Here is a 136,632-nt window from a genome sequence, read left to right as displayed (position 1 = left end):
TTTTAATGTCAGGCTTGACAAAGCCCTGGCTGGGATGATTTAGTTGGGTTTGGTCCTGCTTTGAGCAGGGGGTTGGACTAGATACCTCCTGAGGTCCCTTCCAACCCTGAGAGTCTATGATTCTATGAAGAACTAGGGGTCACCAAATGAAATTAATAGGTGGCAGGTTTAAAACAAATAAAAGGAAGTTCTTCTTCACGCAGCGCACAGTCAACTTGTGGAACTCCTTGCCTGAGGAGGTTGTGAAGGCTAGGACTATAACAATGTTTAAAAGAGAACTGGATAAATTCATGGAGGTTAAGTCCATTAATGGTTATTAGCCAGGATGGGTAAGGAATGATGTCCCTAGCCTCTGTTTGTCAGAGGATGGAGATGGATGGCAGGAGAGAGATCACTTGATCATTACCTGTTACCGAGCAAGGGGGTGAGACGTGGACCTGGTTCCCCAGCGATGGATTTGAAGTGCTGGGAGCTGGAGCAGCCCGTGAGATGCAGTGAAAACACGAGGAAGCAGGAGAGGCGGCAAAAGCGAGAACGGGGGCTGGAGAAGCCGAGGGCGAGAGGACCCACTGAGGGGAAAGTGGGGAAAGGCCCCAGGATGCCAGTTCTAGGGGAGCCTGGATCCCAACTTGTTGCCTGGTTGGATGAGGGCGGGATATCGGTTCCCACCTCCAGCCTTTGAGGAGGCCTGTGACCGAACCAGGCTGACCCCGCGGGCCGGCTCCACGTCTCACCCCCTTGCTCGGTCCCAGAGCCATAGGGGCGCCCAGCCAGATGGGCGGAGCCAATACTGGGGACTAGGAACAGTTCCACCAGGCTCCGCTGCTCACGTCTGAATGGGCACCTGAGGCTTATGGGAACAGGTTTTGGGGTGTGCAGAAGACCCCGGGGGTGACCCACATGGAAGCCCCCCCCCCGCTGGGAGGAGGTCCCCACAAATGGGGTGCGGGGAGGGGTCACTGCACTGGAGGATTTGTGTAACCTGGCTGGGTCGGAACAACTCCAGGAGATGTGTCCCTACGAGCCTAGGCCATGGGTAGTGGACAGGAAGTCGAAGGGTCTGTGCCGCGCAGGCCGGTGGGAAGATCACTTTGGGGACAGTCGGTCTGGGGATGGAGAGACCCGAAGGGGACGGGCCTAAGCCTGGGTGCTGGGAGAGGGACGTGGAGACGCCCCGGAAGTGGGACTGGGGTAAACCCAAAGGGGGGGAGCAGAATGTGGGTTGACTCCTCCAAGGGGTCTCAGAGCCCTGAGCTGTGATGTCTGTAGGAAAACAGGGTGTACGTGGGCAGAAGCCCAAGGTTAGTGGAACTGGGGCCACACAGAGCCCGTGTGGGGTGAGCTGGGGAAGGCCCAGGGCACAGAGGCTGGAGCTACGTCTCCGAGAGGGACGATGTGACTGACCCATGGAGGGAAGCAGCCACCCAGCCAGCTCCTCAGGGGCACAGGGGGTGGCAGACGGGTGCTGATTTAGGGTATCAAGAGAGAGGGTGGGGACCTGTCCCTCTCCACTGGTTAAAGACAGAGCTGATTAGGCTCCATAGAGAGTCTTTTGTTCTGTTAAGTGGCTGCTGCAGCTGAAATCACTGACAATCAGGTCTAAGTGCTTAGTCCTGCTGTGGGACAGTGTTTCTGTGTAAGAGATGGCCCAGTCTGCACTAGCAGGGAGGTTCCCCCACTGAGAGCTCAGCTGAAATCACTGAGAGCTGGTGGAACCTCAAGAGACCAACTCGCAGAGGTCACAGTGGCAGGTGGCAGCCGAAGGTGACTGTGCAGGGCCACTGGCAACAGAGCGGTGGAGTGAACAGTGGCACAACCAACAGCCGTGGCAGAGCGAACAGTGAGCAGCTGGAGGAACAAGCAAGGTACCTCCTTGCCCCCCACCTGGGAGGTGAACTCACGTGAAAGCACCTCTGAACTCTGAGTCTCCACTGACCAAGGACAACACCGGTGAGCGTTAATGAGGCTGTTAAGAATGCTGGAGACACAAACACAGTTCATGAGAACAAACATGGCTGTGGCACCGTACTTTCTATTTAAGCAAGAGATACCACACACTACAAACTGGAGGCCAATGTTAAGGGCATTGTCACTTGTTCATCCTGAAGTTGAACACGGTTCCGAACAAGACCAGCAAATGCTCACTATCTTTCTGCAAGAAACTCAACTGACTGGCTAGAAGCATGTGGTGCAACAGTGAAAGACTCAACAGTTGAAAAAGTGAAGAACTCTCTCACAGCATTCAGACAATGTGCGTACATGGCTGACGAATGCACCGATGCAAATGGGCATCAAGTCATTATGTCATTATGTATGTTATCTTGATGTCAGGAGTAGGCCAGTAGATGCATTTCTAGATGTTCAAGTTATAGAAGAGACATTGGCTGCATCTGTGACAACCCACATCTTAGAAGAGTTAATTGGACCCCAAACAGATGGCTGCTTGTGCATTTGATGGCGCTGCAAACTTCTCTGGAAGACATGGTGGAGTACAAGCTTTGCTCAGAGAAAAGTGTAACCCTAATTCTCCTATACACACTGCAGAGGCCATCTACTCCAACTAGCACTAGTACGAGCTGCAGAGTCTTCAAAAGACATTTAAAAAGCTACAAATGTAATGGCTTCATTATATTATTTTTTCAGCAAGAGTCGAAAAAGACTGAATATCTTGGAAAATATAGAAGACACACTGGGACTGAAGTTCAAATTAGTCCAACCTGGGAAAACCCACTGGCTTTCTCATGAGTGATCCTTGGCTGTTGTCTTAAAATTACTCCAGCCGTTATTACTGGCTTTGGAAAGTATCTACCAAGATGGGATGGATCTAAGTAGTGAGGCTGGTGGATTACTTTTGCTACTATGTTCAGAGAAGACTATTGTCATTCTCCCTCTTGTAAGTCTACAGTTGAACAATTAAACAATGCCATCCAGGCATCTGCTACAACAGTAGTAGATCGTTGTCCAGCAATAGAAGCTACATTTGGATCAATCAGAGAGCTCTCCACTGAACAAGTACTGGAAGAAGCAAAGACTTCAGTCCAGAAGTTGACCGATGAAGGCATTTATATTGAATCCTTAAGTGAAGACGACAAGAAGTGTTTGTTAAGCCAGCTGAAAAAGTACAGACTTGATTCTTAAAAATCTACAACAGTGACTTCTAGATTCTACTCAACCTCTACGCAGCTTTTACAGACGCCTGTCCTAGAAAACACCAACAGTTGAGCGGAGTGAGGCACTACCAGCAATGGGGCTGCCATGTGCTCAGGACAGAATAGAGAATTTGAACACAGAGTGGAATATCATACGACGAATGAATGAAGATTTGACTTTGACTTCTTTTTTTAATCATCGCTAGTGGCTCAACCCAATCTTTGTGCTCTGTTTCCTGGGGTGAAAGACGTAGGAATTCATCTCTTGCTATTCCCAGTCACAACAGCTACAGCTGAGGGTTCTTTTTCATCAGTTAATAGAATTTTGTGTTCTGAAAGAAGTCGCCTTCTGCCTGATCATGTGACTGAACTAATGAGCATATCAGTTGAAAGAATGGAAGTACCGGACATACGAGAAGACACAAAGATGAAGACATTGCATTCATAAGAGCATAAGTGATCTCTCTCCTGCCATCCATCTCCATCCTCTGACGAACAGAGGCTAGGGACACCATTCTTACCCATCCTGGCTAATAGCCATTTATGGACTTAGCCACCATGAATTTATCCAGTTCCCTTTTAAACATTGTTATAGTCCTAGCCTTCACAACCTCCTCAGGTAAGGAGTTCCACAAGTTGACTGTGTGCTGCGTGAAGAACTTCCTTTTATTTGTTTTAAACCTGCTGCCTATTAATTTCATTTGGTGACCCCTAGTTCTTGTATTATGGGAATAAGTAAAATAACTTTTCCTTATCCACTTTCTCCACATCACTCATGATTTTATATACCTCTATCATGTCCCCCCTTAGTCTCCTCTTTTCCAAGCGGAAGAGTCCTAGCCTCTTTAATCTTTCCTCGTATGGGACCCTCTCCAAACCCCTAATCATTTTAGTTGCCCTTTTCTGAACCTTTTCTAGTGCTAGAGTATCTTTTTTGAAGTGAGGAGACCACATCTGTACACAGTATTCGAGGTGTGGGCGTACCATGGATTTATATAAGGGCAATAATATATTCTCAGTCTTATTCTCTATCCCCTTTTTAATGATTCCTAACATCCTGTTTGCTTTTTTGACGGCCTCTGCACACTGCATGGACATCTTCAGAGAACTGTCCACAATGACTCCAAGATCTTTTTCCTGACTCGTTGTAGCTAAATTAGCCTCCATCATATTGTATGTATAGTTGGGGTTGTTTTTTCCAATGTGCATTACTTTACATTTATCCACATTACATTTCATTTGCCATTTTGTTGCCCAATCACTTAGTTTTGTGAGATCTTTTTGAAGATCTTCACAATCTGCTTTGGTCTTAACTATCTTGAGTAGTTTAGTATCATCTGCAAACTTTGCCACCTCACTGTTTACCCCTTTCTCCAGATCATTTATGAATAAATTGAATAGGATTGGTCCTAGGACTGACCCTTGGGGAACACCACTAGTTACCCCTCTCCATTCTGAGAATTTACCATCAATTCCTACCCTTTGTTCCCTGTCCTTTAACCAGTTCTCAATCCATGAAAGGACCTTCCCTTTTATCCCATGACAGCTTAATTTATGTGTAAACAGAGTCAGGATGAGCTCTACCCTGACATCTGGTGGTAGATTATGGGGAGTGCAGAAAGAAGTTTCAAGTATTCGCATTAGCATTTCAGTTATTTGCATGGGCACTCCCACCCCACTTAGCATACCGCACAGCAGCCTGGAATGGTTATTTTCACAGCTATGGGAGCCCCAATTTTGTTGTTATTGGGGCAGGAGCAATAAAATGTCATCCCGATTAAGTAAATGAGGAACTATAAAACTGTCTTATGATAGAGGGTTTCATTGTCAACTAAATAGCACTTGCTAGACAAGGGACATGGGTTCCAAAACCCAGTCAAGAGAGAGAGGCTGGGGACAGAGATCTGTCCTTGGTGGTGCAGGTGCCTTGTGTGAGCCAGAAGCACCAGTTCCACCTATGCCTCTCTCCACTGTGGAATGTCAGAGTTAATTTTTGATTCCCTTAAGAATCTAGATGCAGATTACTGAGCTGAACTCACTGGTACTGGGGCTCCCCTACTATGAGCTGGAATCACTAAGAGCTGAAATCACTGAAGAGCTGGACTTGCTGAGCTGAGAGCACTGAGTACTGTGCTAATGAGTGGGGGAGCCTGAAGCAATACCGTGGAGCAGAGCAGCTGGCAGAGCGGAGTGGAGCAGTTTGTGCAGCCACTGGGTGAGTGGAGCTGAGCAGCTCGTGAGGACGGCTGGAGTGGCTCACAGGACAGCTGGTGGACCAGAGCAGCTGGCAGAGCGGAGCAGCCCACAGAGCAAGCGGAGCTGAGCTGTTTGCGGAGATGACTAGTGGAAGCAGAACCCCACGAAGAGGCAGGGCAGTTGGCCCCAAACCACGTAAGGTGCCCCTTTCTACCCAGGCTGGGGAGGGGGACCTCTGCAGAGAGACTCTTGAACTCTGGGGCTGCACTGACCCAGGACAGAGACTTTTGGGTTGTGGGACTTTTGGGACTGTGGGTGATTTGGGGGTTGCTGGACTCAAGGGCCCCGAGAGAAGGACACGGCCCAATTTGCTGGGGTGGGTCTTTGCTCACGGTTTGACCTATGAACTGTAGCTGAGGTATTTTCCCAATTTAATGCTTGTTGTTTGTCATGTAATTAAACCTTTTCTGCTACACCAAGACTCTGTGCTTGCGAGAGGGGAAGTATTGCCTCCTCAAGGCGCCCAGGGATGTGTGTAAGATTTTCCCAGGTCACTGGGTGGGGGCTTGAGCTGGTTTTGCATTATGTTGTGGGGAAGGGACCCCTATGTATTGAATCCGGCCCTTGCTGCTATCGTTTCGGCCCGACTAAGGGTTACATATGTAAGAGCCTTTGGTGAGGGACCTTGTCAAAGGCTTTCTGGAAATCTAAGTACACTATGTCCACTGGATCCCCCTTGTCCACATATTTGTTGACCCCTTCAAAGAACTCTAATAGATTAGTAAGACACGATTTCCCTTTACAGAAACCATGTTGACTATTGCTCAAGAGTTTATGTTTTTCTATGTGTCTGACAATTTTATTTTTAACTATTGTTTCCACTAATTTGCCCGGTACCGACGTTAGACTTACCGGTCTGTAATTGCCGGGATCACCCCTAGAGCCCTTTTTAAATATTGGTGTTACATTAGCTAACTTCCAGTCATTGGGTACCGAAGCCGATTTAAAGGACAGGTTACAAACCTTAGTTAATAGTTCCGCAACTTCACATTTGAGTTCTTTCAGAACTCTTGGGTGAATGCCATCTGGTCCCGGTGACTTGTTAATGTTGAGTTTATCAATTAATTCCAAAACCTCCTCTACTGATACTTCAATCTGTGACAGTTCCTCAGGTTTGTCACCTACAAAAGTTGGCTCAAGACTGGGAATCTCCCTAACATCCTCAGCCGTGAAGACTGAAGCAAAGAATCCATTTAGTTTCTCCGCAATGACTTTATTATCTTTAAGCGCTCCTTTTGAATTTTGATCATCAAGGGGCCCCACTGGTTGTTTATCAGGCTTCCTGCTTCTGATGTACTTAAAAAACATTTTGTTATTACCTTTAGAGTTTTTGGCTAGCCGTTCTTCAAACTCCTCTTTGGCTTTTCTTATTACACTCTTGCACTTAAGTTGGCAGTGTTTGTGCTCCTTTCTATTTGCCTCACTAGGATTTGACTTCCACTTTTTAAAGGAAGTCTTTTTATCTCTCACTGCTTCTTTTACATGGTTGTTAAGCCACGGTGGCTCTTTTTTAGTTCTTTTACTGTGTTTCTTAATTTGGGGTATACATTGAAGTTGGGCCTCTATTATGGTGTCTTTAAAAAGGGCCCACCCAACTTGCAGGGATTTCACTTTAGTCACTGTACCTTTTAACTTTTGTTTAACTAACCCCCTCATTTTTGCATAGTTCCCCCTTTTGAAATTAAATGCCACAGTGTTGGGCTGTTGAGATGTTCTTCCCACCACAGGGATGTTGAATGCTATTGTATTATGGTCACTATTTCCAAGCGGTCCTGCTATAGTTACCTCTTGGACCAGCTCCTGTGCTCCACTCAGGATTAAATCTAGAGTTGCCTCTCTCCTTCATGGACCAGCTGCTCCATGAAGCAGTCATTTACAGTATCGAGAAATTTTATCTCTGCATTTCGTCCTGAAGTGAAATGTTCCCAGTCAATATGGGGATAATTGAAATCCCCCACTATTACTGGGTTCTTAATTTTGATAGCCTCTCTAATTTCCCTTAGCATTTCATCATCACTATCACTGTCCTGGGCAGGTGGTCGATAATAGATCCCGAATGTTATATTTTTATTAGAGCATGAAATTTCTATCCATAGAGATTCTATGGAACATGTGGATTTGCTTAAGAAGTTGATTAACAGAGTTGTGCAAAATTATAACAAACCAAGAAGGTTGTAGATGTCGTGCTTCATAGAAGGCTTGAGCAGTGAACTGTAATTTGTGTGATGATTTTAAAACACGAGTTAAATCTAATAAAATGGTCATGAAACATTTTCAGTTTTTACTATGGTGCCATACAGCCCTCCTTCACCCTCATGGTCTCACCTCTCATTGGCCCTGACCTCCCCCACGATTTCAATTCCTGGGGAAAACACTGGCGCTGTCCCAGCTAGTGGCACCGAGACCACTTACCGCTAGATTGAGTCTGTGCTACAGCCTTAGCTATGGACTAGTTGGCTTTTAGCTCAGGCAGTAGAGAGGCTCATGCACTAAGCTCCAGAGGTCCCCGGTTCAATCCTGCTCACCACCAACCAGGGTCCGGCGGCATTACACCAGCCTGGCCTGACCTCACCTCGCTGGGGAGCAGAGGCAGAGCTGAGCCCTGTGGTGGCTAAGAGCCCGGCTGAGCATGGGGAGACCTGGGCAGGGCGAGGGCCGGACGGGTTTGCCCTGCCCTGGGGTGAGAGAGGCCCCAGTGAAGGGTAAAGATGCTGGAGGCTGATGCTGGTAGACCTGGTACTAGAACTGCAGGCATCAGCTAAGAACTGACAAACTCGTAGCTGGCGCCCTAGACCGGCCCCTGTAGGTGAGTGTGGCTCACAGCAGGGGCAGACTGACGAGGAGGTGTGGGGCTTACTCCCTAACATGCTGCAAGACTCTCCCTGGCGATGGTCGCTCTGACCACGTGCCGCCAGCCACGGGAACGGACCCACCCAGGATGGTGCTCAAACTGCAAGCGGGCCATTATTAGCCAAAGCTTTGTTAATAGTCCCCTGCCCCCATGGAGAAGCGCAGCAGCCTTGGCCCACCGCTCTGCAGGCTGGAAGAGGGAAATAAAAATCATGGATGTGAAAATTTTTCATCTTGTCGCTGTCTGAGCCCTCACGGGGCCAGAGACACGAAACTGGAGCCCGAGCCCCCGGGGCTGCCCTGAGTGCCCCTGTGAAGTGGCAGCTCACTGCAGCTCTTCACTCGCTGGCTGGAACCTGGCACTTGGTTAACAAACCTGTTGCTCGTTGATTCCAGGACTGCCTACAGGGGCTGACATTGGTGTAAGAGCCAGGGGGCCGATTGTCCTGGGGTAAGAGCAACCTGAATGGGGGGTGATGTTTGGGTTCAGTGACCACTGATCACTCGTGCAGTTTGTCGGGGGCCAGGCAGGATGGGGAGCTCCAGGGCGTGGCTGGGACTCCCTGGGGAGACTGGTGCAGAGCCCTAGAAGTTTGCATTTCTTACTGGCTTAGTGATTTCTAACTGTAGCCCCCCCCCCGCCAGCTGGGGGGGTCTGCCCTGCTTTCGCCAGCCTGCCCTCAGGGCGGCACTCACGGGCGTGAGCCGCTCCAGGCAGCCTGAGGCTGGGAACAGACATGCCTGGGCAGCAAGCCACCAGGAACTAACCTCATTCGTAGCTGAACCCAGTTAGACTTTGGGACATCCCCTGGCAAGGAGTTCCACAGGCTGACTGTGTGGTGTGTGAAGTGATACTGCCTTGTGTTTGTTTAAACCTGCCGCCTGTTAACTTCATCCGGTGACCCCTGGTTCTTGTGTTATGTGAAGGAGTAAATAACACTTCCTGATTTACTGTCTCCCCACCAGTCATGATTTTATAGACCTCAATCATATCCCCCCTTAGTCGTCTCTTTTCCAAGCTGAATGGTTCCATCTTGTTAATCTCTCCTCATATGGCAGCTGTTCCAGACCCCCAATCATTTTTGTTGCACTTTTCTGAACCTTTTCCAATTCTCATACATCTTTTTTTTAGATGGGGTGACCAGAGCTGCGTGCAGTATTCAAGTTGTGGACGTACCATGGATTTACATAGTGGCATTATGTTATTTACTGCCTTATTATCTATCCCTTTCCTAACGGTTCCTAACATTCTGTTCGCTTTTTTGACTGCCACTGCACGTTGAGCAGATCTTTTCAGAGAACTATCCACGATGATTCCAAGATCTCTCTATTGAGTGGTAACAGCTAATTTAGACCCCATCATTTTATCTGTAGAGTTGGGATTATGCTTTCCAATGTGCATCACTTTGCATTTATTGTGACGCAGCAGGGAGCAGGCGGACTGACCTGGGAATGTCGTCTAGTTTTACTGGGGCTGCCTGCATGGGGGGTGGGGGAGCAGGGGGTGACTTTAGGTGAGGGACAGGACCTGAGCCTGTAACCTGAGCCAGGAGGGGGGTGGGGCGAGTTAACACCTTTGCCGGGGAAGCTGGACAAAGGAAGAGAGCCGGCGGGAGGGTTTTGGTTTCAGTTTTGGGCTGGCTGGGAGGAGGCAGGGAACCCCCAGTCTGGGGTCTAAGCTCCTGGCCCCCAGAGGGACCTGGCTGAGGGGTCCTGGTTGTACCTACAAGCCCTGCTTGGGACGGTGTCCCTGTCGTCTAATAACCCTTCTGTGTTACTGGCTGGCTGAGAGTCCCGGGGAATCGCAGGAAGTGGGGGCGGGGTGCAGGGCCCGGACTCCCCAACACTCTGTGACATTTATCAACCTTGAATTTCATCTGCCATTTTGTTGCCCAGTCACCCACTTTAGTGAGATCCCTTTGTAACTCCAAAGCAGACTGCAAAGAGTGAACTATCTGGAGTAGTTTGTATCATCTGCAAACTTTCCCACCTCACTGCTTCCCCCTTTCTCCAGATCTTTATGATATGTCCTCTCTCCATTCTGAAAACCGACCATTTATCCCAGCTTACTCTGCTTAAGAGCCTTTGGTGAGGGACCTTGTCAAAGGCTTTCTGAAAATCTAAGTACGCTATATCCACTGGATCCCCCTTGTCCACATGCTTGTTGACCCCGTCAAAGAATTCTAGTAGATTGGTGAGGCAGGATTTCCCTTTACAGAAACCATGTTGACTCTTTCCCAACAAATTGTGGGTTCAAACTTCTCCAGGATGTTGGTTAAAGGAACCCTGCTTAGTTCAGTCGTGATGGGGAAGAGATGTTACAAAGGAGGAATTTTCTGTACTATTTTTTATAAATGCTATGTGTGCCTCAGTTTCTCCCATACTTTGCATTGCAACCCAGCAGGGACCCAGAAGGGTGATGGCTTAAGACGATCTGTTGGGGGGGCGGGTTGTGGGGAGGTCAGGGGGGTTTGGGGCGATCTGTCGGGGGGCAGGTTGGGGGGAGGTCGGGGGGGTTGGGGCGATCTGTCGGGGGGCAGATTGTGGGGAGGTCGGGGGGGTTGGGGCGATCTGTCGGGGGCGGGGTGTGGGGAGGTCGGGGGTCAGGGTGGGGCGATCTGTCGGGGGGCAGGTTGTGGGGAGGTCGGGGGGGTTGGGGCGATCTGTCGGGGGGCAGGTTGTGGGGAGGTCGGGGGGCAGGTTGGCGGGAGGTCGGGGGGCAGGTTGGGGCGATCTGTCGGGGGGCAGGTTGTGGGGAGGTCGGGGGGCAGGTTGGGGCGATCTGTCGGGGGGCAGGTTGGGGGGAGGTCGGGGGGCAGGTTGGGGCGATCTGTCGGGGGGCAGGTTGGGGGGAGGTCGGGGGGTTGGGGCGATCTGTCGGGGGGCAGGTTGGGGGGAGGTCGGGGGGTTGGGGCGATCTGTCGGGGGCAGGTTGTGGGGAGGTCGGGGGGCAGGTTGGGGGGAGGTCAGGGGGCAGGTTGGGGGGAGGTCAGGGGGCAGGTTGCGGCTGCCGTAGCTCAGAGTAATTTTGGTTTTTACCACAGAGAATCTGCCCAGCTCCCTTTCCAGTGAGACCCTTTGCCAGGCAACCCTGCCCGTCCCCAGCCCCCGGCGCTGCCCTTGCCCCCAGCTCTGCTCCCTGGCCCTGTCGCCCGGCTTTGCACCCAGCCTCCCCTGCCCTGAGCCTGCCCCCGGCCCTGAGCCTGCCCCCGGCCCTTGCCCAGCAGTCGCAGCCTCTGCCCCCCGCCCCTTGAGCTCCCCGTGCACCGTGCCCGCCGTGCCCCCAGCTCACCTTCCATGAGCACCCGGAAGACGTCCCTGAGGATGGTGATGGTGGAGCCCAGCACGAAGACGGAGAAGAGGAAGGTGCTGATGGGGTCTGCGATCTTGTACTGGGGCTGCAAGGGGCAGGGTCGGGGTTATGCCCGGGCAGCCAGTGGATCCCCAGAGCCCCCCCCCCAGCAAGGGGTCAGACCTAGGAGTGGAACCCAGGAGTCCCTGGCCCAGCCCCACTGTCCCCTCAAGCTGGTGGGGGGGGGGCACCGAGGGAACGTGGCAGCAGAGGGCAGTGGTCAGAGCCCAGCATGGGGAGCTGGCATAGGGCTCGTCCTTGGGGCTGGGCAGCAGGGATCTGTGCGGATCTCAGTGCATTTCCCCCGGGCAGGTCCTGTTCCCCCCTAGCTCCAGGGAGCCCTGGGACAGGCAGGAGCTGCAGTGCAGGGTCACTGGCCTGCTGCCGCCTGGGACAGGGCATCTCCCACCGCAGGAGCTCAGGCCGAGGCAGGGAGCGGGGCACACGGGTGTCTGTGTACAGGAGAGCCCATGAGGGAGGGGGCAGGTGGGCCCCACAGAGGGCGGGACGTGGGAAGAGGGGTAGGGGGCAGCGCAGGGAGGGCCATGGTTAGCCGGGCACCAGGCGACGCAGGGAGGGAGGCGGTTAGTGGGGGCGGCAGACGGAGGGAGGCGGTTAGCAGGGGCACCGTGGGGCGGGTGGAGGGAGGCGGTTAGTGGGGGCAGCAGACGGAGGGAGGCGGTCAGCGGGGGCGCCGGGTGGCGGACGGAGGGAGGCGGTTAGCAGGGGCACCGGGCGACGCAGGGAGAGAGGCGGTTAGCGGGGATGGCAGGAGGTGGTTAGTGGGGGCGCCGGGCGGAGGGAGGCGGTTAGCCGGGGTGCCGGGAGGTGGTTAGCGGGGGCGCCGGGTGGAGGGAGGCGGTTAGCGGGGGCGCCGGGCGGCAGACGGAGGGAGGCAGTTAGCGGGGACGGCGGGAGGTGGTTAGCGGGGGCGCCAGGCGGAGGAAGGCGGTTAGCCGGGGCACCGGGAGGTGGTTAGCCGGGGCACCGGGCGGAGGGAGGCGGTTAGCGGGGGCGCCGGGAGGTGGTTAGCGGGGGCGCCAGGCGGAGGGAGGCGGTTAGCGGGGGCACCGGGAGGTGGTTAGCGGGGGCGCCGGGCGGAGGGAGGCGGTTAGCGGGGGCACCGGGCGGCGGACGGAGGGAGGCGGTTAGCGGGGACGGCGGGAGGTGGTCAGCGGGGGTGCCGGGCGGAGGGAGGTGGTTAGCGGGGGCGCCGGGAGGTGGTTAGCGGGGGCACCGGGAGGAGGGAGGCGGTTAGCGGGGGCACCGGGCAGCGGACGGAGGGAGGCGGTTAGCGGGGATGGCGGGAGGCGGTTAGCGGGGATGGCGGGCAGAGGGAGGCGGTTAGCGGGGGTGCCGGGCGGAGGGAGGCGGTTAGCGGGGGTGCCGGGCGGAGGGAGGCGGTTAGCGGGGGTGCCGGGAGGCGGTTAGCGGGGGTGCCGGGTGGAGGGAGGCGGTTAGCGGGGGTGCCGGGTGGAGGGAGGCGGTTAGCGGGGGTGCCGGGCTGCGGACGCCGGGAGGCGGTTAGCGGGGGCGCCGGGAGGCGGTTAGCCCGGGCGGTGGATGGAGGGAGGTGGTTAGCGGGGGTGCCGGGCAGAGGGAGGCGGTTAGCGGGGGCGGTGGATGGAGGGAGGCGGTTAGCGGGGGTGCCGGGCAGAGGGAGGCGGTTAGCGGGGGCGCCCAAGGCAGGGCCGCGTTAGAGGCTGGCCTGGGGTTGTTCGTGCCGTACCTCCACGTAGATGACGGTGGCAGCTGTCAGCACCCCAAGGCTTTGCAGTAGGTCCCCCACCACATGCACGAAGGCGGCGCGCACGCTGGTGCTGCCGGGCAGGGGGCTCCCGGGGGGCGCGCAGCAGCCAGGACTCTCCTCCATCTTCTCGTAGCCCCGGGCGTGGCCGTGGCCCGTGACCGACTGGTGCAGGATGTAGGCCATGCTGGAGGGAAGTGGGGAGCCTGAGCGGCCACGGGCAGACACAGAGCCCCAGGGGCCGCAGATCCCAGAGACCCCCACCCTGGAAAGGGCAAAGTGGGTGGGCATTGACTGGGGGCTGGGCAGAGGCAGGAACAGGTGAGGTGGGGAGGGGTGTAATCCAGGGAGGCTGAGGGCAACATTCTAGGGTGGGGGGGAAGTCACCTGGGCAGGGTGGACAGTGATCGGGGGCCAGGGATCAGAGAGGGCAGGGATCCCAGGGTGGGGGCGGCAGGCAGGCAGGGATCCAGGGGGGCTGCAATCCAGGGGGCAGGGATCTGAGGGGGGGCGGCAGGCAGGGATCTGGGGGTAGGGATCCGGGGGGCAGGGGGCCCACGTACATGATGTTGATGCCCACGGCGCAGGCGGAGGTGACCAGCATGGCACGTGCGTCGATCTCGTAGTCGTTGCTGATGATGCGGGCTGAGGCCAGGTACACCAGGACTCCGGTCACGACCCAGATGGACAGCACCGAGGCCAGGGCGCTCAGCGTCTCTGCAGGCACGGGGCAGCAGTCAGCGCCGCCCGCAGCTATGGGGGCGGAGGGGAGTGGCCAGGAGCAGCCAGGCTGGGACCCATCCACGTCCCACAGGGAGGACGGGGTTAAAGACCTGCCTGCGGGGCCCGTTGCTGCAGGGACACTGGCAATGTCTGTGCGCAGCTGTGACGCTATTGATAGAATCTGGGACCATATAGAACATGGTTTGCAACCAAGGTCCTGTAGTGGCACCAAATCTTAGGTAAAGGGGGTCGTATAAGGTGTCTAAGACCAGGTTCTGGGTTGCTGGTTATGGTTATGCTGTCTGGGTGCCTGTGTATCATTTTGTAGTTGAAGTTATGAGTATTGGCTCTATCCTGTCTGTATTTCAAATTTGTGCTGTGCTTCTGCGAAACATCCCAGACAAGTTGGTGTTAGCTCTGCCTAGCCTGCTTGATGGCCCATTAAGGACCATCAGCTACAACTGACCCATGGAGAGAAGGCAAATACACCTTGTAACTCAGCAAAGTGCAGGGACTTGCCCATGTGACTCCAGACTCCATTTTGCTGTAATTTTCCACAGTAAGAACAAAGAGGTTCTTACACCTGGAAAAAAACTATAAAAGGCTGATGCCTCATCTCCATCTTGTCTTCAATCCTGCTTCTTACCTCTGGAGGGACTTTGCTACAAACTGAAGCTCTGAACAAAGGACTGAATGACCCATCCCAGCGGGGGATGTTCTCCAGAGACTTGATTTGAACCTGCAGTTTACTCCATCACTGCTACAAGCCTGAACCAAGAACTTTGCCATTACTGTATGTAATTGATTCCATGTAACCAATTCTAGCTCTCATCTCTGTCTTTTCCCCTTTATGAATAAACCTTTAGATTTTAGATTCTAAAGGATTGGCAACAGCGTGATTTGGGGGTAAGATCTGATGTGTATATTGACCTGGGTCTGGGGCTTGATTCTTTGGGATCGAGAGAACCGTTTTCTTTTATTGGGGTGTTGGTTTTCATAACCATTCATCCCCAGGACGAGTGGCACTGGTGGTGATACTGGGAGACTGGAGTGTCTAAGGAAATTGCTTGTGTGACTTGTGGTTAGCCAGTGGGGCGAAACCAAAGTCCTCTTTGTCTGGCTGGTTTGGTTTGCCTTAGAGGTGGAGAAACCCCAGCCTTGGGCTGTAAGTGCCCCATTTAAGCAATTGGTCCTGAATTGGCACTCTCAGTTGGGTCCTGCCAGAACCGCATTGTCACAGCAGCCCATGCCTGCCTCGGTTTCCCTCTGTGCCTGGCACTGCCGTGCACACGGTGCCAAGGGCAGGAGACCGGGGGGCCACAGGGCAGCCTAGGGTCAGCCCAGGGGGACACTAGGCCTGGCTAGAACCAGCCCATCAGGGAAGCTCCAGACAATGGGCGCCCGAAGGCCTGGACTAGTGATCTGGCCACAGGAAGGCCTGAGCGCGGAGCCGGCACTGCAGAAGAAGGGCCATGGAGCAGAGATGACAGGAGCCGGGACCAGAGCTGGGCTCACCAGAGACACGGCAGCTCTCACCTGCTGGGACTGACAGAGACTGAGACAGAGGAACCTGCACGCAGCTGCCGGGCTCCAGCGGCCCTGGCGTTGGCCAGCAGGGACTTAACTCCGAATTCTCTGGGCCAAGCCCAGGGCCCCCCACGCCGTGCCCAGGGGCCCGAGACCGGCTCTGGGGAGAGGCTGCCTGGTGTCGCTGCAGGCACTGGTGGGCATAGGGGTCCCTGCAGAGCGGCTGAGTCTCTCCCGGGCGTCTGGCTCAGTGGGACTCGCTGGGCAGGGCAACGGGCTGAGGCAGGGGGCTGGAGCCCAGGGGCTCAGGATCGGAGGCAGTGAGGCTGTGTGGCCGACCCTGGGGGGAAAGCAGGACCCCTGGGGGGCTGGCACATAGACGGGGCACTTAGCTGGGGTATAGCACAGACCTGGGGGGAGAGCAGGACCCCTGGGGGGCTGGCACACGGATGGGGCACTTAGCTGGGGCAAAGCACAGACCCTGGGGGGAGAGCGGGACCCCTGGGGGGAGAGCGGGACCCCTGGGGGGCTGGCACACGGATGGGGCACTTAGCCGGGGCAAAGCACAGAACTGGGGGTCCGTGAAGCCTGTGTGGGGCAAGGCATCATGGGTAACATGGTGTACCAAGGTGGCCCACGGGGAGGATCTGCCTGTGGCCTGGGGGTGAGAGCTCTGCCCCCCCAGCTCCCCACGGGCCGAAGGGCGGGGGGGACCTGCCCTGCCGGGCTGCCCAGGCTCAGGGAAATAAGCCCCCAGGTCGCCCCGGCACGGCAGGGGGGCGGGTGGGGGGAAGGTCTGTGAGGGCAGCGAGCACTGGGCTGGAGCCACGGCCTGGCGGGGCCCTTACCTGAGCGGTGCCAGCCGAAGGTCATGGCCTTGGTGGGCGGCCTGGCGGAGACCCACAGGGAGAAGAGGCTGACCGACATGCTGCCCACGTCCGCCAGCAGGTGGGCAGCATCAGTCATGATGGCCAGGCTGTGTGCCAGGTACCCGCCTGCAGTAGAGATTGGCCAGCTCAGCGCCAGGTGCTGGCAGGGCTCCCCCACGGCCCCCAGGCAGCACCTCTGCCCTCCGCTCCGGCCTGCGGGGGCTGGCTCCTTCCCCAGAGCGCCGGGCACTGCCACAGCGTCCCCTCGCACTGCCAGGGAGCCTGCCACGGCGGGCGGGGTGTGACGTTATTGATATAAATGGGGACCATATAGAACATGGGTTGCAACCAAGGTCCTGTAGTGGCACCAAATCCTAAGTAAAGGGGGTCATATAAGGTGTCTAAGACCAGGTTCTGGGTTGCTGGTTATGATTATGCTGTCTGTATGTCTGCGTATCATTTTGTAGTTGAAGTTATAAGTATTGGCTCTGTAATGTCTGTATTCTGTATTATGCTCTGCCTCTGGGAAGTGTCCCAGACAAAGCTGATGTTAGCCCGGCATAGCTGGCTTGATGGCCCATTAAAGGGCCATCGGCTACACAATTGACCCATGGAGAGAAGGCAGACACGCCTTGTGACTCAGCAAAGTATGCAGGGACTGGCCCATGTGACTCCAGGCTCCATTTTGCTGTAAATTTCCACAGTGAAGACAAAGGGATTCTTACACCTGGAAAAGTCTATATAAGGCTAATGCCTCATCTCCATCTTGTCTTCAATCCTGCTTCTGACCTCTGGAAGGACTTTGCTACAAACTGAAGCTTTACACAAGGGACTGAACGACCCATCCCAGTGGGGGATGCATTCCAGAGACTCAATTTGAACCTGCAGTTTACTCCATCACTGCTGCAAGCCTGAACTAAGAACTTTGCCATTACTGTATGTAATTGATTCCATTTAACCAATTCTACCTCTCATCTCTACCTTTTTCCCTTTGTAAATAAACCTTTAGATTTTAGATTCTAAAGGATTGGCAACAGCGTGATTTGTGGGTAAGATCTGATGTGTATATTGACCTGGGTCTGGGGCTTGGTCCTTTGGGATCGAGAGAACCTTTTTCTTTTATTGGGGTGTTGGTTTTCATAACCATTCATCCCCAGGACGAGTGCACTGGTGGTGATACTGGGAGACTGGAGTGTCTAAGGAAATTGCTTGTGTGACTTGTGGTTAGCCAGTGGGGTGAGACCAAAGTCCTTTTTGTCTGGCTGGTTTGGTTTGCCTTAGAGGTGGAAAAACCCCAGCCTAGGGCTGTAACTGCCCTGTTTAAGCAATTGGTCCTGATTTGGCACTCTCAGTTGGGTCCCGCCAGAATCGCTCCGTCACACGGGGTCCAGCCAGGGGACCCCCATGAATGTGGGGATCCTGGCAGCGGGTGAGGGGAGTTGCCCATCCCACGGGGGCTGCACCAGGCCCACGCCGGGCACCTCTCTCCTGGCCCCCAGAGACCCGGGCTGCGCCTGCCAGCCAGGACAGGAGCACGGTGCAGAGCAGGACGTCCCGCAGCACGGGCTGAGCGGAGCCAGGAACAAGCCGGGCGGGGGCCCCGCTGCCACCTTACCCACAACCTCGCCGACCATGAAGACGAAGCAGATGGCGCAGGCGGTGCCCAGCTTCTGGCAGGCCTGCCGTGCCGCACGGCTCTGGCTGGGGGCGGGGGGGCTGCGGTGGCAGTGCCTGGCCAGGCGCCGCTCCAGCTCCAGGGACGGAGCCACGGGGCTGGTCTCCGGGGGCAGGCCGGGGAAGGGCTCCTGGGAGCCTGTCAAGAGACTGAGACACAAGGGGGTCAGTGCGAAGGTCACCCCAGTTCCAAGAGCCCACGGGACACCTGGCCCAGCTCCCCCCCTCCCCGCGCCCTGCTGGGCCCAGAGCAGGGCTGGGAACCGGGACGGGAGGGGCTGTCACCGACCCAGCAGCTGCCCTCATCTGCTGCTAGGTAGCAATGGAGTGAGGCCATGGCACTGGCTTGGCTGGGGTCCCCCCCATGGCCCAGGCTCCTGGGAGAGGCCGTGGGCAAGTGGGGAACCTGGTGGCCCTGGGACATCACCCCAAGCCTGGATTCCCCAGGGGTGCCCAAACCTGGAACAGTTGGGGGCTGACTGCTGGTCAGGTCTCTGGGGCAGGGATATGGGGTCAGGTTGGGATTGAGGAGCACCAGCAGAGCTGAGGGGAGCTCAGGGCGTGGTTAGCAGGGGCCGTGGGTCAGGACTGAGGGGCACCGGCAGAGCTGGGGGGAGCCCAGGGCAGGGTTAGCAGGAGGCTGTGGGTCAGGGAAGAGGGGCGCTGGCAGAGCTGGGGATGGGGGGCCCGGGTTGGGGAGGGCTGTGGGTCAGGAGTGAGGGCCACCGGCAGAGCTGAGGATGGGGGGCCCCGAGTTGGGGGAGCTGTGGGTCAGGGGAGAGGGGCACCGGCACAGCTGAGGAAGGGGGGCCCAGGTCGGGGGGGGGGCTGTGGGTCGGGAGAGAGGGGCACCGGCACAGCTGGGGAAGGGGGGGCCCGGGTCGGGGGGACTGTGGGTCGGGAGTGAGAGGCACCGGCAGAGCTGGGGATGGGGGGGGCCCGGGTCGGGGGGGGCTGTGGGTCGGGGGAGAGGGGCAGGGGCACACCTGGGGATGGGGGGCCCATGGAGAGGGGCAGGGGCAGAGCTGGGGATGTGGGGCCCGGATTGGGGGGGGCTGTGGGTCAGGAGTGAGGGCCACCAGCACAGCTGGGGAAGGGGAGCCCGGGTCGGGGGGGCTGTGGGTCGGGAGTGAGGGCCACCGGCACAGCTGGGGATGGGGGGCCCGGGTCGGGGGGGCTGTGGGTCGGGGGAGAGGGGCAGGGGCAGAGCTGGGGATGGGGGGCCCGGGTCGGGGGGGGCTGTGGGTCGGGGGAGAGGGGCAGGGGCAGAGCTGGGGATGGGGGGCCCGGGTTGGGGGGCCTGTGGGTCGGGGGAGAGGGGCACGGGCAGAGCTGGGGAAGGGGGGCCTGGGTCGGGAGGACTGTGGGTCGGGAGTGAGGGGCACCGGCAGAGCTGGGGATGGGGGGGCTGGGTGTCAGGGGAGGGGGCACGGGCAGAGCTGGGGATGGGGGGCCCGGGGTCGGGGGGCGCTGGGTCGGGGGAGAGGGGCAGGGGCAGAGCTGGGGATGGGGGGCCCGGGTCGGGGGGGGCTGTGGGTCGGGAGTGAGGGCCACCGGCACAGCTGGGGATGGGGGGCCCGGATGGGGGGGGCTGTGGGTCGGGAGTGAGGGGCACCGGCAGAGCTGGGGATGGGGGGGGCTGTGTGTCAGGGGAGGGGGCAGGGGCAGAGCTGGGGATGGGGGGCCCGGGTCGGGGGGGGCTGTGGGTCGGGGGAGAGGGCCACCGGCACAGCTGGGGATGGGGGGCCCGGGGCTGTGGGTCAGGAGCAAGCGGCCCCGCAGAGTCAGGGGAGGGGACTTGAGGCAGCCGCTCTCCCTGCCGGGGGCTGAGCCCTGCTCCCCCGAGAGCGGTTGGTTATTTCACGCCTCGGCACCCCCTAAATGGCTCCAGCTATGAAGCAGACGGTGACCCTGGCAGCAGAACAACGTGTCACGTCGCCGCGCTCCCCTCCCCCGCCCATCGCCCCACACTGCAGCCCTAGCTCCACGTCCCTCCCCACCCCCAAAACCGCCCCATTCTCCCTCCCCCCCGGCCGGTCGCTGGCCGCTTGGGGGCTCGGGGGAGGGGGGCTCTGTCCCAGGGCTGGGGATCCAGTGGGGAGCCCACAGAGCTGCTCCGGTGGCGGTGCTGGTCGGAGCTGGAGCAGGGCACCTGAGCCCCAGGCCAGAGCCAGGAGCCCCACAGGCCGGGCCCCACCCTGGCTGCTCAAGGCAGCTGTGGCCGGTGGGTAGAACCGTGGGGCCAGCGCTCCCATCCATCTAGGGGCTGCAGAGACCCCGCCAGCCTCTCGCTCGGCCCCAGCAGCCCCAGTGCAGACAGCTGGCTGGGCCGATGCCTGCGCACCCGCTGCCCTCAGTGTGCGGGGCCCGTGTCACAGGCTCCGGGCAGGGCTGCATCCCCAGCTGCACCAGGCCCCACACTGATGCGAGTCTCTCTGCCCCGCTGGGAGCTGGCTGCAGCTGGTGGGGACTGGAGCCTCCCCCCACCCCAGGGGGTCCCGGAGCAGGGCAGGCTCATCGGGCCAGGGTCTCTGAGCGGCGCAGCGTTGGTGGCACCGGGGTAGCTGCCTGGAGACGGGAACACGAGATCTAGCCATCGGAGCCAGTCACAGTCAGGTCCCTTGACCCCCTCCCCCCAACATCCCCACCCCCACTCTTTAAACCAGCACCTCCCAAAGCCTGGGCCATGCCCCAGGGCACACAGGCCAAGGACCAATGGGGCGGGTGGGGGCAGGTCCCTCCACTTCTCCTGGGTCTTTAGTCTCCAACTCTCCCTGAAAGGAGCCAGGTGTGAGAGATGCAGCGCTGGTCTGAAAGCACAGCTCTGGGGGCCGACGCCCCGGCTCTCAGTAGGGGCTTGTGACAAAGTGGGAATTTTCTGTAATATGTCTATGAGTCCTGTACATGCCGCAGTTTCCCCCGTGTGCGGCACTGTTCCCCCACGGGTGGGAGGTCTGGGGGCTCTGGGGCAGGTGAAGACACAGGTGTGGATGGCGCCTGGCGGCCTAGGTCCCAGCTCCATGCAGCTCTCAAGAAGACAAGGGCAGATCCCCTGGCCGGGACGTGGACACCTGGCGACCAGCGACCCAGAGAGACGTGGTCGTCCCGCCTCTCCGCAGGGGGCTGAGCCCCATCCCCCGGCTCGGGAACAAAGGCCTGGGGGGGGGTTAAGTGTGGGCTGTGGGGAGCAGCCCGGGAGTCTGACAAAGGAGATCGGACGGACGGGGGGGACAGAGCTTGAACCACGGGGGTCACTGCAGCTGGGCTGGGCTGTAACCATCAGTCAGGTCTCTGGGCCGCCCGAGGGGCTGCCTGGGCCGTGCGCCAGGTGACCAATAAACCCGCCTGGTTTCACAGCGCTGGGTGAGTGTCCCTGCAGGCGCTGGGCAAGGGGCACTGATCCCTGAGGAGAGGACACGTCCCCCCAGGCTCTGTCCCAGACTCGCTGCCCGGAGCTCCCGGGGTGGGGCCCCGTCTCAGGAGGCGGGGAGGCCGCGTGGCTCACCCCGGGGGAAGAGTGGGACCCCGGGGCGGGGGGGGGATCAGGGTCACGGAAGGCCCCTCCCAAAGACTGTTCCCTGGGGGTCGGTGACAGGGGCTCACACAGGTGCCAGCGATGATAGAGCCTGTCTTCGCTAGGAGCAGGGGGCATTCAGCAGCGCTGCTGTCCTGCCGCCCCCCGTGTAGGCGGGGGCGGGGGGGGAGGCGGTGCTGACTCCCTGCACCACACGGCCCTGGGGCAGCCCCCAGGCTGCATGGCTTGGCTGTTTGCCCCCAGGGGCTCTGCATGGCTGTCAGAGGGGTGCCTGCAGCAGGGGTCGGTCTCGCTTGTGCCGGTAACAGCAGCAGTGACGCTATGGCAGCAGTGACCAGGTGCCCCCGCAGCCGCCCACCAGGCCCTGGCCATGTTCTCGGGCTCGTGGCCCACACCGGGGTCTGGCCCGCCATGCGCTGTGCTAGCCAGTGCTGCAGAGACAGGCTATAGCCCCCCTGCCCCCAGTCCCAGGGGACTGACCCATTGATCTCCCTATGCAGGGAATGCAGCGCAGCCCTCCCCCCCTTCACCTCCAGGGCTTATCTCTGTGCCCAGGCCCTGCAGGGACAGGAAGAATGATGAGTCTGGCTGGGCTGGGAGGGGCCCTGGGAGCCGGCTATCTGTGTGGCCACGCGTGTGCCCCCACCAAGGATTGAAATGCCCTGGCACCAGATGGCCATTGCCTCGCCCGTGGGGGGCATGCAGGGGCCAGAGTCCACCCCACAGCCCAGGATTTCAGTGGCTCTTACCATGGGGGGCATTTGGGGCCCTTCTAGCAGCCAGGGAAGGTCTGTGCCATAGGCCCCATGCCCTGAAGCTGCAGATCTTTCTGGCGCTGCCAGCCAGGTGCACAGACGGGTACTGCCGACCGCCCAGTGGTGCCCACCCCGCTCTGCTCCTGCAGCCCTGCCCCAGCAGACGCCTGCGTCCCAGCCGCACCCCTGGCCTGCTCCGGGAGCGGTTGTTAGCTGTTACCTTACCAGTGCCCTGGGCAAGGTCCCCCTTCCTCCCAGCACCCCTTGCCCCGCCCCCAGCCCTGTGGAAGCTGCAGCTTGGTCTCTTTGCGGATACAGATGCAGCTCCTCAGGCCCCGACCCCCAGCATGTGGGTGCTCGCCAGGGCCCAGCTCCCACCCACCAGGATCCTGCTCTCAGCCCAGCACCAGGAGTCACGTGCGTTTGGTGCAGTGGCCCAGCAAAGCCAACCGCAGCAGCGAAGCGTAGAGCAGTGTTGTGCCCTGTGGTTACTGCGGCACGGGGGAGTCCCCAGACACTCCCCAGCTCCCGCTGCCTGCAGAGGTCCCACAGAGCCCAATCACCCTCCCCGCCCGGAGAGTGGGGCTCTGACCCCTGCACCATGGCCTCCATATAGCCCTAAATTCCCCAGCCTGGGAGCCCCAACCCCCCCACACACCCCACACGCCAACTGCCAACAATCATTTACCATTGAGCATGGGGAAAGGGGGACCGAGGGACAGGAGCCCACAGACACCCAGTGGGGGGAGCAAAGGGGCTGACCCTCCCCCCACAACACACACAGGGGGCAGAGGAACAGACTCCCCCAGACACACACGGGGGGGGGCAGAGGGACCGACCCTCCCCCCACAACACACACAGGGGGCAGAGGAACAGACTCCCCCAGACGCACACGGGGGGGGGGCCAGAGGGACCGACCCTCCCCCCCAGACGCGCACGGGGGGGGCAGAGGGACCGACCCTCCCCCCCAGACGCGCACATGGGGGGGGGCAGAGGGACCAACCCTCCCCCCCAGACGCCCACGGGGGGGGGGCAGAGGGACCGACCCTCCCCCCCAGACGCCCACGGGGGGGGGCAGAGGGACCCCACCCCCCGCGCTCCGGGTCTCTGCAGGGAACGCGCCCTGGGCTCTGGAGTGGACCCAGCTCCTGTCTGAAGGGGGGGGCTGCGGGGCTCCACTGTGGGACGTGGGGGGAGGCCCAGGGCCGGGGCGCAGCGGGGCGGGTCACAGGGTTCTTCCCCCCCGAGCGCTTCCCGTTCCCTGCCCTGGAGAAGGGTCACGTCCAGGGGCAGCATCGCCGCCTCCGCCCGGTCTCTGGCAGAGCCGCCCCCGGACAGGCGGCCCCGATCGCCGGGTCCCTGCAGCCCTGGCCCCGCGCCCGCCCGAGCCCGGCTCCCCGCGCTGTCGGGGGTGAGGGGGCAGCGGACGGAGCGGCGGGTGGGGGGATAGGACGGGGCTGGAGGACGGAGAGATGGAGGGGCTGGGGGTGGATGGCGGATGGAGGGGGGGTGGAGGGGGATTTGAGGGGGGATAGGAGGTGAAGGGAGGGGGATGGGATGGAGGGGGTGGATGGAGGGGGGATAGGAGGTGAAGGGAGGGGGATGGGATGGAGGGGGGGTGGAGGGGGATTTGAGGGGGGGAGGGAGGGAGGGGGGATAGGAGGTGAAGGGAGGGGGAGGGGGGGGAGGCGGTGGATGTAGGGGGTTTGGAGGGGGGGATGGAGGGAGGGGGGATAGGAGGTGAAGGGAGGGGGATGGGATGGAGGCGGTGGATGGAGGGGGATTTGAGGGGGGGATGGATGGAGGGGGGATAGGAGGTGAAGGGAGGGGGATGGGGTGGAGGCGGTGGATGGAGGGGGATTTGAGGGGGGGATGGATGGAGGGGGGCTAGGAGGTGAAGGGAGGGGGATGGGGTGGAGGGGGTGGATGGAGGGGGATTTGAGGGGGGGATGGATGGAGGGGGGATAGGAGGTGAAGGGAGGGGGATGGGATGGAGGCGGTGGATGGAGGGGGATTTGAGGGGGGGATGGATGGAGGGGGGATAGGAGGTGAAGGGAGGGGGATGGGATGGAGGGGGTGGATGGAGGGGGATTTGAGGGGGGATAGGAGGTGAAGGGAGCGGGGTGGGACGGAGGGAAGGACGGAGAGGCCCCGGGGGCAGGCTGTGGGCCCGATCTCAGAAGGGCTGGCGGCTCCTTTACCTCTTGAGGCGCCGGGTGCCGGTGCTGCGGCTGCCCCGGGCGCTCACCAGCCGGGCGGTCTCCAGGTCCCCGGCCCCAGACGCGGGGTCCATCTCGGCTCCGGCTGCTGCGCCCTGGGAGTGCGGGGCTGAGCTCCGGCGGGCCGGGCTCCCCGGGGGCTGCGAGCGGCACCAGCCCTGGCTCCGGCTGCGGGACCCTCGCGGCTCCAGCCAGGTGTGTGCGGGCAGTAGGGCCCGCAGAGCCCCGCCCCTTCGCACAGAGCTCCGCCCCCGGCCAAAGCTCCGCCCCTACATCTGGACACGTCCCAGGTCCCCTCCAGGGCGACGCAACGCGCCAGCCCCACACCTAAGTCGAAGAAACTCCGCAGAGCCTGGCCACACGCCTTACAGCCGGAGCCCCGCCCCCAGTGCTGGAGCCCCGCCCCCAACGCGGAGACCCCGCCCATAGAGCCGGAGCCCCGCCCCCAGTGCTGGAGTCCCGCCCAGAGTCCTGCCCCCAATACTGAGACCCCGCCCATAGAGACGGAGCCCCGCCCCCAGTGCTGGAGTCCCGCACAGAGTCCTGCCCCCAATACTGAGACCCCGCCCATAGAGACGGAGCCCCGCCCCAAGTGCTGGAGTCCCACCCAGAGTCCTGCCCCCAATACTGAGACCCCCGCCCATAGAGACGGAGCCCCGCCCCCAGTGCTGGAGTCCCGCACAGAGTCCTGCCCCCAATACTGAGACCCCGCCCATAGAGACGGAGCCCCGCCCCAAGTGCTGGAGTCCCACCCAGAGTCCTGCCCCCAATACTGAGACCCCGCCCATAGAGACGGAGCCCCGCCCCAAGTGCTGGAGTCCCACCCAGAGTCCCGCCCCCAATACTGAGACCCCGCCCATAGAGACGGAGCCCCGCCCCCAGTGCTGGAGTCCCGCACAGAGTCCTGCCCCCAATACTGAGACCCCGCCCATAGAGACGGAGCCCCGCCCCAAGTGCTGGAGTCCCACCCAGAGTCCTGCCCCCAATACTGAGACCCCGCCCATAGAGACGGAGCCCCGCCCCAAGTGCTGGAGTCCCACCCAGAGTCCTGCCCCCAATACTGAGACCCCGCCCATAGAGACGGAGCCCCGCCCCCAGTGCTGGAGTCCCGCACAGAGTCCTGCCCCCAATACTGAGACCCCGCCCATAGAGACGGAGCCCCGCCCCCAGTGCTGGAGTCCCACCCAGAGTCCCGCCCCCAATACTGAGACCCCGCCCATAGAGCCGGAGCCCCGCCCCCAGTGCTGGAGTCCCACCCAGAGTCCCGCCCCCAATACTGAGACCCCGCCCATAGAGACGGAGCCCCGCCCCCAGTGCTGGAATGGGGTGCCCTACCCAAGACACCTTCTGCCCCCAGCACTGGGACCCGCCCACAGAGCTAGTGCCACGCCCCCCGAAAGTGATGGGGCCCCGCCCAGGGAGCCAGAGACACGGCCCTGGCAGTGGGGTCGGACCCTGTCCTGTCCCCGAAGCTGCACGAAACCCTAAGGCAGCCAGAGAGGTAGGGTGCGCAGCGTGGGGGAGTGAAGAGACCAGTGGGAGGGGGTGGAGCTAGGGTGTGGGGGAGGGGGCATGTGCCCCCCATGCAGGGCAGATGGGGTGTTGGGGGTGGTTGGTATAGTAACCCTGGTGAGCTCCAGGATTTGGTGGGAGGGACATGGGGGGGACAGGGCCCCCAAAGGGGGTAGGTGTCAGAGGTGGGGGGAAGGTGCCCCCTGGATTGGCATGTGGAGGACAGTGCTCCCTAGTTGATTAGTGGGGGGAGCAGGTGCCCCTTAGTTGGCAGTGGGAGACACAGTGTCACTGGGGGGGCGGGGAATGGGGGACACTGCCCCCTGGCTGGTTAGTTGGGGCATGTTGCTCTCTGCCTGGACAGAGGGGGGGAAAGGTTGGGGGGCACAGTGCTAGTGAGGGGCCACCTGGCAGCCTGTACAGTGGGGGGGTGATGAGGAGCCGCTGGGCAGTGGGGGGGGTGAGGGGCCACCGGCGAGTCTGGGCAGTGGGGGGGGATGCAAAGCCACTGGGCAGTGTGGGTGTGTGTGTGAGGGGCCACGTGGCAGGCTGGGCAGTGGGGGGGTGATGAGGAGCCGCTGGGCAGTGGGGGGGGTGAGGGGCCACGTGGCAGGCTGGGCAGTGGGGGGGTGATGAGGAGCCGCTGGGCAGTGGGGGGGTGAGGGGCCACGTGGCAGGCTGGGCAGTGGGGGGTGAGGGGCCACGTGGCAGGCTGGGCAGTGGGGGGTGATGAGGAGCCGCTGGGCAGTGGGGGGTGTGTGTGAGGGACCACGTGGCAGGCTGGGCAGTGGGGGGTGAGGGGCTCTCTTGGATCCACAGGGTCTGGTCTCTGCCCAGCCTGTGACCAGTCCCTAGGGAGCGACCCCTTTGGTGCCCCCGGGATTCCCACAACTCTTCAGGGACAGGTCTGTGGCCTCTGAGACTGGGCCTTGGGCCACAGCGACCCCCCGTCTGTCTGCACAGCTCCTGCAGCGAGTCCAGCCCAGCCAGGCCCCTGCAGGAGGCTTGTCCCGTGCCCTGTCTGAGTGCGATGTTGCCGGGGTGGATCTGCAGTGGCACCAGCCGCCTGCCCAAACAGGGGAGCCAAGGATCAGCCACCTGGCTACAGCGTCCGCCAGCCCGGCCAAGCCAGCGCGAGGAGCCAGCCAAGCTGGGCCAGACCCATCTCGGTCTCTGAATCTGTCTCCTTGTCCTTAGGTCCCCAGTGAGAGGTGCTGAGTCCCACCAAAGGCAGCTCTGATTCCAGCCTGCTCTTTGCCTTTGCTCTCCAGCTCCATCACACGGCCCGTCTGCTGGGGGCTCCTGGCAGTTGTTGGGGTTTCTCCTTGTCTCTCCGGATCCTCTGTTGATCTGGGTCGATTTCAGCCAGTTCTTTAGTGACCCCATCTCTCCCCACAGACAGTGAGTGGCGCATGTGCCGCCTGGCTCAGCGTTAACCCTTTTAACACAGTAGGTAGCAATGCAAAATACAGGGAAAACTAAGGCACACATAGGCCTCATAAACCCGTTACAGAAAATCCCCACTCTGTCCCACAAGATGAAGTCAGAATTTCCTGGAGCTTGTATGACTCCTGTGTGTGCCTCAGTTTCCCCTGTATTTTGCATTGCTCCCCAGTGTGGGGAAAGCCTGTCTGCTCCCAGGGCAGGGTCAGAGACATCCGTGTGGATGTCACCCATCTGCCTGGGCCTCAGGCCCCCTATCGGGGCGTAGCTGAGACGACAGGGGAACCCTGCGCTTTCCTGGCTTTGTCTGTCTTTGCTGACCAAGGCCTGGGGGTTAGGGCCCTGCTGTCACCACCAGGCAGGGGAATCCCAGGGGTCAGGAGCCCACCGTGCAATGGAGGAGCCTCCCCTGGGAGAGCCCCTGCAGGACCACAGTGTCTCCCCTGGAGGAGCAGTGCAGGGCCAAAGCCCCATCGCCTTTTGTTCTACTTTTTTCCTGCCTTAAGGGCAAAGAGCAGAGCAAGGGGCAGGAGGGGACTTGGCTGTGGGGGGCCACATGGACAAGGTACAGGAAAAGGTGAAGGGAGGGAAGGGCCAAGCATAGACAGGACCACAGTGTAAGCAACTGGGGGAGCCTGACCCACCCATTTCTTGGGAGCTTCCCACACTCCTGGGCTGGGCCCTTCTCACCACCGAGCCCCGGACACCCACTGGGGCCCTGCTTGGCCGCTTGCTCCCGCTCCCACAATGCTCTGTTTGCACCCAGATCTGCAGTGCTCACGGGGCACCACCCCTCCCGCAGCCCGCCTGCACTCCTCCCCGACTCCGGCCAGCCCCGGCTCCCCCGGTGTAAGCCCAGCATGAGCCCTCGCCAAAGGGCCACCAGGTCCCGGCCCTGGGCCCGCTCTCCCCAGCTGTGTGGGTGGCTGCAGCTGCAGAACAGACCACACAAGGCCTGTCCAAGCTGCCCGGTGCCCCAGCAGCTGCTGCTGGCGCTGGTTCTGTGCCCAGTGGGATGGGGCCAGAACTCACGAGGCACCAGCATGGGCTCCAGTCTCCATCCCCCAGCCCAGCTGGCATCCCCCAGGGGTGGCATCAGTCTCTTCCTGGTGTGGGGGCTGTGACGTTATTGATATAAACTGGGACCATATAGAACATGGTTTGCAACCAAGGTCCTGTAGTGGCACCAAATCTTATGTAAAGGGGGTCATATAAGGTGTCTAAAACCAGGTTATGGGTTGCTGGTTATGATTATGGTGTCTACATGTCTGTATCATTTTGTAGTTTAAGTTATAAGTATTGGCTCTGTACTGTCTGTATTTTGTATTGTGCTCTGCTTCTGGGTGACACCCCAGACAAGTTGGTGTTAGCTCTGCCTAGCCTGCTTGATGGCCCATTAAGGACCATCAGCTACAACTGACCCATTGAGAGGAGGCTTGTAACTCAGCAGGGTGTGCAGGGACTTGCCCATGTGACTGCAGACTCCATTTTGCTGGAATTTTCCACAGTAAGGACAGAGAAGTGTTCTTACACCTGGAAGAGCCTATATAAGGCTGATGCCTAATCTCCATCTGGTCTTCAATCCTGCTTCTTACCTCTGGAGGGACTTTGCTACAAGCTGAAGCTCTACACAAGGGACTGATGACCCATCCTAGCTGTGGATGTTCTCCAGAGACTTGATTTAAACCTGCAGTTTACTCCATCACTGATACAAGCCTGAACTAATAACTTTGCCATTACTTATGGAATTGATTCCATTTAACCAATTCTAGCTCTCATCTCTACCTTTTTCCCTTTATGAATAAACCTTTAGATTTTAGATTCTAAAGGATTGGCAACAGCGTGATTTGGGGGTAAGATCTGATGTGTATATTGACCTGGGTCTGGGGCTTGGTCCTTTGGGATCGAGAGAACCATTTTCTTTTATTGGGGTGTTGGTTTTCATAACCATTCATCCCCAGGACGAGTGGCACTGGTGGTGATACTGGGAGATTGGAGTGTCTAAGGAAATTGCTTGTGTGACTTGTGGTTAGCCAGTGGGGTGAGACCAAAGTCCTCTTTGTCTGGCTGGTTTGGTTTGCCTTAGAGGTGGAAAAACCCCAGCCTAGGGCTGTGACTGCCCTGTTTAAGCAATTGGTCCTGAATTGGCACTCTCAGTGGGGTCCCGCCAGAACTGCATCGTCACAGGGGCTGAGGTGGGCTAGACAGAAAATGGGGGTGATCCCCCTCACCAGAAGGCCCTGGGTAGCTGCAGAGTGGCGGCTGGTGACTGGGTCCCCAGCTCTGAAAGCAGCATTGCTGTCAGCAGCAGCACAGAAGTAAGAGTGTCATAACGTTTGCACTGGGAAGGGTGGCTATGGGGGGGCTAAGACACATTTTGGGGTGGCTTTGGCTCCTGCAGCCCCCCCGCCCAGCACCACCCATGTGAGAGACTGGGATCGGTGACCCTTTTGGTCCTGAATGTTGTGTCCCAAATCTCATGTTTCAGGGATTCAGCTGGGCTGCAGATACCAGGAAAGACAGAGCCCTCCCCTGGTGCATTCTGGGCATTATTTCTCCAGTGTCAGCGATTGGCCATGGCTGGAGATGGGCCCCCACCAGGATGGCTCAACAAATTGTCCTTCACAGATGCTCGGCTGGTGCGTCTTGCTCACGTGATCGGGGTCAAAATGCCCATTTTGGGGGTCAGGAAGGAATTTGACTGTAGGGAACTTGGGTTTTTCCCACCTCTCTCTGCAGATGGGGCGTGGCTCACATGCTAGACTCATCTGGGTGTGTCTCACCAAGTCATTTCCCTGCCTTTGCAGGGCCTCGGGCATCAGTGCACCTCAGTCCCTCCGATTCTCTGCCTGTGGCAGACAAGAGTTAGTCCTCAGATGGTCTAATCCAGGTGATTGGGCCCTTTGCGGGCGTAACTGCGTGGGGTGTAGTGGCCTGGGACATGCAGGAAGTCAGATCAGCTGATCTGGTGGTTCCTAAAGGGCCACGACCCTCCTCCTCTTCTGTGCCTATGAAGCAGCCCTAGACTGGAGAGACCATTCAGAGACCGTTCCCCAAGTTACATCAGCGGGGGTTTCTCAAGGGGAAAGGGACGGGAAAACTCTCTCCTGTGTGGGAACAGAGGAGGGAAAGAACCATACACACCATGCAATTTCAGAAGGGATGCTAATGAGCAGTGGTGGATTAGCCACTGGGCCAAGGGGGCCTGTGCCCAGGGGCCCCGGCCAATTGGGGGACCCCTGGAAAAATGGGACCCACGTACCCCAACTCACTCCACTCACCTGGCACTCCCACTGGGGAGCAGGGGAAGCCCCTGCACCCTGACCCCACTCCCTGATAGGAGCACCAGGAATGCGGAGGGGCTGCAGGTGGAAGAGGTGGGGAGGGGCCCCACTTGCTGGGTAAAACCCCAAACTGCATCAACTTTCCCTCAGAAGCTTTTTTCTGTGCCAAAAATTAAAACTATGCCTGGCTGATGAATTATGCATGTGTGCAGTGGTGCAGTATTCCCTCAGGGGCAACCTCCCCACTCTTGCTTTCCTGACAGCTGGGAACCAGCTCAGGACAGGGCAGGCGTGCCCTGGTTAGACACGGGAGAGCCAGGGCCTGGCCTGGTGTTGAGAGACATGGGACGTGTCTGTTGTGTGCCCAAGGGCAGGCGTGTATGAGCAGACACCAGCCTGGGCTGCTGCGCCCCTTGCACACCTGTCTGTTCCCTGTGTCACTGTGAGAGCTCCTGGGGACAGAGCATATCACAGGGAAGTGGGCTGGGCTACCAAGGAAACCAGCGAGAGGCACCAAACTAACCGGGTGGAGAGAATTCTTTGTCTCTGATCTGGAGTCTGTGTGCAGGGACCTTGCTGCAGATTCTGGCCTGGGAGCCATCGCAGGGCGGTGACTGTCACTCAGTGACATGGTTCTGCAAGTCTTGTTAATGGTGTCTGGGGTGGTCTGCGGGCTGTTCCTGGTGATGTGGAATGCTGTGGGGGCGATAGGGCTGGGTAGTGTTGCAGGGTAGCAGTATTGCTTCTCTGTCGCTGTTGCTGAGATCAAGTGTAGTAGCCAGACCAGGGCAAGGCACTTGAAGTAATGTGCAAGGGGGATGCCAGCAACCACTTCCTCCCTGGAGGCAGCTTCACCTAATTTGCTGACTGGACAAGTGATGCAGGCAGTGCAGCTATTCCAATGAGACACTTCCCTATGTCCTGTGTAGCTGCAAGCCCCATTCCCGAGTCTGGTAGCTGTGACACAACGCCGTCCCACCACCCTTGGGGAAGGTTGCCAGGAATTCTACCATCCCCAAAACTGAGAGACAACTGCAACCCGACATTGCCATCGCCAATGAGGACTGGAAGAAGATCATCATGGTGGACATCACAGTGCCCTTGAGCAGGACCCTGGTCTTCAACGATGCCCGAGCTCGAAAGGTGGAGAAATATGCCCCTCTGGCCAACACCCTGAGAGCTAGGGGTTACCAGGTCCAGAGACATGCACTGATCGTCGGAGCCCTGGCCAATGGGCCCCAGTACGCAGTGTGCAGAGGCAGTCAAAAAAGCAAACAGGATGTTAGGAATCATTAAAAAGGGGATAGGGAATAAGACTGAGAATATCTTATTGGCCTTATATAAATCCATGGTACGCCCACATCTCGAATACTGCGTGCAGATGTGGTCTCCTCATCTCAAAAAAGATATACTGGCACTAGAAAAGGTTCAGAAAAGGGCAACTAAAATGATTAGGGGGTTAGAGAGGGTCCCATACGAGGAAAGATTAAAGAGGCTAGGACTCTTCAGCTTGGAAAAGAGAAGACTAAGGGGGGACATGATAGAGGTATATAAAATCATGAGTGATGTTGAGAAAGTGGATAAGGAAAAGTTATTTACTTATTCCCATAATACAAGAACTAGGGGTCACCAAATGAAATTAATAGGCAGCAGGTTTAAAACAAATAAAAGGAAGTTCTTCTTCACGCAGCGCACAGTCAACTTGTGGAACTCCTTACCTGAGGAGGTTGTGAAGGCTAGGACTATAACAATGTTTAAAAGGGGACTGGATAAATTCATGGTGGCTAGGTCCATAAATGGCTATTAGCCAGGATGGGTAAAGAATGGTGTCCCTAGCCTCTGTTCGTCAGAGGATGGAGATGGATGGCAGGAGAGAGATCACTTGATCAATGCCTGTTAGGTTCACTCCCTCTGGGGCACCTGGCATTGGCCACTGTCGGTAGACAGATACTGGGCTAGATGGACCTTTGGTCTGACCCGGTACGGCCTTTCTTATGTTCTTATGTAGTAATGAGCAAGTGCTGAGAGAATGCAGAATCAGTCAATGCTATGCTCGGCTGATATGGCAACTCATGTTGTCAGATGCCATCAGGTGTTCAAGGGACATCTACATAGAACGCATCACTGGACATCGGCAATACCAGGCGGGATGAGCTGGAGTCCCGATGAGAAGCACAGTGGGGAAAGTAACTGAAATACTTCCCTGATAGATTGTATTGTCTAACGGACAACCTACCCTAAATACTCAATTACTGAGGGACAATCTCCACTCATGGCTATTGTACTCTATATGATTTCATAAATATATGCTAATGAGTGAATATAATGTAACTGGAACATACTTCATGCAAAAGGTCTCTTGTAAGGTATCATTACAAAGCTTATAATCTACTGAGGGTGGTCATCCTTTTGTATAAATGTATCACTCTTGTATCTGAAACTAGAAATATGAAATGTAACTCTGAGGGCCTATTGTAATTATGCAAAGTGTGGGCCATTAATGGTGGTTGGGAATCTTGATGGCTCCCATCAACCAGGACAATTGACTGGCTGGCTCTGTTTGCAGGCAGCCTTCCTGTGAGTCAGGCTGGGAGGAATGAAGGCTTGGGGTCTCACAGTGCAGGGCCGGCTCTAGGCTTTCTGCCACCCCAAGCGGCAAAAAAAAAAAAAAAAAAAAAAGGCCGTGGCAGTGCGGTCGCGCCGCTCCACTCTTCGGCAGCAATTTGGCGGCAGGTGCTTCGCTCCGAGAGAGATTGAGGGACTTGCTGCCCAACACCCAATAGCGGACGGAGTGCCGCCTCTTAGTATTGGCCACCCCAAGCACCTGCTTCTTTAGCTGGCACCTGGAGCCGGCCCTGTTACAGTGACATGTGATCATGTCACCTGAACTGGAATCCATCTTTAACCTGGTGCCTTTCCATTGAGAAGGAGGGGATGGGAACCCAGAGAGGGACAAAGGATTCCCGCCTTATGCAAAAGTACCGAAGCCGATTTAAAGGACAGGTTACAAACCTTAGTTAATAGTTCTGCAACTTCACATTTGAGTTCTTTCAGAACTCTTGGGTGAATGCCATCTGGTCCCGGTGACTTATTAATGTTGAGTTTATCAATTAATTCCAAATCCTCCTCTAGTGAGACTTCAATCTGTGACAGTTCCTCAGATTTGTCACCTACAAAAGCCAGCTCAGGTTTGGGAATCTCCCTAACATCCTCAGCCGTGAAGACTGAAGCAAAGAATCCATTTAGTTTCTCCGCAATGACTTTATCATCTTTAAGCGCTCCTTTTCTATCTCGATCATCAAGGGCCCCCACTGGTTGTTTAGCAGCTTCCTGCTTCTGATATACTTAAAAAAACATTTTGTTATTACCTTTGGAGTTTTTGGCTAGCCGTTCTTCAAACTCCTCTTTGGCTTTTCTTATTACACTCTTGCACTTAAGTTGGCAGTGTTTGTGCTCCTTTCTATTTGCCTCACTAGGATTTGACTTCCACTTTTTAAAGGAAGTCTTTTTATCTCTCACTGCTTCTTTTACATGGTTGTTAAGCCATGGTGGCTCTTTTTTAGTTCTTTTACTGTGTTTCTTAATTTGGGGTATACATTGAAGTTGGGCCTCTATACCCCAAATTAAGAAACACAGTAAAAGAACTAAACAAGATGATGATTCCTCAAAATCTTATCATATAAAAGAAAAGGTTCTTCCAATCCCAAAGGATCAGCCACATATCCAGGTTCAATTATAACTTAGATCTTATCCAAAATACACACTGATAGTCAATTCTTATTAACTAAGCTAAAATTTATTTAAAAAGAAAAGAGAGAGAGAGTTGGTTGAAAGATCAATATATAGACAGACTCGAATTCAGTTCTTGAGGTTCAGATACATAGCAGAGATGAGCCGTAGTTGCCAAAAGTCCTTTTAGAAACAGTCCATAGTTATAGTCCAATGTCCATATTCAGGGTGACTCCAGTCAGTGAATGGGGATCTCAATCCTTATGGCTTAAGGCAGGGGTCCCCAACTCGGTGCAGGGGCATCTAAATGAGACCGCGTCCTGGCCGGCGGTGGAGCATCCACCGAAATGCCGCTGAATTTCTGCGGCATTTCAGCGGTGACACCTCTCGATGATGCTGCTGCTAGCCGCCGCCAAGTGACATCATCGAGAGGCGTCGCTGCCGAAATGCCACAGAAATTCGGCGGCATTTCAGCGGATGCTCCACCGCCGCCACGATCCTTCGGCTGGCGCCTGCCAGATGAAAAGGTTGGGGACCACTGGCTTAAGGTTTCCCCCTCTTGAAACCCAAAGCAGATCTGAGATGAAGAAGGATCGTGTCCCAGGCTTCTTATACATTTCCAGCAGCCTTTTGGCCTGAGAAAACAATAGGCTTAACTCTCCTTCTCCCAAACATCCTGGCAATTAGCACAGGGTAATTTATCCATTAAACAGTTCAGATACAGGTGACCACAAACTTCAAAGAGACATAGAGACAATAATACTATTTCACTCAAGTGTCTTCCTAAATGTTAATATTCCTTTTTTGAGCTTTGAATTAAAGCTCTAGCAATAGACAAGCCTTGTTTGCTAAAGTTAGGCCATGGGTCAGGTCAGTTTGCAGGGGGGGGGGAGGGGAAATGGGGCCCCCACGAGAATATAATATTCTATAGTTTTGCAACTTTTTTTGATGGAAGGGGCCCCCAAAATTGCTTTGCCCCAGGCCCCCTGAATCCTCTGGGCGGCCCTGTCAGTCTGGAAGGTAATTAACTCTTTCTGGCCCTGTTACCGTCAATGAGATAATATATTACACTCATAATGTCACACCGGGCAAGGAACCCAGATCTGGGGCCAGCAGAGCCCTTGGGAGCAGTGCCCGTAGGGGGCAAGGCCCAGGAGTCTGGGCTAGAGCAGTCAATCCGGGCTGCTGTGGGGAGCCCTGGACGTTCCAGTGGCCCTATGCAGTGTGCCCTGCTGGAGGGTGGGCACCTCAGCAGTGACGTTATTGATATAAATGGGGACCATATAGAACATGGGTTGCAACCAAGGTCCTGTAGTGGCACCAAATCTTAAGTAAAGGGGGTCATATAAGGTGTCTAAGACCAGGTTATGGGTTGCTGGTTATGATTATGCTGTCTGTGTGTTTGTATCATTTTGTAGTTGAAGTTATAAGTATTGGCTCTGTACTGTCTGTATTTTATATTATGCTCTGCTTCTGGGAAATATCCCAGACAAGTTGGTGTTAGCTCTGCCTAGCTGGCTTGATGGCCCATTAAGGACCATCAGCTACACAATTGACCCATGGAGAGAAGGCAGATGCCTTGTGACTCAGCAAAGTATGCAGAGACTTGTCCATGTGACTGCAGACTCCATTTTGCTGGGATTTTCCACAGTAAGAACAAAGAGATTCTTACACCTGGAAAAGTCTATATAAGGCTAATGCCTCATCTCCATTTTGGTCTTCAATCCTGCTTCTTACCTCTGGAAGGACTTTGCTACAACCTGAAGCTCTGCACAAAGGACTGAACGACCCATCCCAGCGGGGGATGTTCCAGAGACTTGATTTGAACCTGCAGTTTGCTCCATCACTGCTGCAAGCCTGAACTAAGAACTTTGCCATTACTGTATGTAATTGATTCCATTTAACCAATTCTACCTCTCATCTCTACCTTTTTCCCTTTGTAAATAAACCTTTAGATTTTAGATTCTAAAGGATTGGCAACAGCATGATTTGTGGGTAAGATCTGATGTGTATATTGACCTGGGTCTGGGGCTTGGTCCTTTGGGATCGAGAGAACCTTTTTCTTTTATTGGGGTGTTGGTTTTCATAACCATTCATCCCCAGGACGAGTGGCACTGGTGGTGATACTGGGAGACTGGAGTGTCTAAGGAAATTGCTCGTGTGACTTGTGGTTAGCCAGTGGAGTGAGACCGAAGTCCTTTTTGTCCGGCTGGTTTGGTTTGCCTTAGAGGTGGAAAAACCCCAGCTTAGGGCTGTGACTGCCCTGTTTGAGCAATTGGTCCTGATTTGGCACTCTCAGTTGGGTCCCGCCAGAACCGCATCGTCACAGCTGCTCATGGAGGAGCTGGGCTGGCAGAGGGCCAGGGCTGCTGGCCAGGCTGGCAGGTGGAGCAGCCATGGGGCTCCCCTTGGTTTAGCAATAGTGCAGCTCCAAGCCGGGGCCCCTGGGTGCTCAAGACACAGAAACCCTGCAAAGGACAGGAAAGAATCAAGGCTCCAGGGCAGGCGACCAGCAAATGGCTCCTCCAGCCCCCTAGCTTTGTCCCTGCTCAGCATCCAGGGGAAGTCCGACCTCAGCCCCCCGCCACAGGAACTCCCCCAGGGGAGATAATCTTAGCACTCAAGAGGCTGCCATAGAACTGACGAGTCTCCGTGGGAAACGCTTGTTCTGTTCTTGTTCCAGATCCACCCCCCCGCAGCAAAGTATCATGTGCTTGTCCCAGCCCTGCCACTCGCCTCACACTCTCTGCTCACAGTGGAGCCCCCCCTTGGCCATCCCACCCCCACCGGTACTGACTGCCGCCAGCTGCCCCCCACAGCCCCAGGCCAGACCCCTCTGGCAGCCTGCTGGACCCCCCACCTCCCGGGGCAGGCAGTGGGCGGGGCCGTGGGCAGGGTTTGGGCAGGCAGTGAGCGGGGCCATGCAGCAGGCAGGCGGGGCAGTGGGCGGGGCCATGGGCAGGTGGGTGGGGCCGTGGGCAGGGTTCGGGCAGGCAGTGGGCGGGGCCATGCAGCAGGCGGGCGGGGCAGTGGGCGGGGCCATGGGCAGGTGGGTGGGGCTGTGGGCGGGGTTAGGGGGCAGGCGGGGGCAGTTAATGGGCCAGGATTGGTGGGAGTGACCATGGGTCAGGCAGTGGGCGGGGCCATGCAGCAGGCGGGCGGGGCAGTGGGCGGGGCCATGCGGCAGGTGGGCCGAGCAGTGGGCAGGGTTTGGGGCAGGCAGTGGGCGGGGCAGTGGGCGGGGTTCGGGTAGGCAGTGGGCGGGGCAGAGGCTCGCGCAGAGGCTACTGGGAGTTGTAGTTCCCGCCGCCGCGCCCGACGGAGCCACGAGACACGGCTCTGGGGACCGCAGCTCCCGGCAGCCCCTGCGGCAACCGGCAAGATGGCGGCGGCGGCGGGCGCGGAGGAGCGGCCCGGGTCGCGGCGGGACAGGTGAGGGCGGGGCCGTGTCCGAGCGCGCTGTGGGGGTCGGAGGGTGCAAGGGGGCCCGGGCTCTCTGGCGCGCGCTGCCCGGCGGGGGCGGCCCGGGCTCTCTGGGGCGCGCTGCCGGGGCGCGGGCTCTCTGGGGCGCGCTGCCCGGCGGGGGGGCGGCCCGGGCTCTCTGGGGCGTGCTGCCGGGGCGGGGGCGGGGGGGGCCGGGGCGGGGGCGGGGGGGCCCGGGCGGGCGTGCTGCCGGGGCGGGGGCGGGGGGGGCCCGGGCTCTCTGGGGCGCGCTGCCTGGGCGGGGGCGGGGGGGGCCGGGCTCTCTGGGGCGCGCTGCCCGGCGGGGGGGGCCCGGGCTCTCTGGGGCGCGCTGCCCGGCGGGGGCGGGGGGGGCCCGGGCTCTCTGGGGCGCGCTGCCCGGCGGGGCGGGGGGGGGCCGGGGCTCTCCGGGGCGTGCTGCCCGGCGGGGGCGGGGGGGCGGCCCGGGCTCTCCGGGGCGCGCTGCCCGGCGGGGGCGGGACGGGGGGGGGCCCCGGGCTCTCCGGGGCGCGCTGCCCGGCGGGGGCGGGGGGGGGGCCCGGGCTGTCTGGGGCGCGCTGCCCGGCGGGGGCGGGGGGGCCCGGGCTGTCTGGGGCGCGCTGCCCGGCGGGGGCGGGGGGGGCCGGGCTCTCTGGGGCGCGCTGCCCCCGGCCGGGACCGGCTCTGAGGTGTGGTGCCCCGCAGCGGCAGTGGTGAGGACTCCCTGGACACGCTGCTGAGCCGCCTGCCGCTGACGCCCGCGCTGTCCCCGCGGAAGCGGACCATGAGCCAGTCGAAGACGGAGCCCCCGCTGCTGCGGACCAGCAAACGGACCATTTACACGGCGGGGCGGCCGCCCTGGTACACCGAGACGGGCACGCCCTTCAAGGAAGCCTTCGTCATCGGTGAGACAACCCCCCCCCCCACCCTCCGCAGCTGTGCCAGGTGCGGGACCCGCCAGGAGGGGCCTGCCCCAGCCGACACGCGCAGCTGGGCTCCCCAGTCTAGCTCCTGGCCCCATGGGCAGCTCGGGCTGCCCCTGCCGCTCCCCTGCCTGCGCTGCTCCGGTGCCATGCTCTGTCCTGGTGAAAGCGCAGCATCGCTGGGCCTGTGTCGGGCTCGGGCTGGGGCTGGTGTCCAAGGGCGGCTCAAACTCGCTGCTCACCAACGTTTCTAGACTGGCGAAAGGCTCGGTGTAAAGACCTGGCCTTACGCTACTAGGCCTGCTGGGCCCGGGCCCTGGAGCACCCCAGAGGGAAGGGCCGGGACCTTGAACCTGACCTGCCGCCTGTGGGCAGGTGGGATGTGCTGGCAGGCCCCCATGTTGCTGGGGAGAGGTGCTGCAGCAGGCCGAGCTAGCTGGACTCCCCGCCGTGCCCAGGGCTCCCTGCCCAGGTGGGATGTGCTGGCAGGAGCCCATGTTGCTGGGGAGAGGTGCTGCAGCAGGCTGAGCTAGCTGGACTCCCCGCAGTGCCCAGGGCTCCCTGCCCCGGTGTGTCTTGTTGCTGTGATGCAGATGGGGGCTGGAGTGTGTATAACTGAGGCAGGTCCTTGCCCTCCAGGAAGGGGCGGGGGATGTGTCTCCTAGCCAGCCTGAGGTTGCAGGCAGTGTTACTTGTGGGTGTTGCTGAGCGAGGACTCCAGCTGTCTCCTAGACCAGGGGTAGGCAACCTGTGGCACACGTGCCGCCTTTGGCACGTGAGCTGATTTTCAGGGGCACTCACACGCCCAGGTCCTGGCCATTGGTCCGGGGGACTCTGCATTTTAATTTAATTTTAAATGAAGCTTCTTAAACATTTTAAAAACCTTATTTACTTTACATACAACAGTAGTTTAGTTATATACTATAGACTTCTAGAAAGAGACCTTCTAAAAACGTTAAAATGTATTACTGGCACGTGAAACCTTAAATTAGAGCAAATAAATGAAGATTCGGCACAGCACTTCTGAAAGGTTGCCGGTCCCTGTCCTAGACTTTGGACTGCACTGACTGACTGGGTGTGAACCTGCTGCTGTGCACCCCTCAACCCCCAGGCCTCTCGTGCCCACCCAACCACTCCTCCACCCCCGATCAGGTCCGGCTCTGCGCTGCTAGCCTTCCCCCTGCAGCCTGGCGCTGTTCCCCCTCTCTGCCTTTACCCCACTGGGCCTTGCTGTGAGTAGATGAGCTGCCTGCTCCAAGCACCGCTGTTGCCAGCACCAGCTGTGGAATAGCCCCTCTCTTTCCCCAGTCTGAGCTCCCTGGGGCTCAGTGGGGCAGAGAGCAAGGGGGGAGGGAGCCCGTGTGGCTGATGTGTTAGAATGGACATGCTGACTGCCTTGAAGGGTCCTGCCCCATGAGGCTTCCTGATTCAGCAACTGACATGGACACAGGGATCAGAGGGGATCATGCTTTGTGTGGGGTGATGGGAAGCGAGCGTGGGGGTGACAGTGAGCTTAAGGGGGCAGAGGGGTGATGGCAAGTGGAGGGAGGAGCTGGGAGGGGATGAGAGGGTGAGGAGGGAAGTGGCCAGTAGGCAGGGGATGATGGGCAGTGGGAGGGGCAGGGTCAAGGGGTAACAGTGAGCTGGAGGGGTCAGTGGGTGCTGGTGAGTGGGGGAGGGGTGACACAGGTGGGAGGGGGCAGGGAGGGGATGGGGGTCTGGGGTGACAGTGAGCTGGAGGGGTCAGCAGGTGCTGGTGAGTGGGGGAGGGGGTGACGCAGATGGGAGGGGGCAGTGGCAGGCAGGGAGGGGACGATGGAGAATGGGGGGACAGGGTGAGTGGGGGAGGGGGTGACGCAGATGGGAGGGGGCAGTGGCAGGCAGGGAGGGGACGATGGAGAATGGGGGGACAGGGTGAGTGGGGGAGGGGGTGACGCAGATGGGAGGGGGCAGTGGCAGGCAGGGAGGGGACGATGGAGAATGGGGGGACAGGGTGAGTGGGGTGACAGCAGGTGCTGGTGAGTGGGGGGGTGACATGGGTGGGGAGGGCAGTAGTAGGGAGGGGATGGGGGTCAGTGAGCTGGAGGGGTGACAGTGAGCTGGAGGGGTGACAGTGAGCTGGAGGGGTCAGCAGGTGCTGGTGAGTGGGGGAGGGAGTGACGCAGATGGGAGGGGACGATGGAGAATGGGGGGGCAGGCTCAAGGGGTGACAGCAGGTGCTGGTGAGTTGGGCGAGGGGGTGACGCAGATGGGAGGGGGCAGTGGCAGGCAGGGAGGGGACGATGGAGAATGGGGGGACAGGCTCAAGGGGTGACAGCAGGTGCTGGTGAGTGGGGAGGGGGGGTGACGCAGATGGGAGGGGGCAGTGGCAGGCAGGGAGGGGACGATGGAGAATGGGGGGCAGGCTCATGGGGTGACAGCAGGTGCTGGTGAGTTGGGGGAGGGGGTGACGCAGATGGGAGGGGGCAGTGGCAGGCAGGGAGGGGACGATGGAGAATGGGGGGGCAGGCTCAAGGGGTGACAGCAGGTGCTGGTGAGTGGGGGAGGGGGTGACGCAGATGGCAGGGGGCAGTGGCAGGCAGGGAGGGGACGATGGAGAATGGGGGGGCAGGCTCAAGGGGTGACAGCAGGTGCTGCTGAGTTGGGGGAGGGGGTGACGCAGATGGCAGGGGGCAGTGGCAGGCAGGGAGGGGACGATGGAGAATGGGGGGACAGGGTGAGTGGGGTGACAGCAGGTGCTGGTGAGTGGGGGGGTGACATGGGTGGGGAGGGCAGTAGTAGGGAGGGGATGGGGGTCTAGGGGTGACAGTGAGCTGGAGGGGTCAGCAGGTGCTGGTGAGTGGGGGCGGGCGGGCCGCAGAGGGGCGGGGACGATGGAGAATGGGGGGGCAGGCTCAAGGGGTGACAGCAGGTGCTGGTGAGTGGGGGGAGGGGTGTCTGGCCAGTTCTCAGAGCTGCTCAATGAGAGGCCTTGTCCCTCTGCCCAGCAGCCTGCACCGACCCACCTGGCCGCTGCTACGCCTGAACGTAGCCCTGGGCAGCGTCTCCGCGAGGTTTGGAACAATGCTGCCAGACAGCATATTCGGGAGATGATGTGGGTCAGGCCAGCTCTGTCCCGTCCTGCTCCCCAAGCAGGGACCAGCTGCCCTGAAGCCACGGGGATGGGCATGTGTTGCCTGCCGTTTCTCCGGGGTTCCCCCTGCGTGGCCCCGAGGGTGCCCAGTGCCTGCCGGGGCAGCAGCGTGCATGGTGGGAGGTTGCTACCCCTCGGGGGTGGGGTAGGGTGCCAGTCATGGCTGAGGGTGTGGCTTAGCAGGGGCTGTGCCTGACTCTGAGGGCCGGGAGCTTTGGTGTCAGTGTTGTGGCCGGGAGCCCTTGCTAACTGGCCCAGAGCGTTCCCTGGGGGCCTTGCTGGGTGTGGGGGGGGCGGGCCCAAGCTGCAGCGTGCTGGTGACAAGCCCTTGCTGACAGGGTTCCTCTGCCCCTCCCCAGATGGGGGGTGGGATGTGGCTGTTTTCTCCATGCTGACCTTCCTGTGACTCTCCTGGATGGGGAGGTGGCTCTGGCCCCTCTGCCTTGCGCTGGGGAAGCAGCGGCTAGCGCCAGCGTCCCGGGTGGATTTCTCTCCCCAGGCTTGTGTGGAGGGAGCGCGTCAGGCAAGACCACGGTGGCCAATAAGATCATTGAGGCCCTGGATGTGCCCTGGGTGGTGCTGCTGTCCATGGACTGCTTCTATAAGGTGAGCTGTGTGCCCCTGGGGGAAGGGGGAGCCCCGACAGGCTGCACAGGGCTCTGGCACTCGGCTGCCCCAGCTGCTGGGAATGGGGGTGGGGGGCCAGAGCCTAGCTGAGGCTGAAGGCGTGGGGAGCTGGGCTGGGAGACAGCCCTGGGTCCCCCCCCCCACCAGTGGGGCAGCTGCTTGGGGGGTGTCAGGGTGGGGGCACTGGGCTCCGTGTCTGAATTTTGGCAGATCGAACAGACTAAGTTTCTTCCATCTTATCAACCCTTCCCCGTGCCCCTCTCCCTCCCTTCCACATACTGCACCTGTGCCCCTCCCCGGGACGCTGCTCCACCCCCTCCCCAGGTGCTGAATAAGGAGCAGCAGGAGCTGGCTGCCCGCAACGAGTACAACTTCGACCACCCCGACGCCTTCGACTTCGACCTGCTGGTCAGCGTGCTGCGCCAGCTCAAGAAGGGCAAGAGCGTCAAGGTGCCGGTGTACGACTTCACCACGCACAGCCGCCGCAAGGAGTGGGTATGTGGGGCAGGGCGGGGGGCCCCTCCAGCGTACGGCTTCCCGAGGGGAGGGCTGGGGGCAGTGGGTATGTGGGGCAGGGCGGGGGGCCCCTCCAGGCGTACGGCTTCCCGAGGGGAGGGCTGGGGGCAGTGGGTATGTGGGGGTGGGGGGGGGGCCCCTCCAGGCGGCCCCTCCAGGCGTACGGCTTCCCGAGGGGAGGGCTGGGGGCAGTGGGTATGTGGGGCAGGGCAGGGGGCCCCTCCAGGCGAACGGCTTCCCGAGGGGAGGGCTGGGGGCAGTGGGTATGTGGGGCAGGGCGGGGGGCCCCTCCAGCGTACGGCTTCCCGAGGGGAGGGCTGGGGGCAGTGGGTATGTGGGGCAGGGCGGGGGGCCCCTCCAGGTGTACGGCTTCCCGAGGGGAGGGCTGGGGGCAGTGGGTATGTGGGGCAGGGCGGGGGGCCCCTCCAGGCGTACGGCTTCCCGAGGGGAGGGCTGGGGGCAGTGGGTATGTGGGGCAGGGCGGGGGGCCCCTCCAGGGGTACGGCTTCCCGAGGTTGGGGTAGGCAGGGGTATGGGGTGCCGTGGGGGAGCAGACAGGGTCAGGGTTACCGGTCTCTGAAGTGTGGTGTGGCCCTTCTCTCCCTGCAGAAAACCATCTATGGGGCCAATGTGGTCGTGTTCGAGGGGATTTTATCTTTTGCCAACAAGGAGCTGCTGAAGGTATGGAGTTCCTGCGGGGGCTGGGCTCTGCTTGGGGCAGGGGGCGCTGTCCTGGGTGCCTGCGGGGGCAGGGGGCGCTGTCCTGGGTGCCTGCGGGGGCAGGGGGCGCTGTCCTGGGTGCCTGCGGGGGCAGGGGGCGCTGTCGGGGGCAGGGGGCGCTGTCCTGGGTGCCTGCGGGGGCAGGGGGCGCTGTCCTGGGTGCCTGCGGGGGCAGGGGGCGCTGTCCTGGGTGCCTGCGGGGGCAGGGGGCGCTGTCCTGGGTGCCGCTGGAGGCAGGGGGCGCTGTCGGGGGCAGGGGGCGCTGTGCTGGGTGCCTGCGGGGGCAGGGGGCGCTGTCCTGGGTGCCTGCGGGGGCAGGGGGCGCTGTCCTGGGGCAGGGGGCGCTGTGCTGGGTGCCTGTGGGGGCAGGGGCACTGCATGGGAACCGGTGGGGAGGACAGGTCTGTCCTCAGAGCACCCTGGTGGGGTGGAGGAGACTCGCGTGGAGGGAGGGGGAACAGCCAGCTGGCCACTCCTGAGAGCCACCCCATTGTGCTCTGTGTGGTCAGAGCTGGGTGTGCGGTGGGAGGGCCCCAACGGGTGCTCACCCTCCCGGACCCCCAGCTCCTGGACATGAAGGTGTTTGTGGACACGGACTCTGACATCCGGCTGGTGCGGCGGCTGCAGCGTGACATCATGGAGCGCGGGCGCGACATCGTGGGGGTCATCAAGCAGTACAACAAGTTCGTCAAGCCGGCCTTCGAGCAGTACATCGAGCCCACCGTGCAGGTGGCCGACATCGTGGTGCCCAGAGGTGAGGCCGGGGCCGGGGGAGCGGGTCGCCGTGGATCTGGGGGTGAGGCCAGGCTTCAGGTGGGCAGTGGGTGCCAGGGTGGGTGGGGCTGTGCTCTGGGTATCTGAAGGGGTGTCAGGGTGGGCAGGGCTGGGCGGTCAGGCTGGGTAGGTTGGGGCCTGGGCACCCGGGGGCTGGAAGTGTTGGGGTGAGTGGGTGGGGAGCTGGGCTGGGGATCAGGGTGATGTGGGGTGGGAGGGACTGGGCTCCAGATGGGCAGGGGTGTCGTGTGGGCAGGGCTGTGTTCCCGGTGGGTGGAGTGGGCAGGGCTGGGGGACTGGGCTCCAGGTGGGAGTGAGTGGGTGAGGAGCTGGGCTGAGGGCTTGGGGTGCTGTGTGGGGTGGGCTGGGTTCCGGGGAGGGGAGAAGTGTGGGGTGGGCTGGGCTGTGGGGGGGTGTGTGTGTAGAAGGGCTGTGGGTCATTTCCGGTTCTTGCTCCCGTCAGGTGGGGAGAACTTTGTGGCCCTGGATCTCATTGTGCAGCATGTGCACAGCCAGCTGGAGAAGGTGAGGGGGGCTGGAGAAGGTGGGGGGGGCTGGGCCCAGCCCGGCTGCTGCTGTGTCTGGCTCCTTGGTCAGTGTGCGCTGTGGGGGGGACAACGGGCCCCGTGTCCTCTGGCTCCTGCTGACCCAGGATTGTCGCTGTCTCAAGGCCCCTGGTGCCCCAGTGGTGCCTCCAGCCAGGCTGAGGGGGGAAGGGTGAGAGTGAGCAGGGCCCGAGCTGGCTGGCCCAGAGCACCCCATTGCACGTCTCCCGCGCCCCCTTGTTCTCCAGTCTGGCGCCCCACGCTGGTAGCTGGCCCCTGCTCACCTGGTCCCACAGTCCTGACCTGCAGCCCCCGGCCAGCCCTGAGCTCCCCACACACAGCCCTGCCAGTGCCCCAATCCCAACCCGCAGCCCCCGGCCAGCCCTGAGCTCCCCACACACAGCCCTGCCAGTGCCCCAATCCCAACCCGCAGCCCCCGGCCAGCCCTGAGCTCCCCACACACAGCCCTGCCAGTGCCCCAATCCCAACCCCCAGCCCCCTGCCAGCCCTGAGCTCCCCACACACAGCCCTGCCAGTGCCCCAATCCCAACCCATAGCCCCCTGCCAGCCCAGCCCTGAGCTCCCCACACACAGCCCTGCCAGTGCCCCAATCCCAACCCACAGCCCCCTGCCAGCCCTGAGCTCCCCACACACAGCCCTGCCAGTGCCCCAATCCCAACCCACAGCCCCCTGCCAGCCCTGAGCTCCCCACACACAGCCCTGCCAGTGCCCCAATCCCAACCCATCTCCCCCTGCCAGCCCAGCCCTGAGCTCCCCACACACAGCCCTGCCAGTGCCCCAATCCCAACGCACAGCCCCCTCTCAGCCCTGGGCTCCCCACACACAGCCCTGCCAGTGCCCCAGTCCCACCCCTGCCAGCCCTGAGCTCCCAGCACAGCCCTGCCAGTGCCCCAATCCCAACCCACAGCCCCCTGCCAGCCCTGAGCTCCCCACACACAGCCCAGCCAGTGCCCCAGCCCCAACCCACAGCCCCCTGCCAGCCCAGCCCTGAGCTCCCCACACACAGCCCTGCCAGTGCCCCAATCCCAACCCATAGCCCCCTGCCAGCCCAGCCCTGAGCTTCCCACACACAGCCCTGCCAGTGCCCCAATCCCAACCCACAGCCCCCGGCCAGCCCAGCCCTGAGCTCCCCACACACAGCTCTGCCAGTGCCCCCAATCCTGCCCCACAACCTCTGCCAGCCTGAGCTCCCCACACACAGCTCTGCCAGTGCCCCCAATCCCACCCCAAAGCCCCTGCCATGAGCTCCCCCCCACAGCTCTGCCAGTGCCCCCAATCCAGCCCCACAGCCCCTGCCATGAGCTCCCCCCACAGCTCTGCCAGTGCCCCCATCCCGCCCCACAGCCCCCTGCCAGCTCAGCCCCTGCATGGATATACGTGCACCCACTGCTGATGGCTCTGCTGTGGCTTTGCCTGCTCTCGGAGTTAGCAATGGCTGGAGGTGCTGGGCTGCCATCGGGGTGGGCATGGGGGCTGGGCTGCCGTGGGGCTGGCTTGGGGGCTGGCTGGCTTGTGACCAGTTGCGTGCAGTGACAGATGTTCTGTATTTCTCTCCTCATCCCCTGCCCTGTAATCACCGTGTCTCCCGACGTGGGCTCTCGCCATTGCAGCGTGAAATCACGGTCAGGTACGATGGGTGCAGTGCGGCCCCTTTCCCCTCAGCCCAGGGAGCAGTGCAGGGAGGGGAGCAGCCCAGACCTGTCCCCGGGGCGCAGTGCGGGGCCGTGGGAGCGGAGCAGCCACACAGACGAGGCATGGGGAGCACTGGCCCTGCTGAAGGGCTGGCAGCGCTAGTGACCACTCGATTCCTGTGGCGGATGTCATGCATAGACTCCCTGCTGCTGCTCCTGTAGCTGACTGCCTGGGAGCCCCTGCAGCCGCCACCTGCCCACCAGGGATGGCTCTGGCCCCTCCGCAGCGTGTGCTGGGGTCCCCCGGGAGGGCCTCTGCTTGGCGCAGCTGAGCCCGCTGCTGGGTGGCTTGCAGCCTGGGAGCTGCTGATCGCATCCCCTCTGGAGTCAGAGGGGCTCCCCGAGCAGGGAGAGCTGCTGCGGCTTGCTGGCAGCTTGTCGGCACAGCTCCCCGGAGGAAGGTGTGCCGGGACCCTTGTCCTGCCTCCTCTTGGGCAGCCGAGGGGAGTGTGTGTGTATGGGAGGGGGTCTGACCCCTTGGGACCGCTCTGGCCACTCTCCTTGCTGCTCGCACCGGGCCAGGCTGTGCTGCTGAGTCGTGGGGCTCAGCTGCCGTGTGTGTGGGGGGGCGGGGCTGGCTTGGCTCCTCCAGAGGGGGTCTGGAAAGGGGCAGCAGCCCCAGTGCACACGCCCACGCCGGGATTGCCAGCTTAACGCAGCGCTGCTGGGTGTGCTATGCTCAGACACTGCCGTGCTGCTGCCGCTGCTGCTGGGCTGTGGCAGGGCAAAGCCAAAACGGGAGGGGGGCCTCCATGGCCACCTGCTGGGGCCAGGCAGCTCCACCCCCCTTCCTGTCCCTGCAGCTAGATGGGACCAGGCCACTTCCCTCCTCCAGGTGCTTCCAGCAGCTCCCTGCTCTCGCTAGGGCTGGGGCCAGATGCTTCTCCCCGCAGGCCCTGTTGGGCTGCCCCCCTCTCCCCACAGCAGGAAGCTGCTGCTGCCGCCTGCTGCCCTCTAACTCCCGTTTGTCTCTCTTTTGTCCCCCGTCGTGCCCTCCCCTGCCCCTGTGGGCCCGCGGTGTCTGCACCAGAGGAAGCTGCGCTGGGATATGTGAGGACAGTTTGTCTCTGTTCCTTCTCTGCTGCCCTGGCTGCTCCTGTGTGTGTTGCTTGGCTTGGGGGGACGTCTCCTTGGCTCGTGACTTGCGTTGTTTGTCTCTGAGCCCTGAGCTCCAGCCCCGCGGAGCGGAGCAGAGCAGAGCCTGCCCACGGTGCTGTGTGTGTGAGACCTGCGGGGCTGGGGCTGGGGCTGTCACCCAGGCCTCTCGGCAGCCTCTTGGCACTAACCCCCTGCCAGGCAGGGCCCTGGTGCACGCTGGGCTCCCTGCTGTGGGAGGAGGGGGGAAGCGGCAGATAGGCCTGGGGAGCAGTTGCTGCAGCCCAGCTCAGTTGCTGCTAGCCCTGCCCCTGGAGGAATGGAGGGGGGCAGTGAAGCTGAGCGCCCCACGCTGCATGAGCTTCGCGACCTGCGCAGTTGGGATATGGGCTTCGCCCAGGGGAGCACTGGGCAGGCTGCTCCTGCTTTTCCTCCAGCGAGACACACGCTTCATTGGCCTCAAACTGCACCACAGCCGTGAGAGCAGCTGGGCCTAGGGCTGCGTGGGTGTCACAGAGCCACGGGATCGGTGCTACGTCCCCAGCTTGGGGACAGACTCTCGGAGGAGCCCTTCAGTGGGCCAGACCCCCCGGGTCCCACTCTCCCTTCCCGAGTCTGGGCTCCAGCAGTGCTGCTTCACACACTGGTCAGCGAGTGCCACTGAGACCCATCCGAGTAGAGGCTTGTCCATTCGCAGCGATCCAGGCACCTTGCTGGATATTTGCAGTGACACTCACAGCTGCTTTAAACAGGGTGAGGAGCCCAGAGAGAGGAGTCCTGGCTGAGCCCATAGAGGAGAAGCTTGAAGCATGGACCATGGTGGTCAGTGCAGAGCCCAGCCAGGCTGCAGTGAACTCCAGGCCCCCCACCCCCGGTTTAAATTGGGTCAGTGTAACTATGTTGCTCAGGGGTGTGAAAAATACCCCCCCCCCCGGGAGTGGCGTAGTTGAGCTGACCTAAGTCCCCGTCTAGACAGCGCTAGGTTGACCTAGCTCCTGCCTTCTGGGGAGGTGGATTATCGACACCGCGTCCTTTCGGCGTGTCTGCACTGAGCTGCTACACAAGGCAGCTGCAGCATTTTGAGCATAGACAAGCCTTAAGTCTGACCTCCTCAGTCACAACTAGTCTGCACCAGAAGCGCACATGGCCCAGCCTGCAGCACGTCTGGTGGAGGTGCGCGATGCCAGCGGGCGAGCGCTCGCCCATCGGGGTAACTACTGCACCCCGGCAAGAGGCGGAAGCGATGGTGGTGGGAGAGCGTCTCCTGCTGACCAGCGCCTGTAACATGCGTCGCGCGGGGGGTGGCCTTTTCACACCCCTGAGCGACAGAAGTTAGATGGACAGTTCCTAGGGGAGAGCGTTTCCTCCAGAAGCCAGCACCCATCCCAGCTCTCACCCGCCAGTCATTTGTTCGCGGCTCAGCCTCCTTGCTGAGAGGAGTCATCAGAGCTGGTCTTCTCTCTGGCCCCATTCTTGATCTGGGGGGTGTCAGCTGGTTTGCTGATGACTCCGTTCATTCCACCCAGACGGGGAGATGACACCCACCTAGGTCTCTTAGCCTGCCCTGAGAGCCAACGTCATCCCTTTTCCCCAGTGAGTAACAGTGCAGTGCATAGGGGAAACTGAGGCATGGCTAGGTTTCAGAACAGCTCTTACAATTCCCTTGTCACAGCAGGCCCTTAGGGGCTGTCTGTACTGCATGGGGAGGCTGCACCTGCGTTAGCTTCCGTCTAAACTAGCCTCAATCTAGCTAGATCACAACTCGCTTGAGTGCCAAGTGTGTACCAGGGCCCCGGCGGGTGGGGCTAGCCTGCAACACCGCCCAGGCTACTGCAGCTTCACTGCCATTGCTAGTCCAGCTCCTTGGAGGTGGGGCCCTCCCTGGTGTGCCAGAGCAAGTGTCTACGTGTCCCCTCCCCCCCCCCCCCATGCAGCTGGGGGTCTGTGCCCTGTGTTTGGAGGGAGCCCCGGGCGCAGGGCATGGCACTGCCTGGCAGCCCCCTGGCGGACGGCGCTGCTGTGCAGGTATCAGACACACACGTGCCTGCGGGGTAGTGAATGTGGTGGAGCTGGCAGGGCCACCGGCACGTCCATGCATGTGCTGCTGGCGGGGGGCTTGTGCGTGCATGCTTGTGCCAACGCCTGGCAGAGCCACACTCACTTGTCTATCTCTGCAGAGCGGCCCTGGCCTCTGCCCACCAAGGGCAGCCACTGCCCAAGTCGCTGAGTGTCCTCGAGAGCACGCCGCAGGTGCGTGGCATGCACACCATCATCAGGTACTGTGTCCTCCCGGCTGCTGTGTCTGGGGGCGTGCCTCTCCTTCCCCCCCCCCCATCCTCTCCCCCTGGGGGGCAGCCTCTGCTTTCCCCCCATGCCCGCCCTCTCCTTCCGCCCACTCGCCCTCTCCCCGGGGCGGGGAGGGGGGCTGGCCTAGTTGCAGTCCTAGAGCACTTCTGTCCCCCTGCCTCAGTTTCTCTTCTGACTTTTCCATTAACTCACTCTGACAGGCATATTTCAAATCAAGCCCCCCCCCCCCCCCACCCTTGAGGTGTGGTTGACAAAGTCTCTCGAACATGGGCCTCCTTTGGCCCTGGTTCCCTTCGCTGCAGGGTGTCCATCGTAAAATAACCTCTGGACTCCTACTTGAGTCCCTATTTATGCATCCAAGGCTGGGATTAGCTCTTTCGGCCACAGCATTACAGGAGGAGCTCACGTTGAGCTGATTATCCATCCCCACTCCCAAATCGTTCCCAAAATAACTGTCCCCTATGCTGAGTATCAGCTGCATTCTTTGTTCCTAGATCTATACATTTACATCTAGCCATATTAAGAGTGATCTGGCTCTCTGTGTGACCTGTCCTCTTCATTATTTACCACTCCCCCAATCTTTATCAGGGTTGGTTTTGTTTTCTTTCAGAGGGCCCAAGAACAGATCCCTGGGGGACTTCACTAGGAGCACTCACTTGAGGATGATTCCCTGTTTACAGTGTTATTTTGAGACCTGTCAGCTAGCTTTTAATCCACTTACTGTGTGCCATTTTGAATATGTATCATTTTAGTTAGTGTCACGTGGTACCAAGTCAAATGCCTTACAGAAATCTAAGTCTATCACATCACCACTGTTACCTTTATCAGCCAAACTTGTAACCTCATCAGAAAGAGAGAGATCCTATCAAACTATTTCCATAAATCCACGGTGATTGAGAAGGAGAGGAATATAATTAATGCCATTCTTTATTAAGTGTCTCCCATATCAGTTCTTCCCTTATTTTCCCTGGAGGGGAGGTGATGGCTAGGTCCCCTCTATGCCGTGGGACCCCCACATGGGAGAGGTGACAGGCCCCGGTGCAGGGCGTGCATGGATCTACTCTGGCAGCCGTCTGGGGAGTGACGAGATATTTTCCCCAATATGCCAGCTCTGCCCCCATCCACTTCCCTGCGCTGCATTCTCCTGCCCGTGGGATGGGGCTGGAATTGGGGTGCCATTGGGGTGGGGGGGATGCAGGGGCCCCAGGGCCTGGAGTCTGCTCTCATCTCTCACTGGTCCCACAGGAACAAGGACACAACCAGAGATGAATTCATCTTCTATTCCAAGCGCCTGATGAGGCTGCTGATTGAACATGCCCTCTCCTTCCTGCCACTCAAAGTATGTGACCTGTAGGCCCTGCCCCTCCTGGCTGCCACTCATGGTACAGGCCCCGCCCCTTCCCTGGTGACCTGCCTGCCACTCATGGCACAGGCCCCGCCCCTTCTGCCTGCCACTCATGGTACAGGCCCCGCCCCTTCTGCCTGCCACTCATGGTACAGGCCCTGCCCCTTCCCTGGTGACCGGCCCTTCCTGCCTGCCACTCTCACTACAGGCCCTGCCCTTTCCTTGGTGACCGGCCCTTCCTGCCTGCCACTCATGGTACAGGCCCCGCCCCTTCTGCCTGCCACTCATGGTACAGGCCCTGCCCCTTCCCCGGTGAGCAGCCCTTCCTGCCTGCCACTCATGGTACAGGCCCCACCCCTCTGGCCTGCCATTCATGCTACAGGCCCTGCCCCTCTTCCTCCTGCTTACAGTAAAGGTCCTGCCCCTTCCTGGGTGACCTGCCTCTGCTACCTGCCACTGATGGTACAGGTCCTGCCCCTTCCCCAGTGACCTGCCTCTCCTGCCTGCCAGTCATGGTACAGGCCCCGCCTCTCCTGCCTGCCACTCACGGTATAGGCCCCACCCTTTCTGCCTGCCACTCACGGTACAGGCCCTGCCCCTTCCCGGTGACCTGCCCCCACCTGCCATGTGAGGCCCAGGCCCTGCTCTTTCGCTGTCTGGATGAAATTGCTGCGTCATGCTGCAGCCTGGCTCAGGGTCTGCCCCCACGTTAATGACCTGTTCTTCTCCTGCAGCCAGTGACTGTGGAGACGCCTCAGGGGACCGTGTATGAAGGGAAGCGGTTCCACAGGCAGCGGGTGAGACTGGCCAGGGTTCTCCCCCCCCGAACTCTGGGAGGAAGGGTGGCCATTCCACGGCCCTGGCCTGGGGAGGGCTGGTCCCATTCCCTGCTCTGCACAGACTGCCTGTGTGACCTTGGGCCAGTCACTTAGCTTCTGCGAGGTCAGTTCCCCCTGTCCTGTGCAGCGAGGCAGGATTGGGAGAAGATGCTGAGGCTCTCAGGTCCCGGGTTGATGGGGACCAGAGAAATGTCTATCCACCCATGTAGGACAACACCCCCTTGGGCTCCAGGAGGGAGATGCACGGCTTCCCACACTGCTTTGGGGAATAAGAGAGGTGGCTGGGGGTTCCTTGCCCCAGTGGGAGGGCTGGGGGGCTGTTGGGGGGTGCTGCCCCAGTGCGGGAGGCAGGGGACAGGGAGTGCTGCTCTGGTGTGGGGTCTGAGAGGCGGGAGGCGGTCGCTGCCCCCTCGGGGTAGCTGCATGCCCAGTCCAATCTAAGGTGGCTGTTGTCTTCCCTCTGCACCAGATCACAGGTGTGTCCATCCTGCGGGCCGGGGAGACCATGGAGCAGGCGCTCACTGCTGTCTGCAAAGACATTCGACTGGGCAAGATTCTGATCCAGACCAACCACGACACAGGGGAGCCTGAGGTGAGCGCTGCCCTGTCCGTCCCTTCTCTGCCCCCCGTGTCCACGGAGTGCTTGTGCTCTCAGCAGCCACCCTGCTCCACCTGGGGGGCTGCACAAGGGGCTGCGTGGGGGGCGGGCCCAGGGCATGGCACTTGACTCCTTCATAAGCCCTGTCCCCCATCTCTCCTCAGCTTCACTATCTGCGGCTCCCCAAGGAGATCAGCGAAGATTATGTCATCCTGATGGACAGCACTGTGTCCACGGGGGCTGCAGCCATGATGGCCGTGCGCGTCCTGCTGGTGAGCTTGCCGGGCTGGCCCAACCCTCTGGGAATCGGGGCGGGCTGCCTGGGGAGTGTAGGCTGAGGTTTCCAGCATGGAAGCAGGGAGGCTACTGCTCTGAGAGCATGGGGCACTTGGCCATAGGTGGTGGTATAATAGGCTAAGCCTCCCCTGGCCTAGCCGCTGCCGCCGGGTTGCAGGTTTTGGCGGTTTGCGTGGGGGAAGTTTTTGCTTCTTATTCTGCGCCAGGCAGGTATTGAGGTGGTTGAGGATATGGTATGTGCTACTCAACTTCCCCAGTTCATCAGTAATCTCCTGGAGTAGCAGATACCACCTCCTCAGCCATCCCGGAACCTGCACGGGGCATAGAAAAAACTCAGTCTTCAGGAGGAGCTTTGCTTTTCCAGCGGGGCGTCTCAGGAGGGGAGGTGCGGCGTGGCTGGGGCCGTCCCAGGGCTTGCGATGGAGGGGGTGGGCTCAGGGCTCCTGGCGGGGGAGGAGGATGGGGGAGTGGGCTTGGGGCGGCCCGGTGCTCCTCCGGCCGCAGAGCTGCTTGGGCAGAAGGGGCAGGGCTGGGGCCCTAGCCTCCCGGAAGGGGGCTCCACCTGCCGCCCATGCACTTCGCTCTGGGGCCAGACTGCTCAGCACTGTCTGTGCCGCAGGATCACGATGTTCACGAGGAGAAGATCTTCCTGCTGTCCCTGCTGATGGCAGAGATGGGGGTTCACTCCGTGGCCTACGCCTTCCCCCGTGTCCGCATCATCACCACAGCCGTGGACAAGAGGGTCAACGAGGAATTCCACATCATCCCTGGCATCGGTAAGGGGGACGGAGAGCACAGCCTGGCTTGGGCGACTGCCTGTGGCCGCTCAGAGCAGGCCCTACGGTGCCCTTCCTTGGCCTGGAGACAGCCGTGCTCCCGGCAGGGCCGGGCTGGGCTGCAGACTGGGGGGGATTGATGTGAGGCAAGGGTTTCATTCCCCTGGGGCTGCCTCGGGGGAGAGGGTGTGGTGCTGCTGCTGGTCGCCTTACCGTGTTGCTTTTCTGTCTAGGTAACTTTGGAGACAGGTACTTTGGTACAGATGCCCCCTCCGCCTGGTGTGAGAGTGAGAGCACGGACTACTGAGCTGGCCTCCCCACCTTGCGCAATGGCCTCCCTGCCTCCTCCCTCCTTCCCTCCCTCCAGCCTCGCCCTTCTGCTCCCCCAGGATGGCCCCTCCAGGCTGGCCTCACAGGCCCTGTGAGACTTAGTGGGATGCTACTTCCCTCTGGACCACACACTGTTGGGCGGGCAGCCCTCCAGCGCCCTCCAGTGTGCGTGCAGGGCAGAGACTACCTGTGGCCTGGTGTCCGCACGCTGGGCACACACTCCTTGTGCCCCCCTCGGCTGGGTGGCCGGGTGGAGGGGGGATCAGATTCTCCCTGTGGCCCCACATGGATGTGGGTGCGTGTGGAGTGGTGGAGGTGGTAAGAGACTCTCCCTATGGCCTGGAAGGGGTGAGGTGAGGCCCATGCACTGGCTGGGGCAGGCTCTATATGTTTGTTTGCTGTGAGGAAGCAGCAAAGAGTCTTGTGGCACCTTATAGACCAACAGACATTTTGGAGCATGAGCTTTCGTGTACATGCATCTGACGAAGTGGGCATTCACCCACGAAAGCTCATGCTCCAAAACGTCTGTTAGTCTATAAGGTGCCACAGGACTCTTTGCTGCTTTTACAGATCCAGACTAACACGGCTGCCCCGCTGATACTTGCTCTGAGCAGTTACTCCCCTCACGTTCCGGCCCAGGGGCCAGCTACTTGAAAAATTGTCAGGGACAAAGGATCAAATGGAAGGGAACAGCCCCGTCTCCCTCGACCTGCAGCTCTACTCTTCCCCCACCTCCCACCCCAGTGCCCTGATAGTCTTGAATGTGGGGCAGGGCCGTGGGGCTGTTTAGCCTGGAGCAGTCTGGTGCTGGCAGGGAACTAGGGCTTGTGCAGAATAGGAGGTGCCCCTCACCTTCTACAGCGGGCATTCCAGCCACGGGCCATGTTAGTGAGACTGGCAGCTCCCTCTTCTCTGGGTCACTGGCCACAGGTGGGTGGCCAGGGCCGCTCTGGTGGAGATGCTCAGCTTGTCTGGGAGGTAGGTGGGGGATTGCAGTTCATCCCTATGCAGGTGTGGGCTTGTGAGGAGACCCTGAGCTCCTTCCTTGACTCCTGTCTCGTGCTCAGGGCAGGACAGCTACTTGCCGCAGAAGCTGCTCCAAGGGGGAGCATGGCAAGGAGGTCTCAACGTGTTTCAGCAGCCCCCCATCTGAGCCCCTCCCCACAATGCTGCCTCCGTGCCTGGGGCATGGGGAGACGGCTGCCACGCCAGCGCTGGCTCATCCATTACTACAGTGCACAGGAAATCAGGAGCACAGACTGGGACAAGAGGATTTCCTTCTCCTCGGAGAGCTGGTTTCAGGGAGGTCTCCCATTGCCATGCACAGTGCTAGAAGCCAGGGGCTCCCTCATGCCTTGCTGGGGCTCTGGGCCCGGGGCCCAGGAATGGCACCAACAGCACGCGGGTGGGGCATGCTTTTCTTGGCCCTTTACTGAGACTGGCGAGGGCATCTGAGGCTTCTGCAAGATCTCCTGGGCCCGCTTGACATGCCTGGGAAGTGGCAGATGCTCCTAGTGCTTGGTTCCTGCAAGTGGCTCTTCGCCAGCCCTGGGACCGGGCACCCACCTGCTCTGCCTCTGCAATACTGTACATGGCTGCCTTTGTTTTGTACACACTAATAAAGGGTCTGCCAGGATGTCCCCGCGCGGCTCCTTTCTGCATGTCAGCTCTAGGGTGAGGGCAATCAACGAGCAGTGCCTGCCCAGTGCCCGCCCAGTGCTGGGGGGCCAGGGGCCTCTCCACTGCCTGGGGGGTGACGGAGTGGGGCATGCTGGGAATTGGCATAGCAGGGGAGCGGGGCATGCTGGGAGCTGGGGTGACGGGGAGTGGGGCATGCTGGGAGTTGGTGTATTTGGAGGGAAGCGGGGCCTGCTGGGAGTTGGAGGCGCGCGGGGCATGCCGGGAGTTGTGTCTCGGGGAGGCGCCCTTTCATCTCCGTACAAGGATCTGCACATGCGCAGGGGCCGGTCAGTGTTAAGGCGCCTGTGCAGGGCTCGGGCTGCGCATGCGCAGTCGTGACGCGGGTCTGGTTCCATCGGGTCGGTGGCGGTGGCGGAAGCTGAGCGGGGCCGCGGGAGCCGCCGGTGAGAGACGGGCCGGGGCCGGGGCCTGCGGAACTCCCCGCGGCGAGACGGGCGAGGTCGGGCCGCGGCTCAGGGTCCCGGCCCGGCCGGGGCTCGGGGCTCGGGGCTGCGTCCCGGGCTCCAGCGGGGGCTCCGCGGCGGGGCCTGGCCAGAGCAGGGGCGCTGGGAGCTGGTGCCCCGAGTCCTCCCGCGCCCCGCCAGGAGCGGCTCCCCGCGGCTGCGGGGCCGGGACCCGGCGTGTGCCCGGGGCCGGGGAGCGGAGCCCCCTGCCCGCACTGCCCCGGGGACAGCGCCTGGAGCGGCCCGGCCTCAGCCGCCCCTGAGCTCCCGGGGGCCTGGCGCGCCCCCCATCACCCGCGGTGGCTGTGGCGCCTCCCGGGAGCGAGGGACGGGTCCGGGGTCCGGCTCATCGCCCCCCCCCCTCCGCCGCCGCCGTGCAGCACCACGGGGGTCCGTGTGCTCCGGCCTGGGCAGCTGCCTGCGGCCTGACGCGTGCCCGCCCCGCCAGTGGTCAGACACCAGAGCCGGGCCGGGGGCTGGGCTGTCCCGGGGCCGGGGCCGGGGGCTGGGCTGTCCCGGGGCCGGGGCCGGGGGCTGGGCTGTCCCGGGGCCGGGGCCGGGGGCTGGGCTGTCCCGGGGCCGGGGCCGGGGGCTGGGCTGTCCCGGGGCCGGGGCCGGGGGCTGGGCTGTCCCGGGGCCGGGGCCGGGGGCGGGGCGGGCGCGGGGCCGGGGCCGGGGCCGGGGGCTGGGCGGTCCCGGGGCCGGGGCCGGGGCCGGGGCCGGGGGCTGTCCCGGGGCCGGGGCCGGGGCCGGGGCCGGGGGCTGTCCCGGGGCCGGGGCCGGGGCCGGGGCCGGGGGCTGTCCCGGGGCCGGGGCCGGGGCCGGGGCCGGGGGCTGTCCCGGGGCCGGGGCCGGGGCCGGGGCCGGGGGCTGTCCCGGGGCCGGGGGCTGTCCCGGGGCCGGGGGCTGTCCCGGGGCCGGGGCCGGGGCCGGGGGCTGTCCCGGGGCCGGGGCCGGGGCCGGGGGCTGTCCCGGGGCCGGGGCCGGGGCCGGGGGCTGTCCCGGGGCCGGGGCCGGGGCCGGGGGCTGTCCCGGGGCCGGGGCCGGGGCCGGGGGCTGTCCCGGGGCCGGGGCCGGGGCCGGGGGCTGTCCCGGGGCCGGGGCCGGGGCCGGGGGCTGTCCCGGGGCCGGGGCCGGGGCCGGGGGCTGTCCCGGGGCCGGGGCCGGGGCCGGGGGCTGTCCCGGGGCCGGGGCCGGGGCCGGGGGCTGTCCCGGGGCCGGGGCCGGGGCCGGGGGCTGTCCCGGGGCCGGGGCCGGGGCCGGGGGCTGTCCCGTCCCGGGGCCGGGGCCGGGGGCTGTCCCGTCCCGGGGCCGGGGCCGGCACCGCCTGCTCCCGGAGCCAGACCCACCCGGTGCTTGGTGCCTGCTGATGCTGTGAGAGCAGGGCCGGCTCCAGACCCCAGCGCGCCAAGCGGGCGCTTGGGGCGGCCTTTTGCCGGCAGGGCGCCAGGCGGGTCCTGCGGATGCTCCACCGGAGCCGCGGCACCAGCCGAACCTCCACAGGCACGTCTGCAGCAGGTCCCGCCAGAGCGCCCCCCGCGGCGCGCCGCCCTGCTTGGGGCGGCGGGATGGCTAGAGCCGCCCCTGTGTCAGGGCATCGCTCAGTGTCACCCGTGGCCCAGCATCCCTGGCTGTGTGATCTGATTAACATGGGTCAGTCTCAAAGCCTGCCAAGTCTGTTGTAACCAGCTCTTCGCTGCCCCACGCTCCCGCCCTGCAGCCAGCCTGGCTGGGCTGGGCCGTGAGGGGTGGGGCTCAGAGCAGGAAGTGATTCCCCCAAGCCAGGGATCCAGCCCAAGAGCTCGGTCACATCCATGGGGCCGTATTGCTAGCCAGGCAGGGGCTGGCAGTGGGCAGGCTGGTTTCTGGGCTGTCTGTGCCCACCCTTGGGTCTTGGGCAGGTGGGGGCTGGCAGTGGGCAGGCTGGTTTCTGGGCTGTCTGTGCCCTCTCTTGGGTCGTGGGCAAGCTGGTTGCTGGGCTGTCTCTCGTCCTTGTCTGGCCAGTTCTTGCCCTGCCTTGTTTCACTTCCTCATTCCTGCTGCCGGGTGAGCCTGGATTCCCAGCTAGGTAAGTGCTGTGTCCTGGCCCCTGTCCTGCTCCTGAGCTCTTGTGCCCTTTTTGGGAGCTTGCAGGGTGAGAGAAGCCCAAAGCTCTGACATGCTGCAGACTGAGGGTTTGGGGGTGACTGTGTGGGCAGATGCACATCGATGTCTGCAGTTAGTGCATGGCTGGGAGAGGGGCGTGCTGCGCTGGCATGTATCTGGGAGTATGATGAGTGATGTTGAGAAAGTGGATAAGGAAAAGTTATTTACTTATTCCCATAATACAAGAACTAGGGGTCACCAAATGAAATTAATAGGCAGCAGGTTTAAAACAAATCAAAGGAAGTTCTTCTTCACGCAGCGCACAGTCAACTTGTGGAACTCCTTACCTGAGGAGGTTGTGAAGGCTAGGACTATAACAAGGTTTAAAAGAGAACTGGATAAATTCATGGTGGCTAAGTCCATAAATGGCTATTAGCCAGGATGGGTAAGAATGGTGTCCCTAGCCTGTTTGTCAGAGGATGGAGATGGATGGCAGGAGAGAGATCACTTGATCATTGCCTGTTAGGTTCACTCCCTCTGGGGCACCTGGCATTGGCCACTGTCGGTAGACAGATACTGGGCTAGATGGACCTTTGGTCTGACCCGGTACGGCCGTTCTTATGTTCTTATGGTCCCCAGGCTGCGGGCCCTGTGGCCAGGAGGGGGCAGTGCTGGCCATTGGCAGCCCTGACTCGCGAGGGTGAAGGGGAGGCAGAGCAGCTGCTGCGAGCGGCCCCAGGCTGAGGGTCTGCGCAGGTGGCAGGCTCGCCCCAGGCTGCTGGGGCCCGTGGTGCTGGTCTGCTTTGCTGCACCTGGCACTGATGTGGCCTTGTCTCCAGCGTCCAGGTTTGGTATGGAGGGAGCTGTAGGCACTGCCGGCCTGGCCTGGCCTTGCGTGTGGGAGACCCAGGCCAGGTGGCGCATGCGGGGCCTGCCGGAAATCTGCCTTTCCCTGCTTCCTCGCTGGCATTGTGAGCGCTGGGCTTGGCCCTCTGTGGGAGAGCTGCTGTCTGCATGGTCTCATAATCCCCCAGGGGGCTCTGCTGAGTGGGCCCTGTGATGGGAGGGGGACCCCCTAGGCAGCTGTGCCCCACTGCCTGCCTGGATGGCCCTGCAGTGGGTGAGAGGATCCTGGCCAGCACATGCCCCGCTGCTCGCTCTAGGGAGCTGGAAAAGCTGGCGTGCCAGTCCCTGTGCCCAGCTCCTCGTGTCCTCACCAGTCCTGCCCACAAACTGGTGACTGCAGCTTGCAGGGCATGGGCATGTTTACTTACACCTCCCATTTCCCCTCCAATACAGAGCAACATGGCGGAACCCGGCCGACCCCAGCGGAAAATGTCCCGGGCTGGGGAGAGTTTGTACAGAGTCCTGGGCCTGGAGAAGGGGGCTTCTTCAGAGGAGATCAAGAAGGCATACAGGTAGGGAATCCACCTGCTGGGCCCAGTGACCCCACAGGTCCTTTGTGGCTGCACCTCTGCTGCCGGACCTGTGGGGCAGGGATAGCCCAACCAGCCAGCCGTGCAGGCGAGTGCCTCCGCACGCCTGCTGGGCTCCGGCCCTGTGTCTGGAGAGCAATGCACACCCTGGAACTGCAGGGTGGAGTTACACCATGCCCTCCTGCCCCCAGCATGGGGCAGGGTCATACCAAGTAGCTCAGGGTCTCCCAGCCCCAGGGAAAAGGGAGGGAAGATTCTCTGAGTGCCCTCCTGAGATCTGGGGGAACGGCTTGGGACGTCTCCTCAGCCCTGCCGCTCCTCTGCACCATGCAGGAAACTGGCCCTGAAGTACCACCCAGACAAAAACCCCGAGAATCCCGAGGCAGTGGAGAAGTTCAAGGAGATCAACAATGCGAACGCGACGCTGAATGATGAGAACAAGCGGCGGATCTATGACGAGTATGGCTCCATGGGGCTCTACGTGGCGGAGCAGTTTGGCGAGGAGAGTGTCAAATACTACTTCCTCATGTCCAAGTGGTGGTTCAAGGTGAGTGCCCGCTGCTTGCTTGGCACAGCCCCCCGCTCTGTTCTGTGCACCTGTCAGGCTCCCACAGACACACCACGGGCCACTCTCCAGCACTGGCTGCTCCAGTCACGTGGCTTAGGCTGCCAGGTGGGGTGACGTGGAGAGGTCTCCTGGGCTCTGGGTGCTCCAACCGGAGGTGGGTGGGGTGCCCAGGCCCTGAGCCACCCATTGTGGCAGAGGTGGGAGTTCACAGTCAGTCTGACCATCGGTGTAAATGGGGCAGGATATGAGGCTAAGCTAAGAATTACATAGACAAGTTAGGTGTCTTCAAGTCGGCAGGGCCTGATGAAATATATCTTAGAATACTTAAGGTACTGGCTGACGAGACCTCTGGGCCATTAGTGCTTATCTTTGAGACCTCCGGAAGCCAGATCCCAGAGGGCTGGCAAAGGGCAGATATAGCCCTTATCACTAAACGGGAACAAGGACAAACCAGGGGATTACAGACCAGTCAGTTTAGCTTTGGTACCTGGAAAGATAGTGGAGCAAATACTCAAACAATGTATTTGTAAAGACTTACAAGATAACAAGGTGATAAGTGACAGCGAACATGTATTTGTCAAGAACAAATCGTGGCAAACCAACATAATATCCTCCTTTGACAGGGTAAAAAGCCTTGTGGCTAGGGGGAAGTGGCAGATGGGATAAAAGCCTTACTGAAGTTGAGATATGAGACTATCTCAAGTGACTGGCTCATAAACAAACTAGGGAAATGTAGCCTACTGTAAGGTAGGTGCAAAACCGTTCCCAGAGAGTCGTTATCGGTGGTCACAGTCAGCTAGAAGGGCACATCCAGTGGGGTCCCACAGGGATCTGTCCTGGGGCTACTTCTATTTCATATCTTCATCAGTGGTTTAGATCAGGGGTCCCCAACCCCTGGTCCGCGGCCCGGTACCGGTCCGCGGCCTCTTACAAACCGGGCCGCGAACCGACCCAGTGGACCTCCCGCAGGCGTGCCTGCGGGAGGTCTACCCGAGCCGCGGGACGAGCGCTCCCTCCGCAGTCATGCCTGCGGGAGGTCCGCTGCTCCCGGGGCTCCGGTGGACCTCCCGCAGGCATGACTGCGGACGGTTCGCTGGTCGCGCGGCTCAGCTGGACCGCCCGCAGGCACGCCAGCGGGAGGTCCACCGGCTCCGGTTGAGCTGCCGCAGGCATGCCTGCGGGTGGTCCAGCTGAGCCGCGCGACCAGCGAACCGTCCGCAGTCATGCCTGCGGCAGCTCAACCGGAGCCGGTGGACCTCCCGCAGGCACGCCTGCGGGAGGTCTACCCAAGCCGCGGGACGAGCGCTCCCTCCTCAGGCATGACCGGTCCCTGGTCCTGAAAAGGTTGGGGACCCCTGGTTTAGATAATGGCACAGAGAGCACACTTAAGAAGTTTGCAGACGATACCAAGCTGGGAGGGGTCACGAGTGCTTTGGAGGATAGGATTAAAATTCAAAATGATCTGGACAAACTGGAGAAATGGTTTGAAGTAAATAGGATGAAATTCAATCAGGACAAATGCAAAGTGCTCCACTCAGGAAGGAACAATCAGTTGCACACATACAAACTGGGCAATGACTGGCTAGGAAGGATACTGCGGAAAGGGATCCGCAGCTTAGTGGATCACATGCTAAGTATGAATGAAGAGTGTAACACTGTTGCATAAAAAGCCAACATCAGTCTGGGCTGTATTAGCAGGAGTGTTGGAAGCAAGACAGGAGAAGTGATTCTTCCGCTCTACTCCACCCTGATATGGCCTCAGCTGGAGTATTGTGTCCAGTTCAGGAAAGATGTGGACAAACTGGAGAGAGTCCAGAGAAGAGCAGCACAAATGGTTATAGGCCAGGAAAGCATGACCTGCCAGGGAGAACTGAAAAATTGGTTTGTTCAGTTTGGCAAAGAGAAGATTGCGGGGGGAATAAGTCTTCAGGCACATAAACGGTTGTTATAAAGAGGAGGGAGCAATGGGCTTAAATTGCAGCAAGGGCGGTTTAGGTTGGACATTAGGGAAAACGTCCTAACTGTCAGGCTGGTTAATCACTGGAACAAATTGCCCAGGGAGGCTGTGGAACCTCGGTCACTGGAGGTTTTTCAGAGCTGCTTGGACACACCCCTGTCAGGGCTGGTCAGAGAATCCTTAGTCCTGCCTCGGTGCGGGGCACTGGACTGAGAAGCCTCTTGCAGCCCCTCTGAGTCGATGACCCGGCCGCTCCCTCCCATGCAGGCCTTGGCTGTGTGCTGTGGCATCTTCACCTGCTGCTGCTGCTGCTGCTGTTGCTGTTTCTGCTGCGGGAAGTGCCGTCCGCCTGAGGACGAGGACTCCTACAAGTATGTCAACCCCGAGGACCTGGAGGCGCAGATCCAAGCTGAGGCTGAAGGTGAGGGAGAGTTGCCCTGCCCGTGCTCCTGCTGCCAGAAGGGAGCCCAGCTCAGCCCGGGGCCTGCTCTTCGTCCGAGCCTCGCTCTGAGCGGGGCAGGGAACCCCCAGGGCAGATGCGCGATTGAGCCAAAGGCAGTGAGGGTAACAGGAGGGTTGGGGCAGGAGGCTGCAGGCACACGGCCAGCACCGGGGGTGGGCAGCACGGGGCAGGCGCTGGGTGGATGACAGCAAGAGCTGGAGCTAGTGGAGGGGGCAGTACTGGGCTCTGGCCTAGGCTCCCAGCTCTGCCACAGCTTGCTGTGAACTCTGGGCAGGTCTCTCGTCTGCCCTGCCCCGCGCTGTGTCTACACAAGCCTGTGGCTGGCTTGGCCTGGCCCATCCCAGGGGCTGCGGTGGGGCCTGGTAGCTGTCACCAGGGAGGGGGGACTGGTAGGAAGCCCCCCCTCCCCGCCAGTGCCTGTGCTGGGAATGGAGGAAAGTGGGGTCGGCTCTCGCTGGCACCCTGGGGTCCCCTCTGGGCTGGGACAGGCAGTGCAGGACCTAGTGCTTGGAGCTCTCAGGGGATTGTGCTATCCTGCCCCCTGCGGGGTGGGAGCAGCGGCTTGGCTGAGCCTGCGGTCGGTCCTGGCACCAGGGCTTCATGTGACCAGGGTGCAGGGCAGAGCAGACAACGGCTGGGATCCAGGCGCCCGGAGGGAGCTGAGCATCCCTGGGGCCTGCCCTGCTGCCCCGCCTGACAGGCCCAGTCCTGCTCTTGCTCCTACCGCGTGCAGTTGGGGGAACCCTGCCCTCCAGCCTGGGGCTGAGCCCTCCCTGCCGTTGCCAAAGCGAGGGGGTGGGGGAGTCCTGCTGTCGGCTGAGCTGATGTCCGGGAGGCCTGGTGACAGGGCTTCAAGTGGCCGGGGGGAGGCCCCAGCACAAGGCAAATGGAGCAAGGTCGCCCTGGGACTCACCAGCCCACGTCCCCCAGGCCCTGCCCTGCCACGGTCTCCCCCACCTGCGTGCCCCTGGGGCCCCAGGCAGGCATGGAGGGTGGGCATGGCTGCTACGCCTGCCCGTCAGCTGATGGGGCGCTCCTGGTGCCTGCTGTGGGTGGCCCTTTGTCACGGACCCACAGGATTTGTGGTACCTCCTGGCTTGGAGGAGCCTTTCAGTGTGTCAGGGGAGCACTTACGGCTCCCTTGACCCCCGAACCCACCCTTTGCTCCCAGCCCCCCAGCCTGGTCTTCTCCCCCTCCCACCTACCCAGCCTGGGCTCCCCCAGCTCTCCCTGGCTGCCAGTGCCCCACCATCTTTGCCCACAGTCGTGGGCCAATAATAGCCGTTTGGGCTGGCCAGGTCCATACCCTGCTCCATGGCTCTCACCTCCCTGGGGCCTGCATCCTCTTGGAGCCTGGAGCAGCTGTCCGGAGCCCTGAGCTCCCAGGTTCTGTGCCAAGCAGGTAGCCTGGTGTGGGGTTGGGGGGATCCCGGGTGGAAGTAGGGGTGCTCTGAGACCCCTGAATACCCTGCCCCTCCACTGAGCCTGTCGCCCCGCAGAGACCCAGACACCCATTGTGGTGCAGCCCCTGCCTGCAGCAGCTGGAGAGGAGCCGCTGCCAGACGCCAGCCTCAGGACTGACGCATGAGGCCAACTTTGACCTGCTGACTGCCTGTGCCCTCGCCTGGACTCTGGGTGGGAACCCCACTGGAACTGGCGCTGCCTGGGGTTCCTGGCCCCTGTGCTGGGGGCAGCCAGGCCACCTGGCTGCGGCTCAAATCTCAGGTAAACTGGCAACGCCTGTGGGGCAGCCGTTCCTGCAAGGACTCGCTCCTGCGGCCTGCGCCTGCCCAAGGCTCCTCATGCTGTGACTTCTCTGGCTGCTGCAGCAGCTGCTGACTGGCCAGGCTCCCTGCCCTGGCATTGCTGCACAAGGAACCTGAGACTGGAAACCCCTGGGTAACCCCCCCCACCCCCCCACAGGAGGCTGCACTGCTGCGCAGCCCCCCTCCCTCCCTCGGCCAGTCACTCACCACCAGCACCCGCCTGGCTTCTCCTCAGCCGGGCCCCTCCCCCCACGCCCCGCAGACACCGAGCTCGCAGGGCCCTGGCTGAGAAGCACAAGCTTGTGCCCCAGCCGTGCAGCCTGGAGTCAAAGGAGACCAACCCCACTGTAACTAGCCCATGGAGACGGGGCAGCCGCAGGCTGAGCCTGCCGGGCACCCTGCTGCTTCCAGGGGCCTGTCCCTTCCCTGTGTTGGGTGCCAAACGCAGCTCTCCGGGCAGGCGTGGTCCTGGCGGGCAGTGCACTCACTGCCTGCTTGCACTGTGGCTTACAGCACCCCTCCCTCAGCGCGCCTGGCCTGGCCTGGCCTCCACGTGGCACAGACCGAACCTAAGTCACTGTGTCTGAGCCTCAGGGGTGTCCCTGCCGGCGCCCTGGGGCCCACTGGGACGGTGTGTCAGGGCAATAAAGGAACCTGTTGTCTGGCCTCGGTGGCACCATTAAAGGCTGCTGGGGGGCTTCTCTCACCGTGGTCTGAGCCCATGACTTGCACCTGTGCAGCCAGCTCCCTGCCCAGCCTTGCTCCAGGCTATGTCCTCAGGAGCGTGTCCTGAGCCAGGCTGTGTGCAGCTCCTCTCGCCCGGGGCCCAGGACTGGCCCCAGCACCGGGGGCCCAGCGGGTCTAGCACTGTCGCATTACTGTGTGCTGAGACCCAGTGAAGGGGGGGTGGTCACAGCTGGGCGGGAGCCTTCCCTGCAGGGGCTGTCAGCTGGACAGTGAGGGACCAGAGAGGGGGAGAGACATGGCTGGACCTCAGCGTCTGCTGCCTGTGGCCACCTCCCTGCAGAGCAGGAGCAGGGGCAGGGTCCTTGCTCAGCCCTCAGCCCCTGGCAGCTGCACTGCTAGCCACGCAGCCTGGCTTGAGCATGGAGGAAGGAGTGAGCCCACTGGGCAATCCGAGCGTCCCTGTGAACAGAGCCAAAGCTGCCTAGTTCTTGTATAACCTATAACTTGCCTGCGGAACTTCCTGCCACCGCATGCTGCGTGGGGTGAGGAGAGAGCCAGGACAAGGGCACCCTCGGCTCTGGGGCTGTCTGCTAACAGCTGGGGCTGGGCTCGCCTAGCAGCGCCCGCTGTGCCACTCTCGGCTTCCCCAAGCTGCTGGGCGTGAGGCTAAGCCAGGTTCTGCTCCTCCTTGGGTGGGTGGGTGGGGGGACGCCTAGGTGGCCTGGGTCAGGGAGGGGTGTGAACCCAGCTGTCCTAGCTTAGGACTCCCTGCCCAAGGCATTCCCTCCTCCTCCCCCCGGTGTGTGTGTGTGCCTGTGGCCGGAGAGCGGTCGCCATCCTGCCCCCTGCAGCCTGGGGCTGGTCCCTACGCGGGCTCAGAGGCAATGCAGCTGTGAGCTGGGGGGCTCTTGGGGGAGGGCGTGGGGTCCCGTCCCTCTGCTGAAGTCAGGAGGGGCCATGGGGGCAGGGCTGGGGGGGGTCAGCTGGGGTGTCATTGGCTGGGGTCCAGGTGGGATGGGGGTGGAGTCCAGCTCGCAGGGGCCATTGTGCCCCCCACATCAGCTGGCCTGGAGCGTCCCCCAACACCTGCATCCAGCCCCCGGCGCCTGGCTGAGCTCGGAGTGGAGCGGTTACAGCCATGTGCCCCTGGCCTGCTGGATGCTGCCTCCTGGCTCCCCACTGTGCTGTGCCAAGGGGGCAGGGCAGCGCCTGCCCCAGGGTTGCCCAGCAGGCACCCGGCAGAGCCGGGAGTGGAGCACGACCTTGCCCTAGAGGCTGAATGGGCCTGGGGGAGGGCAAGGGGCCCTTGGAATCACCCCACCATGCAGCTGCTCCCTGCACTGCACCTCCCCTGGAGGGGGGTTCTTAACCCCGCCCCCCAAGTCCAGGTTCCTCCCCTGGGTGGAGATGGGCCTGGCGAAGACACCTGCCCAGGCCTCTGCTCCCACCAATGCTTGTCCCCCAGCTGCCTCTGGCTGCCCTCCCTTGGGGGTGCTCTGTGGGGAGGGGGCAGTGGGCCGAGGCTGCTGCCCTGCCAGGGCACAGATGGCTTCTGGGGCTGCTCCCTGGGGCTGCTCCCTGGGCCAAGGGTTAATTGTCGGCTCAGGCTGCCCTCTCCCCTGGCCTGCGGGCTGGAATCAGCTGGGCAGGTGGGGGTGCCAGGGCATGGCTGGGCAGGGGCAGTGCGTTCCCCAGTGCTTGCCGGCCCGTGGGGCAGAGAGGCCATGGGCTATGCTCTGGGGGAGGGGCCAGGCAAGGACTGGCCAGGCCAGGGGGTGACCCAGCCCTTTAACCAGGGCAGCTCCGTGTCACTCAGGAGGGAGCCCCTCCCCCAATGGCCAGGTTTGTTGGCCTTTCTCAGTGCCAGGTGGTTCAAACACGCCCCCACCAACTGTACCATGTCAGGCCAACCCCAGTGCCCCCCTCCCCCACCAGTGGCACCACACCAACCTCGGGTCCCCCCTCCCACAGCGGCAGCACGCCAGCCCCCTTGCAACAAAGTGGGAATTTCTTGCAATGCTTTCCTGAAGGCTGAGCCTGGCGAGACTTCCCGGGCGGGGGCTGCTGCCCAGGGGGCCGAGCAGGAGGGGTGTGTCAGGGCGTTAAGGCCAGGCTGACCCCACCTCAGCTCCAGTGAGGCTCTGGCTGGACAGTGGGAGCCCCCAGGACTGAACAAGCTCCAGCAGGCGGGGCTGGGGACTGACCTACGACTGGGACAGGAGCTGGCCTGCGGTGAGACCTGGGGCTGCCTGGGACGGACAGACATTCGAGGGGGAGAGGAAGCGGAAGTGGAGCCCACAACAGCTTGGCCAGCTGGACTGGTTCCCCAGTCCGTGCCCAGGGGCCCAAGACCGGCTCTGGGGAAAGGCCGCCTGGTGTCACTGCAGGCACTGGCGGGCGCGGGGGTCCCTGCAGAGCGGCTGAGTCTCTCCCAGGTGCCCAGCGATGGGCTGAGGCGAGGAGGCCGTATGGCTCATCCTGGGGGAAGAGTGAGACCCGGGGGTCTGGCCTACTGAAGGCCCCTCCCAGAGACTGTTCCCAGGTTGGGGTCAGAGCCCCGACCCTGTGGGTCCGTGACACCCTGTCACGGAGTGTGGGGGAGTCCGGCCCTGCACCCCTTTTCCTGAACTCACAGTGACTCTCAGCCAGCCAGTAAAACAGAAGGTTTATTGAACAACAGGAACACAGGATACAGCCCAGCTTGTGTTCAGAGCCAGGACCCCTCGATCTGGCCTTGCTGGGGGGTTCAGGGTGCTTGGATCCCAGCCTAGGATCCCCTGAAAACCCACCACCCAGCTCCCAAAACCAAAGACTGACTCAACCCTCCCCCTCCGCCCCTTTCCTTTGTCTAGCCCCTGGGCAGAGGTGTCACCTCCCCTCCCCCAGGCCTAGCTCATGTTACAGGCTGAATACCTGCATCTCACCTAAAATCCTCCCTTGCTCTCCCATCCCCCACACAGACAGCCCCTGCTCCATCACACCTCTCCCCCCTTCAAGACTGAACTGAGCGGGGTCACTTTGCCCAGTGACCTGGGGAAGTTCAGGGCCTCCTCTCCGGGACAGCGCGTCCGCTATCAGGTTGGCACTTCCCTTCACGTGGACCACGTCCATGTCATAGTCCTGCAGGAGCAGGCTCCACCTCAGGAGCTTGGCGTTGGCTCCTTTCATCTGGTGCAGCCAGGTGAGGGGAGAGTGGTCGGTGTACACGGTGAAGTGGCGCCCAAAGAGATAGGGCTCCAGTTTCTTCAGGGCCCACACCATGGCCAGGCATTCCTTCTCGATGGCCGCGTAGTTCTGCTCCCGGGGTAGCAACTTCTTGCTCAGGTACACGATGGGGTGTCTCTCCCCCTTTTCATTCTCCTGCATCAACACCGCCCCCAGGCCCGTGTCTGAGGCGTCGGTAAACACCATAAAGGGCTTGTCAAAGTTTGGGTTTGCCAGAACTCGGCCTTTGAGCAGAGTCTCCTTCAGCGCCTGGAGAGCCTGCTGGCACTGCTCGGTCCAGACCACCTTGTCTGGCTTGCCCTTCTTGCACAGCTCAGTGATGGGGGCGGCTATGGCGCTAAAATGGGGCACGAACCTTCGATAGTACCCCGCCATCCCAATAAAGGCCTGGACCTGCTTTTTGGTCTGGGGAGCGGGCCAGTCTCTGATCACCTCCACCTTGGCCGGTTCCGGCTTTAGGCAGCCGCTTCCCACCCGATGGCCCAGGTAAGATACTTCAGCCATCCCCACCTTGCACTTCTCCGCCTTTACGGTTAACCCCGCCTCCCGGAGTCGGTCCAGCACTCGTCTAACCTGGAACACGTGATCCTCCCAGGTCTGGCTGAAGACGCAGATGTCATCAATATACGCCACAGCAAAACTCTCCATCCCCCTCAGTAGCTGATCCACCAGGCACTGGAAGGTGGCCGGCGCTCCCTTGAGGCCGAAGGGCAGGGTCAGAAACTCATAGAGCCCCAGGAGGGTGATGAAGGCCGATTTCAGCCTGGCATCTGCGTTCAGCGGCACTTGCCAGTAGCCCTTTGTAAGATCCATGGTGGTGAGGTACCGAGCGCCTCCCAGCTTGTCCAGGAGCTCATCAGGCCTTGGCGTGGGGTAGGCATCAGATACGGTGATGGCATTGAGCTTTCGATAGTCCACGCAGAACCGGATCGACCTGTCCTTCTTGGGGACCAGCACCACTGGGGAGGCCCAGGGGCTGGCGGACGGCTGGATCACCCCTAAAGCCAGCATGTCCCTGACCTCCCTTTCCAGGTCCTGGGCAGTCTTCCCGGTAACCCGAAAAGGGGAGCAGCGTATTGGGGTGTGTGCCCCAGTCTCCACCCGGTGGACAGTCAAATTAGTGCGCCCAGGCTGTTTGGAAAACAACGGTCGGTACAGTTGCAGCACCCCTCTGATCTCAGCATGCTGGGCCGGGGTCAGCTGATCAGAGAAGGGAATCGCCTCCAGGGGGGAACCAGCCTTTGTCCCTGGGAATAGATCCACTAGAGGGTCATCCCCCGGCTCCTCCCAGTGCCCACACACGGCCAACACCATATTCCCCCGGTCATAATATGGCTTCATCATATTCACATGGTACACCCGGCGGTGATGAGCCCGGTTCGACAGCTCCACCACATAGTTTACCTCATTTAGTTGCTTGACAACCTTGAAGGGCCCTTCCCAGGCAGCCTGGAGTTTGTTTTTCCTCACGGGGATGAGAACCATCACTTGGTCCCCGGTGGCGAAGGCGCGGGCCCGCGCTGTGCGGTCGTACCAGACCTTCTGCTTCCTCTGGGCGCGGGCCAGATTCTCCCTGGCCAGGCCCATGAGCTCGGTAAGTCTTTCCCGGAAGGTCAGGACATACTCCACCACCGACTCTCCATTGGAAGCGGCCTTCCCCTCCCATTCGTCTCTCATCAGGTCCAGGGGCCCCCTTACCCGCCTTCTATATAACAGTTCGAAAGGCGAAAACCCAGTAGACTCCTGGGGTACCTCCCTGTATGCAAACAGCAGGTGAGGTAAGTACTTGTCCCAGTCCTGTGGGTGCTGGTGCATGAATGTTTTTAGCATCATCTTTAGCGTCCCGTTGAACCTCTCCACCAGCCCGTTGGTCTGGGGGTGATACGCTGAGGCCCAGCTGGGTCGGACCCCACATTTCTCCCACAGGGACTGGAGCAGCTTCGACATGAAGTTGGACCCCTGGTCCGTTAAGACTTCCTGGGGGAACCCCACCCGGCTGAAAATGGTCAGCAGCGCATCCGCCACGGTGTCTGCTTCGGTAGAGGACAAGGCCACCGCCTCGGGGTATCGAGTGGCGAAATCTACCACCACCAAGATGTATTTCTTTCCTGACCGGGTCGCCTTGCTGAGAGGTCCCACCATGTCCATGGCCACCTTCTGGAAAGGCTCTTCTATGATGGGCAAAGGCCTCAGAGCTGCTTTCCCCTTGTCCCGGGCCTTCCCCACCCGCTGGCAGGGGTCACAGGATTGGCAGTACTGCCGGACATGGGTAAAGACCCCAGGCCAGTAAAAGTTCTGTAGCAGCCTCTGCCTGGTGCGCCGGATTCCCTGGTGCCCTGCGAGAGGGATGTCATGGGCCAGATACAGGAGCTTGTGGTGAAACTTCTGGGGAACCACCAGCTGCCTCCTAATCCCCCATGACTCCACTTCCCCGGGGGGAGCCCATTCTCGATACAGGAACCCCTTCTCCCACAGGAACCTCTCCTTGCAACCTCTCCTCATGGTCTGTGCTGCATTGAGGTCAGCCTGGTCCCTGGGCTTCTGCAAGGAGGGATCCTTCTGCACCTCGGCCTGGAACTCAGCAGCTGGGACAGGGATGGGGCCCTGCTCTCTCTCACCGGCTGGGTCTGAGGCCGCAGCCTCTCTGGGTCGTGTCTCTGGGCGTTCCCTCCCCACCAGGCACTCGGGCAGAGTACTTTCCCCGTTGTCAGGGTGCAGAGCCCTGCGCCGACTCTGACTATGGGTCACGATCAGGGTACCCCGGGCATTGCCTGGCCAGGCCTCGAGGTCCCCCCCATTAGCACCTCTGTGGGCAAATGGGGGTGTACCCCCACATCCTTGGGGCCCTCCTTGACCCCCCACTTCAGGTGCACCCTCGCCACGGGCACCTTGAATGGGGTCCCGCTCACGCCCATCAGGGTCAGGTAGGTATCAGGCACCATCCGATTTAGGCCCACCACCTCGGGCCGGGCCAGCGTCACCTCTGCGCCTGTGTCCCAGTACCCGGTGACCTTCCTCCCATCCACCTCCAGGGGAACCAGGCACTCGCTCCGGAGGGGCAGCCCCATGGCCACCCTGTAGCAGAACCTTGTGTCCGGAGCATCCAGCCCCCCAGAGGCGCTGACCTGGGGCCCTCCTCCCTCCTTCCCAGGTGGGACGCTGCCAGCCCCCCTCTCTTGGGCATGTTGCCCCTCCTCCGATTGGGTCTTTACCCAGTCAACCCTCTGCAGGTTGGGTCTGCTCGGTCTGTCCCTGAGCTTGGGGCACTGGGCCCGTATGTGGCCTTGTTGGCCACAGTGAAAGCAGCCCATGTCTCGTGGGTCCCCTCGAGTGGGTCGGGTGGACCTGATGCTGGATGTTCCCCTTTTGTGGGGGTTCTCCATAGGGCCCCGCTGGGAGGTCCCATGGTGACTCTCTCTCAGCGTTGAGGCAGGCCTGCTCCCTCGATACTCCTCCCTGCCATCCCCTGCCCGACTGTCCACATATTGGTCAGCCAGCCGGCCTGCTTGCTGCGGGTTCTCCGGCTTCTGGTCCATCAACCACCGCTTCAGGTCGGATGGGCACTGCTCATACAGGTGCTCCAGTATGAATAGGTCAAGCAGGTCCTCTCTAGTTTGGGCCCCGGCTGTCCACTTGCGGGCGTACCCCTGCACCCGGTTGACCAGTTGCAGGTATGTGACCTCCCGGGTCTTATGTTGACTCCGGAACCTCTTCCGGTACATCTCCGGGGTCAGCCCAAACTCGCGGAGCAGGGCCTCTTTGAACAGGTTGTAGTCCCCTGCCTCCTCCCCTCTCATTCGGCTGTACACCTCCACGGCGGTGGAGTCCAGTAAGGGGGTGAGGAACGGGATCCTGTCTGCAGGGTCAACCTTGTGCAGCTCGCAGGCGTTCTCAAAGGCCGTCAGGAAGGTGTCTATGTCCTCCCCCTCCTTACGCCGGGCCAGGAAGTTCTTATCAAAGCTCTTTGTAGGCTTGGGCCCCCCCTCACTCGCCGCAGCCGGGGCCTCCCTGCTTTTCAGCTGGGCCAGTTCCAGCTCATGTTTACGTTGTTGCTCCTTCTCCCTCTCCTCGAATTCACGCTGCTTCTGCCGGTCCTCCATCTCCATCTCCTTCACTTTGATCTCTCTCTCCAAGTCCAGCCGCCTGAGTTCCACGGAGGCCGAGCGTCGCCGGGATGATCCCCTGCTGGCCGGGGGGGTCACGGTGCCCTCGGTAGCTGGGCTCCTCCTCCCCCTCCCCCTAGGCCTAGGGGTGGGAGGTCTCGGGAAGCCCTCAGCAGCCGGCTGACCACTCCCAGCGGGGACAGACACTGGTGCCTGCGCTGCCTCTGCCCGGCTGCTTCCCTCAGAGACAGGGATCGGTTCATTCCCATGATCTGCGTCCTCCAGACGGGCAATCAGCTGGGCCTTGGTGAGCTTCCCACTGCGCAGCCCCCTCTGCTTGCACAGCCCCACCAGGTCACACTTGCGCTGCTTGGCAAACATCTTCCTGCTGGCCGCTCGCAGGCCGGGGTGCTCGCCGCTCCCCACGGGTTCCAGGGGACCCCTAGTGTGCCAGTCCTTGAGGTCACCCCCTCTCTGCCAGGGTCGAGCTGCAGACTCCTCCGCCCCTGGGACCGCTCGCTGTGATCCCCCGGGGGACCCTGTTACTGCAAAGTCCTGCTCTCTGGCCACACTCGCCCAGGGGTTAATCGCCCCTTTGTTTTACTGCTCCCCAGTCACTTACTGCAGGAAGCGCCGTCCACGGGGTGCAGTCGATCCCACCGCTGCCACCAGTTGTCACGGAGTGTGGGGGAGTCCGGCCCTGCACCCCTTTTCCTGAACTCACAGTGACTCTCAGCCAGCCAGTAAAACAGAAGGTTTATTGAACAAGAGGAACACAGGATACAGCCCAGCTTGTGTTCAGAGCCAGGACCCCTCGATCTGGCCTTGCTGGGGGGTTCAGGGTGCTTGGATCCCAGCCTAGGATCCCCTGAAAACCCACCACCCAGCTCCCAAAACCGAAGACTGACTCAACCCTCCCCCTCAGCCCCTTTCCTTTGTCTAGCCCCTGGGCAGAGGTGTCACCTCCCCTCCCCCAGGCCTAGCTCATGTTACAGGCTGAATACCTGCATCTCACCTAAAATCCTCCCTTGCTCTCCCATCCCCCACACAGACAGCCCCTACTCCATCACCCCCCCCCCCTAAGAAGAGCATGGCAGAGCTGTGTGGGGCTGCAGCTGGTTGTACGGCTGGAGAAGGCTGGTCAGACCCAGGCGGGGCTCTGAGAGCCCAAGGGCAATGAATGCAGCAGCAGGGCGTCCTCACGCCCAATTCCCATCTCTGGAGCTGCAGCAGAGATGGGGAGGGAGCCCAGCGGTGCACACAAGGCAGGGAGCTGACTGAGACACTGGATGTGCCAGGAAAAGCAGCCACGTCATCCCTGGATGTGGAGGAGCTTGCGGGGCGAGGGGGGAGAGTCCACGGGAACCTATGTTGTACAGAGTGCCCAGTTTAAGGGAGGGCGATACAGACCTTGGCCTTTGAGACGGCTGCGCTTCGAGCCTGTTCCCCCCGTCTCGCCCCCGCCCGATCCCTGGCGATAGAGGTGCACAGCCAGATGGAGGGCGTGGTGCTCACAGGACGAGGTTTTGGTGTGTGCAGTGCCCAAGAGATCGATGTAGATGGAAGCCCCCCTGCCCCCTGATGGGAGTTTGTCTCTGCGCATGTTTTTACGAGCTGCTCGGGTTCAAGCAACGCCAGGATCTGTCCTGCAAGCTGAACCTGGGACTAGTAGGAAGCCGAAGGAGCTGCGCCGTGCAGGCTGCTTGGCAGATGTTTGTGGCTCTGGGTGTGAAAACGAACCCAAAGGGGATGAGGCCAAGCCTGGGTCCTGGGAACTAACCAGTGGGGCTGCTCCAGATGTAGGACTTGAGGAAAGGCAAAGTGTGGGGGTAGCTGACCCCAGTAGATCTCCACCTAGGGATCTCGAAGCCCTGATGGTAACGTTTGTGAGAAGAGTGGGCGGGAGGGGAGGGGCACTCTGTCACCTGTTTGTGAGTCACTGACAACTCAAAGGAAAAGTCTCTCGAATGCCTTTGGTGCCAAGGGCAAACAGATACAGCACATGCTGGGCATTACTTGGTGTCTGCTGCAGACAGGAAACCAGCCCAGGACCTGGAGAGAGGGCAAGGACACGCTGGCTTTAGGGGTGACCCAGCCATCCTCCAGTCCCTGGGCCTTGCCTGTGGTGCTGGTCCCCAAGAAGGGCGGGTTCTGTGGGGACCATCAGAAGCTCAGTGCCATCACCGTGTCTGATGCCTACCCCATGCTCTTGACTGATGAGACCCTAGACAAGTTGGGGTGGGGCCTGGTACCTCATTACCACAGATCTCACCAAAGGCTACTGGCCGGTGCCCTTGGACCCAGAAGTAGTAAGTGCTAGAGCCGGGGAAGTCCCGTCTCCGGAGGTGGTGAGGCTGCATGGCCTGCCCTGAAGGAAGAGTGGGACCCGCTGGGGGGTCTGGGCCACTAAAGAGTTCCTCCAAGAGGCTGTTCCAAAGCTGGGGTGTAGCACCGACTGGGGGAGGTGTGACAAATGGAGCAGCTGATACAGAACTTGGTTAATAAAGAATTAAAGGAGGGTGGTATAATTAATGGCAATCATCACAGCTTTATAGGAAATAGAACCTGTCAAACTAACTTGATGTATTTTTTGATGAGATGACAAGTTTGACTGGTAAATGTAACAGTTGACATAACATACTCAGACTTCTCTAAGGCCTTGTCTACACTACATGGTTTTGTTGACAGAAGTCAGCTTTCATTGACAAAACACTGGATGAGTATATGCTGCGCTGCATCTCCCGCCGGTGGAACGCTCCTGCCATGCTGACAAAACCACCACGCAGAGGCGCGGAGCTTCGCGCGACGTAGGTAGAGTGGCGAGCGGCACGGAGCTTCATGCGATGTAGGTAGAGTGGTGAGCGGCGCGGAGCTTAGCGCGACGTAGGTAGAGTGGCGAGTGGCACGGAGCTTCATGCGATGTAGGTAGAGTGGTGAGTGGCGCGGAGCTTAGCGCAACGTAGGTAGAGTGGCGAGTGGCACGGAGCTTCATGCGATGTAGGTAGAGTGGTGAGCGGCGCGGAGCTTAGCGCGACGTAGGTAGAGTGGCGAGTGGCTCGGAGCTTCGCGCGACGTAGGTAGAGCGGCTAGTGGCACGGAGCTTCATGCGATGTAGGTAGAGTGGTGAGCGGTGCAGAGCTTCATGCGATGTAGGTAGAGTGGTGAGCGGCACGGAGCTTCGTGCAATGTAGGTAGAGTGGTGAGCGGCACGGAGCTTCGTGCGATGTAGGTAGAGTGGTGAGCGGCACGGAGCTTCGTGCGATGTAGGTAGAGTGGTGAGCGGCGCGGAGCTTCGTGCGACGTAGGTAGAGCGGCTAGTGGCATGGAGCTTCATGCGATGTAGGTAGAGTGGTGAGCGGCGCGGAGCTTCGCACGATGTAGGTAGAGTGGCGAGCGGCACGGAGCTTCGCGCAATGTAGGTAGAGTGGCGAGCGGCACGGAGCTTCGCGCGATGTAGGTAGAGTGGTGAGCGGCACGGAGCTTCGCGCGATGTAGGTAGAGTGGTGAGCGGTGCAGAGCTTCGTGCGACGTAGGCAGAGCGGCTAGTGGCACGGAGCTTCGTGCGATGTAGGTAGAGTGGTGAGCGGCGCGGAGCTTCATGCGATGTAGGTGGAGTGGTGAGCGGCACGGAGCTTCGCGCGATGGAGGTAGAGTGGGGAGCGGTGCGGAGCTTCGTGCGACGTAGGCAGAGCGGCTAGTGGCACGGAGCTTCGCGCGATGTAGGTAGAGTGGTGAGCGGCGCGGAGCTTCATGCGATGTAGGTGGAGTGGTGAGCGGCACGGAGCTTCGCGCGATGTAGGTAGAGTGGTGAGCGGTGCGGAGCTTCGCGCGATGTAGGTAGAGTGGTGAGCAGCGCGGAGCTTCATGCGATGTAGGTGGAGTGGTGAGCGGCACGGAGCTTCGTGCGATGTAGGTAGAGTGGTGAGCGGCGCGGAGCTTCATGCGATGTAGGTGGAGTGGTGAGCGGCACGGAGCTTCGCGCGATGTAGGTAGAGTGGTGAGCGGTGCGGAGCTTCGTGCGACGTAGGCAGAGCGGCTAGTGGCACGGAGCTTCGTGCGATGTAGGTGGAGTGGTGAGCGGCGCGGAGCTTCATGCGATGTAGGTGGAGTGGTGAGCGGCGCGGAGCTTCGTGCGATGTAGGTAGAGTGGTGAGCGGCACGGAGCTTCGCGCGATGTAGGTAGAGTGGTGAGCGGCACGGAGCTTCACGCGACGTAGGTAGAGTGGTGAGCGGCGCGGAGCTTTGTGCGACGTAGGCAGAGCGGCTAGTGGCACGGAGCTTCGCGCGATGTAGGTAGAGTGGTGAGCGGCACGGAGCTTCGCGCGATGTAGGTAGAGTGGTGAGCGGTGCGGAGCTTCGTGCAACGTAGGTAGAGTGGTGAGCGGCGTGGAGCTTCGCGCGACGTAGGTAGAGCGATGCAGCGTCAGTGTATACACCTCACTTAGTGTCTATATTGGACTTGGTATCACACAACATTTTGATTAAAAAGCTAGAATGATATAAAATGAACCTGTCCCACATTAAATGGATTAAAAACTGGCTAAGTGGTAGGTCTCAAAAGGTAATTGAAAATGGGTGTTCTCATTATCAAGCGAGTTTGTTTCCAGTGGGGTCCCACAGGGATGGGGTCTTGGCCCTACACTATTTAACAGTTTTATCAATGACCTGGAAGAAAAGAAAACCAACATTGACGAAGTTTTCAGATGACCCAAAGATTTGGGGGAGTGGTGAATAACGAAGAGGACAAGTCAGTGGCACAGTGGTCTGAATCCCTTGTAACGCTGGGCACAAGCAAGCACTATACGTTTCAATATGCTAAATGTAAATGTACCACTAGGAACAAAGGATGCAGGCCCCAGTTACAGGCTGAGGGACTCTACCCTGGGTGTCATGGTGGACAATCAGCTGGACATGAGCTCCCAGTGTAACACTGTGGCCAGAAGGGCTAATGCCATCCTGGGAGCATAAACAGGAGAATCTCGAGTAGGAGCAGAGAGGCTATTGTACCTCTGTTTGGCACTGGTGCGACTGCTGCCCATCCAGGTCTGGTGCCCACAATTCAAGGAGGAGAGGGGTCAGAGAAGAGCCACAAGAATGATTAAAAGATTACAAAACTTATCGTGATAGACTCAAAGAGCTCAATCTAATTATCTTAAGGGAAAGCTAAGGAGTAACTTGATTTATTTATTTATTTGGCATACGCAATCCGGTCAAGCCAAGCCCCAGTGTCCTTATCAACAATGTTTGAGGCATGAAGACTCCAGGAAGTTGAGTCATTTTGCATCCTCAACAATGTTGCTGCCCACAGAGTGACTGGCTCTAAAACACCACTGAAATTCTGCTGCAGCACAAATTCCACATCCGGTACGAAAGCGGTTGAGAAGGCTTCATTGCCTTTGTGGTAAATCAAACCTGGGTTGATGTTGAGGGGGGTCAGAGACAAGCTAATTATTTGTCACTTTCTCTGCAAACCATGAAGCTCACCACGCGTCCTCTACCATAAATCCCTCACCTGGTAAACTTACCCACAGTGGACGCCGTGAGGGCAGACGACCATGTGGTGGATTAAACAAGTCTTTAGTTAACGGTAGATGTGGCATATTACACAATTTCATCATAAGCTTTGCTATGCTTTTCTCTCTGCGAACACTGGGTGGAGCAATATTGCAGAGAACTCCTAATCATGGCTGAGGAGTATATTTAAGTGTGCCTGAAATAATATGCATGGTGGAATTAAGTTGTATATTGATCGTTGTGTGAGACGAGCAAGCCCAGACTGGAGTGCAGTGCTCTGCCAATGAGTGCCAAGGCTAACGTGTGCAATGTTTGGGCACTGGTGCCCCATGGCGTTCTGGGCAGCTTTCTGAGCAGGTTGTTGTGTGTTTTGACCCTATTTGCTGTTTTTGTAAGACGGTCACAACATGTGAAAGGGGGACTGTAGCAGGGTGGACTTAGGTCCGGGGGCCCCTGCTGGAGGCCTCGCCGCCCTGTGTCACCCTGCCCCAGAATAGAGCAGTGAGGAGTCCTCCAGGCTGCCTAGAATGGCTGCAGAGGAGTGGCCAATCAGACGGGCTGCTGGACCAACCAATAAGGGACCAGAAGGGTCGGATAAAAGGCAATCAGCAGAGCAGAGCCTTCATTGCTGTGTGGAGCTCGACAAGAGAGGACTGGGTGCCTGACTGGCTAGAACAGCATGAACAGCTCACTGCAGACAGGACTGAAGCCCAGGGAAGGCTGCTGACGACCGGGTGCCTGGCTGGCAGGAAGAGCAGCAGGACCAGCAGAAGGTCAGTGCGGGCAGAATGTGCCCGGGGAACTGAGCACAGAACTTGGCCAGGCCTGCGAGGATACCAAGATGGGCCCTGCCGGCCTGGTCACACACTGAGCCCAGGGGACCCTGCTGAAACACCACCAACTGCGGGTACCGAGATGGGTCCCGGCTGGGCAGCTGAAGAAGTGCCCCTGGGAGAAGCCTTAGTGCTGTGGCCTCGTACCAGGGCCGAGATAAGAACTTGGACTGAATATCCCGGAAGGGGAGCAGTGTGTGGAGGGCTGAGGGCTGAGCTGCTGAAGACCCACTGAGAGACCCATCAGTCAGGGAGTGCTTGCAAGAGGCGGGTGCCACCCTGGTGTAAGAACAGAAAGACAAGCAGGCTCACACCCAACCGAGAGAAAGGGGCTGTCCTGTGAGAAGACCTGTGTTTGCAGGTATGTCAGCCAGAGAAAGGGGGTGCTCATGAGAGGTAGGTGCCACCCCCGTTACAGGGGCAGTGGATCGGTGTTCACGACGTGTCCCCGGTAAGTACCCAGTAGCAGCTTGTCTGCAGTCTGGAGAAACAGACGACGCAACTAGCAGATTGAATTTGAGGATTACCATGAATCTTGATCAAACAGGTTTTGGATGATGATTTCCTAGTCGTAGGTCTGGTCCAGCTGAACGTTGAGGGGTTGTCTGCCACCACGCGGGAACATCTTGGTGCTCTGGTGACTTGAGCCCAGTCTGTAAGTACCTACATGGGGGACAAATATTTTATAGTGGGTGCTTCAGTCTAGCAGAGGAAGGTTTAATGCCAGTGGTGGGAAGTTGAAGCTAGGCGAATTCAGACTGGAAAGAACGTATACATGTGTAATGGTGAGAGTAATTAATTAGCCATTGGAACAATTTACCAGGAGCTGTGGATTTTCCATCGCTGGCCATTTTTCAGTCACAATGGGATGTTTTCCTCAAAGCTCTGCTCTGGGAATTATAGGGGGGAAAGGCTCTGGCGTGTGTTATGCAGGAAGTCAGACAAGATGGTTGCAGTGGTCCCTTCTGGCCTGGCAATCAATGAGTCTATTACTCCCGGTGGAATTCTGTGCCAAAAAAATAAAAATTCTGTGCACAATATGGTAAAATTCTGCATATTTTATTTGTCAAAATAACACAATATAATCACACCAGTTTCAATTATTTTGGTAATTTATTTCAAAATACCTGTCAGCAAGTGTCTGTAACAATACAGACAACACAAACGATTCAGGAAATGATTTTTGACAAATAGATTCATACTAGGCATTTTAATAAGATTTACTAAGCACATTAATACAGAATTCTGAGTAATAATTCATTTAAAGTACAACACAGACCCGCATTTCCCCCTCCCCTCCGAAGCAGTGCAAAGGCCGGGGGGAGTCGGGGTAACGGAGGAGCTGAGGGAGAGGGAAGTAATTGCTGGGCAGGGAGCAAACCTGGAGGGTTGTTGGGTGTGGGTGGAAGAAGAATGGAACAGGTTTTTTGGGGGTGTGGGGATTGTTGTGGAGTTTCCCCCATGCAGACCTGGCTGATCCCAGCCTCTCCCGTTCAGTCAGCACATCTGCCCTGTCCCCATGTGTCCTTGCACCCCCACTCAGCCACCCCCTCCCCATCCCTATGTGGCCCTGCACCTTGTCCCCATGTGTCTCTGTGCCCTCACTCAGCCACCCCATCCCACTGTGGCCCTGCACTACCACCCCCCCCGAAGCCTTGTGCATCCACTCCCATTCAGCCTCTGCCCCAGTCTGTCTTCCTCCACTAGCCCTTATGAGCTCCCATCTGACCCCTCAGCAGCCCCACACTGTCTCCCTATATCCCCTGTTTCCTGACCTGGCCTGACAGGCACTGTGAAGAAGGCACTACAGGCTCTTTCTCTTTCCTAGCTGGCCAGGAGCTGCAGCTTTGTTCTATTGCTACCACGCCCTCTGGTGGGCAAAAGTTGGAATTGCAGCAACTTTCCAGCAGAAGCTTTTTTCTGTGCAAAAAATTAAAAATATGCATGGTTCATTAATTATGCACATGTGCAGTGATGCAGAATTCACCCACTTATGCCTTGTCCTCATATCTTATTCCTGGGGGGGAGTGTCCAAGGCTTGAAAACATGAGATTAGCTTGGGACTGAGGGGTTCACCATCCTCTGCCAAGCTAAGATGTCAGCCTGTAGCTGAACCTTGTGGCGTGAACTAAGTGTCTGACCTTTCACTGGAAGTGGTCATAGAGCCAGCTGCTCTGGCACAGTGTGTGCGGGTCACGGACCCACAGGGCCAGTGCTAAGCCCCCAGCTTGGGAACAGTCTTTGGGAGGAGCCCATCAGTGACCCTGACCCCCCGGGGTCCCACTCTTCCCCCGGGGTGAGCCACGCGGCCTCCCCGCCTCCTGAGACGGGGCCCCACCCCGGGAGCTCTGGGACAGAGCCTGGGGGGACGTGTCCTCTCCTCAGGGATCAGTGCCCCTCGCCCAGCGCCTGCAGGGACACTCACCCAGCGCTGTGAAACCAGGCGGGTTTATTGGTCACCTGGCGCACGGCCCAGGCAGCCCCTCGGGCGGCCCAGAGACCTGACTGATGGTTACAGCCCAGCCCAGCTGCAGTGACCCCCCAGACAGCTCTGTCTGTCTCTCCGTCCACCCTCCTTGGTCAGACTCCAGGTGAGAGCCCTGCCCCCGACTCCTCCTAGCCCCCAGCTCTTATCGCCCCCTCGCACCTCCCAACCCTTTGATCTCAGCTGGGGTCTCTGCCAATGTTCCCTCTAATTTTTCCCATGCATGTGCGGAATGAATTGTATGTGCACCAATATGGAGGTGATGTGTGGTGGGGGTGGGGCCGAGGGGTTTGGAGTGTGGGAGGGGGCTCAGGGCTGGGACAGAGGGTTGGGGTGTGGGGTGGGGTGCAGGCTCTGGGGTGGGGTCAAGGATGAGAGGTTCGGGGTGTGGGAGGGGGATCAGGGTTGGGGTGCAGAGGGGGGGTGCAGGCTCTGGGGTGGGGTCAAGGATGAGAGGTTCGGGGTGTGGGAGGGGGATCAGGGTTGGGGTGCAGAGGGGGGGTGCAGGCTCTGGGGTGGGGTCAAGGATGAGAGGTTTGGTGTGGGAGCGGGCTCAGGGTTGGGGTACTGGGGGTGCAGGCTCTGGGTGGGGCTGGGGCTGAGGGGGTTGGGGTGCAGGCTGCCCTGGGGCTGTGGTGGGGAGAGAGGACTCACCCCCACCCCTCTCTCCCACAGCAGCACCTGGGCCGGGGTGGGGGCAGCGCCTCTCCACGGCTGCGGCAGCTCTGGGGCTGGGGCCGTGGGAGAGGCACCTACGTGGCCCTTGGTAGGCTGCTGCGTGGCTGTGCAGCTTAGAGGGAACTTGGGTCTCTGCTCAGCTTTACTGCTGAAGTGGGGAAACCTGTATCCCTCTGGGTCGCTGGCTGGTAGGTGTCAGTGTCCTGATGGTTCGATTTCCCATCATTTTCTCAGGTTCTCCATTGATATGGGGCCAGCCTCAGCCAGGTCTCTGCGACGACCCATCCCAGCTGAGACAGATGGCGCCATTCACACCTAGGGCTGTTATGACTGTTTGCTCTCAGGGAGGCTTTTCCTCCCACTGGGTAGCTATGCAAAATATAGGGGAAACTGAGGCATGTGCAGGGGTTTTAAAAATATTACAGAAAATTCCTACTTTGTCACAGTGCTGGTGGATGAGCTCCCACTCCAGACATGGGTGCATGTGTCTTGTTGGACTCATCAGACCCCCAGGGGAGCGGAGGGAGGTGGCCAAGGGGGAGACACTCCTGGGGCGGGGAGATTCTGGGGCAGAGGCCCCGTGTCACACCCTGTGTGGTGCCACCCCATCGAATGCTGAAGGGCTGTGACTGGGGCTACGGGCCTAGGCGTGGAGCCATTCGCTTGCCTATGGCTCAGAGCCCTGGGCAGACACGGGCGGGCGGGGGCTGGTAGTCGGGGTTCTCCAGGTCACCAGCTCGGGCGTCCTTGTGGGGAATGCCTGGGTCACCGTAGGACTAAACTCCACCCCGGTTCCTGCACCCCCGAGCCGGAAGGCTGGGCGTGGAGGTGCCAGGAACACGCAGACGGCTGTCTGTCAGGGAGAGGGAGAGTCCTTCTCCCCGCTTGTGACGCGAAGGAAAGGCTGCTAGGCTCAGGGCACCTTCCTGTCTGTAACCAGCCCTGGGCCCGAGGGGGCAGACGAACGGCCCCACCCAGGTCCCCAGGGGGGCTGTGATTCCCACGGGCTCAGGTGTAACCTCAGCTGGATGCTGTGCCCGACAGTGCCAGCTCCCAGCCTGCCCTCGCTGAGCCCTGTGCTGGCTGAGAGCCCGGCTGAGCGCAGGGAGACCTGGGCAGGGCGAGGGCTGGACGGATTTGCCCTGCCCAGGGGTGAGAGAGGCCCCAGCGAAGGGTAAAGCAGCTGGGGGCTGATGCTGGTAACAGACCCCTGGTCAGAAGGTGGTGCTGGCCATGGCAGGTTCTCAGTAAGAGACCCCGAATCACAGCCCATCAGGAGGGGGTGCTGAGAGAGGCCTCTGCCCTGGGGGGAGGGGAACAGGTTACCCCCAAGGGGGAAATGGGGGCCGTGGGGTGGAGTCATGACTCCAGGGGGCCTGTCAATGCTGGGGAGCACCCTGGGTCCTGGCCTGACGAGCCCCGGGACACCAGAGCCCCAGAGACAGGACTGGGTTGGGCCCCACTGTGCAGTGAGACAAGTTACCCAGATCCTCCCAAATGCTTCCTACCCCCACCTAGGGTCAGGACCCCCAGGCTGCAGCCATGACAGCCGGCACATGGAGGCAGTGGGTTACTGCCTGGCAGATGAGGGGAGGAGGGAATGGCAGGACCCCAGCCCAGTTTCAAACCCAAAGGTTTGGGGTGGCAAACAGGGGTGGGGCTGCCTGAAAACTCCCCCTGCGAGGGCCCTCTAACAGACCAGTCCTCGGGGGGGACGTGATGCAGTGTTGTGCACAGTGCACTGTCAGGATCCTGCAGGTACCTGGTAGGGGTGGGAAATCGCGTTTGGGGGTGTGAGCGGGTCCCTGGATGGGTCACACTGGGGTGCCACACGCAGGGCGGACGGCACGAAGTGGAGCCGCCAGTCCCCAAAGCTGCTGGTTTAGTCTATAATTGGAGTCACCAGGCCCGTGACATAACGGCTTCTGCAGCCAAACTCCAGCCGCTGGAGGCATTTCAGCCCCTGGCTCCCAGGCCGGCAGCCAGGTGTAATACCGGGGGTTACTGGAAACCTGGCTCACCACGTGTGAGGTTCCCCCAGTGGTGGATTAGCCGTGGGCCAATGGGGCCTGTGCCCAGGGGCCGCGGCCAATTGGGGGGCTGGAAAGATGGACACCCCCCAACCCACTCCGCCTGCCTGCCTGGTGCTCCTGCCAGGGAGTGGGGGAAGCCCTGTGCCCCGACCCCATTTTCCCAGCAAGAGTTCAGGGAGGGGGGAGACTGCAGGCGGAAGGGGTGGGGAGGGGGCCTCTTCTTGTTCTGGCCCAGGGCCCCACAAAACCATAATCTGCCCCTGGGTTCAGCAATCCCAAAGGCCTGACCACTGATCCCCAGGTCCCTGTGTGTCTCAGCCCTTACCCAGTAAGCTCCAGTCACTACAGCTAACGGGGAAGGAAGACGAGCGTTGCTGTGGCTAATCACGCGGGTGTGAAGTCCTAGGTCAGGTTCGTGGCGGCTGAGCTGTAACAGTCTCTCTGGAACCCCTGTAAAGGGTTATAGTCCAATAGGCCGTCCGGGGGCAGAGGCTGCGAGTCCTTCCGTGCCTTCGCTCCAAAGCAGTAGGTGCAAGACGCCGGCCTACGACTTATGCTTTCCCTGTTCAAAGTCTAAGCAGACCTGAGACGGCCGGATCAGGCCTGAAGCTTCCTTTCTAGCTGCAGGCTGGGCGCTGATGGCATGTGCTGCGATCCATTCAGTGGGTCCTTGCTCAGACAATCCCTTCAGCAGCAGCCACTCGAAGGAACGAGACAGTCACAGGTGAGCTGCTCTGTGGAACGAGACAGTCACAGGTGAGCTGCTCTGTGGAATTACAGGCTTCAAAGAGAGTTGAGGACAAATATTATTACACCACAAGTCCCGTCTAAAGGACAATATCCCCTTTTGGTCTCCGAGTCAATCCAGTACAGAAACGGAGCATTATGGGACAGTGTAACAATGCGGTTCTGGCGGGACCCCACTGAGAGTGCCAAATCAGGACCAATTGCTCAAACAGGGCAGTTACAGCCCTAGGCTGGGGTTTTTCCACCTCTAAGGCAAACCAAACCAGCCAGACAAAGAGGACTCTGGTCTCACCCCACTGGCTAACCACAAGTCACACAAGCAATTCCCTTAGACACTCCAGTCTCCCAGCATCACCACCAGTGCACTCGTCCTGGGGATGAATGGTTATGAAAACCAACACCCCAATAAAAGAAAACGGTTCTCTCGATCCCAACGAATCAAGCCCCAGACCCAGGTCAATATACACATCAGATCTTACCCACAAATCACGCTGTTGCCAATCCTTTAGAATCTAAAATCTAAAGGTTTATTCATAAAGGGAAAAAGGTAGAGATGAGAGCTAGAATTGGTTACATGGAATCAATTACATACAGTGATGGGAAAGTTCTTGGTTCAGGCTTGTAGCAGTGATGGAGTAAACTGCAGGTTCAAATCACGTCTCTGGAACATCCCCCGCTGGGATGGGTCATTCAGTCCCTTGTTCAGAGCTTCAGCTTGTAGCAAAGTCCCTCCAGAGGTCAGAAGCAGGACTGAAGACCAGATAGACGAGCTGCAGCTGCCTTTTATAGTCTCTTGTCATGTGGCCTCTCTTCCTTTGTTCCAAACACAAGTTACCCAGCCCATGTCCTGGAAAAACCTCAGAGTTCTGTCCATAGGCAGGTCCCTGCCTTGCTGAGTCACAAGGCGTATCTGCCTCCTCTCAATGGGTCAGTTGTAGCTGATTGTCCTTAACAGGCCACCAAGCAGGCTAGGCAGAGCTAACACCAACTTGTCTGGGGTGTCACCCAGAAGCACAGCACAAATTTGAAATACAGACAGTACAGAGCCAATACTCATAATGTCAACTACAAAACTGATACAGACACACAGACAGCATAATCGTAACCAGCAACCCATAACCTGGTCTTAGACACCTCATTTGACCCCCTTATACAAGATTTGGTGCCACTACAGGACCTTGGTTGCAACAATGATCTATACGGTCCCAGTTCAAGTCAGTAACGTCAGTGGCCCTGTCACCAGGACAGTCACTGTGTTGTCAGCCTGAAGCAGCCGGGTGCTTGGGTGACACAGGAGAGCCGTGCGGCTCTGTCACCGGGACAATCACTGTGTTGTCAGCCAGAAGCAGCCGGGTGCTTGGGTGACACAGGAGAGCCGTGCGGCTCTGTCACCGGGACAGTCACTGTGTTGTCAGCCAGAAGCAGCCGGGTGCTTGGGTGACACAGGAGAGCTGTGCGGCTCTGTCACCGGGACAGTCACTGTGTTGTCAGCCAGAAGCAGCCGGGTGCTTGGGTGACACAGGAGAGCTGTGCGGCTCTGTCACCGGGACAGTCACTGTGTTGTCAGCCAGAAGCAGCCGGGTGCTTGGGTGACACAGGAGAGCTGTGCGGCTCTGTCACCGGGACAGTCACTGTGTTGTCAGCCAGAAGCAGCCGGGTGCTTGGGTGACACAGGAGAGCTGTGCGGCTCTGTCACCGGGACAGTCACTGTGTTGTCAGCCAGAAGCAGCCGGGTGCTTGGGTGACACAGGAGAGCTGTGCGGCTCTGTCACCGGGACAGTCACTGTGTTGTCAGCCAGAAGCAGCCGGGTGCTTGGCAGCCTGTCTCTGCCGGGAACAGCCCAGAGAAGGCAGGCGGCTGTGCAGCCTGGCCATGCTCCCGCAGGAGGGAGGGGAACGGGGCTGGGGCCTTGCTGGCCCCCTGAGGGGAATTACAGGTGCAGGGGCCCTGGCGTGTGGCACAGAGTCCCCAAGAGCCCCTGCAGCAATGTCAGCCCATGAACCCAGGGGTGGCTGCAGCTGCACCCACCCAGCCGGCCTGGAGTAACCAGCACGCGCCCGTCTCGGCTTGGCCTGGCCACCCTCTGCCTACTCTCCCTGCGGTGCCCCGTGGCCTGGCCTGGGAGCACATCTGGGCAGGGTCTGGTGCTGCGGGGGCTGCTCCCACTCTGGGCTTTGCCCCTGCTGAGCCCAAGGAGCAGGCTGCCCTCCAGGGTCACCCCGCTGCATGGGGCCCTTTCCCTCCCCCAGGCCTCCGTCCTGCTGGCCTCCCCGGGACAGCACCGCAGGGCCCCTGGCTGCGAGGGGGAGGAGCACACCGGCCTGCCAGGACCCAGCGTGACCAGCCTGGCCCAGTGGGAGCCAGGACCCCGCCGAGGCTGCGTGACTCAGTGTCACCCGACGCCGCTGACAGCTGCAGCCTCGGCCTGCGATAAAATTGGCTCTGGGATTCCACGGGGCCCACGTGCTGCTAAAATTAGCGCCCGCGCTCACCGCTGGGCTGGGGCCGGGGCCGGGGCCGGGGCCGGGGCGGGCAGCGAGTGCAGACGGGCAGGGGAGCGGCTCCGGGGCAGACGGACGCACGGAGCTAGAGGCGCAGCCGGGGCGAGCGCAGGCCAGGGCCAGGCAGCCAGCCCAAGGGGAGGCCGGGGCAGAGCGTGGGAGCAGGCGCGGGGCACCGGGCAGGGCCGCGGGGATGAACTTTGCGGTGGGATTCAAGCCCATGCTGGGGGACTCGCACAGCATGGACAGCCTGGAGAAGCAGCTGATCTGCCCCATCTGCCTGGAGATGTTCAGCAAGCCCGTGGTCATCCTGCCCTGCCAGCACAACCTGTGCCGCAAATGTGCCAACGACATCTTCCAGGTGCGGGCGCGACTGGGGCGGGCTGGGCTGGAGTGTGTGTGTGTGGGGGGGGGGGCTGGAGAGACGGGCTACCGGGGTGGGTGGCATTGGGGCTGGGAGCGGCACTGGGGGATGGGGTGGGGGGCCGCGTGGGGGGCTGGGAGCAGCACTGGGGGTTGGGGGCGGGGCGGCGTGGGGGGCTGGGAGCGGCACTGTGGGATGGGGTGGGGACTGAGTGGGGGGCTGGATGAGGCACAGGGGGATGTGGAGGGGTGCGGGGGGGGCTGGGCGCGGCACTGGGGGATGGGGGGGGGGCCGTGTTGGGGGCTGGGAGCGGCACTGAGGGATGGGGTGGGGGCCGTGTTGGGGGCTGGGAGCGGCACTGGGGGATGGGGTGGGGGCCGTGTTGGGGGCTGGGAGCAGCACTGGGGGATGGGGTGGGGGCTGCGTGGGGGGCTGGGAGCGGCACTGGGGGATGGGGTGGGGGCGGAGTGGGGGGCTGGATGTGGCACTGGGGGATGTGGAGGGGTTCGGGGGGGGCTGGGAGCGGCACTGGGGGATGGGGTGGGGGCCGTGTTGGGGGCTGGGAGCGGCACTGGGGGATGGGGTGGGGGCCGTGTTGGGGGCTGGGAGCGGCACGGGGGGATGGGATGGGGGCCGTGGTGGGGGCGGGGAGCGGCACTGAGGGATGGGGTGGGGGCCGTGTTGGGGGCTGGGAGCGGCACTGGGGGATGGGGTGGGGGCCGTGTTGGGGGCTGGGAGTAGGGTGACCAGATGTCCCGATTTTATAGGGACAGTCCTGATTTTTGGGTCTCTCTCTTGGATAGGCTTTTATTACCCCCCACCCCCTGTCCCGATTTTTCACATTTGCTGTCTGGTCACCCTAGCTGGGAGCGGCACTGGGGGATGGGATGAGGGCCGCGTGGGGGGCTGGGAGCGGCACTGAGGGATGGGGTGGGGGCATGTGGGGGGCTGGGAGCGGCACTGAGGGATGGGGTGGGGGCCGCATTGGGGGCTGGGAGCGGCACTGGGGGATGGGGTGGGGGACGCATGGGGCTGGGAGCAGCACTGGGGGATGGGATGGGATGGGGGCTGTGTAAGGGGCTGGAAGTGGCAGAGGGGGATAGTTTGGGGGGGCTGCGTGGGGGGCCAGGCCCCCTGACACTCATCCACCCCCCAGAGCCTGGCCGGAGTCAGCGTCACACGAACCGGCTCTGCAGTGGTCCCCAGCCTTGTCCACGCAGCCAGCCCCACGGCTGGTCAGGGGGCTCTGTGGTTTTCCCCAGCCCCTGGCACTCCCTGTGGCCTGCTCACAAGCCCGCACCTCTCGTCTCCATCTCCAATAGTAACTGGCCTCTGCCCTGGGCTCCTCCCAAGGGCACCCTGGGGACCCCACCTCTGCAGCCCCCTCCGGAGACACTGGCACAGCTGGTCTATTAGTGTGGGGCAGCCTCCATGGCCCTGAGTGCCCGGTGCGACCAGCAGGGTGGGGGGCGCGAGGGGGCCTCTCGGGCACGGCAGGGTGGACGCCAGGGGTCCCTGGGTCCTGCTTGGTGCCTGCTGCTTCTGCTCAGGTGGTGGGGGCCCTGCTTTGGGGGATTAGTGCAGCCTCTGGATTGGAGGGGTAAGTTAGGGGCTGGGGTTGGGGGTGCTCCTCAGCTCTGGCCGGGGGGAGGTGGGACTGAGCAGGTGGATCAGAACCAGGGTCCATCTAGCCCCACGTCCCCTCCCTGGTTGGACCTGCAGGGTCACTGCTCCAGTGAGGGCCCCAGGGGCCCGCGGGCTCGGTTCTGGTCCGTGGGGTGCGCTGCCCTCTCGTGCGACGGCTGGCCCTGGACATTGGCCCCCAGCCCCTGCGATCCGCCTCTGAGCCCCCGATGTGCCCCCACGTTCTCCACACGCTGCCAGGCCGGGGGCTCCAGGGACACCGTGGCCGGGAGGCAGGGAACCGGCTCAGCCGCGGGTTTTCTGAGCTGCCTGCACAGCCCTCAAGCGTCACAGCTGCCGTCTCCGCCTGCGGCTGCGGCTGGAACGAGTGTCCATCCCCCGTCCCTGTGCCATGTGCCCCCCACTCATGTCCCCCCCACGGCGAGCGCCCGCTGTCCCCTGGGGTAGTGTGAGTCAGCGAGGCTCTGCCCCCGGGGCACCGGCTGGGACCCCCGCTGAGCAGCCCCCGGCCCGGGGCCGAGGCCTGTTGCATTGATCTCAATGAGATCAAGGTGTTTAGTGACTCTGTCACTGTCCCACCTTAGGACAGTGACTCTCAGGTTTGGGGGGTTTCCAGAGCCCGTGGCTGGCTTGGTGTCACGGACTCACAGATCGTGCCCACGCGTGGCCCCGGGCGGTCCGTGGGGGGGGCCCTTTCAGTGTGACAGCCCTTCTCGGGGGGCCGCTCTCTCTCGGGGTCAGGCCCCTCCACCTCCTGGAGCCGCACCTCTCTGAGCCTCAGCACGTCTGTCTCTCGCCGTGGGCCCCCCCAGGGAGTCCCCTCGCTCTGAGCCCCCCGGGCCTCCTCACCCCCGAAGGGGATGATCCCCCCCCTGCCCTGTTCTCTAGACCGGAGCGACTCTCCCCCAGTGTAACACAGGAGGTTTATTGAGAGGTGAACCCAGCAAAGGAAACTCTCCAGCCTCAGGCCTGGCCTCCCTCAGTCCAGCACATCCCAGTCCCCCTGCAGCCAGGGGGGCTCTGCCTGCTCCCCCTCTCCAGCCCCGAGCCCCCCTGCTTCCCAGCTGGGCCTCTGATACCCCCGGCCCCAGGCCCCCTCTGTCCATTGGCTTCTCTCCAGGAAACAGGGTCGTAACCTGGTCGCCTGGACCAACTCTCAGCCCTCCTCTGGCCCCTCGGGCTGGAAGCGGCTGGTCAGGTCACGGGGTCCTCTCCCCGCAGCCCATTGTCCTCCTGTGAGGAAGTGGGACTGTGCTGGCTGTTCTGTGAATGCTGAGGGGGGATTATTGACCTGGGAAGGTGGCAGGGGGTTGTGCCGGGACTGTCTGCACTGGGGAAGGGAGGTACCTGAGCATGTAACCTGAGAACCCAGGAGGGGGGTTGGAGGCCAGGTGACACCTCTGCCTGGGACACTGGACAAGGGACACACAGGCTGGGGGAGGAGCCGGGGGGAGGCTGAGTGAGAGGCTGGGGGGAGTTTCAGTTTGGAGCTGGCTGGGAAATGGAGAGGGGCCCCAACGGGGCTTGGGCTTCCCAACGGGGCTGTGGCCTCCCTGGGGGCCCCAGATGGACCTAACTAAAGGGGGTCCTGTTGTCTGTACTGGCAAGACCTGTTTGGGACTGTGTTCCTGTCATCTTAATAAACCTCTGTTTTACTGGCTGGCCGAGAGTCACGTCTGACTGCGACGTGGGGGGGCAGGACCCCGCCTGGGCGGACTCGCTGTGGGAAGTGCACGGAGGGGCAGGGGATGCTGAATGCTCCAAGGAGAGACCCAGGAGGTGAAGCCGTGGGAGCTTCTTGCCCTGCAGACAGGCTGCTCCAAGGGAGAAGAGGCTCCCCAGAGTCCTGCCTGGCTTGGTGGGGAGCAGTTCCAGAGCAGCGCCCGGGGACTCCCTGACACCCCCACTGGCCAGAACCAGCTGCGACTCCTGAGCTGGGTCCTCGGGTCACCAGGTCACCAGTCGCTGGGGTCTCCATCCTCCAGGCCATCGGCCGGGGTCCCACGTTCCCTCTCCGGTCCTGTGTAACAACAAACTCCCTCTCCCCTCCCCACGTTAAACCAGTAACACCCGGGGACACTGAGTCCCACCCCCTCTGCATGCAACCCCCTGGAAAAACAAGGAAAACACAACCCCCCCCCACTTCGTCACGCTCGGGGCCTCGGCAAACACCCCCCAACCCCCTCCCCTCCCCATTCTGAGCCCAGCAGGTTCCTGCTCAAACAGGAATGAACAAGAAATTCAAACAAGCGTTTGCACAGAAATGAAACTGAGCGATTGTGCAGCACAAACGTACGCAAAAGTCTCTCTGCTTTGGTGGTAAAATACTCGCGTCTCCTTTTCACCGCGGACCGGCCTTGGGGGGGGCGGAAAGGGCTCCCTGGCCCCGGTCCTGCATTGTGAAGAGGGGTCACCAGCCAGACACAAGGCAGAGGAGAGAGTGGAGAGGAAAGCTGGAAATGCGGCTTTGGAGCAGGGGGCGGTTGGTCAGCCACGGATGGGGCTTTGGCTGGCAGGGCGCCCCGGCCTCTGGGTCACCCTCCGGCCTTGTCTCCTCCGGCCGGCTGGGCTGTGGCCAGCTCGTCTCGCAGGGCCGATGCAGGGCAGGTTATTCAGGCTTTGATGGAAAGTCGGGAGTGCGAGACAGGCAAGGAGCAGGTTGCGGGGGCTGGCAGTGAGTTTCCCCACTGTGGGCTCAGGCCAGAGCCGGCTCTACAGTTTTCGCCACCCCAAGCAGCGCGCTGAATTGCCGCCGGATGGCGGGGGCGGGGACAGTCCGTGTGCCCTGAGGGCGGCAGGCGCATTTCCGCGGCGGCAATTCGGCGGCAGCTGCTATGTTTAGCTGAAGCCGCCGCAGACAGCTAAACATAGAAGCTGCCGCTGAATTGCCGCTACCGCGGAAACGCGCCTGCCGCCCTGAGGGCACACGGACTGCCCACGGCGGAAATTCGGCGCGCTGCGTGGGGGCAAAACAACAGGGACGGCCGCCCCTTGCACATGGCCGCCCCAAGCCCCAGCTTGGAATGCTGGTGCCTGGAGCCGGCCCTGGCTCAGGCCTGGCCGTCGGGACAGACCAGGCCCCTCCGGACTCCCAGGGGACGCGTCTTTCAGTCTGGGCTGCTCGTTTGTCTGGGGCTTGGGGAGAGGAGCCCGGCAAGGCGCCCTGGGGTGCAGGGAGGGACGAGTGGGCGGCCTGGTTCAGCTGGGGGTGGGGCTGGTGTGGCCCTGGTATGACTGTGGGCGGGGCTGGGGGCGGGGCTGGCAGGGCTGGGGGCGCTGGGGGGGGCTGGCAGGACTTAGGGGTTTGTGGGTGGGGCTGGTGTGGCCCTGGTGTGGCTGTGGGGGGGGGCTGTGGGCGGGGCTGGCAGGGCTTGGGGGTTTGTGGGCGGGGCTGGCAGGGCTCTGGGGGGGGCTGTGGGCGGGGCTGGTGTGGCCCTGGTGTGGCTGTGGGTGGGGTTGTGGGCGGGGCTGGCAGGGCTCTGGGGGGGCGGTGGGCGGGGCTGGCAGGGCTGTGGGGTTTGTGGGCGGGGCTGGCAGGGCTCTGGGGGGGCTGTGGGCGGGGCTGGTGTGGCCCTGGTGTGGCTGTGGGTGGGGCTGTGGGCGGGGCTGGCAGGGCTTGGGGGTTTGTGGGCGGGGCTGGCAGGGCTCTGGGGGTCTGTGGGCAGGGCTGGCAGGGCTGTGGGGGCTGGCAGGGCTGTGGGGGGCTGTGTGCGGGGCTGGCAGGGCTCTGGGGGGCTGTGGGTGGGGCTGGCAGGGCTGGGGGGGGCTGGCAGGGCTGGGGGGGCTGTGGGCGGGGCTGGCAGGGCTGGGGGGGCTGTGGGTGGGGCTGGCAGGGCTGGGGGGGCTGCCAGGGCTGGGGGGGCCTGGGGGGGCTGTGGGTGGGGCTGGGGGGGCTGCCAGGGCTGGGGGGGCTGTGGGCGGGGCTGGCAGGGCTGGGGGGGCTGGCAGGGCTGGGGGGGGGCTGGGGGGGCTGTGGGCGGGGCTGGCAGGGCTATCGAAGGGGCTCACTCCCCTGAGCTGTGCAGAGGTGGCCCCTTTGCAGCCCAGACGTGCCCTGGCCTGAGTTTGTGAGTGTCACGGAGTCCCCGGGCGCTGCTCTGGAGCTGCTCCCCACCAAGCCAGGCAGGACTCTGGGAGCCTCCTCTCCCTCGGAGCAGCCTGTCTGCAGGGCAAGAAGCTCCCACGGCTTCACCTCCTGGGTCTGACCTTGGAGCATTCAGCATCCTCTGCCCCTCCGTGCGCTTCCCCCAGCGAGTCCCCCCAGCGGGGTCCTGCCCCCCCCTTCGCAGTCAGACGTGACTCTCAGCCAGCCAGTGACACAGAGGTTTATTCAATGACAGGAACAGGGTCTCAAACAGAGCTTGTAGGTACAGAGAACGGGACCCCTGGGCCGGGTCCATCCTGGGGGGCAGTGAGCCAGACCCCCACATCTGCCCTCACTCCTCATCCCCAGCCAGCTCCAGACTGACCCCCCTCCAGCCCCTCCTCTCTGGCCTTTGTCTCTTTCCGGGGCTAGGAGGTCACCTGAGCTCTGTGTTCCCCTTTAGCATCCCCTGGCAGGGGGAAGGGCCCCGGCCGTTTGTTGCCAGGAGACAGTGTCGGCCATTTATGCACCCTGGAGACTTAAGAACTGCCTAGGGGAAACTGAGGCACCCGCACAGTATTCAGAGGAAACATTAAGAACAGCCCCACTTCGTCACAGTGACTCTGCCCTGCACTTCACCTGGATGTTGCTGTGTCTATGCCAGGCGCCCGGGCTGGTGCCCTGCAGCCCACTCTGGGGCTGGAGCACGGAGGGGTGACCCCGGGCTGGGTGCTCAGTGTTGGGCAGGCATATTTGGGTCTCCCCCATGGCCTCCTGGCCTTAGCGTTCCTGGCGCGTGCTGGCCCCACCCTCCTGACTTGTGCTTGTTCCATGCCAGGCTTCCAACCCACTGTGGCAGTCGCGGGGCTCGAGCTCGGTGTCGTCGGGGGGGCGGTTCCGGTGTCCCTCCTGCCGCCACGAGGTCGTCCTGGACCGGCACGGCGTCTACGGGCTGCAGCGCAACCTGCTCGTGGAGAACATCATCGACATCTACAAGCAGGAGTCGACCAGGTGGGGGCAGAGGCCCAGCGAGGGGTGTGGGTCTGCCAGGGCCTGGGGGGCCCAAGGGCTTGGGGAGGGGAGGGGAAGATCTGCACAGCGGGCAGAGGGTGTGGGGGGTGTTCCTGAGCGCGTGGGGCGATTCCGGGCCGTGCGGGGCGGCTGCAGGGCACACGGAGGGTGGGGGAGCCGGCAGAGGGTGCGGGGGGGGGGGTTCCGGAGCGCGTGGGGTGATTCCGGGCCGTGCGGGGCGGCTGCAGGGCACACGGAGGGCGGGGGGGCCCTGGGGGCCGGCAGGGGGTGTGGGGGGGTTCCTGAGCGCGTGGGGCGATTCCGGGCCGTGCGGGGCGGCTGCAGGGCACACGGAGGGCGGGGGGCCCTGGGGGCCGGCAGGAGGTGCGGGGGGGGGGTTCCTGAGCGCGTGGGGCGATTCCGGGCCGTGCGGGGCGGCTACAGGGCACGCGGAGGGCGGGGGGCCCAGGGGGCCGGCAGGAGGTGCGGGGGGGGGCGTTCCTGAGCGCGTGGGGCGATTCAGGGCCGTGCGGGGCGGCTGCAGGGCACACGGAGGGCGGGGGGCCCTGGGGGCCGGCAGGGGGTGCGGGGGGGGGTGTTCCTGAGCGCGTGGGGCGATTCCGGGCCGTGCGGGGCGGCTGCAGGGCACACGGAGGGCGGGGGGCCCTGGGGGCCGGCGGGCGGTGTGGGGGGGGGGGTTCCTGAGCGTGTGGGGCGATTCCGGGCCGTGCAGGGCAGCTGCAGGGCACACGGAGGGCGGGGGGCCCGGGGGGCCGGCAGGGGGTGCGGGGGGGGGGGTTCCTGGGCGTGTGGGGCGATTCCGGGCCATGCGGGGTGGCTGCAGGGCACACGGAGGGCTGGGGGGCTGGCAGGGGGTGCGGGGGGGGGTTCCTGAGCACATGGGGTGATTCCGGGCCATGAGGGCCGGCTGCAGGGCACACGGAGGGCGGGGGGCCCTGGGGGCCGGCAGGGGGTGTGTGGGGGGGTTCCTGAGCGCGTGGGGCGATTCCGGGCCGTGCGGGGCGGCTGCAGGGCACACGGAGGGCGGGGGGGCCGGCAGGGGGGGTGGGGGGGCTGCCGGCGCCCGTGGGGCGATACTGGGCCGTGCGGGGCGGCTGCAGGGCACACGGAGGGCGGGGGGGCGGGCGGGGGGTGGGGGGGGGGGTTCCTGAGCGCGTGGGGCGATTCTGGGCCGTGCGGGGCGGCTGCAGGGCACACGGAGGTGGGGGGCCCTGGGGGCCGGCAGGGGGTGTGGGGGGGGTTCCTGAGCGCGTGGGGCGATTCCGGGCTATGTGGGGCGGCTGCAGGGCACACCGAGGGCGGGGGGCCCTGGGGGCCGGCAGGGGGTGCGGGGGGGTGTTTCCTGAGCGCGTGGGGCGATTCCGGGCCATGCGGGGCGGCTGCAGGGCACACGGAGGGCGGGGGGCACTGGGGGCCAGCAGGGGGTGTGCGGGGGGGGGTTCCTGAGCGTGTGGGGCGATTCCGGGCCGTGCGGGGCGGCTGCAGGGCACACTTAGGGTGGGGGCCCTGGGGGCCGGCAGGGGGTGTGCGGGGGGGCGGTTCCTGAGCGTGTGGGGCGATTCCGGGCCGTGCGGGGCGGCTGCAGGGCACACGGAGGGCGGGGGGCCCTGGCGGCAGGCAGGGGGTGTGAGGGGGGGCGGTTACTGAGCGTGTGGGGTGATTCCGGGCCGTGCGGGGCGGCTGCAGGGCACACAGAGGGCGGGGGGCCCTGGAGGCCAGCAGAGGGTGTGTGTGTGTGGGGGTTCCTGAGCGCGTGGGGCGATTCCGGGCCGTGCGGGGCGGCTGCAGGGCACACGGAGGGCGGGGGGCCCTGGGGGCCGGCAGGGGGTGTGCGGGAGGGGGGTTCCTGAGCGCATGGGGGGATTCCGGGCCGTGCGGGGCGGCTGCAGGGCACACGGAGGGTGGGGGGCCCTGGGGGCTGGTAGGGGGTGCGGGGGGGGTTCCTGAGCGCGTGGGGCGATTCCGGGCCGTGCGGGGCGGCTGCAGGGCACACGGAGGGTGGGGGAGCCGGCAGGGGGTGTGCGGGGGGGGGTTCCTGAGCGTGTGGGGCGATTCCGGGCCGTGCGGGGCGGCTGCAGGGCACACGGAGGGCGGGGGGCCCTGGGGGCCGGCAGGGGGTGTGTGTGTGGGGGGGTTCCTGAGCGCGTGGGGCGATTCTGGGCCGTGCGGGGCGGCTGCAGGGCACACGGACGGCGGGGGGCCCTGGGGGCCGGCAGGGGGTGTGGGGGGCGGTTCCTGAGCGGGTGGGGCGATTCTGGGCCGGGGGGGGCGGCTGCAGGGCACACGGAGGTGGGGGGCCCTGGGGGCCGGCAGGGGGTGTGGGGGGAGGTTCCTGAGCGCGTGGGGCGATTCTGGGCCGTGCGGGGCGGCTGCAGGGCACACGGAGGTGGGGGGCCCTGGGGGCCGGCAGGGGGTGTGGGGGGGGTTCCTGAGCGCGTGGGGCGATTCCGGGCCATGTGGGGCGGCTGCAGGGCACACGGAGGTGGGGGGCCCTGGGGGCCGGCAGGGGGTGTGCGGGGGGGGGGTTCCAGAGCGCGTGGGGGGATTCCGGGCCGTGCGGGGCGGCTGCAGGGCACACGGAGGGCTGGGGGGCTGGCAGGGGGTGCGGGGGGGGGGGTTCCTGAGCGCGTGGGGCGATTCTGGGCCGTGCGGGGCGGCTGCAGGGCACACGGAGGGCGGGGGGGCTGGCAGGGGGTGTGGGGGGGGTTCCTGAGCGCGTGGGGCGATTCTGGGCCGTGCGGGGCGGCTGCAGGGCACACGGAGGGTGGGGGGCCCTGGGGGCTGGTAGGGGGTGCGGGGGGGGTTCCTGAGCGCGTGGGGCGATTCCGGGCCGTGCGGGGCGGCTGCAGGGCACACGGAGGGTGGGGGGGCTGGCAGGGGGTGTGTGGGGGGGTTCCTGAGCGTGTGGGGCGATTCTGGGCCGTGTGGGGCGGCTGCAGGGCACACGGAGGTGGGGGGCCCTGGGGGCCGGCAGGGGGTGTGCGGGGGGGGGTTCCTGAGCGCGGGGGGGGATTCCGGGCCGTGCGGGGCGGCTGCAGGGCACACGGAGGTGGGGGGCCCTGGGGGCCGGCAGGGGGTGTGGGGGGGGTGTTCCTGAGCGCGTGGGGCGATTCCGGGCCGTGCGGGGCGGCTGCAGGGCACACGGAGGTGGGGGGCCCTGGGGGCCGGCAGGGGGTGTGCGGGGGGGGGGTTCCTGAGCGCGTGGGGGGATTCCGGGCCATGTGGGGCGGCTGCAGGGCACACCGAGGGCGGGGGGCCCTGGGGGCCGGCAGGGGGTGTGCGGGGAGTGGGGCCCAAGCTGTGCCCATCCCCCAGGCCCCTGCACGCCAAAGCCGAGCAGCAGCTGATGTGCGATGAGCACGAGGACGAGAAGATCAACATCTACTGCCTGAGCTGCGAGGCGCCCACCTGCTCCCTGTGCAAGGTGTTCGGGGCCCACAAGGACTGCGAGGTGGCCCCGCTGCCCAGCGTCTACAAGCGCCAGAAGGTACCTGGTGGCGCCCGGGGGGCCAGGAACCGGGGCAGGGGGCGCGTGGCCGGGGGAGGGGCGTGGCGGGGTCCCCGTGTCCCGTTCTCCTCCGCTGCGGTTGGTGCCCATGTGGCCGCGGGGGCCCTTGGGCTGCCCTGATCCCCCCAGGAGCAGCCTGGCCTGGCCCGGCTGGAGCAGCAGGAGGGGGACCGGACAGCCCCACCCCCAGGTCTGTGCGATTCAGCGGCTGCCCCCCCTTCCGGGCCTGGGGCAGGTCTCTCCTCCCCGGGGACACCGAGGGGCCAGAGCTGCCCCAGGTGCAGGCTCTGTGGGGCTCCTGCAGGGGGCCGGGGGTAGGGGCGGCTGGCAGGGAGCCTGCAGGGCCCAGTCTGGGCTTGCTGAGCTCCCCACGTAGTCACTGCTGTGGTGGCTGCCGGCCAGGCCCCCTCCCGCAGCAAGGGGGGACTGCAGCCCGCCCGTGCCCAGCACCGACCCCTCTGCCCGTGCCCGGCACCGACCCCTCTGCCCGTGCCCAGCACCGACCCCCCCCACCCGTGCCCGGCACCGACCCCCCCCGCCCGTGCCCAGCACCGACCCCCCCCGCCCGTGCCCAGCACCGACCCCCTCGTGCCCAGCACCGACCCCTCTGCCCGTGCCCGGCACCGACCCCTCTGCCCGTGCCCAGCACCGACCCCCCCCACCCCCATGCCCAGCACCGACCCCTCTGCCCGTGCCCAGCACCGACCCCCCCCGCCCGTGCCCAGCACCGACTCCCTCGTGCCCAGCACCGACCCCCCCCACCCCCATGCCCAGCACCGACCCCTCTGCCCGTGCCCAGCACCGACCCCCTCGTGCCCAGCACCGACCCCTCTGCCCGTGCCCGGCACCGACCCCCCCCCCCGTGCCCGGCACCGACCCCTCTGCCCGTGCCCGGCACCGACCCCCCCGCCCGTGCCCGGCACCGACCCCTCTGCCCATGCCCAGCACCGACCCCCCCCCCCCGTGCCCAGCACCGACCCCTCTGCCCGTGCCCGGCACCGACCCCTCTGCCCGTGCCCAGCACCGACCCCTCTTCCCTGGCCCGGCACCGACCCCCACCCGTGCCCGGCACCGACCCCTCTGCCCGTGCCCGGCACCGACCCCCACCCGTTCCCGGCACCAACCCCTCTGCCCGTGCCCGGCACCGACCCCCCCGCCCGTGCCCCGCACCGACCCCTCTGCCCGTGCCCTGGACCGACCCCCCCACCCGTGCCCGGCACCGACTCCCACGTGCCCAGCACCGACCCCTCTGCCCGTGCCTGGCACCGACCCCCCCCGCCCGTGCCCAGCACCGACCCCTCTTCCCGTGCCCGGCACCGACCCCCCCACCCGTGCCCGGCACCGACCCCTCTGCCCGTGCCCAGCACCGACTCCCTCGTGCCCAGCACCGACCCCTCTGCCTGTGCCCAGCACCGACTCCCTCGTGCCCAGCACCGACCCCTCTGCCTGTGCCCAGCACTGACCCCCTCGTGCCCAGCACCGACCCCCCCACCCCCATGCCCAGCACCGACCCCTCGTGCCCAGCACCGACCCCCTCGTGCCCAGCACCGACCCCTCTGCCTGTACCTGGCACCGATTCCCTCGTGCCCAGCACTGACCCCCTCGTGCCCAGCACCGACCCCTCTGCCTGTGCCCAGCACTGACCCCCTCGTGCCCAGCACTGACCCCCCCCACCCCTATGCCCAGCACCGACCCCTCTGCCCATGCCCAGCACCGACTCCCTCGTGCCCAGCACCGACCCCTCTGCCCGTGCCCAGCACCGACCCCTCTGCCCGTGCCCAGCATCGACCCCTCTGCCCGTGCCCAGCACTGACCCTCCCAACCCGTGCCCAGCACTGACCCCCGTGTGCCCCGCACCGACCCCTCTGCCTGTGCCTGGCACTGACCCCCCCCCCGGGCCCAGCACCGACCCCCCCACCTGTGCCCAGCACCGACCCTTCTGCCCGTGCCCAGCACTGACCCCCCCTCCCCTGTGGCAGAGCGAACTGAGCGACGGCGTCGCCATGCTGGTGGCTGGGAACGACCGCATCCAGGCCATCGTGACCCAGATGGAGGAGATCTGCAAGGCCATCGAGGTGAGGGGTCCCCGGGCGGCCCCCGCACGGGGCGAGAGCAGCCGGTGGCTCTGCGCAGGGGTCTCTCCTCCCGCGGGGGTTGGGAGTGGGCTCGATCCGGGAGCCGCCCACGGCTCTTCGGGGTCTTCATCAGGGACCTGGCAGCCAAGATAAAAATCCCCGCTGGTCAAACCTGCTGGGGAGAGGGGAGCGGTAAATAGCCCCGGGGCAGCGCGGCCCTGCGGCACAAACGCCAGGTCACAGGCTAGGTGCCTGGGGCTGGGGTGAGCCGGGAAGGGCTCCTGGGGAAAGCAGCCGGCCCAGCGTAGCCTGTGCCAGGCTGTAGCTAAGAGGGCGAAGGCCCTTCCAGGTACAAGGTGGACTGGCTCTCCAGCCAGGGAAGTGAGCCGGGGGCTGGGGCCTGCTCTGCCAACGGGGGGTTCAGGGAACAGGACAGAGGGCTAGAAAATCCGCCGGCTGCGGAGGCGGATCTGATTGTCTCGACGGTTGAAAGGTGACTTGCTCAGGGTCTGCTCGTACCTGTGTGGGGAGAGAGCTGGGAGAGCAGACGGCTCCTCCATCTGCCAGAGGATCGCGAGCCGCCGGCTGGGAGCGGGCGCAGCACGAATTCGGTCTGGGAACAAGGTGCAGGTGTCCAACAGGGAGGGTGGGACAAAGGGGGGATTTTCTGTCATATTTTTATGACACCGGCATGTGCCTCAGGTTCCTCTTTATGGAGCAGTGTTACCCAGTGTGGGGAAGGGACCGTTTGCTCTCAGGATAGGCAATGAGACAGCGGTGGGAACGGCGCCCAGCAGCCTGAGCCAGGCGGGGCATTAAAAAGGACTGGCCGAGGCTGACCCCACATCAGTGGCTGATCCAATCCCCGGGACGTTGGCACCAGGCACCCTACACCCCAGCGGGAGATGGATTTAAGAGTTGGGGGCTGGGAGGAGTCGGGGGCAGGGCTCTCACCTGGAGTCTGACCAAGGAGGGTGGACGGAGAGACAGACAGAGCTGTCTGGGGGGTCACTGCAGCTGGGCTGGGCTGTAACCATCAGTCAGGTCTCTGGGCCGCCCGAGGGGCTGCCTGGGCCGTGCGCCAGGTGACCAATAAACCCGCCTGGTTTCACAGCGCTGGGTGAGTGTCCCTGCAGGCGCTGGGCGAGGGGCACTGATCCCTGAGGAGAGGACACGTCCCCCCAGGGTCTGGCTCAGTTATAGTCACTGAACAGAGCTCAAGGGGTGAAGCAGGAGGTTTGGAGTCCCAGAAATTCAGTCTAAGGAGGCGATGTGGCCATGGGGCCTAAACTGAAGGAAGAATGAGGCCCCCGGGGGGGTCTGGCCCACTGAAGGGTCCTTCCAGAGACTGTTCCCAAGCTGAGGCCATAGCACTCATCCTGTGGAGCCATGACAGGTGGTGGCAGGGGTGGGATCCTGGATGCACCAGTAGCATTTTGCAATAAGTGACTTGCAACAGTAAAACAAGGCCAGTTGAAAGGAAACAGAAGAAAACGGGGTATAACCACCTCCATAAGAGGGACATCGCAAATCTGTGCAGGGAGAGAGGGTTAAACATTGGGAAACTCGACAAGCTGCAGCTGGTTGCACAGCTGGAGAAGGACCGTCGGTCCAAGAAGCAGGTTCCAGGCCCAAGTGGGTGTCATGGAGTGTGGGGGAGTCTGGGCCCTGCACCCCCCCCCCCCACTTCCTGCGATTCCCCGGGACTCTCAGCCAGCCAGTAACACAGAAGGGTTATTAGACGACAGGGACACAGTCCCAAGCAGGGCTTGTAGGTACAACCAGGGCCCCTCAGCCAGGTCCCTCTGGGGGGAAGGAGCTTAGACCCCAGACTGGGGGTCCCTGCCTCCTCCCAGCCAGCCCAAACTGACACCCAAACCCCTCCAGCCGACTCGCTCCCCTCCCCCCGGCTCCTCCTCTTCCTTTGTCCAGTTTCCCCGGCAAAGGTGTCACCTGGCCCCACCCCCTCCTGCCTCAGGTTACAGGCTCAGGTATCGTCCCTCACCTAAAGTCACCCCCCCGCTCTCCCCTCCCCCATGCAGACAGCCCCAGTAACACTAAAGGACATTCCCAGGTCAGTCCCCCGCTCCCTCCTGCCTCACATGGGGTTCCAGAAAAGTCCCGCAGGAATGGAGGCAGCAGCAGGGTGTCCTCGCGACCTGGCTCCCTCCATGACCTGGCTCCCCGTCCAGCAGGGCGTCCTCGCGACCTGGCTCCCTCCATGACCTGGCTCCCTGTCCAGCAGGGCGTCCTCGCGACCTGGCTCCCTCCATGACCTGGCTCCCCGTCCAGCAGGGCGTCCTCGCGACCTGGCTCCCTCCATGACCTGGCTCCCCGTCCAGCAGGGCGTCCTCGCGACCTGGCTCCCTCCATGACCTGGCTCCCCATCCAGCAGGGCGTCCTCGCGACCTGGCTCCACGACCAGCAGGGCGTCCTCTCGACAAGGCTCCCTCCATGACCTGGCTCCCGGTCCAGCAGGGCGTCCTCGCGACCTGGCTCCCCGTCCAGCAGGGCGTCCTCGCGACCTGGCTCCCTCCATGACCTGGCTCCCCGTCCAGCAGGGCGTCCTCGCGACCTGGCTCCCTGTCCAGCAGGGCGTCCTCGCGACCTGGCTCCCCGTCCAGCAGGGCGTCCTCGCCACCTGGCTCCCTCCATGACCTGGCTCCCCATCCAGCAGGGCGTCCTCGCGACCTGGCTCCCCGTCCAGCAGGGCGTCCTCGCGACCTGGCTCCCTCCATGACCTGGCTCCCTGTCCAGCAGGGCGTCCTCGCGACCTGGCTCCCCGTCCAGCAGGGCGTCCTCGCGACCTGGCTCCCTCCATGACCTGGCTCCCCGTCCAGCAGGGCGTCCTCGCGACCTGGCTCCCTGTCCAGCAGGGCGTCCTCGCGACCTGGCTCCCCGTCCAGCAGGGCGTCCTCGCGACCTGGCTCCCTCCATGACCTGGCTCCCCGTCCAGCAGGGCGTCCTCGCCACCTGGCTCCCCGTCCAGCAGGGCGTCCTCGCGACCTGGCCCCCCCCGAGACCTGGCTCCCCGTCCAGCAGGGCGTCCTCGCCACCTGGCCCGCCTCCTGACCTGGCTCCCCCTCCAGCAGGGCGTCCTCGCGACCTGGCTCCCTCCATGACCTGGCTCCCTGTCCAGCAGGGCGTCCTCGCGACCTGGCTCCCTCCATGACCTGGCTCCCTGTCCAGCAGGGCGTCCTCGCGACCTGGCTCCCCGTCCAGCAGGGCGTCCTCGCGACCTGGCTCCCTCCATGACCTGGCTCCCCGTCCAGCAGGGCGTCCTCGCCACCTGGCTCCCTCCATGACCTGGCTCCCCGTCCAGCAGGGCGTCCTCGCGACCTGGCTCCCTCCATGACCTGGCTCCCTGTCCAGCAGGGCGTCCTCGCGACCTGGCTCCCTCCATGACCTGGCTCCCTGTCCAGCAGGGCGTCCTCGCGACCTGGCTCCCTCCATGACCTGGCTCCCCGTCCAGCAGGGCGTCCTCACCACCTGGCTCCCTCCATGACCTGGCTCCCCGTCCAGCAGGGCGTCCTCACGACCTGGCTCCCTCCATGACCTGGCTCCCCGTCCAGCAGGGCGTCCTCGCGACCTGGCTCCCTGTCCAGCAGGGCGTCCTCGCGACCTGGCTCCCTGTCCAGCAGGGCGTCCTCGCGACCTGGCTCCCCAGCGATGGATTTGAAGTGCTGGGAGCTGGAGCAGCCCGTGAGATGCAGTGAAAACACGAGGAAGCAGGAGAGGCGGCGAAAGCGAGAACGGGGGCTGGAGAAGCCGAGGGCGAGAGGACCCACTGAGGGGAAAGTGGGGAAAGGCCCCAGGATGCCAGTTCTAGGGGAGCCTGGATCCCAACTTGTTGCCTGGTTGGATGAGGGGGGGGGATATCGGTTCCCACCTCCAGCCTTTGAGGAGGCCTGTGACCGAACCAGGCTGACCCCGCGGGCCGGCTCCACGTCTCACCCCCTTGCTCGGTCCCAGAGCCATAGGGGCGCCCAGCCAGATGGGCGGAGCCAATACCGGGGACTAGGAACAGTTCAACCAGGCTCCGCTGCTCACGTCTGAATGGGCACCTGAGGCTTATGGGAACAGGTTTTGGGGTGTGCAGAAGACCCCGGGGGTGACCCACATGGAAGCTCCCCCCCCCCCCCCGCTGGGAGGAGGTCCCCACAAATGGGGTGCGGGGAGGGGTCACTGCACTGGAGGATTTGTGTAACCTGGCTGGGTCGGAACAACTCCAGGAGATGTGTCCCTACGAGCCTAGGCTGTGGGTAGTGGACAGGAAGCCAAAGGGTCTGTGCCGCGCAGGCCGGTGGGCAGATCACGGAGTGTGGGGGAGCCAGGCCCTGCACCCTCGGTCTCCCTGCGATTCACCAGGACTCTCAGCCAGCCAGTAAAGCAGAAGGTTTATTTAGACGACAGGAACACAGTCCAGGACAGGTCTTGCAGGCACAGATAACAGGATCCCCCCTGTTAGGTCCATTTTGGGGGCCTTACAGCCCCCCTCGGGGATCAGAGCCCGGTCTCCCTGCTCCCCTGTTTCCCCAGCCAACAACAGTCTGCCCCACCCCCTCCGCTCTCCTCAGCTTCTTTCCCAGCCCCTCACTGAGCCAGGCACCCAGGGGGGACAGGGACTCAGGAGCCTGGGGTCAGAGGTCACCAGCTGTCACGGAGTGTGGGGGAGCCAGGCCCTGCACCCTCGGTCTCCCTGCGATTCACCAGGACTCTCAGCCAGCCAGTAAAGCAGAAGGTTTATTTAGACGACAGGAACACAGTCCAGGACAGGTCTTGCAGGCACAGATAACCGGATCTCCCCGGTTAGGTCCATCTTGGGGGGCCTCCCAGCCCCCTCGGGGATCAGAGCCCGGTCTCTCTGCCTCCCCTCTGTTCTCCAGCCAACTCCAAACTGCCCAGCCCCCGCCGGCCCCTCCTCTCTGCTCAGCTTCTTTTCCAGGCTAGGAGGTCACCTGACCCCTTTGTCTCCAACACCTTTAAGCCAGCACCTTTGCAGGGAGGGGCCGGGCCATCAGTTGCTAGGAGACAGCACTTCAGGCATTTGGCTGCATGGCCTTTTGCTGCTAGATACTTAGGAACTGTACCCAGCCCCCAGTGCGACCAGTCCCACTTCGTCACAACTTTGGGGACAGTCGGTCTGGGGATGGAGAGACCCGAAGGGGACGGGCCTAAGCCTGGGTGCTGGGAGAGGGACATGGAGACGCCCCGGAAGTGGGACTGAGGTAAACCCAAAGTGGCCAATGTGAGTAGATTTTGCCTCATCTCAGTCCCTGGAAAAATCATGGAGCAGGTCCTCAAGGAATCAATTCTGCAGCACTTAGAGGAGAGGAAAGCGATCAGGAACAGTCAGCATGGATTCACCATGGGCAAGTCATGCCTGACTAACCTAATTGCCTTCTATGAGGAGATAACTGGCTCTGTGGATATGGGGAAAGCAATAGATATGATATATCTTGACTTTAGCAAAGCTTTTGATACAGTCTCCCACAGTATTCTTGCCAGCAAGTTAAAGAAGTCTAGGCTGGATGAATGGACGGTAAGGTGGATAGAAAACTGGCTAGATCGTCGGGCTCAACGGGTAGTGATCAATGGCTCCATGTCTAGTTGGCAGCCGGTATCAAGTGGGGTGCCCCAAGGGTCGGTGCTGGGGCCGGTTTTATTCAATATCTTCATTAACGATCTGGAGGACGGCATGGACTGCACCCTCAGCAAGTTTGCAGATGACACTAAACTGGGAGGAGTGGTAGATACGCTGGAGGGTAGGGACAGGATACAGAGGGACCTAGACAAATTGGAGGATTGGGCCGAAAGAAACCTGATGAGGTTCAACAAGGACAAGTGCAGAGTCCTGCACTTAGGACGGAAGAATCCCATTCATTGCTACAGGCTGGGGACCAAATGGCTGGGCAGCAGTTCTGCAGAAAAGGACCTAGGGGTTACAGTGGACGAGAAGCTGGATAGGAGTCAGCAGTGTGCCCTTGTTGCCAAGAAGGCTAACGGCATATTGGGCTGTATAAGTAGGGGCATTTCCAGCAGATCGAGGGATGTGATCGTTCCCCTCTATTCGACATTGGTGAGGCCTCATCTGGAGTACTGTGTCCAGTTTTGGGCCCCACACTACAAGAAGGATGTGGACAAATTGGAGAGAGTCCAGCGGAGGGCAACAAAAATGATTAGGGGGCTGGAGCACATGACTTATGAGGAGAGGCTGAGGGAACTGGGATTGTTTAGCCTGCAGAAGAGAAGAGTGAGGGGGGATTTGATAGCTGCTTTCAACTACCTGAAAGGGGGTTCCAAAGAGGATGGAGCTCGGCTGTTCTCAGTGGTAGCAGATGACAGAACAAGGAGCAGTGGTCTCCAGTTGCAGTGGGGGAGGGTGACGCAGTAGGGAGCGGGGTGGATTGACCTGGGAATGTGGGGCTGGAGGAGGGGTGGCCCCCGAGCCCCTCCAGTGATGTGCGTGCGGCTCCCTCTGCAGGAGAACAGTCGGCGGCAGAAGCAGCACCTGAGCCAGCGTTTCGACTCGCTCTACAGCACCCTGGAGGAGCGCAAGAAGGAGCTGGTGCAGCGCATCAGCCGGGAGCAGGAGGAGCGGGTCAGCCACGTGCGCTCCCTCATCCGCCAGTACGGGGAGCACCTGGAGCTCTCCGCCAAGCTGGTGGAGTCGGCCATCCAGGCCATGGAGGAGCCCCAGATGGCCGCGTACCTGCAGGTCCGTGGGGGAAGGGGAGGGCAGGAGAGGGGCTTCACCATGCTGGGATCTGGCCAAGCCGTGGGCACCCTCCTCCTGGAACAAGGGCCTGGGCAAAGGGCTCGGTCGGGGCAGGGCCCTGCTAGGCCACAGGTGCCTGTGGTTGCCGCCGTGCCCCCAGCCAGGCCCTGCTTGGCTGAGGGGTAAAGCCCGATCCCACAGGCCGCTTGGTGAGCCCCTAGCCAGCGCTGGCGGCGATGCCAGTGCCAGCCGGCAGGCCGATGGGCTCAGGCGGGGGCTGGGCTCCAGGAGCAGGTGCTGACGCTAACCAAGCTCTCTGCCTCTCCCTCCCTGCAGCAATCCAAGGAGCTGCTTCAAAAGTAAGTCTGGGGGGAGGGGTGGGGGGAGACAACAGAGGAGAGGAACCTCTGGGTGGAGCCCATCTCTGTAGGGGTGGGGGGCCCTTGGGGCAGAGTCACAGACCCACGGGGTCAGTGCTAAGCCCCCAGCCTGGGAACAGGCTCTGGGAGGGGCCTGCAGTGACCCTGACCCCCCCCGCCCGCCCCGGGGTCCCACTCTTCCCCCGGGGTGAGCCACGCGGCCTCCCCACCTCCTGAGACGGGGCCCCACCCCGGGAGCTCTGGGACAGAGCCTGGGGGGACGTGTCCTCTCCTCAGGGATCAGTGCCCCTCGCCCAGCGCCTGCAGGGACACTCACCCAGCCCTGTGAAACCAGGCGGGTTTATTGGTCACCTGGCACACGGCCCAGGCAGCCCCTCGGGCGGCCCAGAGACCTGACTGACGGTTACAGCCCAGCCCAGCTGCAGTGACCCCCCCCCAGACAGCTCTGTCTGTCTCTCCGTCCACCCTCCTTGGTCAGACTCCAGGTGAGAGCCCTGCCCCCGACTCCTCCCAGCCCCCAGCTCTTATCCCCCCCTCGCACCTCCCAGCCCCTGTTCCCCAGCTGGGGAGATGCTGCTCGGCTCCTGCTGAGAGGTGGGGCCAGGTGTCCATGTCCCAGCAATTAGATTTGCCAGCGTTGCCATGGATTCTCCATTGATACGGAGTCAGCCAGTCCTTTTCCAATGATCCACGTAGTCCCAGACACCTGGGCGCCATTCCCATCTGTGCCCGAGCCTGCCTGGGGGTGCTCAGCCCTCCCCTCACTGGGTAACGATGCAGCTGTAACGATGCTGCCCTTGGTGGGACCCAACCGAGAGTGTCAATTCAGGACAAATTGCTCAGAGCAGGGCAGTTACAGCCCTAGGCTGGGGTTTTTCCACCTCTAAGGCAAACCAAACCAGCCAGACAAAGAGGACTTTGGTCTCACCCCACTGGCTAACCACAAGTCACACAAGCAATTTCCTTAGACACTCCAGTCTCCCAGTATCACCACCAGTGCACTCGTCCTGGGGATGAATGGTTATGAAAACCAACACCCCAATAAAAGAAAAAAGGTTCTCATGATCCCAAAGAATCAAGCCCCAGACCCAGGTCAATATACACATCAGATCTTACCCACAAATCACGCTGTTGCCAATCCTTTAGAATCTAAAATCTAAAGGTTTATTCATAAAAGGAAAAAGGTAGAGATGAGAGCTAGAATTGGTTAAATAGAATCAATTACATACAGTGATGGGAAAGTTCTTGGTTCAGGCTTGTAGCAGTGATGGAGTAAACTGCAGGTTCAAATCAAGTCTCTGGAACATCCCCAGCTGGGATGGGTCATTCAGTCCTTTGTGTAGAGCTTCCATTTGTAGCAAAGTCCCTCCAGAGGTAAGAAGCAGGATTGAAGACAAGATGGAGATGAGGCAGCAGCTTTTTATAGTCTCTTCCAGGTGTAAGAACCTCTTTGTTCTTACAGTGGAAAATTACAGCAGCAAGATGGAGCCTGGAGTCACATGGGCAAGCCACATGTCCATGATGACTCAGTTCTTTACAGGCCAACGCCATTGTTTACATGTTAGTTTGAATGTTCCCAGGAAAGCTCAGATGTGGATTGGAGTCTCCCAAAGTCCATTGTCAGTTAAGTATCAGAGGGGGGTAGCCGTGGCACCTTATAGACTAACAGATGTATTGGAGCATGAGCTTTTGTGGGTGAATACCCACTTCATCAGATGCATGTAGTAGAAATTTCCAGAGGCAGGTATAAATATGCAGGCAAGAATCAGGCTAGAGATAACGAAGTTAGTTCAGTCAGGGAGGATGAGGCCCTCCTCTAGCAGTTGAGGTGAGAACACCAATAGAGGAGAAACTGCTTGTGTAGTTGGCTAGCCATTCACAGTCTTTGAAGTCTGGTCTTTAAGTTTTTTTGCTGCAGGATGGATACCTTTAAATCTGCTATTGTGTGCTCAGGGAGGTTGAAGTGTTCTCCTACAGGTTTTTGTATATTGCCATTCCTAATATCTGATTTGTGTCCATTTATCCTTTTCCGTAGAGACTGTCCAGTTTGGCCGATGTACATAGCAGAGGGGCATTGCTGGCACATAATGGTGTATGTTACATTGGTGGACGTGCAGGTGAATGAACCGGTGATGTTGTGGCTGATCTGGTTAGGTCCTCTGATGGTGTTGCTGGTGTAGATATGTGGGCAGAGTTGGCATCGAGGTTTGTTGCATGGATTGGTTCCTGAGCTAGAGTTACTATGGTGCGGTGTGCAGTTACTGCTGAGAATATGTTTAAGGTTGGCGGGTTGTCTGTGGGCGAGGACTGGCCTGCCACCCAAGGCCTGTGAAAACGAGGGATCATTGTCCAGGATGGGTTGTAGATCACTGATGATGCGTTGGAGGGGTTTTAGCTGGGGACTGTATGTGATGGCCAGTGGAGTCCTGTTGGTTTCTTTCTTGGGCTTGGTCTTGCAGCAGGAGACTTCTGGGTACACGTCTGGCTCTGTTGATTTGTATCCTTATTTCCTCGTGCGGGTATCAGAGTTCTGAGACTGCTTGGTGAAGATCTTGTAGGTGTTGGGCTCTGTCTGAGGGGTTGGAGCAGATGCGGTTATATTGTCAGTTAAGTGTTTCTTGTTTGGGCACTTACCTTCTCAAGAAGCTGACCAAATGCTTCACTGAGACCTCTTAGAATCAAACACATGGAGATACCAGTACAGAGCCAATACTCATAACTTCAACTACAAAACTGATACACACGTACAGACAGCATAGTTACAACCAGCAAATCAGAACCTCTCCATAGACACCTCACACGACAACCTTTGAACAGTAGTTGTTGCAAATATATAAATGTGGTTGGAACAATAATCTGTCTGGTCACAGGTTATGTCAGGAATGTCACAGCACACAGAGGCACACATAGGGTTAATAAAATATTACAAAATATCCCCACTTCATCACAGGCAGGTTGTCCCACTCTCACTGGGCTGGACGGACCTTGGCTGGGATCCCATGAGGCGATGCCTGTGTCTCTGGCGGGGGGGTGAGCACAAAAATCCTGACCTGTAGCCCCGTGGTGCCCCAGCCCTGGGCTCCTCGCACACAGCTCGGCCAGGGTCCCCAATCCCAGAGTGTGGGGGGAGCTGGTCGGGCTGTGCAGGGGTGTCACGGAGTCAGGCTCGGTGCTCCGCACTGGCTGTGAATGAGGCTGACCTGCCCCCGGCTCTGCCTGCAGGATCACGGACATGTCGAAGGTGTCGATGAGTAGCCGCCCAGAGCCCGGCTACGAGAAGATGGACCACTTCTCTGTCAATGTGGACAACCTGGCCGAGATGCTGAGAACCATCGAGTTCCAGACAGGTGACCCAGGGGGTGCCGCAGGGTGGGGGGGGGTGGCACCGGCGGGTCCTGCTGGGGCCATGGTGCGAGCCCCGGCCCTGGGTGCTGTGCGGGGTGGGCAGAGCCGCTCCTCGGCCCAGACGTCCGTCTGTGTGTCTGTCTGACATGCACCAAGGCAGGGGCACGGCTGGTGTTAGCTGTGGCAGGGGGACCCCTCCGAGGGGTGTGGGGACCAGGGCATATGGGCTTTCAGAGGGGGTGCAGGAGGGGGTGGCAGAGCATTGATCTCAGCCTCCTGGGGTGGCTGCCAGCTCGGCCCCTCCCTGGCAGTGGGTCCCGGCTTCTGCCCCTCTCCACGCGCAGCTGGCTGTGTGCTGGGGGCAGGTGGCATGGCCAGATCCTCCGCCCCGCTGGGCTCTCTGGGGCAGCCTGGCCAGGGACCCTCAGCGGGGAGGGTGGGGCAGGCTCAGCCCCCACCGGTGCGGGTGCTGACTCTGGATTCCCTCGCTCTCCCAGACTCGCTGGGTGAGGACGACACGGACGGGTTTGCGGGCGGGGATGGAGGAGACGCTGGAGCCGACGAGGACAAGCCAGAGGCGCTAGAGGGGGCCGAAGGTGAGTGCCTGGAGTGAGGGAGAGTCACCCCGGGCCACACGATGTAACAGCCTCCTCCTGCTGTACAGAGCCCCCCAGAGCCCCCAGCTAGCAGGGCCCGTGACCATGTGCTTCGCCCCCTGTACGACCCGGGCCAGAGACCTGCCCCAGAGCAGAGCTGGCTGCACTGAGCAGCTGTCAGAGCCAGAGAACTGCCCGGCCTGGGGGATTGTCCAATGGCTAATTACCTCCCCGTTAAACACCGACCCCCATTGCCAGTGGGGATCTGTCCCGCTTCGGCTTCGCCCGTCCCCCACCTGCCCGCACAGCCCCTGGGCAAGGCTTGTTCCGCGGAGGCACTGGCAGAGCAGGGCTTCTCCGCACGGGCGTCGGGACCCACCGTCCGCCCCAGACTGTGTCGAAGGGTCGTGTGGCAGCTCCTGTCCCACGGGGCTGGCTGGGCTCCCTCGTGGTCCCTGCCAGGGGCTACAGATTCTTCCTAAAGGCGGGGGGGCCACGAGGCCCCCCTCCGTGGCCCTGGCCCTGCCCCTCCTGCTCGGGGGGGAGAGCCCAAGAGCAGCCCCTAGCCTGTGTCCCCGACTCCCGGGGCCCCCGCCCAGGGCAGGTGGAGGGAGGGGCTGCGGCTCATCACAGCTGCCTGCTCTTACCCTGGCCCGGCTCCGACGTCCAGCCTGGCTGGGGGGGGCGGGCCCCTGGGGGCCCAAGAGCCGCAGCTGGACCATGGGGTGGGGACACAGGCCAGGGGCTGCTCTCATGCCCTGGGCAGTAGCGGGTCCGTGGCTCCCCACAGCTGCTTTGAGCCGGGCTGGGCTCCAGCCTGTGGGCAGGCCTTGGGGGGCGGGGTCAGGCCAGGCTTGTTCACTTTCAGCAGCGGGGGGGGCTGTGGCACCTTGTGCTCCCCCCGTCCCGGCACCTCGGGTCCCTGCCCCACTCAGTCTGGGTGGGCCGGGTTTGAGTGGCTGGCGCTGCCACCCGTGAGCCAGGGCGGCACTGCCACCCCGAGGTGCAAGGGCCCGAGCAGAGAGCCAAGCCCAACCCCCCTGCCCCCAGCACAGGAGCTGCAGGAGCCGGGCAGGACCCAACCCCCCCCGTTCACCACCACCCCAGGGCCCCCACCCCCAGACTAGTTCCTGGGTCGCGACATTTACACAGGTGGGGAAGCAGCCACTGCTCTAGGCTGGGAGCACGTCACCCCTTAGACCTTCCCTTGGTCTAGTTCGAGCTCCTGGCATGTCCCTGAGGCAGGTTTCTACCCCTTCGATCAGTCCCACGGCTCTTCCCTGACCCCTCTCCAGTGTATCAGCCTCCTTCCTGAGCTCACCCCCGGCCTCCTAGTGCATGTCTGACCCTCTGCCACCGCCCAGCGCCAGGTACGCCCCAGGCTGCGAGCAGGCAATTCATTGGTCTTTGACTACTAGTGGTAAATATGCCCAGTGGCCTGTGATGGGATGTTAGATGGGGTGGGATCTGAGTTACTACAGAGAATTCTTTCCTGGGTGCTGGCTGGTGAGTCTTGCCCACATGCTCAGGGTTTAACTAATCGCCATATTTGGGGTCAGGAAGGAATTTTCCTCCAGGGCAGATTGGCAGGAGCCCTGGGGGGTTTTCACGTTCCTCTGCAGTGTGGGGCACGGGTCACTTGCTGGAGGATTCTCTGACCCTTGAGGTCTTTAAACCATGATTTGAGGACTTCAGTAACTCAGACATAGGTTAGGGGGTTGTTACAGGTGTGGGGGGTGAGATTCTGTGGCCTGCCTCGTGCAGGAGGTCAGAGTAGAGGATCACATACAGATTAAAAAATGAGTGAGAAGTCATAAACATTTACGTATAGGACTTCTGACCTTAAAGTCTATGATTCTAACAGTCCCTGGGAGGGACCTGCAGTGACCCTGACCCCCGGGGGTCTCACTCTTCCCCCAGGGTGAGCCACCCGGCCTCCCCATCTCCTGAGACTGGCCCCCTGGGGCTGCAGCCCCCCCCCCCCCGGGAGCTCCGGGCAGCGAGTCTGGGACAGACCCTGGGGGAGACGTGTACAATCTGGGGGAGCAGCACCCCCCCGCCAGCGTCTGCGGGGACACCCAGCCAGCGCGGGCAGGCAGGCGGGTGTATCCGCGGCCTGGCACACGGCACGGGGAGCCCTTGGGGAGCCCAGAGACCTGACTGATGGTTACAGCCCAGCCCAGCTGCAGTGACCCCCGTGGTTCAAGCTCTGTCTGTCTCCATCTCACTCCTTGGTCCAAATCCCTGGTCCGAGCCCCCCCCTCCAGCTGCCACCCCCCCCCCCCCAGCCTGTTCTGAGCTGGGGACTGGTGCTCAGCTCCCTGCGGAGAGGCAGGACATCCCTCTCCCTCTGGGGCGTTGGCGATTGGATCTGCCACTGTCACCCGCAGAGCTCCGCTGGGAGGGGGCCTGGGCAGCTGGGTGACACCCACCCCCGTCTCCCCCTGCCCTGGGAGCACACAGCCCCTTTCCACCCACTCGGTAACGACGCAGCATCGAGGGGAAACTGAGGCACACGCAGGGCTCATAAAATCGTACAGAAAATGCCCCCTAGTCCCAGCCTGACAGCCTGGGGCCCGCAAGGGTCAGAGGCTGCGACTTGGGCCACAGGGAGGTGGGAGGGGAAGGCGTGGCCTGCACTTAGGGTGGGTCTGGCTGGAGAGTCCTGAGCCCCGGGCCCCACGCGCCTTCGCTGCCCCGCTGCCTGGCTCCACTCTTGGCCTGCCACTGACCCCTCCTCCATCAGCTCACCGGGCCCAGGCTCCCCAGCGGGGCTGGGTGGGGGCGCCGGGCTGCGGGGGTGGGGGGAATATTTGGGGAGGGGCAGCTGCAGGCAGCCTCCTGCTCCAGCTCACCCGCCCTCTCTCCCTCCCTCCCTAGCAGTGGGGTCCAGGCAGAAGCCAGCGAGCTCCCCGCATGGTAAGTGCCGTTCCCGGCCAGGCCCCCACTGGGCCGAGGTGCAGCCGGGCCAGCCTGGGGGCCGGGGGGGCCCTACACGGGGGCAGCTGACGTCCAGCTGGAGGTCCCGACCCACAGGGGAGCGTGTAGATGGGGGCAGGGGCTGAGAAGATGGCTAAGGCCATGGGGGGAGGGGGGCTAGGGGGTGACTGGGTGGAACTGCAAACTCCCCGGCAGGGAGATGGGGGCAGCCGGGGACACGTCTCCCAGGGCAGCCGGAGGCCCTGCTGCTCACATGCTTAGGAACCAGCCGGGGGACAGTCCTGTAGCCCCGACTGTCAGGACAGACCTGCCCCGGACCCTGCCCCAGACCCTGCCCCGGACCCTGCCCCGGATCCTGCCCCGGACCCTGCCCCGGACCCTGAGTCAGGAGCCTCCAGCCCCTGCCCCCCAGCACCTCGCCATGTGCTCAGCCCGGCACTAGGCCTGACCCTCTGGGATTTCAGCCAGTGCCCGCCCAGGGGGCTCCAGCGCAGGGAGCGGGTGCTGATCCCCCTCTCCCCGCGCCAGGTCAGCACTGAGAGCCGGCACTGCAGGAGGAGCCCACGAGTGAGACCCCCAGGACGTGGTGTCAACAGCGACCGATTTCCCTCGGCGGAGACCCCGCGTTCCCGGCTCCCTCTCCCCGGCCGAGACCCCGCGTTCCCGGCCCGCTCTCCCCCGGCCGAGACCCCGCGTTCCCGGCCCCCTCTCCCCGGCCGAGACCCCGCATTCCCGGCCCCCTTCTCCCCCGGGCCGAGACCCCGCGTTCCCGGCCCCCACTTGAACCCCCCCCCAGCTAAGTCCCTGCCGCGTTCCTGGCCCCCTCTCCCACTGGCCGAGGCCCCGCGTTTCCGGCCCCCACTTGAACCCACCCCCACCCCCCCATCTAAGTCCCTGCCGCGTTCCTGGCCCCCTTCCCTCAGGTTTTCTATATTCCAAGAATAATGGAATTTTGTTTGTAATTTTGTTAAAAGCATGTGAAAAACCCTCTGGTGTCACTGGCTGGGTGGTGCTGCGGGTGGGGTGGGGTGGGGTGGAGGGGGCTGGGGTTCAGATGACACAGGTGGGGGCCGGATCTTCCCATTGCGTCACCACTTGCGCTAGCTCAGAGGGCCATCAGGCCCCGTCCCGCAGAGCCCTGGTCACATACGGGGGTGTGGGGGGGAGGGAGCCATCACAGCCCCCCCGAGCTCAATGACCAGGCCTGTCACACCCCCCCCCGATCCGACATCCCCGCCATGCAATGGCGCCTCCACCAGGGAAAGACTGGATAGCACCACGCTAATTGCAACAGGAGCGCACCCCAGTGCACCCTGCCCCGCTCCCTGCATCATGGGCCCCTGGTGCCACCCCGGGGCCAGCCCTGCCTGCCGGGGAGAGCGCCCCCCGCTGAGCCCTGCACCCTGCAGCACAGCGCCCCCTGCTGAGCCCCCCCCCCCGCTCCCTGCAGCACAGCGCCCCCTAGTGCCACCCCGGGGCCAGCCCTGCCTGCTGGGGAGAGCGCCCCCTGCTGAGCCCTGCACCCTGCAGCACAGCGCCCCCTAGTGCTGCCCCAGGGCCAGCCCTGCCTGCCAGGGGAGAGCGCCCGCTACTGAGCCCCCCCACCCTGCTCCCTACAGCACAGCGCCCCCTAGTGCTGTCCAAGGGCCAGCCCTGCCTGCTGGGGAGAGCGCCCCCTGCTGAGCCCTGCACCCTGCAGCACAGCACCCCCTAGTGCTGCCCCAGGGCCAGCCCTGCCTGCCAGGGGAGAGCGCCCGCTACTGAGCCCCCCACCCTGCTCCCTATAGCACAGCGCCCCCTAGTGCTGCCCAAGGGCCAGCCCTGCCTGCTGGGGAGAGCGCCCCCTGCTGAGCCCCCCACCCTGCTCCCTACAGCACAGCGCCCCCTAGTGCCGCCCTGGGGCCAGCCCTGCCTGCCAGGGGAGAGCGCCCGCTACTGAGCCCCCCACCCTGCTCCCTGCAGCACAGCACCCCCTACTGAGTGCCCCACCCCACTCCCTGCAGCACAGCGCCCCCTACTGAGTGCCCCACCCCACTCCCTGCAGCCCAGTGCCCCCTAGCGCCGCCCTGGGGCCAGCCCTGCCTGCCAGGGGAGAGCGCCCCCTGCTGAGCTGCTCCCTGGCACCAGCCTGGGGTCAGTGCTGTGAGGTATTAATATCCTGCGGGGGTGGTGGAGAATAGAAGCCAGGTGTCCTGCTCACCTTGCACACGCTGCCTGGGGTGCAGGGCTCTGGCTTTGCCGCCTTAGCCTGCTGGGCCTCCAGTTGTATGCGGCTGTGGGGGTGGTGGCTCCCCCATGGGAAGGAGTTGTGGGCACGGCCGGGGAGGGGGAGCAGCACGGAGCCCCCGCAGCCCTCCATTGCCATGGGCCTGTGCAGATGGGGCAGGTGCTGTGTCTCATGCAATTTCCTCTGGCGGCAGTGGGCAAACAGGGCTCGGCCAAGCAGGCACCCAGCAGCGTGGGGCTGTGTGCAATTACTGCCGTGAGCTGGGAGATGTGCCCCTGCCTGCCCCCGGCGCTGTGCCTGCAGCAGCTCACGCTGGCTCCACAAACCTGACCCTGGCCCTGGAGCCGCCGGCAGGCCCAGTGACGCAGGAGCCAGCCCCGGCTCAGCACACACGGGGGGCAGCTGCAGGCGCTCGGGCGGAGCTCTGTGCACGGCCCCAGCTGGGCTCTGACGCCACTGCCGAGGCGGATCAGCACAGAACTAATAGCAGGGGGGGGGGGGCTCAGCCCCCCACTCTGAATACCCCCATGGGGGGGCAAGGTGTCTCGGAGTGTGGGGGAGTCAGGGCCCTGCACCCCCGGCTTCCTGCGATTCACGGGGACTCTCAGCCAGCCAGTAAAGCAGAAGGTTTATTTAGCCGACAGGAACACAGTCCAAGACAGGTTTTGCAGGCACAGATAACAGGATCCTCCCCAATTAGGTCCCTCTTGGGGTCCCAGGAGCACCACAGCCCCCTTGGGGGGTCAGAGCCCCATCTGGGCTCCCCTCCATTCCCCAGCCAGCTCCTGAAAACTCTCTCACTCCCCCCAGCGTCTCCTCTCCCAGCCGTTGTTCAGCTTCCCGGGCAGAGGTGTCACCTGGCCTCACCTGGCCTCTACCCCTTCCTGGGTTCTCACGTTACACGCTCAGGTCTCCTCCCTCCAGCCAGTCTCCCATCCCCCAATGCAGATTGTCCTCCCAGGCCAAGACCCCCCACTCAGCAATCACAGCCCCCAGTAAGAACAGTCCCAGTTCTCACACCAGGCCTGGCCTCCCCTCTCCTGTGGCTGCCGGAAGCTGATATCCTCTTCCCCAGCTCACTGCTGGTGCCCAGAAAGGCAGGAGTCTGCCCCAGAGCGGCCTCTGCTTCTTGGGGCCAGGGGCCCAGCTGAACTGTGGCCCCCAGACACCAGCCATGGCAGGGCCTGGCCCTCGGTGGGGGGACTGGTGGCCCCTCCAGTCTGCAGCCGCTCACCCCTGTACAAGCTGCCACACCCAATGCAAGCGGCTCTGGGGCTGCAGGACGCCATGGGATCGTCAGGGCAGCTGCGCAGCTGGGTCCGTCCCCCCCCCCCCCCAGGCCCTCAGTGTCAGCCCCATGGAGCAGTAGAGTTTTATAGCCACTTCCAAGGGCAGCGGGTGGCGCTGCGGCCTGTGAGGAACCCTGAGCCCAGGCCAGCCAGGGGCTCAGGTCAGAAGCCTTGGGACGCCCAGTGCCTGCCAGTGCCCCCAGAACCCAGCCCTGGGCTCACCCCCATGGGCCCGGCCCCACAGGTGTCCAACCGTGGGTCTGTCATGGGGTCCCTGGGCGATGCTCTGGAACTGCTCCTCTGTCCTCGTGCCCCACAGCTCCTCCGTGCCTCTGTTCCTGTACGGCCCAGTGCCACCCCGCTCCTGTGTCTCCCCCACCTCCCCTGTTCCTCTGTCCCTGTACGGCCCAGTGCCGCCCACTCCTGTGTCCCCCCCCACCTCCCCTGTTCCTCTGTCCCCGTATGGCCCAGTGCCACCCCGCTCCTGTGTCCCCCCCACCTCCCCTGTCCCTCTGTCCCCGTATGGCCCAGTGCCACCCGCTCCTCTGTCCCTGTGTCCCCCCACCTCCCCTGTCCCTCTGTCCCCGTATGGCCCAGTGCCACCCGCTCCTCTGTCCCTGTGTCCCCCCCACCTCCCCTGTTCCTCTGTCCCGTACAGCCCAGTGCCGCCTGCTCCTCTGTCCCTGTGTCCCCCCACCTCCCCTGTTCCTCTGTCCCGTACGGCCCAGTGCCACCCGCTCCTCTGTCCCTGTGTCCCCCCCACCTCCCAGGTTCCTCTGTCCCGTACAGCCCAGTGCCACCCGCTCCTCTGTCCCTGTGTCCCCCCCACCTCCCCTGTTCCTCTGTCCCGTACAGCCCAGTGCCGCCTGCTCCTCTGTCCCTGTGTCCCCCCACCTCCCCTGTTCCTCTGTCCCGTACGGCCCAGTGCCGCCCGCTCCTCTGTCCCCATACGGCCCAGTTCCGCCTGCTCCTCTGTTCCTGTACGGCCCAGTGCCACCCCGCTCCTGTGTCCCCCCCACCTCCTCTGTTCCTCTGTCCCCGTACGGCCCAGTGCCGCCCGCTCCTCTGTCCCTGTGTCCCCCCCACCTCCCCTGTTCCTCTGTCCCGTACAGCCCAGTGCCGCCTGCTCCTCTGTCCCTGTGTCCCCCCACCTCCCCTGTTCCTCTGTCCCCGTACGGCCCAGTTCCGCCCGCTCCTCTGTTCCTGTACGGCCCCGTGCCACCCCGCTCCTGTGTCCCCCCCACCTCCTCTGTTCCTCTGTCCCCGTACGGCCCAGTGCCGCCCGCTCCTCTGTCCCTGTATGGCCCAGTGCCGCCCACTCTTCTGTCCCTGTGTCCCCCCACCTCCCCTGTTCCTCTGTCCCGTACGGCCCAGTGCCGCCCGCTCGTCTGTCCCTGTGTCCCCCCAGCTGCCCTGTTCCTCTGTCCCGTACGGCCCAGTGCCGCCCGCTCCTCTGTCCCCATACGGCCCAGTGCCGCCCGCTCCTCTGTCCCTGTACGGCCCAGTGCCGCCCGCTCCTCTGTCCCCGTACGGCCCAGTGCCGCCCGCTCCTCTGTCCCCGTACGGCCCAGTGCCGCCCGCTCCTCTGTCCTCGTGCCCCCCAGCTCCCCCGCTCCTCTGTCCCCGTGCTGCCCGCTTCTCTGTCCCTGTCCCCCCACCTCCCCCACTCCTCTGTCTCTGTGCTGCAAACCCTGTGCCCCCCAGATCCACCACTCCTCCCTTCCCATGCCCCCCCCCCGTGTCCCCCATGCTGCAAACCCTGTGCCACCCAGCAAGACCTGGGCCCTACAAGCTGCTTCCCCCAATGCAGGGGGCTAGACCCACTCTCCGCGCCTGCAGCCAAGCAAACCCGTCCAGCCCCAGCCCCAGGCCCGTGCAGAGCTGCCGGGCGCCCAGGGAATCTGCAGGGGGTTCATTGCGCAGAGGGGCTGGTGCTGCAGCCCACGCGGCTCTGCCCCGCACGGCTGCGGCAGGTTGCCGGGGTCTGGGTTGTCTTGGGCCCCAGCACCCTGCCAGCAGCACCGTAGGGCACCCCTGGGCACCGCGCCACAAAGGGCCGGGCCCTGCCCTGTCTCCCACCCACCCGGGCGCCCCAGTCCCTGCCCCTCCTGGTACGCTGGGGGCTGGGCCCCTCTGGAGCCCAGGGAACCACCCGAACAAAGCCTGCCCCCCTGGGAGAAAGGAAGCAGGGGCAGGGGCCAGCCCCATGGGCACCCAGCCCCATGGGCACCCCGCTGCCTTCCCCGGGGCTCTGAGCAGGCACCACCGAGCCCCCAACTACAGGATCCGCCTCCCCGGGCACCCAGGGACCTTGAGACGGGCAGCACGAAACACCAGGCTCAATAGCGACTTTGCAATGGGAGGGGGCGGCCAACGCCTCCCCCAGGCCCCTGGCCCGTCGGGGTCCCCTGCCCTCCCCCAGGCCCCTGGCCCATAGAAATCTCCCCCGCCCCCCGCCTGCAGGCGCACCCGGAAGGGGGAGGCGGACCGAACTCGGGGCTCAGCAGCCCGCTCTGCCCTGCGCACGGGGGGAGGCGCCTCCCGCCTGACCTCCCGCCCCCCCGCCCCCCGCGGGCCAGGCCAATGTTCCGGGTCTCGGTCCCCGCCCCCAGCCCGGCTGGGTGTTGGGGGCAGCGCCCCTCCCCCCTTTGTCGGTCCCCCTCAGGCCCCGGCTCCCCCAGACAGGCGGGGCCCCCGGGACTGACCCTGGGCCGGGGGTGAGGTCCGAGCAATGGGGCTGGAGCCCCTCGGAGCTACTGGCCCAACTCCGCCCGCTCCCCCTCGGGGTCTGGCCCCCTGGGCTCCCCCCCCCGCCAGACTCCCCTTCCCCCTCCTCGGGCTCGGCCGGGGGCTGGTGTCGGCGGCTCCAGGCTAACGACCCGCTGCGGCCGGTGGGGGCCCGGCCCGGCCGGTCCTTGGGACCCCAGTCAGCTCCGCTGCGGCGCTCCGGGCCAGCTCGCTTCCCGCCCGCTCCCTCGGGTCCGGGGTGCACACAGGGGGCCCCCCGCGGCCCCGCTCCCGTCCCGGGCAGCGCCGCCCCAGCAGAGCCCAGCCCCGCCCGGATCCCCGCATCCCCCCCATAGCCCTCGGCGGTCCCCGGCCCTGCGGCTCCAGCCCCAGGCCGCCCGCCCCCGGGAGAGCCCCGCACCCCGCACCCCGCACAGACCCTGCCCCCGGGAGAGCCCCGCACCCCCGCACCCCGCACAGACCCTGCCCCCCAGAGAGCTCCGCCCCCCGCCCCCGGAGAGCCCCGCACCCCCGCCCCTGCCCCCGGGAGATCCCCGCACCGCCCCCCGCACCGCCCCTGCGCCCCGGAGAGCCCCGCACCCCCGCACCCCGCACAGACCCGGCCCCCCAGAGAGCTCCGCCCCCCGCCCCCGGAGAGCCCTGGACCCCCGCCCCGCACAGACCCTGCCTCTCGGAGAGCCCCGCACCCCCGCCCCTGCGCCCCGGAGAGCCCCGCACCCCCGCCCAGCACAGACGCGCAGACGCCGGGGCTTTTCCCAAGACATTTTATTAGAAAATCGCAGCGCCCGAGCCGCGCCTCCAGCTGCGCCCTGGCGCGAAACGCTGCGGGGCCGGGCCAGGGGGCGCTGCGGGGCCGGGCTCTCTGCGCGCCCCCCGGCGGCCCGGCCCTGCCCGGCGCAGCGCAGCGGCCCGCGCACGTGGCCTCACTTGCCCACCGAGTCGAAGATGAGCCGGTTCTGCTCGGCCTGCGCGCGTTGGCTCTGCGCCCGCGCCACGTCCAGCATGTGGCGCAGCAGGTGGAAGGTCAGGTCGATGGAGAGCGGCGGCTCCTCGCGCCTGGCCCGCGCCAGGCCGCCCACGGGCCGCAGGGCGCGCAGCAGCGGGACCGGCTCGGGGCGCTGCGCGGGGCCCCGCAGGGACCGGCTCGGGCGGGGCGCGGCCTCGGCGCTGCTGCGGGGCCCGGCGGGGCGCAGCGGGGAGAGCAGCAGCGACGCCAGCAGCGCGGTCAGCAGCGCCCGCCTCATGCCGGGCGCGGTCCGGGACCTGCGGAGAGACCGCGAAGGTGACCGGGAACCGGACCCCGCCCCGGGCTGCCCCCGAGCCCCCGCCGAGCCCCCTCCCCACACCCTGCCCCGGCTGCGCGCCCCGCCGAGCCCCTCCCCCCGCCCCGCCGAGCCCCCTCCCCACACCCCGGGCTGCCTCGCCGAGCCCCCAAGCCCCACCCCATCCCCTGCCCCGGGCTGCCCCAACGACTCCCGCCCCGGGCTGCCCCCGAGCCCCCGCCGAGCCCCCTCCCCACACCCTGCCCCGGGCTGCGCGCCCCGCCGAGCCCCTCCCCCCGCCCCGCCGAGCCCCCTCCCCCCCCCCTGCCCCGGGCTGCGCTCCCCCCCCCGTGCCCCTACCCCCGCACCTACGTGCCCCCTCCCCACACCCCGGGCTGCCTCGCCGAGACCCCAAGCCCCACCCCATCCCCTGCCCCGGGCTGCCCCCGAGCCCCCGCCGAGCGCCCTCCCCACACCACGCCCCGGGCTGCGCGCCCCGCTGAGGCCCCTCCCCACACCCCGCCCCGGGCTGCGCTCCCCCCCTCCCCCCGCTCCGCCGAGCCCCCTCCCCACACCCCGCCCTGGGCTGCGCTCCCCCCCTCCCCCCGCTCCGCCGAGCCCCCTCCCCACACCCCGCCCTGGGCTGCGCTCCCCCCCTCCCCCCGCTCCGCCGAGCCCCCTCCCCACACCCCGCCCCGGCTGCGCTCCCCCCCGAGCCCCTCCCCCCGCTCCGCCGAGCCCCCTCCCCACACCCCGCCCTGGGCTGCCCCAACGAGCCCCCGCCCCCGTCCCAGGCTGCGCTCTCCGGCGCAGGGTCCCGCGGCCAGCCCGGTCCTGGGGAATCGGGCGGGGCGCGCGGCCCCTCCGGCGGCCTCACCGAGTGGTGCCGTGCGGGGTGAGTCGGGTCCGGTCCGGTCCGTCCCGAGCGCGCTGAGCCGGAGGCTCGCGGGATGTTTATATAGAGCCGGGAGCTCCATTGACGTCAGTGGGACATGAACTGATTAGAGATGGAGCGACTCAGGGTCCGGCCTGGGCCAGCGCCGGACCGGCCCGGTACGCGCCCCCCGCCCTCGGACCGGCCCGCGCAGCGCTGGCACCTGGCGAGCCTGAGCCCCGGGGGCACCGAGCGCCGCGGCTCGGGGACGGTTCGTTCTGGGCCGGTCCCAGGCCCTGCGTCTCTCCTCTCCCTGCGCTTTATTTTCAGATTCTTAGCTGCCGGTGGGGCGCAGCGGCCAGAAAGCCTCCCCCCCCATAGCCAGCCCATAGGTATGTGGCCCCCATTCAGTTCCTCCTGCATGGCCATGCCCCCTCCTGGGCCGCCCCATAACCAGCCCCATAGCGTATTGCCCCCCCGCACTGCCCCCCAGAGCAACCCCCCAGCTATAACCGCTCCACCCACAGCCCCATGTACCCACAGCCGTCCCCTAGAGCCAGCCCCCATAACACATTGCCCCCATAGCCCCCCACACTCACTGCCCCCATATCCCCCTCCAATGCCCCATAGCCCCCCACACTCACTGCCCCCTATAGCCCCCTTCCACTGCCCCCATAGCCGCCTCCACTCACTGCCCCCCAAAACTCCCTCCACTGTCCCCATAGTCCCCCCACACTCACTGCCCCCATATCCCCCTGCAGTGCTCCCATAGCCCCCCACACTCTCTGCCCCAAAGCCCCCCCCACACTCACTGCCCCCATAGCCCCCTCCACTCACTGCCCCCCAAAACTCCCTCCACTGTCCCCATAGCCCCCCACACTCTCTGCCCCATAGCCCCCCTCCACTGCCTCATAGCCCCCCACACTCTCTGCCCCATAGCCCCCCTCCACTGCCCCATAGCCCCCCACACTCACTGCTCCCATAGCCCCCCAAACTCTCTGCCCCAAAGCCCCCCCCACACACCCTGACCACATAGCCCCCTCCTCTGTCCCCATAGTGCCCGCCCACTCAGTTTCCCCCAAAACTCCCTCCACTGCCCCATAGACCCCCCCACTCACTGCCCCCCATAGCCCCCCTCCACTGCCCCATAGCCCCCCACACTCACTGCCCCCCATAGCCCCCCTCCACTGCCCCATAGCCCCCTACACTCACTGCCCCCCATAGCCCGGGGCCGGAGGCGCGGGCCTGCGCCCCTTATGTCTCCCCCCCCCGGGCTGGAAGCCCGGGCCTGCGCGCGTTGCTGTCCATGGTGCTGAGCTCTGCTGCCGGCCGCTCCGCTCCCCGAACCCCAGGGGCAGGGAAGTGGCTGCCGCGGTTACCGGGCGCAGGGGCTCCCGGGTCTTGCCCGCACTGGGGGTCCATCAGCCGTGCCCCCGGGTGGGCGCTGCCGGGGGCTGGTCGGTGCCCGTCTCTCTGCTCTGCTGGGGTTTGGTGAGCGCTGCCCAGAGCTGGGGGGAAGCGGGCGAGGGTGGCTGCGGGATGTGGGTCCGAGCGCCAGGCAGCTCCCCTTGCCACCGCAGCACGGCCCCCACCTGCCCTGGGCCAGCACAGAGCTGTGGGCCAGCGACGAGTGACCAGTGTGATCAGGAGCTGGGAAAACTGCCAGGCAGGGAGGGCGGGACGGGTGGGGAGATGGATAAGGGAGGCCAGGACACATGCATTGGCCCCAGTGGCTGGCGGAGAGGGGAGTGTCTGTTCTCCAGCCACTGAACACAAGGACAAGGGGACAGTCAGTGGCGCACACGGTGGCAGGCTCAAAGTGAGAAGAGGAAACGCTTCTCCAGCCCAGGTGTACGTAGCCTGTGGAACTCGCTGCCACTGGGAGTCGCTGAGGGCCAGAACTGAGTGTGACTGCAAGGGACCAGCCGTTTCTAGGGATCCCCGGAGGATCCAGCCCCATTAATGCCGTAACAGAGAGAAAACACCCTGCTTCGGGGCTGAAGGCAATGGCTACCTGCCAGGGGCTCTCACCCCTTCCCCTGCAGCATACGGTGCTGCCGCCCTCAGCCGCAGGGCGCTGGGCGAGGTCAGAGCCAGCCAGGGCCCTGTGGGGCTGGGCGCTCCTGTCCCTGGCTGGGGTGAGCCCAGGGCAGGCAGCACCCCATGGGTCTCTGCTGGGGAGCAAAATCCCCCCCGGGCTGTCTGCCCTGAGCCCCATTGCTCCTGGGCCCTGGCCCCCTGACCCCGGTGTGAGGTCATGGGGGGACGTTTATGGATCTGGGCATCCAGGGGGACACTTCTGCTCCTGTCTCAGCAGGCTCGGGGGCTGAGAGCATCCTGGGGGGCAGTCAAAGCCCAGGCGGGGAGGGACCCGCTGGCTCAGGCTGCGGCGTTCCCTGGAGAGCCCTGTGCCAGTGGCCAAGGAGCAGCCTGGGCCTGTGACCTGCACTCTGTGGAGCCGGCACCAGCTCGGCCAGGCCCTGGCTCCCGGGGAGCAGCGAGGTGCCTGCGGGGGTCTCCCCTACATGCTGGCAGAGAGGGGGCAGCAGCTCGTCCCTCCAGTTTGCACAAACCACCTGCAGCCCTTGGGATTCCGGCCAACACCTGGAGGGGCTGTTCCCCACCCGCTGCTCCAGAGCAAGCCGGAGCCCTCGCCAGCCTGTTCCTGAATCACGGGGTCCTCTGCCCTGCAGGGAGCCAGAGACAGTGGCCGGGGTGGGGGGGGGGCGGGCGGGGGCGTGCCAGAGATACATAACGGTGCATCCCCCCCTGACACAGCACGGTACAACCCAGCCCACCCCTACACGGTGCATCCCCCCCGACACAGCACGGTACAACCCAGCCCACCCCTACACGGTGCATCCCCCCCGACACAGCATGGTACAACCCAGCCCACCCCTACACGGTGCATCCCCCCCGACACAGCATGGTACAACCCAGCCCACCCCACACAGCGCATCCTGAACCCCCACAGCACAGTACAACCCAGCCCAGCCCACATGGTGCATCCCACCCCTACACAGTGCATCCCACCCCCACATGGCACATCCTGCCAAGCAATACACTGCATCCCACCCCCTCACAGTGCATCCCACCCCCCCAGCACAGTACAACCCATCTCAGCCCACATGGTGCATCCCCCCCACAGCACAGTACAACCCATCCAACCCCCTCACAGCGCATCCCACTCCCACGGGGTGTATCCTGCCGCTCCACAGCACAGTACAACCCATCCCACCCCACCATGGTGCACCCCACTCCCACAAGGTGCATCCCACCCACACACAGTGCATCCTGCCAAGAAATACACTGTATCCCACCCCCTCACAGTGTATTCCACCACGTCACAGAGCATCCCACCCCCCACACAGTGCATTCCATCCCTATAGAGTGCATCCCACCCCCCCCAGCACAGTACAACCCATCCCACCCCCTTACAGTGCATTCCACCCCTACACGGTGCACTCCCCCCCCCCACAGCACAGTACAACCCATCCCACCCCCTCACTGTGCATCCCACCCCACACAATGCTTTCCACCCCTACACAGTGCATCCCGCCCCCCCCCCAGCACAGTACAACCCATGCCAGCTCACACAGTGCATCCCACCCCTACATGGTGCATCCAGCCCCCCCCCCCAACAGCACAGTACAACCCATCTGTTGCATCCCACTCCCACGTGATGCATCCCGCTCCCCCAGCACAGTACAACCCATCCCACCCCCACATGGCACATCCCACTCGCACATGGCACATCCCACCCACACACAGTGCATCCTGCCAAGAAATACACTGTATCCCACCCCCCACACAGTGTGTCCCACCCCCACATGGCACATCCCACCCCCACACAGATCACCCCACCCCCGCACGGTGCATCCTGCCAAGCAATACAGTGCATCTCACCCCCACATGGCACAGCTCCCCCCCACCCAGCACATCCCACCCCTCCCACATAGCGCATCCCTTGACACACACTACCTGCCCTGCCCAGCAATGCACCCACAGGGATGTTCCGCCCCCCAGCAATGCACCCACATGCACCATCGCTCCCCAGGCCCCAGGCAGCGCCGCCCAGAGGATTCAGGGGCCTGGGGCAAGGCAATTTTGGGGGCCCCTTCCATAAACAAGAGTTGCAATCCTATAGAATACGATATTCTCCTGGGGGCCTGGGGCAAATGGCCCCCCTTCTCCCCCCCCGGCGACCCTGGCCCCAAGGGGTGCACCCTCCCCGGAGCGAAGACTGGCCAGGGGCTGATGGCCACAGACAGGGGCCCCCGGGGCTCGGGCCTGTGCATCCCAATGACACCCCGTGCTGGGCGGGCTCACGGGTACGGGGGAGACGTCAGAGCACGCAGCAGCCTGCTGACGAGGAATGGCCAGGCCATCCTGTCCCACGAGCGCCCTCCTGTCCCACGAGCAAGGAGCCAGAGGAGGCAGGAGGGGAATCGCTGGCTGGGTGAGGCATGTAGGGGGAGGGCTTTGTGGGAGTGGAATATGGGGCCCCTTCTCCAGGGCGAGGGGGCGATACGGGCTGCCTGGCCTGCACCTTGGAGGGGGGCCGCTCTCCTCGGGACGGGCTGGCTGGAGGAGCTGCGGGGTTCAGCTAATCGCACAGGAGGGGTAAGCAGAGCCGAGCGCTCAGCACAGGCTGGAGCTGCTGAGAACACAACTCGTTCAGGAGCCGAAGGCCATGGCGAGAAGGGCTCCTCTCCTCCCTGTGCCGCTGCAGCACGGCGCGGAGCCAGGGGGGTTGGGACTGCTGATTTCTGAGCCTGTTCCTTGTTCTGACACAGAGCTGGTGGGAAAACGCGCGTGTCACAATCAGTGGTGCACCCCACCCAGGCAGGGGAGAGGGAGGGGCATTACCTGGCTCCAAGTCACGGATAACTCAGAAGAAAATGGTGGTAGATGTTTCTGGCTCGATGTCCTAGCAGCCGAAGCACAGGACAGGGCGTGAGCTGGTGTGTGTTACAGACCCCAGGATGACCCGCGCCGTACGCACCTACCTACAGCCTGCAGGGGAACAAGCCGTGACCGCTGGCGCCTTCATGCTGAGTGACCTGCTGGAGGGCTCGTCCTGCCAGCGCGAAACGTCCTTGGAATGGCTGCGCATGGCGATGGCAAGTCCCTACCTTCCAAAGGGTTGCAGCCGACAGGGGGGATTGTACATTAGACCTGGTCCTAACCATAGGCGCCGACTCCGACACCGGCAGCTCCTCGCCCCAGCTCGCCTCCGCTCCACCTCCGCAGCCTCCCCTGGGGCGCCGCTGAGTCCTGCTTCTCCCCCTCCCTCCCAGCGCTTGCGCCACAAAACAGCTGTTTCACGCGGCAAGCGCTGGGGGGGAGGGGGAACACGGCGCTCGGAGAAGAGGCGGGGCAGGGATTTGGGGAGGGGTACAATAGGAGTAGGGAGGGGGCGGAGTCGGGGTGGGCCAGGGGCGGGACCAGGGGCAGGGGGGTACGAGCACCCACCGGCACCAAGGAAAGTTGGCTCCTGTGGTCCTAACAGAGGGGAACTGATCACAGAGCGAAAAATTCCTGGCAGCTTCGGTAACAGTGATCCTGACTTGATCACATTTATAATGCGCAACCAGCATAAAGCCCGGACCAGTAATATGCACATCTGGGGCTTCAACAGGGCCAATTTGACAGAGCTGAAAACAATTCGGAGCCAGATCAGCTGGGAGGAAGAGTTTAATCAGAAAAATGTGAATGAGAATTGGAAATCATGTAAGACACCGTACCAGGGGCCCCACAATCCACAATCCAACAGTCACAAAGACGCTGCGCTGGTTAAAAAGGGACCTGGGTGACTGGGCAACAAAATGGCAGATGAAATTCAATGTTGATAAATGCAAAGTGATGCCCATTGGAAACCATCATCCCAATGCTACATATACAATGCTGGGGGCTAAATTAGCCGTTACCACTCAGGAAAGATCGTGGAGTCACTGTGGAGAGTTCTCTGAAAACATCCACTCAATGTGCAGCGGCAGCCAAAAAAGCGAACAGCATGTTGGGAACCATTAGGAAAGGGACAGATAATGAGACAGAAAATATATTGCCTGAGTATAAATCCATGGGACACCCAGATCTTGAACACCGTGTGCAAATGTGATTGCCCCATCTCAAAAAAGATCTGTTGGAATTAGAAACGGTTCAGAGAAGGGCAACAAAAATGATTCGGGGGATGGAACAGCTGCCGTATGAGGAGAGAGAAAACAAATTGGGACTTTTCAGCTTGGAAAGGAACTGCCTGAGGGGGGATACAATAGAGGCAAATCATGTGAAGAAGTGAAAGAGGAAGTGTTATTTACCCTGTCACATAGCATAAGAACCGGGGGGCACCCAATGAAATTACTAGGCAGCAGGTTTAAAACAAAGAACAGGAAGTATTTCTTCAAACAACACACAACCTGTGGAACTCATTGCCAGGGGATGTTGTGAAGGCCAAAAGTATAACTGGGTTCAACAAAAATTAGATAAGTTCCTGGATGATATTAGCCAAGATGGGCAGGGATGCAACCCAATGGTCTGGGTCTCCCTAACCAATTTGCCAGAAGCTGAGAATGGGCGACAGGGGATGGGTCACTTGATGATGACCTGTTCTGTTCATTCCCTCTGGGGCACCTGGCATTGGCCACTGTCGGTAGACAGATACTGGGCTGGATGGACCTTTGGTCTGACCCAGTCTGGCCGTTCTTATGTTAAGCAAACAGGTGTAAATGTGTCCATCTAGGAACAAAGGATACGGCTGTACATACAGGTTGGGGGACTCGGTCCTGGGCAGCAGGGACTCTGGAAACGTTTGGGGCCCACGACAGACAAACATGAGCTCCCAGAGCAATGCTGTGGCCAAAAAGAAACCTGATGCGGTTTGACAAGGCCAAGTGCAGAGTTCTGCACTTCGGACAGAAGAATCCCATGTACTGTGTGATGGTGCTGCCCGTGGGAGCCAGCTGAGGTCACTTAATTAGGGTGAACTGCAAACAAAACCGGGCAGACAAACCCCAGAAGCTGGTGGTTATTCCAATACTTAGATTTACCAACCAGCACAAAACAGCTTCTGTAGCACCTCACTGGTTACTCAGAGTCCAAACCCCGCAGTTCCCTTGAAGTGCCCAGCCTCAGGCCTCCATCCAGACACACCTGTCAGAGATGCTGATGATTCCTGAACATCTGATCTCATCATAGATTCATAGACTCTAGGACTGGAAGGGATCTCGAGAGGTCATCGAGTCCAGTCCCCTGCCCTCATGGCAGGACCAAATACTGTCTAGACCATCCCGGATAGACGTTTATCTAACCTACTCTTAAATATCTCCAGAGATGGAGATTCCACAACCTCCCTGGGCAATTTATTCCAGTGTTTAACCACCCTGACAGTTAGGAACTTTTTCCTAATGTCCAACCCAAACCTCCCTTGCTGCAGTTTAAGCCCATTGCTTCTCATTCTATCCTTAGAGGCTGAGGTGAACAAGGTTTCTCCCTCCTCCTTATGACACCCTTTTAGATACCTGAAAACTGCTATCATGGCCCCTCTCAGGCTTCTCTTTTCCAAGCTAAACAAACCCAATTCTTTCAGCCTCCTTCCTAGGTCATGTTCTCTAGACCTTTACTCATTCTTGTTGCTCTTCTCTGGACCCTCTCCAATTTCTCCACATCTTTCTTGAAATGCGGTGCCCAGAACTGGACACAAGACTCCAGCCAAGGCCTGACCCGCGCAGAGGAGAGCGGAAGAAAAGGTTCTTCCAACCCCAAAGGATCAGCCACACACCCAGGTCCAATTATAACTTAGATCTTACCCAAAATACACGCTACAGCCAATTCTTATTAACTAAGCTAAAATTTATTAAAAAAGAAAAGAGCGAGAGTGTTGGTTAAAAGATCTATATACAGACAGACTTGAATTCAGTTCTTGAGGTTCAGACACAGCAGAGATGAGCTTGTAGTCACCAAAAGTCCTTTTAGAAATAGTCCAGAGGTTACAGTCCAGTGTCCATATTCAGGGTGACTCCAGTCAGTGACTGGGGATCTCAATCCTTGTGGCTTAAGGTTTCCCCCCCTTGAAACCCAGAGCAGATCTGAGATGAAGCAGGATCCTGTCCCAGGGTTTTTATACATTTCCAGCAGCCTTTTGGCCTGAGAAAACAATGGGCTTAACTCTCCTTCTCCCAAACATCCTGGCAATTAGCACAGGGTAATTTATCCATTAACAGTTCAGATACAGGTTTCAGAGTAGCCGCCATGTTAGTCTGTATCCGCAAAAAGAACAAGAGTACTTGTGGCACCTTGAAGACTAACAAATTTATTTCAGCTTATGCTGAAATAAATTTGTTAGTCTCCAAGGTGCCACAAGTTCAGATACAGGTCACCACAACCTTCAAAGAGACACATAGACAATAACACTATTTCATTCAAGTGTCTTCCTAAATGTTAATATTCCTTTTTTGAGCTTTAAATCAAAGCTATAGCAATAGACAAGCCTTGTTTGCTGACATCCCAAGCCCTGAGCAAACACCTCCCCTTCTACCTCTAACAATGCCGGCTGCATTTCAAAGCTCTGGTCATTTACAGATCTTCCTAACAAGTCTTTAAAGTTCGGCCCTGGGTCAGGTCAGTCTGGGAGGTAATTAACTCTTTCTGGCCCTGTCATCCTTCAATGAGATATTAGATCAGACACATAACGTCACACACTGCTACAGACTAGGGACCGAATGACTAGGCAGCAGTTCTGCAGAAAAGGACCTAGGGGTTACAGTGGATGAGAAGCTGGATATGAGTCAACAGTGTGTCCTTGTTGCCAAGAAGGCTAACGGCATTTTGGGTTGTATAAGATGGGGCATTGCCAGCAGATCGAGGGATGTGATCATTCCCCTCTATTTGACGTTGGTGAGGCCTCATCTGGAGTGCTGTGTCCAGTTTTGGGTCCCACACTACAAGAAGGATGTGGATAAATTGGAGAGAGTCCAGCGGAGGGCAACAAAAATGATGAGGGGGCTGGAGCACATGACTTATGAGGAGAGGCTGAGGGAACTGGGATTGTTTAGTCTGCAGAAGAGAAGAGTGAGGGGGGATTTGATAGCAGCCTTCAACTACCTGCAAGGGGGTTCCAAAGAGGATGGAGCTCGGCTGTTCTCAGTGGTGGCAGATGACAGAACAAGGAGTAATGGTCTCAGGTTGCAGTGGGGGAGGTTTAGGTTGGACATTAGGAAAAACTTTTTCACTAGGAGGATGGTGAAGCACTGGAATGGGTTCCCTAGGGAGGTGGTGGAATCTCCTTCCTTAGAGGTTTTTAAGGTCAGGCTTGACAAAGCCCTGGCTGGGATGATTTAGTTGGGGTTGGTCCTGCTTTAAGCAGGGGGGTTGGACTGGATACCTCCTGAGATCTCATCCAACCCTAATCGTCTATGACTCCAGTAAAACAGCTAACGTGATCCTGGGCTGGACAAACAGGGGAATCTTGCGTCAGAGCTGAGAGGTTATTTTTCCCTCTGGATTTGGTGCTGATGTGACTGCTGCTGGGATCCTGTGTCCCGGTCTGGTGCCACAATTCTGGGAGGATGCTGATCAGTTGGTGAGGGTCAGAGAAGAGCCATGGTCTATCAGGCTCTACATGGGGAACAAATATTTGCTAATGGGCTCTTCAATCGAGCAGAGGAAGGTCTGACACAGCCCAGGGCTGGAAGTTGAAGCCAGACAATCTCAGACTGTAAATACAGTGTAAATGTAGCTGTGAGAGTGATTAACCATCAGAACAGGGGCCGGGGGTGGGGGCGGTTCTCCAGCACTGGCTGTTTTTCCATCAAGACTGGATGTTTTCCTAAAACATCAGCTCTGGGAATTATTTTGGGGAAGTTTCATGGTCTGTGTTGTTCAGGGTGGGGTGGGGAGGGGTCTGTGTGATGGGGCGGGGGTCAGGGGATGGGTCTGTGAGATAGGGAGGGAGGATGGGGGTCCGTGTGATGGGGTGGGGAGGAGTGGGGGTCAGGGGAGGGGTCTGTGTGATGGGGCGGGGGTCAGGGGAGGGGTCTGTGTGATAGGGAGGGGGGATGGGGGTCTGTGTGATGGGGTGGGGAGGGGTGGGGGTCAGGGGAGGGGTCCGTGTGATGGGGCGGGGGTCAGGGGAGGAGTGGGGATCAGGGGAGGGGTCTGTTGGATGGGGAGGAGGGGTCAGTGCAATGGGGCAGGGGGGGAGGTCAGGGGAGGGGTCTGTGTGATGCAGCGGGGAGGGGTGGGGATCAGGGGAGGGGTCCATGTGATGGGGGAGGGGTCAGGGGAGGGGTCTGTGCAATGGGAGAGGGGTCCGTGTGATGGGGGAGCGGTCAGGGGAGGGGTCCATGTGATGGGGTGGGGAGGGGTGGGGATCAGGGGAGGGGTCTGTGTGATGGGGAGGGGGTCAGGGGAGGGGGTCCCTGTGATGGGGAGGGGAGGGGGTCTGTGCAATGGGGGAGGGGTCTGTGTGATGGGGAGGGGTCTGTGTGAGGGGGAGGGGTCTGTGTGATGGGGTGGGACGGGGTGGGGGTCAGGGGGGGGGTCGGTGTGATGGGGCGGGGAGGGGGTCTGTGCAATGGGGGAGGGGGTCTGTGTGATGGGGCGGGAAGGGGTGTGGGTCAGGGGAGGGGACTGTGTGATGGGGCTGGGGGCCGGGGAGGGGGTCCATGTGATGGGGAGGTGATGGGGTCTGTGCAATGGGGGAGGGGTCTGTGTGATGGGGCGGGGTTGGGTGTGGGATCACCAGGGGAGGGGTGGGAATCAGGGGAGGGGTCCGTGTGATGGGGAGGGGAGGGGGTCTGTGCAATGGGGGAGGGGTCTGTGCAATGGGGGAGGGGTCTGTGTGATGGGGCGGGGAGCGGTGTGGGGTGTGGGATCACCAGGGGAGGGGTGGAGGTCAGGGGAGGGGTCCGTGTGATGGGGAGGGGAGGGGGTCTGTGCAATGGGGGAGGGGTCTGTGTGATGGGGCGGGAAGGGGTGTGGGTCAGGGGAGGGGTCCGTGTGATGGGGAGGGGAGGGGGTCTGTGCAATGGGGGAGGGGTCTGTGCAATGGGGGAGGGGTCAGTTTGATGGGGCGGGGAGCGGTGTGGGGTGTGGGATCACCAGGGGAGGGGTGGAGGTCATGGGAGGGGTCGGTGGGTGGGGGAGGGGAGGGGGTGTGGGCGAGGGGGGAGGGGTCTGTGTGATGGGGCGGGGAGGGGTGTGGGAACACCAGGGGAGGGGTGGGGATCAGGGGAGGGGTCCGTGTGATGGGGAGGGGAGGGGGTCTGTGCAATGGGGGAGGGGTCTGTGCAATGGGGGAGGGGTCTGTGTGATGGGGCGGGGAGCGGTGTGGGGTGTGGGATCACCAGGGGAGGGGTCCGTGTGATGGGGAGGGGAGGGGGTCTGTGCAATGGGGGAGGGGTCTGTGTGATGGGGCGGGAAGGGGTGTGGGTCAGGGGAGGGGTCCGTGTGATGGGCCAGGGGTCAGGGGAGGGGTGGGGATCAGGGGAGGGGTCCGTGTGATGGGGCGGGGAGCGGTGTGGGGTGTGGGATCACCAGGGGAGGGGTCCGTGTGATGGGGAGGGGAGGGGGTCTGTGCAATGGGGGAGGGGTCTGTGTGATGGGGCGGGAAGGGGTGTGGGTCAGGGGAGGGGTCCGTGTGATGGGCCAGGGGTCAGGGGAGGGGTGGGGATCAGGGGAGGGGTCCGTGTGATGGGCCGGGGGTCAGGGGAGGGGTGTGGATCAGGGGAGGGGTCTGTGTGATGAGCCCCCTGCCCTCAGCTCGGCCCATCAGCCATGGCGAGTGAGAGAGGGAAGGGGGCCGATGATTTACCCGCGTGAGAATCTGTCACGAGCACAGAACAAGGGGCCCGGCGTTCTCAAACAGAACAGCTCCGTTAGGAAGGGGTTAATCATGGGCCCTCGCTGGCTGCAGCCTCGTCCCAGCAGGCCATGCGTGTGGGGCACAGGGCGTGGGGAGGGGGGGGGTCCACAAACAGCCTCCCCACTTCCTGGCTGCGAGCCCCTCCTGCATGCCCCATAGGAGCCACCCGCTCCCACCTCACACGCCCCTTACGCCCAGACCTCCCGCCCGTCTGCACCCCCTCCCCCCACGGCCTCTCCCCCAAGTCACCCACCTGCAGGCACCGGCCCCGCCAAGCCCTCAGCTCAAGGAGCCGCTCCGCGGCCAGCGCCCCCCGCAGGCGCCTGGCAGCCCGGCTCCGTGGCAGACGGGCTGCGATGCTGGGTGAGTGCCTGCTGCCAGGGTTCGACAATTGCAGCAAATCTGGTACAAGCCTGTCCTGGCCGCCGGCCCGGGGGAAGGTGCGACTGGCTGAAGTAATGAGTGTTGGCAATGCCCTGGCATCACACACGGGCCGGCTGCCGGGACGAGCCCCATGGATTTCCTGCAAGGCCAGGCAGCTGCTGGGGATGTGCATGTGCCCATGCGACCCTGGACTCCAGCTTGGGCCAGTAACTTTCCATGCCCCTGGGCTGTGGGCTTGTGTGAGACAGTGAATTTCCAGGCACATGGCAGAGGATATAAAAGGCCCTGAGAAATCTCCGTTTGGGCCTCCGTTGCCGGCCCTGCTTCTCTGGCCTGTGGCTTTCCAGCTGAGCGGAGCATTTTGAACTATGGCCCGAGGCCCTCCCAGACTTTTGGGAGATGCCAGCGGGACGCTGCAAGCCAGCAGGCTACTCCGTCACTGCCACTGCCCGGAAACGAGGGCGTCGCAATGGTGGGCTGCGTGTGAGCTGCTAAGTCTTAGTCGCGCTCTTCTTGCGTTTGCCATTAACCCTGTGGCTTCTAGTGCCTACGGGTGTGGCAGCAGTGGCGGATTAACAAATTTGGCGCCCCTAGGCCCTCAAAAAATCCCTCCCCCCCCGCCAGCTCACCTCCGCTCCCCCGCGGCAAGCCTGGGGGCAGGGGGCAAGGGGAGTTGTGGCACGCTCGGAGTTGGAGAGGGGTCACGAGGAAATTTGCTGCCCTAGACCTAGGCCTTGTTGGCCTAGGCGATAATACGCCGCCGCATGGCAGCAGTGCGGTTACTGGGGCAGATCTGAGCTGGCTCCTGACCTGGCTAAGGGGCTGCTCTCCTGGGGTTAGAGGCCACATATGTGATGAAATTGGTTTTCAGTAACCACTCATCAGAGTCCAGTGTCTGGTGGTGATGCCTGAGCACCTGCATTTCTACTTCCCGTTAAGCAGGGGTCTGAGGGAATGCTCCCCTGAGAGCTATCTGGCCGCTCACCCGCCACTTCTCTGCCAGCCACCTGCCTCTCTGCTGCACCCTCTGCTCAGCCGTCTCCTACTGATTTTCAGCTCTCCGCTGGCTGGGCAGACACTGCCCCATCCCAAGTGATTCCCGCTCTCAGTGATGGAGCATTTAAAATAACAAAAGAGGCTCCCAATGAAACCGAGGCCTCGTCTACACTGGCAATTTACAGCATGGCTCAGGGGTGTGAAAAAACACCCCCCGAGCACAACTCTCAGGGCTGTAAAGCACCCGTGTAGACAGGGCACCAGCGCTGGGAGCTGCGCCCCTGGGCAGATGGTGCGTTTAGAGCGCTGGCGCCAGGGCAGCACTTTTCAGTCTAGACCAGCCCTTACGTAGCGTGGTCGTCGAACAGTGGGGGAGGAACAGTCTAGGGATTCCTAGGCAGAGGCCACACATCTCCTGGCTGGAAGATCTGTTCCCACCCACTCTTCCTTTCACAGGCCTCTGGCATTCGAGCCC

General features: G+C 62.3%; 5 protein-coding genes across 9 annotated transcripts in view; 3 read left to right on the top strand and 2 right to left on the bottom strand.

The window, feature by feature from the left end:
- The window catches only part of SLC30A3 (solute carrier family 30 member 3), a 35,815-nt gene extending 11,085 nt beyond the window's left edge, over positions 1-24,730 (bottom strand). The window contains exons 1-6 of the mRNA XM_045009127.1: positions 24,639-24,730; positions 18,089-18,174; positions 16,453-16,599; positions 13,918-14,071; positions 13,337-13,541; positions 11,548-11,653 (exon numbers count right to left, since the gene is read on the bottom strand). Coding sequence (XP_044865062.1) covers positions 11,548-11,653; positions 13,337-13,541; positions 13,918-14,071; positions 16,453-16,599; positions 18,089-18,174; positions 24,639-24,730 — 790 coding nt within the window. The remainder of the gene's footprint in view (positions 1-11,547; positions 11,654-13,336; positions 13,542-13,917; positions 14,072-16,452; positions 16,600-18,088; positions 18,175-24,638) is intronic.
- A 13,196-nt stretch (positions 24,731-37,926) lies between these two features.
- LOC123366483 (uridine-cytidine kinase-like 1) lies at positions 37,927-56,238 on the top strand. 2 transcript variants are annotated; one of them, XM_045009997.1, is made up of 16 exons: positions 37,927-38,056; positions 38,771-38,970; positions 42,621-42,727; positions 43,073-43,243; positions 43,874-43,945; positions 44,549-44,738; positions 45,222-45,283; positions 46,935-46,951; positions 50,288-50,386; positions 51,663-51,756; positions 52,497-52,559; positions 53,071-53,193; positions 53,364-53,471; positions 54,116-54,272; positions 54,506-54,521; positions 55,670-56,238. In XM_045009997.1, the coding sequence occupies exons 1-16, from the start codon at positions 38,007-38,009 to the stop codon at positions 56,055-56,057; spliced, it is 1,917 nt and encodes a 638-aa protein (XP_044865932.1). In that variant the 5' UTR covers positions 37,927-38,006; the 3' UTR covers positions 56,058-56,238. The 2 variants fall into 2 exon arrangements, with proteins under 2 accessions (XP_044865932.1, XP_044865933.1); XM_045009998.1 differs by lacking the exon at positions 55,670-56,238 and having other exon boundaries at positions 54,506-55,061.
- LOC123366484 (dnaJ homolog subfamily C member 5-like) lies at positions 54,155-66,314 on the top strand. Of its 3 annotated transcripts, XM_045010001.1 has the most exons (6): positions 54,155-54,272; positions 54,506-54,521; positions 60,131-60,249; positions 60,601-60,814; positions 63,060-63,213; positions 64,755-66,314. In XM_045010001.1, the coding sequence occupies exons 3-6, from the start codon at positions 60,137-60,139 to the stop codon at positions 64,841-64,843; spliced, it is 570 nt and encodes a 189-aa protein (XP_044865936.1). In that variant the 5' UTR covers positions 54,155-54,272; positions 54,506-54,521; positions 60,131-60,136; the 3' UTR covers positions 64,844-66,314. The 3 variants fall into 3 exon arrangements, with proteins under 3 accessions (XP_044865936.1, XP_044865935.1, XP_044865937.1); XM_045010000.1 differs by lacking the exons at positions 54,155-54,272; positions 54,506-54,521 and adding an exon at positions 56,530-56,686 and having other exon boundaries at positions 64,755-66,311; XM_045010002.1 differs by lacking the exons at positions 54,155-54,272; positions 54,506-54,521 and adding an exon at positions 58,679-58,814.
- A 21,707-nt stretch (positions 66,315-88,021) lies between these two features.
- LOC123366968 (tripartite motif-containing protein 54-like) lies at positions 88,022-115,148 on the top strand. 2 transcript variants are annotated; one of them, XM_045010935.1, is made up of 10 exons: positions 88,022-88,189; positions 94,759-94,931; positions 98,268-98,439; positions 100,440-100,535; positions 107,020-107,253; positions 107,590-107,612; positions 110,856-110,980; positions 111,476-111,574; positions 114,458-114,493; positions 115,043-115,148. In XM_045010935.1, the coding sequence occupies exons 1-10, from the start codon at positions 88,022-88,024 to the stop codon at positions 115,051-115,053; spliced, it is 1,137 nt and encodes a 378-aa protein (XP_044866870.1). In that variant the 3' UTR covers positions 115,054-115,148. The 2 variants fall into 2 exon arrangements, with proteins under 2 accessions (XP_044866870.1, XP_044866869.1); XM_045010934.1 differs by having other exon boundaries at positions 114,455-114,493.
- A 6,553-nt stretch (positions 115,149-121,701) lies between these two features.
- LOC123365945 (urocortin-like) lies at positions 121,702-122,022 on the bottom strand. Its single transcript, XM_045008978.1, has one exon. The coding sequence runs from the start codon at positions 122,020-122,022 to the stop codon at positions 121,702-121,704; it is 321 nt and encodes a 106-aa protein (XP_044864913.1).
- Between the last annotated feature and the right edge of the window lie 14,610 nt (positions 122,023-136,632).

This window comes from Mauremys mutica, chromosome 3, assembly GCF_020497125.1.
Source record: "Mauremys mutica isolate MM-2020 ecotype Southern chromosome 3, ASM2049712v1, whole genome shotgun sequence".
Lineage (NCBI taxonomy): Eukaryota > Metazoa > Chordata > Testudines > Geoemydidae > Mauremys > Mauremys mutica.
This window is presented reverse-complemented; position numbering and strand designations above follow the sequence as displayed.

Coding starts and splice junctions, on each gene's coding strand:
- LOC123366968 (XM_045010934.1), top strand. CDS start 88,022: ATGAACTTTGCGGTGGGATTCAAGCCCATGCTGGGGGACTCGCACAGC. Junction 94,932..98,267: donor TACAAGCAGGAGTCGACCAG/GTGGGGGCAGAG, acceptor CCCATCCCCCAG/GCCCCTGCACGCCAAAGCCG. Junction 111,575..114,454: donor GGCGCTAGAGGGGGCCGAAG/GTGAGTGCCTGG, acceptor CTCCCTCCCTAG/CAGTGGGGTCCAGGCAGAAG.
- LOC123365945 (XM_045008978.1), bottom strand. CDS start 122,022: ATGAGGCGGGCGCTGCTGACCGCGCTGCTGGCGTCGCTGCTGCTCTCC.
- LOC123366484 (XM_045010001.1), top strand. CDS start 60,137: ATGGCGGAACCCGGCCGACCCCAGCGGAAAATGTCCCGGGCTGGGGAG. Junction 60,250..60,600: donor GAGATCAAGAAGGCATACAG/GTAGGGAATCCA, acceptor TGCACCATGCAG/GAAACTGGCCCTGAAGTACC. Junction 63,214..64,754: donor GATCCAAGCTGAGGCTGAAG/GTGAGGGAGAGT, acceptor GTCGCCCCGCAG/AGACCCAGACACCCATTGTG.
- LOC123366483 (XM_045009997.1), top strand. CDS start 38,007: ATGGCGGCGGCGGCGGGCGCGGAGGAGCGGCCCGGGTCGCGGCGGGAC. Junction 42,728..43,072: donor CCATGGACTGCTTCTATAAG/GTGAGCTGTGTG, acceptor CCCCCTCCCCAG/GTGCTGAATAAGGAGCAGCA. Junction 43,244..43,873: donor ACAGCCGCCGCAAGGAGTGG/GTATGTGGGGCA, acceptor CTCTCCCTGCAG/AAAACCATCTATGGGGCCAA.